At 40.4% G+C, this 121,896-nt stretch overlaps 1 protein-coding gene across 1 annotated transcript; it reads right to left on the bottom strand.

Annotated features, from left to right (window-relative positions):
- Window positions 1–308: 308 nt before the first annotated feature.
- Window positions 309–79,119, bottom strand: PRCC (proline rich mitotic checkpoint control factor). Its single transcript, XM_053705316.1, has 7 exons — window positions 76,845–79,119; window positions 65,514–65,558; window positions 48,580–49,158; window positions 41,094–41,192; window positions 40,534–40,677; window positions 3,754–3,819; window positions 309–2,896 (listed from the first exon to the last, which is right to left on the bottom strand). The coding sequence occupies exons 1-7, from the start codon at window positions 79,002–79,004 to the stop codon at window positions 2,810–2,812; spliced, it is 3,180 nt and encodes a 1,059-aa protein (XP_053561291.1). The 5' UTR covers window positions 79,005–79,119; the 3' UTR covers window positions 309–2,809.
- Between the last annotated feature and the right edge of the window lie 42,777 nt (window positions 79,120–121,896).

Here is a 121,896-nt window from a genome sequence, read left to right as displayed (position 1 = left end):
ACTTTACCACTTCCTTACACCAACGTAGGCAAAGAGAATGACTGGGATTGAAGGTAATTAGATGATCCGTGGACTCACAGTGTCATTAGAAAGAAACATAGTTTTAACCTGGTTTTCCAAACGATTAAATTTGCTCAGTAAAACACCAGTTGTATTCCAAGTCATCAGTAAACAATTTGCAACAGCTTTTTGATTTTTGCATTTATTGAAAACCCATTTTGGACTGTTTTGCACTGCATATCTTGGTTTGTAGCATGCTATTTAGTTTTCAATGTTTAAGTTTTAAATTGGCATATTACAAGTATTAATTACACATTCAATTAGTTGATTTTATTTGTTATGTGAGAAAACCTGCAAACACATTATATGTCACAAATATTGAATCAATTAGACACCATGTTTCATTACAAATGTGCTTCTATGTATGTCTACGAAAACCCAGTGCAAAGCCTGGGCTTTACGGAGTTCAACAAATCTGAATGTAAATAAACCAGATGTTCCGGATTTATCACTGATGTAACTGTGGCAACTTAACTAATTCAAACAAGCAATATCCTAATGGATTAGAATGCCATAGAAAATAAAATAAAACAACTGATTTTGAAGTTTTCACACAGCAAACAAACTAGAATATGGACGACGATGCCAAGGAGTTAAGTACATTAATTAAACTCTATATTATGTATATTATCTTCTAAAGCTACTATTTCTCCAAAGGAATAACAGTACAATTAAATTACGCTGTGGAAGAATCAGAGCCAAACTAGGCATAAAAGTATAAAAATAAAATAGTCCGATATGAATTATGGCCTTGTTCTGTCAAGGGTTGAGTCAAAATGGACATCTGACAGTTAAACTTTGTGCAATAGCCTATCGAAATGTAAGAAAGAGATTTTGATCTCCTATTTTAAGGAGAAACAAACAATAGTTTGGAAACTTATGTACCAGTAAGCAACAAAACAGAACATCTAATTTATCTTTGATGTAACAGAATTAAACAATGAATGAGTAACCAAAAAGAAAGCAAACACAAACAAAAAACATGTAACATAGCCACCAACAATCCAAAGAGCCTGTTTTTAAAACAATACAGCAGTAAAAATTGACATTCAAAACAGTCCGCTTGAGTTGGGTTCTTTCTAAACCAAAGAGTAGCTTATGTTGTTGCAGTTATATAATTTTTGATGAATTAGTTTGTATTTTCAGATTTATATTTAAAGATCATTCATCAACCTTTTCCTGCACATTGCTAGCTGCCCAGAACAACACAATTTGTAGGCAATTTTGCAAAATGTAATACACACAAACTTGTTGGGATTTTAAAATCAGTTCATTTGGATGGTTACAACACCTTGAGATTTTAATACAATGGATCATCCAAATCATGCAAGTGGTAAGTGGAGTTTCATTACTGAAATATAAGATTGCAGTGAGCAAGATGCAGATTTGCTTTAAAATGTTTAGCCTTGGCTGATGAGTTATTCTATATTAAGATAACAAAAATGCCTGGTAATTATAAGATGTTTACTGTGTCTTTAAGGAAGATTCTCAGAATTAAATATGTTACAAACATAGAATAGATTTTATATAAAGAAACTAGAAGTCAAGAAGCTAAAATGTTTTCTTGTATCTACCAATTTATATAAAAAACAGTAATAAAATGATAAAAAAAAATACATTTACTAGTATTCCTGGCTGCAGTGAATGAAAATAATAATGCAATTTGTTATTTCATGGAGATCAATAATTATTTTTGAATGCATTTAATGCTCAAATGTCCTAACAAATCAATGCTTGTATGTAAAAACATATAAAGAAAGACAATGGGTAGGTGTGTGGAAGAAACGAAAATAAGGGAAATGTTACTGAATCAATCACATACGATTATTAGAATTAATAATAAATCTAAATTTCAGAGATTTGAAACGTAGAAACTTACAGGAAGGTAGGAAAAATAGCACTTTTACATGAATAGAATACATTTTGATTTATTTTATTAATGGGAACACAAGTTATCGTTATTAAACAAGGTGTTTATCAATGTTTTAACCCAAAGGAAAATATATTTATATATATATGTACAATTTTGAGTTATTTACAAGAATGTAAAACAGACAAAATATAGGACAGAGTTATTGAAATGTGAAAGATATATATATATATATATATATATATATATATATATAGATATTTGCGCTACGCTAGATGTAGATTTTTTTTTGTCATTCTCTTCAGTCCTTAAATCAATCATGATATCCCCCTATTTACGGTCTAATAAATCTGAACATGGCAATATTAAAGTAAAATCAATGAGAAAATTCTTAAAAGATATGCAGAACTATTGTTGGCATTAAAGTAAAATGCCCGTAACTCTCAAACTACTGAACATTGAAGAAAAAAAAAAAAAAGGAGTTTGCAACAAAATCTAAAGGAGTACTCTGTACAATGAGAATTAGTCCTTCACTTTACAATCCTATGTTGAGGTCCACAAAACCAAATACTTGGCCACTTTACTCATTCACTGCCATCAAAGTATTGCTTTACAATGGATTGTGGAAATGAATTAGAGTTAAAGAATGTCACATTTCTGTAGCTCCGAGCTGGCTCAGCCAATGCAATTCTTAAAATAAGTCCACCTGACATTCATAAACCCAAAATAAGCTGGAGGACATGTCAACAAGGCTCAGCATTGTGGGAAAGTCCATGCATGTCCTTGGCACTAGAGTCCTTTGTTATTGCATGGCCTCTCAAAGGTGTCAGTCTGGCTTGTATTAGCCACAAATACCTATGCAGGCAGGAAGAAGAGGATTTAAAAACCGTATTTTGCTTGGGTTTGGCGTCTGCTCAGCTTATTATCAGACCAGGTGTTCTTCAGTTCCAGTTCCCGCTCTTTGGCCTGAAACACGCAAGAAGATTTAGATAAAGAAATCGGCTATAAAAATACTGATATATTATGTGGTCCTAGTTTACTGGTAACCAAATAACTGCCACAAAACCTCTCTTGCTATTGACAATTCTAAATGTATTTTTTTTTACATTTCCTTTTTACAGTCTGATGGACACAATGTTATATAGTCCAAGAATAAAAAAAATGCCTAAAATGTCACTTAGATCTCATATCTCTGGACGCCCAGCATCCATCTGATTCTCAATTTAGAATGATAAAAAAGATAAAATAGAAAAATCGTTAAGGCGAAACAAAAGTGCAAAAAGAAAAAGCTACAATATGTTAAAACATAGTATAGCACTATTGTTGTATAGAATTATGTATTAAGGAGATATGAAACACATTTTTTTTCTTTCAAGATTCAGGCAGAGCGTGTGATTTACAAAAAAAACTTTTCAATTTACTTCTATTATCTAAATTGTTTCATTCTCTTGGTGTCCTTAGTTGAAAAGCATACTTAGGTGGGCACAGGAGTCGCAATGCACTACTGGGAGCTTGCTGTTGATTGGTGGCTTTACATAAATGCCTCTTTTCATTGGTTCACAGATGTGTTCCGCAAGCTCCTAGTAGCACACAACAGTTCATTCAACAAAGGATACCAAGAGAATAAAGCAAATAATAGAAGTAAATTGGAAAGTTGTTTAAAATCACATGCTCTATCTGAATCATGAAAGATAAAAATTGGGTTTCATTTTTAACAAATGCCTGACTTTATCCATCTGCCTTTGTCAGTTTAAAGATTAGTAAAACCAAACATTAAATGCCCATTTTTAGTGTATATCAATATGTTAAAGATAAACACTTACCTGATGAATTAAATATGTGATCTGGTGCTTTCTCCTTTGTTGCCCCGTTGGCTGTTCTCCTTTTTTCTGAAAAGGAAAAAAAAACACGTTAAACTTTCATTTTTCTATTAGTTGAATTTTTAAAATATAAGTATTGTGGCAAAGAAAAAAAATAATATATATATATATATATATATACACAGTTCCTTGAGGGGAAAGCACAATCTCACCACTTGTTTAAATGCCACGGTGCTCTGCTGTAAATAATCCACAACGTCCACAAAATGCAGGCACTCACTGGTCTTAGTAAAATATAACAATTTATTTAGAAATCATTAAAAAGACATAACGTTTCGGCACCAATATGTGCCTTTGTCAAATGTCAGAATGTAACAAAACAAATATGCAGCACACTTAAAATCAATATGACACACATTTAAAATCATACCCCTTTTAAAGATGTGAGCAAACTAATTACCGCCATGCCTCCACTCGCGTCTTCCCATCCATGGCAATGACGTCACGTACGCACGCTGCGTGCCTATCGTGATGACGCATGGCATGGCGTTGCCATAGCGACGTCGGATAGCCACACGCGTCAGAGTAGGGAGTGACTTAATCACGCATACAGATTACTATCAGGGACGTCTGTGTGTACTTGTTGCTAATAGCAACCAAAACAATCCACAATATGTATAGCGTGTTTAATATTTTGACATAGCGGTTTACAGACATAACATTAATGATGTTAGAAACGTATTATTGAATGGCATATTAGAACATAGTCTGTTAGATGATAGATCCAAATGTGTAATTTCTATATGCGGAAAAACTGTTAAGCTCAGAAAAATAAGGAGGCCAATCTGAGGGCCATCCTTAAAGAATGGGCACGAAATGCCAGACTAGACAGTAAAGGCAAGAGCATAAAAGAAACATAACACCTTGTCAATGCAATACATGATACATATTACAGATGAAGATAAGCGAAAACTGTCACTATTAACTGTATCATTATTACATTTGTAACCCCTGGTGCAGGTCATTAGTAGATGCATTAAGCAACATAATTATCTAAATACATTGTAGCATCATGCCACCCTGGGGTACAGATAGAAACTTTTTAGTGAGTAGTGAGCTATCATTTAGATATGTCCAGGGCAATAACTTTTCAGTGTGGAATTAATAGAATGGACTAAAGTCCAGTGAGGTGTTGAGGCCTTTAGGGACCAATGTGTCCAACCTGTGGATCCATCTGCTTTCAAGTTGGAGCAGTCTATTAGCCCTATCACCCCCTCTTGGCATGGGGGGGACGTGGTCAATTAACATGGACCTAATACTTGACACGGAGTGTTTCAATGCCACACAGTGGCGTGCCACTGGCTGATCTGATTCGCCAGATTTCAATGCAGCACGAATTGCACACCGATGGTTCGCCATCCTATCACGGAAGGGGGTAATCGTCTTACCCACATATACACTGGAACAAGGGCAAATCAGTATGTATATTACATAGTTACTCATGCAACTCAGACGATGGTTTATCTTGTACCTCTTGTTTGAATGTGGGTGCTGGAACGAATTACCCCGAGTCATGCTATTACATGTAGTGCAATTACCACAGGGAAAACACCCCATTTTAGTGGTTTTAAGCCATGATTCCTTATGATAGTGTTTAATAGGATCCGATTTTACTAAATGGCCCCTGAGGTTTTTGGCTCTGCGATAGACCAATCTCGGAGGTGGCATGTTCCGAAAAGGTAGCGTTGGATCAGTCTCCACGACCGGCCAGTGTTTACGCACTGCTCCTGTCAACTTTTCATTACCAGGTGTATAGGTGGTAACCAGGTTGAGCTGTTCGTGTTTAGCTAGTTGACATTCACAGATTTCAGCGCCAACTTAAGCTAAAGGATCATTTCAGAGAACAGACCCCACAGAGTGAAGGCTTTAAGAAAAAATCTACGTTTGAGCCTCCTAACACACACACTTAAATTAGGAGCTATACGAGGGTACTGACCAGTAATTTGACAGAAAACACTCCCACACGCTTATATTCTAATTTAACGCTAGCTGAGCAAAAGGCTCTCACTGAATTAGGTAATGACACCTCAATCATCATCCGCCCTGCGGATAAGGGGGGGGTCTATAGTTATTCTTGATTACACTGATTACCGACAGGAGGCTCTTAGACAACTGGCCGATGTAAATACTTATGTCAAATTAAAAAGTAACCCTACATCTACCTACAAGTCTATCATTGATTCCTTCCTCCAAAATGGCCTTATGGCTGGCCATCTGAGTGAAAAGGAATATGCATTTCTTACCACTGACTATCCGGTTGTGCCTGCATTATACCTTCTTCCAAAGGTCCATAAGACCTTGGTGAACCCACCGGGCAGGCCTATTGTATCTGTCCGGGGGTCTGTACTTACCAATATAGCCATCTACATAGACTCACATCTTCAGAGTGTGGTTAAGAATACAGATGCTTATTTGCAGGACTCACCGAGTCTTCTGAAAATCCTGAAAGATTACTCTGATCTTCAACAAGATGACATCCTGGTCACCATGGATGTCGACAGCCTCTACACGGTGATTCCCCATGCGGATGGGGTGAAGGCTGTCAGGTCCATGGTGACAGGTAATGTTAATTACCTTGGACCATCCATTGAATTCCTTTGCACATTGTTATCATTTTGTCTGGATAAAAATTACTTTAAGTTCGAGGAAAGTTATTATTTACAAATTTCAGGGACTGCCATGGGTTCGAACGTGGCACCCACTTACGCTAATATTTTTATGGCATGGTATGAGCATGAACTCATGAAGCCCTTTGAGAACCCCAAGGTGAAATATTATACACGCTATATTGATGACGTGTTTCTCATCTGGAGGGGTAGTGAAGCATCTTTGCGTGAGTGGGTGACACGTTTGAACCTCATGGAGTCTCCTATACGTTTTAAGCTTGAATATGATTTAAGTTGTGTACATTTTATTGATTTAAATGTGTTCAAGGTGGATGAATCAGGCAAATTGCGGTTTGGTACATCCGTGTACACTAAACCCACGGACCGCAACTCTTTATTAGATGCCAGAAGCTTCCACCCTGCACACCAAAAACAAGGTGTCATCACTTCCCAGCTCACCAGAGTCCTGAGAAACAATAGTGAGCTATCACTACGTACCACTCAGTTGGAGGAGATGGGCAAGAAATTGAGTAACAGAGGGTATGCCAGGGCTGAAATAATTAAAACACAAGAGAGGCCATGTATGGATGGCCCCAAAGAACAGAGCAAAGCTAAACACGAACAGCTCAACCTGGTTACCACCTATACACCTGGTAATGAAAAGTTGACAGGAGCAGTGCGTAAACACTGGCCGGTCGTGGAGCCTGATCCAACGCTACCTTTTCGGAACATGCCACCTCCGAGATTGGTCTATCGCAGAGCCAAAAACCTCAGGGACCATTTAGTAAAATCGGATCCTATTAAACACTATCATAAGGAATTATGGCTTAAAACCTCTAAAATGGGGTGTTTTCCCTGTGGTAATTGCACTACATGTAATAGCATGACTCGGGGTAATTCGTTCCAGCACCCACATTCAAACAAGAGGTACAAGATAAACCATCGTCTGAGTTGCATGAGTAACTATGTAATATACATACTGATTTGCCCTTGTTCCAGTGTATATGTGGGTAAGACGATTACCCCCTTCCGTGATAGGATGGGGAACCATCGGTGTGCAATTCGTCCTGCATTGAAATCTGGCGAATCAGATCAGCCAGTGGCACGCCACTGTGTGGCATTGAAACACTCCGTGTCAAGTATTAGGTCCATGTTAATTGACCACGTCCCCCTCATGCCAAGAGGGGGTGATAGGGCTAATAGACTGCTCCAACTTGAAAGCAGATGGATCCACAGGTTGGACACATTGGTCCCTAAAGGCCTCAACACCTCACTGGACTTTAGTCCATTCTATTAATTCCACACTGAAAAGTTATTGCCCTGGACATATCTAAATGATAGCTCACTACTCACTAAAAAGTTTCTATCTGTACCCCAGGGTGGCATGATGCTACAATGTATTTAGATAATTATGTTGCTTAATGCATCTACTAATGACCTGCACCAGGGGTTACAAATGTAATAATGATACAGTTAATAGTGACAGTTTTCGCTTATCTTCATCTGTAATATGTATCATGTATTGCATTGACAAGGTGTTATGTTTCTTTTATGCTCTTGCCTTTACTGTCTAGTCTGGCATTTCGTGCCCATTCTTTAAGGATGGCCCTCAGATTGGCCTCCTTCTTTTTCTGAGCTTGACAGTTTTTCCGCATATAGAAATTACACATTTGGATCTATCATCTAACAGACTATGTTCTAATATGCCATTCAATAATACGTTTCTAACATCATTAATGTTATGTCTGTAAACCGCTATGTCAAAATATTAAACACGCTATACATATTGTGGATTGTTTTGGTTGCTATTAGCAACAAGTACACACAGACGTCCCTGATAGTAATCTGTATGCGTGATTAAGTCACTCCCTACTCTGACGCGTGTGGCTATCCAACGTCGCTATGGCAACGCCGTGCCATGCGTCATCACGCTAGGCACGCAGCGTGCGTATGTGACGTCATTGCCATGGATGGGAAGACGCGAGTGGAGGCATGGCGGTAATTAGTTTGCTCACATCTTTAAAAGGGGTATGATTTTAAATGTGTGTCATATTGATTTTAAGTGTGCTGCATATTCGTTTGGTTACATGCTGACATTTGACAAAGGCACATATTGGTGCCGAAACGTTATGTCTTTTTAATGATTTCTAAATAAATTGTTATATTTTACTAAGACCAGTGAGTGCCTGCAGGTTTCAATCCCTCTGCCTTGCACCTTTCCTACTTGAGTATGAGCTAGTGACTCAAAAAGTGTAAATATAAAAAGACACACATTTTGTTAATGTGTTAAAAATTGTTGCTCTATCTGAATCATGAAAGTTTAATGTTTACTTGAGTATCCAATTAAGACATTGCAGGCAAAGGGATAATTACCGTCCTGGAGAAAGGTGCAAGGCAGAGGGATTGAAACCTGTCTGGTAGCCCACTGAGACCTGTCCAGGTGGTAAGATATAGTCACTGGTCTCGGCCTACAGTTCAGGTGCTGTCCCGGGCTTTGCAAGGAGAAGGGATGGACCACATAGCATGACAGGACACCAAGACAGGCACAAGCTCCTATCCAGAAAGAAAGTTCCTTCTGCCAGAGACTGCATATTCAAGAGGCAATACCTTTGCACAGCATTTCTGAATCATCCTTACCTCATTTGATTGAGGGTCTTTGAAGTAAGTGCATACCCTTAGGGGGATCTTACCGGATAATAATAAGAAAAACATCTATTTAATTGTGAAAATTATAAGTGACTGTATCTTTATAGACCTTACACAGGTCCCTACACTATGTTACACCTTTTAAATTTATAATTTTATTTGTTTAAAGGTTCCAATTGATATTTATTGCAGCACTTTTCTTTGCTCTAACATTGAAGTGTTTACATCATTAGATTATCTGTTATATACTGAGACTCACTACCTCTCATTTTATCACCTAATTCTAATAGCGCCATCTCTATATTCCTTTTGTAACCCTATTTCTTTGGGAGGTATTGGAAAATCCTCCGACTATTTGGTGATTGGCAGCTTATATGAAACAATAGGTGTTTATTACGTATATAGGGGTATTTATAATTATAATACACGTGTCTTAAACCTATAGGAGCGCTGTTGGGTTAACTAGGAGGTTTACCCCTTTTAGTTTTCTGTCTTCCACTACATATATATATATATATATACATATATATATAAAAATATAAATATACACATACACACACACAAACACATATGTACATACATATACATATATACACACACATACATATATGCATACATCTCCCAAAGATCAATTGCACCTGCTGGAGTGTATTAAATTGTTTACAAATATATAATTTTACCTTTATTTTGTCTTTTGAAACCGCCACCAATATGTAAAAACATAATTTATGCTTACCTGATAAATTTATTTCTCTTGTAGTGTATCCAATCCACGGATCATCCATTACTTGTGGGATATTCTCCTTCCCAACACGATGTTGCAAGAGGATCACCCACAGCAGAGCTGCTATATAGCTCCTCTCCTCACTGCCATATCCAGTCATTCGACCGAAACAAGCCGAGAAAGGAGAAACCATAGGGTGCAGTGGTGACTGTAGTTTAATTAAAATTTAGACCTGCCTTAAAAGGACAGGGCGGGCCGTGGACTGGATACACTACAAGAGAAATAAGTTTATCAGGTAAGCATAAATTATGTTTTCTCTTGTTAAGTGTATCCAGTCCACGGATCATCCATTACTTGTATGATACCAATACCAAAGCTAAAGTACACGGATGATGGGAGGGACAAGGCAGGAACTTAAACGGAAGGAACCACTGCCTGTAGAACCTTTCTCCCAAAAACAGCCTCCGAAGAAGCAAAAGTATAAAATTTGTAAAATTTTGAAAAGGTGTGAAGCGAAGACCAAGTCGCAGTCTTGCAAATCTGTTCAACAGAGGCCTCATTTTTAAAGGCCCAGGTGGAAGCCACAGCTCTAGTAGAATGAGCTGTAATCCTTTCAGGGGGCTGCTGTCCAGCAGTCTCATAGGCTAAGCGTATTATGCTCCGAAGCCAAAAGGAGAGAGAGGTTGCCAAAGCTTTTTGACCTCTCCTCTGTCCAGAGTAAACGACAAACAGGGCAGATGTTTGCCGAAAATCTTTAGTAGCCTGTAAGTAAAACTTCAAGGCACGGACTACGTCCAGATTATGCAAAAGACGTTCCTTCTTTGAAGAAGGATTAGGACACAATGATTGAACAACAATCTCTTGATTGATATTCCTGTTAGAAACCACCTTAGGTAAAAACCCAGGTTTGGTACGCAGAACTACCTTGTCTGAATGAAAAATCAGATTAAGAGAATCACAATGTAAGGCAGATAACTCAGAGACTCTTCGAGCCGAGGAAATAGCCATCAAAAACAGAACTTTCCAAGATAAAAGTTAATATCAATGGAATGAAGGGGTTCAAACGGAACTCCCAGAAGAACTTTAAGAACCAAGTTTAAGCTCCACGGGGGAGCAACAGTTTTAAACACAGGCTTAATCCTAACCAAAGCCTGACAAAATGCCTGGACGTCTGGAACCTCTGCCAGACGCTTGTGCAAAAGAATAGACAGAGCAGAGATCTGTCCCCTTAAAGAACTAGCTGAAAAGCCTTTGTCCAAACCCTCTTGGAGAAAGGACAATATCCTAGGAATCCTAACCTTACTCCATGAGTAACTCTTGGATTCACACCAATAAAGATATTTACGCCATATCTTATGGTAGATTTTCCTGGTGACAGGCTTTCGTGCCTGTATTAAGGTATCAATGACTGATTCGGAGAAGCCACGCCTTGATAGAATCAAGCGTTCAATCTCCATGCAGTCAGTCTCAGAGAAATTAGATTTGGATGATTGAAAGGACCTTGTATTAGAAGGTCCTGCCTCAGAGGCAGAGTCCATGGTGGAAGAGATGACATGTCCACTAGGTCTGCATACCAGGTCCTGCGTGGCCACGCAGGCGCTATCAGAATCACCGATGCTCTCTCCTGTTTGATTTTGGCAATCAGTCGAGGGAGCAGAGGAAACGGTGGAAACACATAAGCCAGGTTTAAGAACCAAGGAGCTGCTAGAGCATCTATCAGCGTCGCTCCCGGGTCCCTGGTCCTGGATCCGTAACAAGGAAGCTTGGCGTTCTGGCGAGACGCCATGAGATCCAGTTCTGGTTTGCCCCAACGATGGATCAGTTGAGCAAACACCTCCGGATGGAGTTCCCACTCCCCCGGATGAAAAGTCTGACGACTTAGAAAATCCGCCTCCCAGTTCTCTACGCCTGGGATGTGGATCGCTGACAGGTGGCAAGAGTGAGACTCTGCCCAGCGAATTATCTTTGAGACTTCTAACATCGCTAGGGAACTCCTGGTTCCCCCTTGATGGTTGATGTAAGCCACAGTCGTGATGTTGTCCGACTGAAATCTGATGAACCTCAGGGTTGCTAACTGAGGCCAAGCTAGAAGAGCATTGAATATTGCTCTTAACTCCAGAATATTTATCGGGAGGAGTTTCTCCTCCTGAGTCCACGATCCCTGAGCCTTCAGGGAGTTCCAGACTGCACCCCAACCTAGAAGGCTGGCATCTGTTGTTACAATCGTCCAATCTGGCCTGCGAAAGGACATACCCTTGGACAGATGGACCCGAGATAGCCACCAGAGAAGAGAATCTCTGGTCTCTTGATCCAGATTTAGTAGAGGGGACAAATCTGAGTAATCCCCATTCCACTGACTTAGCATGCATAATTGCAGCGGTCTGAGATGCAGGCGCGCAAATGGCACTATGTCCATTGCCGTTACCATTAAGCCGATTACTTCCATGCACTGAGCCACTGACGGGCGTGGAATGGAATGAAGGACACGGCAAGCATTTAGAAGTTTTGATAACCTGGACTCCGTCAGGTAAATTTTCATCTCTACAGAATCTATAAGAGATCTCACAAGAGTCTCCCTAGGAAGGAGACTCTTGTGAGTGGGGATAGAGAACTCTTTTCCACGTTCACTTTCCACCCATGCGACCTCAGAAATGCCAGAACTTTCTCTGTATGAGACTTGGCAATTTGAAAGCTTGACGCCTGTATCAGGATGTCGTCTAGATAAGGAGCCACCGCTATGCCTCGAGGTCTTAGAACCGCCAGAAGTGAGCCCAGAATCTTTGTAAAAATTCTCGGGGCTGTGGCCAACCCGAAGGGAAGAGCTACAAATTGGTAATGCCTGTCTAGAAAGGCAAACCTTAGGAACCGATTATGATCTTTGTGAATCGGTATTTGAAGGTAGGCATCCTTTAAGTCCACTGTGGTCATGTACTGACCCTCTTGGATCATGGGTAGGATGGTCCGAATAGTTTCCATTTTGAATGATGGAACTCTGAGGAATTTGTTTAAGATCTTTAGATCCAAGATTGGTCTGAAGGTTCCCTCTTTCTTGGGAACCACAAACAGATTTGAATAAAACCCCTGTCCTTGTTCCGTCCGCGGAACTGGATGGATCACTCCCATTACTAGGAGATCTTGCACACAGCTTAGGAATGCCTCTTTCTTTATCTGGTTTGCTGATAACATTGAAAGATGAAATCTCCCTTGTGGAGGAGAAGCTTTGAAGTCCAGAAGATATCCCTGAGATATGATCTCCAACGCCCAGGGATCCTGAACATCTCTTGCCCACGCCTGGGCGAAGAGAGAAAGTCTGCCCCCCACTAGATCCGTTTCCGGATAGGGGGCCGTTCCTTCATGCTGTCTTGGGGGCAGCAGCAGGCTTTCTGGCCTGCTTGCCCTTGTTCCAGGACTGGTTAGGTTTCCAGGCCTGTCTGGAATGAGCAACAGTTCCCTCTTGTTTTGAAGCGGAGGAAGTTGATGCTGCTCCTGCCTTGAAATTTCGAAAAGCACGAAAATTAGACTGTTTGGCCTTTGATTTGGCCCTGTCCTGAGGAAGGGTATGACCCTTGCCTCCAGTAATGTCAGCAATAATTTCCTTCAAGCCAGGCCCGAATAAGGTCTGCCCCTTGAAAGGAATGTTGAGTAATTTAGACTTTGAAGTCACGTCAGCTGACCAGGATTTAAGCCATAGCGCCCTACGCTCCTGGATGGCGAATCCGGAATTCTTAGCCGTTAGTTTAGTCAAATGAACAATGGCATCAGAAACAAATGAGTTAGCTAGCTTAAGCGTTCTAAGCTTGTCAATAATTTCATTCAATGGAGCTGTATGGATGGCCTCTTCCAGGGCCTCAAACCAGAATGCCGCCGCAGCAGTGACAGGCGCAATGCATGCAAGGGGCTGTAAAATAAAACCTTGTTGAATAAACATTTTCTTAAGGTAACCCTCCAATTTTTTATCCATTGGATCTGAAAAAGCACAACTGTCCTCAACCGGGATAGTGGTACGCTTTGCTAAAGAAGAAACTGCTCCCTCCACCTTAGGGACCGTCTGCCATAAGTCCCGTGTAGTGGCATCTATTGGAAACATTTTTCTAAATATAGGAGGTGGGGAAAAGGGCACACCGGGTCTATCCCACTCCTTGCTAATAATTTCTGTAAGCCTTTTAGGTATAGGAAAAACATCAGTACACACCGGCACCGCATAGTATCTATCCAGCCTACACAATTTCTCTGGAATTGCAACTGTGTTACAGTCATTCAGAGCAGCTAATACCTCCCCAAGCAATACACGGAGGTTCTCAAGCTTAAATTTAAAATTAGAAATCTCTGAATCAGGTTTCCCCGAGTCAGAGATGTCACCCACAGACTGAAGCTCTCCGTCCTCATGTTCTGCATACTGTGACGCAGTATCAGACATGGCTCTTACAGCATTTGCGCGCTCTGTATCTCTCCTAACCCCAGAGCTATCGCGCTTGCCTCTTAATTCAGGCAATCTAGATAATACCTCTGACAGGGTATTATTCATGATTGCAGCCATGTCCTGCAAGGTAATCGCTATGGGCGTCCCTGATGTAATTGGCGCCATACTAGCGTGCGTCCCCTGAGCGGGAGGCGAAGGGTCTGACACGTGGGGAGAGTTAGTCGGCATAACTTTCCCCTCGACAGAACCCTCTGGTGATAATTCTTTTATAAATAAAGACTGATCTTTACTGTTTAAGGTGAAATCAATACATTTAGTACACATTCTCCTATGGGGCTCCACCATGGCTTTCAAACATAATGAACAAGTAGGTTCCTCTGTGTCAGACATGTTTAAACAGACTAGCAATGAGACTAGCAAGCTTGGAAAACACTTTAAAACAAGTTTACAAGCAATATAAAAAACGTTACTGCGCCTTTAAGAAACACAAATTTTGTCCAAATTTGAAATAACAGTGAAAAAAGGCAGTTACACTAACGAAATTTTTACAGTGTATGTAATAAGTTAGCAGAGCGTTGCACCCACTTGCAAATGGATGATTAACCCCTTAATACCTAAAACGGAATAACAAATGACAAAAACGTTTTTCAAACAGTCACAACAACTGCCACAGCTCTACTGTGGCTTTTTACCTCCCTCAATACGACTTTTGAAGCCTTTTGAGCCCTTCAGAGAAGTCCTGGATCATGCAGGAAGAAGCTGGATGTCTGTGTCTGTATTTTTTGCTGCGCAACAAAAAGTGCTAAAATAGGCCCCTCCCACTCATATTACAACAGTGGAAAGCCTCAGGGAACTGTTTCTAGGCAAAATTCAAGCCAGCCATGTGGAAAAAACTAGGCCCCAATAAGTTTTATCACCAAACATATATAAAAAACGATTAAACATGCCAGCAAACGTTTTAAAATACACTTTTATAAGAGTATGTATCTCTATTAATAAGCCTGATACCAGTCGCTATCACTGCATTTAAGGCTTTACTTACATTACTTCGGTATCAGCAGCATTTTCTAGCAAATTCCATCCCTAGAAAAATATTAACTGCACATACCTTATTGCAGGAAAACCTGCACGCCATTCCCCCTCTGAAGTTACCTCACTCCTCAGAATATGTGAGAACAGCAAAGGATCTTAGTTACTTCTGCTAAGATCATAGAAAACGCAGGCAGATTCTTCTTCTAAATACTGCCTGAGATAAACAGTACACTCCGGTACCATTTAAAAATAACAAACTTTTGATTGAAGAAAACATAATTTATGCTTACCTGATAAATTTATTTCTCTTGTAGTGTATCCAGTCCACGGATCATCCATTACTTATGGAATATATTCTCCTTCCCAACAGGAAGTTGCAAGAGTCACCCACAGCAAAGCTGCTATATAGCTCCTCCCCTAACTGCCATATTCAGTCATTCGACCGAAAACATGCAGAGAAAGGAAACCATAGGGTGCAGTGGTGACTGTAGTTCAAGTGAAAAAATTACCTGCCTTAAAGTGACAGGGCGGGCCGTGGACTGGATACACTACAAGAGAAATTAATTTATCAGGTAAGCATAAATTATGTTTTCTCTTGTTAAGTGTATCCAGTCCACGGATCATCCATTACTTATGGAATACCCATACCAAAGCTAAAGTACACGGATGATGGGAGGGACAAGGCAGGTACTTAAACGGAAGTTACCACTGCCTGTAAAAAAAACCTTTCTCCCAAAAATAGCCTCCGAAGAAGCAAAGTATCAAATTTGTTAAATTTGAAAAAGTATGAAGCGCAGACCAAGACTCCGTCTTGTAAATCTGTTCAACAGAAGCCACATTTAAAAAAGGCCCAAGTGAAAACCACAGCTCTAGTAGAATGAGCTGCAATCCCTTCAGGAAGGCTGCTGACCAGCAGTCTCATAAGCTAAATGAATTATGCTTTTTAACCAAAAGGACAGAGAGGCTACTGAAGTCTTTTGACCTCTCCTCTGTCCAGAATAGACAACAAACAAGGTGAACGTTTGATGAAAACTGTATTAGCTTGTAAGTAAGATTTTAAAGCACAAACCACGTCCAATATTGTGTAATAGACGTTCCTTCTTTGAGGAAGGATTAGGATACAAGCATGGAACAAATATCTCTTGAGTGATGTTCTTGTTGGATACCGCCTTAGGAAAAAACCCAGGTTGGTACGCAGGACTACCTTATCCGTACGAAGGACCAGATAAGGAGAATCACATTGTAACACAGATAACTTGGAGACTCTACGAGTCGAGGAAATAGCTACCCAAAAAGAACTTTCCAAGATAAAGATTGATATCTATGGAACAAAAAAAAGGTTCAAACGGAACTTCCTGAAGAACCTTAAGAACCAGGTTTAAGCTCCATGGCAGAGCAAAGCTGACAACCCTTTTCTCAAAAACATCTTGGAGAAAAGATAATATCCTGGGAATCCAGACTTTACTCCATGAGTAACCCTTGGATTCATAAAAATCAGATATTTACACCATATCTATGTTCATTTTCCTAGAGACAGGCTTACATGTCTGTATTAAGGTATCAATGACTGACTCGGAGAAGCCATGCTTTGATACCATCAAGCGTTCAGTCTCCAGACAGTCCATCTCAGATTGATTCTATTTAGATGGTTGAAAGGACCCTGAGGTAGGGGGACCTGTCTCAGAAGCAAAGACCGTGATGGAAAGGATGACATGTCCACCAGATCTGCATACCAGGTCCTGGTTGGCTACGCAGGCACTGTCAAAAACATCAAAGCCTTCTCCTGCTTGGTCTTGACCTCCGGAGGAAATCCCACTCCCCCGGAAGAAAAAGTCTGACGATTTAGAAAATCCACCTCCCAGTTCTCAACACCTGGGATATGGATAGCTGATAGACAAGAGTGAGTCTCTGTCCAGTGAATTATTGTAAGACTTCTAACCTCGCTAGGGAACTTCTGTTCCCCCTTGATGGCTGATGAAAGCCACAGTCGTGTATATTGTCCAACTGAGAATGATGTACCTCAGAGTTGCTAACTGAGGCCAAGTCTGAAGAGCATGGAATATCACTCCCAATTCCAGAATATTTATTAGAAGGAGGGTCTCCTCCTAAGTCCCCTATCCCTGAGCCTTCAGGGAGATCCAGACTGCATCCCAACCTAAAAGGCTGGCATCTATTGTAACAATTGTCCCATCTGACCTGCGGGAGGTCATACCCTTGGACAGATGGACCCGACATAGTCACCAGAGAAGAGAATCTCTGGTCTCTTGGTCCAGGTTTAACAGGGGGACAAATCTGTGGAATCCCCGCTCCTCTGACTGAGCATGCATAGTTGCAGCGGTCTAAAATGTAGACGTGCAAACGGTACTATGTCCCTTGCCGCTACCATTAAGCCGATTTCATTCATGTACTGAGCCACCAAAGGGCGCGGATGGAATGAAAAACACGGCAGAAATTTAGAAACTTTGACAACCTGGACTCCGTCAGGTAAATTTTCATTTCAACAGAATCTATCAGAGTCCCTAGGAGGGAAACCCTTGAGATTGGGAATAGAGAACTCTTTCCTTGTTCACTTTCCACCCATGTAATCTCAGAAATGCCAGTACTATGTCCGTATGAGACTTGGCAATTTGGATGTTTGACGCCTGTATCAGGATGTCGTCTAAATAAAGGGCCACTTCTATGCCCCGCGGCCTAAGGACCGCCAAAGCGACCCTAGAACCTCCATAAAGATTCTTGGGGATGTAGATATCCCAAAGGAAAGATCTACAAACTGGTAATGCCTGTCTAGAAAGGCAAACCTGAAAAACGATGGTGATCTTTATGCATCACAATGTGAGGATAAGCATCCTTCAAATCCATTGTAGTCCTCTATTGACTCTCCTGGATCATAGTTAAGATGGTACGAATAGTTTCCATCTTAAATGACGGAATTCTGAGGAATTTGTTTAAGATCTTTAGATCCAAAATAGGTCTGAAGGTTCCCTCTCCTTGGGAACCACAAACAGATTTGAGTAAAAACTCTGTCCCTGTTCCTCTCTTGGAACTGGATGGATCTCGTACACAATGTAAGAATGCCTCCTTCTTTATCTGGTTTGCAGATAATTGTGAAAGGCGAAAACTCCCTTTTTTATTGGGGGGAAATTTTTGAAATCCAGAAGATATCTCTGGGATATAAATTCCAATGCCTAGGGATCCTGGGCATCTCTTGCCCACATGGGCGAAGAATGAAAGTCTGCCCCCTATAGGATCCGTTACCGGATAGGGGTCCGTTCCTTCATGCTGCCTTAGAGGCAGCAGCAGGCTCCTTGGCCTGCTTATCTTTGTTTCAGGTCCGATTGTCTCCAGACCGCCTTGGACTGAGCAAAAATTCCCTTTTGTTTTGCCTTAGAGGAAGTGGATGCCACCCTCCAGTGATATAAGCAATAATCTCCTTCAAAACAGGCCCGAATAGGGAAGTCACGACAGCTGACCATGATATAAGCCATAGCGCTCTACGCGCCAGTATAGTAAAAAAACAGAATTCTTAGCCGTTAGTCTAGTCAAATGAACAAAGGCATCAGAAAACAAAGGAATTTGGCTAGCATAAGCTTGTCAATATATTCATCCAATGGAGTCGCTAACTATAAAGCCTCATCAAGAAACTCAACCCAGAACGCCGCAGCAGCAGTGACAGAAGCAATGTATGCAAGGGGCTGCAGGATAAAATCCTGTTGAATAAACATTTTTTATTCATTGGATCTAAAAAGCACAACTGTCCTTGCCAGAGGTAGTGGTATGCTTAGCTAGAGTAGAAACTCTTCTCTCCACCTTAGGAACTGTCTGCCAGAAGTCCTGTGTGGTGGTAACTATTAGAAAACATTCTTCTAAAAAAAATTAGGAGGGGAAGAGAACAGCACACCTGGTCTATCCCATTCCTTATTAAAAAAATTTTTAGTAACTTCTTTAGGTATTGGAAAAACATCAGCACACACCGGCACTGCATATTATTTAACCAGTCTACACAATTTCTCTGGCCCTGTGATTGTACACATTCATTCAGAGCAGCCAAAGCCTCCCTGAGCAACAAGTGGAGGTTCTGAAGTATAAATTTTAAATGTAGAAATATCAGAATCAGGTTAAATCATCTACCCCGAGTCATTCACCCACAGACTAAGCATATTGTGAGATAGTATCATTCATGGTTCTTAAAGCGTCTGTATGCTCTGTATCTACCCCCAGAGCTATCTGCTTTCCTTTAATTTTAGGTAGCCTGACTAATACTGCTGCCAGAGTATTATTCACCACCTTTGTCACGTCTTGTAAAATAAACGCTATGGGCGCCCTTGATGTACTTGGCGCCATTTGAGCGTGAGTCCCTGAAGCGGGAGTCGAAGGGTCTGACACGTGGGGAGAGTTAGTCGGCATAACTTTCCCCTCGACAGAATCCCCTGGTAAAATAAACGCTATGGGTGCCCTTGATGCACTTGGCGCCATTTGAGCGTGAGTCCCTAAAGCGGGAGTCAAAAGATCTGACACGTGGGGAGAGTTAGTCGGCATAACTACCCCCACGACAGAATCCTCTGGTGATAATGTTTTTTTTTTTGTTTTTTTTTAAAAAAAACAAAAAATGATCTTTATTGTTTAACATGAAATCAGTACATCTGGTACACATTCTAAGATGGGGTTCCACCATGGCTTTAAAACATAATGAACACAGAGCTTCCTCTATGTCAGACATGTTAGAACAGACTAATAAAGAGACTAGTAAGCTTGGAAAACACTTTAAATCAAGTTAACAAGCAAATATATAAAACGTTACTGTGCCTTTAAGAGAAACAAATTTTGTCAAAATTTGAAAAACAGTGAAAAAAGGCAGTAAAATAAACGAAATTTTTACAGTACATGTAATAAGGTAACAGAGCATTGCACCCACTTGCAAATGGATGATTAACCCCTTAATGCAAAAAACAGATAAAAAAAACGACATAGACGTTTTTAAAAACAGACACAAGAAAACTGCCACAGCAGAGCTGTGGATTACCTTCCCTATAAACGATTTTTGAAGTCTTTTTAGCCCTTTAGAAATGTCCTGTAGTATTCATGGGACTGCTGAGGGAATCTAGATGATTCATTTTGTAATTTTAACTGCGCCTCCCACTCATATTACAACAGTTGGAGGCTTCAGTTAACTGTTTCTATTCAAAATTTAAGCCAGCCATGTGGAAAAAACTTAGGCCCCAATAAGTTTTATCACCAAACATATGTTAAAAAACGATTAAACATGCCAGCAAACGTTTTAAAACACATTTTTACAAGAGTATGTATCTCTATTAATAAGCCTGATACCAGTCGCTTTTACTGCATTTAAGGCTATACCAACATTACAGTGTTATCACCAATGTTCGTTAAAAAACGATTAAACATGCCAGTAAACGTTTTAAAACACATTTTTATAAGAGTATGTATCTCTATTAATAAGCCTGATACCAGTCGCTATCGCTGCATTTAAGGCTTTACTTACATTACTTCGGTATCAGCAGTATTTTATTAGTCAATTCCATTCCTAGAAAAATATTTTACTGCACATACCTTATCTGCAGGAAAACCTGCATGCCATTCCCCCTCTGAAGTACCTTACTCCTCAGAATGTGTGAGAACAGCAAATGGATCTTAGTTACGTCTGCTAAGATCATAGAAAAAACGCAGGCAGATTCTTCTTCTAAATACTGCCTGAGATAAACAGCACACTCCGGTGCCATTTGAAAATAACAAACTTTTGATTGAAGAATAAACTAAGTATAAAGCACCACAGACTCTCACGACCTCCTATCTATGTTGAGGCTTGCAAGAGAATGACTGAATATGGCAGTTAGGGGAGGAGCTATATAGCAGCTTTGCTGTGGGTGACTCTTGCAACTTCCTGTTGGGAAGGAGAATATATTCCATAAGTAATGGATGATCCGTGGACTGGATACACTTAACAAGAGAAATAAACTAAGTATAAAACACCACAGTCCTCTTACGACCTCCATCTTTGTTGAGAGTTGCAAGAGAATGACTGGGTATGGCAGTGAGGGGAGGAGCTATATAGCAGCTCTGCTGTGGGTGATCCTCTTGCAACTTCCAGTTGGGAAGGAGAATGTCCCACAAGTAATGGATGATCCGTGGACTGGATACACTTAACAAGAGAAATGTAAGTACAACAGTATGGACTGTTGAAAAGCTATGCAAGCAAGAAGCAACAGAAATCAACCTCCCAATGGGGGTGTGGGAGAGAGTGCCAAAACCATTTAAAACCGTGTGCCTGCTGCAACTGCTACTGCTCTAAACAAAATTAAATATTCACAGGTAAATTGCCTTAGTGCAGTGCGGGAGCAGGTTGACCGTCATCAGGGAAGCTAAAAATATAGATGTTAACCTATTTATTTTGTCATACAAAAGGGAGAAGCGAGCCTGCATTACTACTATCGATAAGACTATGTATATTCAGAGGACAGCATAAGCGGTAATAAGCTTCACACACACAAATAATAGAAATTCTAAGTATTTGCTCCTCAATAGTCTATGTTTAGTCAACTTAAAATGTTTGGAAAGATAAGCTTTCTAGAGTGTCCTCTCTTACTAAGATATGGTATTGCATCAGTCCCATGGAAGACTTGAAACTCTGGCATTTTTAAAATGTTATTTTCACATCTGATGGACCAACACTGCTACTCAAGTTAAAATGGGTAAAAAGAACAGAGCAAAAGTGGAATCTGACCACACTTGGTATATAAACAAAAAGGAGCCTAATACACATAGTTGAAAATATTTACTACCTGGCTTGTTTTAAAAAGAAATGGTATAATATTACATTTAAGTCCCTCAAAAGAACTGGTTATTGAAAATGCAGTATTGAAAATCTAAACAAATATCTGTGCATCTGCTGAAGGGCAAAGGTTTGTTCTTATGTCTTGTGAGTATTTTTAAAAACGCACTGCAATGAAGCAACAAACTAAGTCTCAGAAGATGTAATATCAATGGATTTGTATTTATTGATATTTTATTTTTTTTCAAAGACCAAGAGGAGAGCAACATCTTGTATAAATATTACCTAGTTACAACTATAATGGCATGAATAACAATCATCTCAAAACTCCCTTTAAACCCTTACATCCCCTCAAACAGAACCACACCAAAGAAAAGCAAGACAGAAGAGGGGACGAGTATAACGTAGACCACTATAAGTAAGATTGCTATTAACGAGAAACACCTAAAGAAACAAACTTGGTTGGGCCCTAATTGTGCTTTCAATCTGAACATGAAGGAACTGATTTACTGGAACAGGGAAACGTGTTTATCACATTCTATTGTAACACCAACTGACAAGAGAATTTATCTGTACTATTAGATTGTTACGAAAGTAGTTCCACAGACAGATGAGAGGAATTGTATACTTAGGTACTGGCATTGCAGTTTCTCCGAACCTAACCCCTTGAGGCCAAGGCACTTCAGACAAAAACTTCCCCAAAAGACCAGAGCATTTTTTGCATTTTTGCCATCAATACATTTAACCAGAAATAAAGCCGTTTTTTTTTTATATATTTACCTATCAAAACTATATATTTTTTTTAGTAGACAACCCAAAGTATTAATCTAGGCCCATTTTGGTATATTTCATTGCCACCATTTCACTGCGAAATGTGATTTAAAAAAAAAAAAAATTGTAAATCATTTCAGTGAGAAACCTAAAATTGTGAAAAAGTTAACGAACAGCTTGTGCATTCATGGCACAAATGGTTGTAAATGCTTCTCTGGGATCCCCTTTGTTAAAAAATAGCAGACATATATGGCTTTGGCATTGCCTTTAGGTAATTAGAAGGCCGCTAAATGCCACTGTGCACCACACTTGTATTATGCCCCGCAGTGAAGGTGTTAATTAGGTAGCTTGTAGGGTTAATTTTAGCTTTAGTGTAAAGATCAGCCTCCCACCTGACACACCCCACCCCCTGATCCTTCCCTGAACCCTCTCAAACCGCTCTCTTCCCTCCCCCACCCCCCAAAGGTCACCCCCATCTTAAGTACTGGCAGAAATTCTGCCAGTAGAAAAATAAAAGTTTTTTTTTTTATATTTTCTGCAGGGTAGTATCCCCCCTTACCTCCCAACCAACCTGATGCCCCCTAAACAGCTCTCTAACCCTCCCCCTCTACCTTTTAGTGGCCATCTTAGGTATTGGCAGTTGTCTGCCAGTACCCAGTTTACAGCAAAATAGGCTTTTTTTTTAATAATACTAGTTTATCTGTAGTGTAGCTGCCCACCCCCCCTCAATACCCAAATCCCCCTCCCAGATCCCTTTTTTTCTAAATTACCCCACATATGATCCCCTCACTGCCCCTCCTCCCCCCTCAATCACGCAGCTGGATTATTATTATTTTTTCCTCAAGTAGCGTGGCCGAGCGGTCCCACCCACTCCCGCCCTCCTCCTCCAGCGATGGGCCGCCCACCCGCCTCCCTTCTTATGCTCCCACCCACCAACGATCGGTCGCACTGATGTCCAATGCAGAGGGCCACTCTGCAACTCACTCGTGGGGCATGCAGAAATAGCACAATCTCGCAATTTTGAGCGAGATCGCGGCAGAGAGAAGCCCAGGACTGCAGCGAAGTACAGGGTGCGTCGCTGGACCTTAAGGGCATAACGACCAGCGTCGTACAGGGTACAACGCTGGTCGTTAAGGGGTTAAAGGGACACTAAACCCAATTTTTTTCTTTAATGATTCAGATAAAACATGCAATTTTAAACAATTTTCTAATTTACTCCTATTATACATTTTTCTTCGTTCTCTTGCTAACTTTATTTCAAAAGTAGGAATGCCCATTTTTGGTTGAGAACCTGACTTATGCTTGCTTATTGGTTTGCTAACTGTATCCACCAATAAGCGCTATCCATGGTGCTAAACCTAAAACGGGCTGGCTCCTAAGCTTTAAATTCTTACTTTTTAAAAAAAGATAGCAAGAGAACAAATAAAAATTGATAGTAGGGGTAAATTAGAAAGTTGCTTAAAATTGCATTCTCTATCTGAATAAAGAAAGAAAAAATTTGGGTTTAGTATCTTTTTTTTTTTTTTTTTTAAAGGCAAAGAGTACATTTTTTAGCTGGTTCTACATATAACAGCAGCAGTGTAAGTGAAATGTTTTAATGTTTCTTAAATTTACAATAGATGCCCATATAAATTAAATTTAAACTACCAGGATGTGACCGTTTGTGTGCAACTGAAAGATAAGGAAATCTGCCTCAGCAATACAGGTGAATTATATGCCCCACAAGCAAACAAACGTTTTGTAAGCACATGAGCATTTTTTTTTAAAAGAAGATTGAATGCATTTTAAAATGATCTCTACTTTTTCTTGTTTCCATTTAAAATCACTTTACTGTCTCATTAATATGGTCAAAAACAATTACTGGAAATGGTAAATAGATTGTGTTCATTAGTGTTTTGTCCATAGTAAGGAAGTCTTTCTGCTGCACGGTAAGAAAAAGCACCTTGTAAAAAATCTTAGCAATAGGTAGGAATAGAAACTCCTTAAAAGTTTTGTTAGAGGTTTCTTGCTTATGGAAGAAATGACATATTAGGTTCAGATATACAAGACATAGTCTGAATACAACTCCATCAAAGCCACAGAGGTTGATAAGTAATATTTTTACTTGACACAATGAGTCCACGGATCATCTAATTACTATTGGTAATAACACTCCTGCCCTGCAGGAGGTGGCAAAGAGCACCACAGCAAATCTGTTAAATATCACCTCCCTTCCCTCTCACCCCAGTCATCCGACCGAAGTAAAGGAGAGAAAGGAAGTAACAAGGTGCAGAGGTGTCTGAAGTTTATAACTATAACCTGTCTAACGAGACCAGGGCGGACCGTGGACTCATCGTGTCAAACAGGAAATAAATCAGGTAAGCATAAATTTTCTTTTCAATGACACAATGAGTCCACGGATCATCTTAATTACTATTGGGAATCAATACCCAAGCAAGAGTACACAGATGATACGGGAGGGACAAGACAGGGAACCTAAACTGAAGGCACCACTGCTTGAAGAACCTTTCTCCCAAAAGCAGCCTCAGCCGAGGCAAAAGTGTCAAACTTGTAGAATCTTGAAAAAGTGTGAAAAGAGTACCAAGTTGCCGCCTTGCAAATCTGTTCCACAGAAGCTTCATTCTTGAATGCCCATGAGGAAGCAACAGCCCTCGTGGAATGAGCCGTAACTCTCTCTGGAGGCTGCTGTCCAGCAGTCTCATATGAAAAACGTATGATACTCTTCAGCCAAAAAGAAAGAGAAGTAGCCGTAGCTTTCTGTCCCTTACGTTTTCCTGAGAAAATCACAAACAAAGCAGAAGACTGATGAAAATCCTTAGTCGCCTGCAGGTAAAACTTTAAAGCATGAACCACGTTCAAATTATGCAGAAGCCGTTCCTTCTGTAGGATTAAGACACAAAGAAGGAACAACAATCTCTTGATTAATGTTCCTATCAGAAACAACTTTAGGAAGAAAACCCAACTTAGTACGTGAAACTACCATATCTGAATGAAATATAAGGTAAGGGGATTCATACTGCAAAGCCGAGAGCTCTGATACTCTGCGAGCAGATGAAATAGCCACCAAAAATAAAACTTTCCAAGATAACAGCTTAATATCTAAGGGATGCATAGGCTCAAACGGAGCCCCTTGAAGAACCTTAAGAACCAAATTAAGACTCCATGGAGGAGTAACTGGTTTGAACACAGGCCTGATTCTGACCAAGGCCTGACAAAAAGATTGCACATCTGGAACATCTGCCAGACGTTTGTGTAACAAAATAGATAAGGCAGAAATTTGACCCTTTAGGGAACTTGTAGATAATCCTTTCTCCAAACCCTCCTGGAGAAAAGACAAAATTATAGGAATCCTAACTCTACTCCATGAGTAACCCTTGGATTTACACTAAAAAATATATTTACGCCATATCTTATGGTACATTCTTCTAGTTACAGGCTTACAAGCCTGAATCATGGTCTCTATGACCGAATCAGAAAAGCCCTGTGTCATGATACAATCATGTGGAGTAGTTGATACCTGGATTGGCTATTGGCTATTGTGTTCTCAGCTTGGAAAAGGTTAATGTGAATTGCTTTTTCCTGTGTGTGTGACAACTGCTTTCAGAAAAGCTGTAAGCTGAAACCCCCCTCCTTAGTAGTGTAACTGTGTGTAGGAATGCAGGCCGCTCCACCCCTTGGAGGTTGATAGTGGGAGCTAAGACTTCCTTTGCATTGGTTGCCCTCGTTGTAAATTATAACCCGGGCGTTGTCTTTGACAAGACAAAGAAAAATTGGTTCAAGTATGCAAGAGAGAGACTTTTTAGGCAGAACTGCCCTTGGGACCAAACCACTAAACATCTGGAATGGCAGCTCTCCACATATCTAAAGGAACTTGGTAAGAGTTAGATATTGTGTGTAATTATTTTCATGTCCCATTTTCTTTTTAAAGAACTGTAGCTTTGCATTTGTATGTTATTTTGAATGTCTTTATAATTTTGCACTGTGTAACCTGTATTGATATTTTTGTTATTAAACGCATAGAAAATCTCATTCTGTCTTTTGGGCTCTAATATCCGAATTCACACTCCTGTTGAGACAAGGTTAAAGGCACGTTATCCAATTGTTAAATAGTGTGAGTGTTTAGGGGTTCCCCAAAACTCCCCTTTAATTTAAAAGTTTTGGTGGTGGCAGCAGGGAAATTGTTAATTAGAGCAGTGTGGGCAAGATTTGGGGGCTAATGTGGTGTCTCTTTTAAGGTCCTTTTGCAGAGTTGCAAGGATAAGGGAACCAGAGCTGTGTGCCATTAACCCCTTCATGCCCACACCCCTCTATTGTGACGCTGAGGTTTGATTCGTCACACCCCGCTTGGATAAAATTAAACGTTCAATCTCCAAGTAGTACGCTTCAGAGAAACTAGATTTGGGTGAAGGAAGGGACCTTGAATTAGAAGGTCCTTCCTCAACGGCAGCCTCCACAGTGGCAGAGACGACATGTCCACCAGATCCGCATACCAAATTGTTACGGTACCAACTGTGTACCAAGGGTAATACCAAATGAACAATGTCCTGCATAGGGAATCAGCAATTCACAACCCAGCCAGTTTCAGGTTTAAAACAGAATGACATTTATTAAAGGCTAGATGCCTAGTATTTATACAGGTTTGACCCCAGATGGGGGGGTTGAAAGACTCTTGTACATTTAGATAAAAAGGGGAAGACGCCCTTTTATGAAACAGTAGAATTACATTACTTAAATACTTTACTTAGGCAGATAACAACTTAAACACATTTGGCTTGTCTTATCACCTAGCGTCTGCTCTATGAGGGTGATTAAACAATGGCCTGTTTATTACTTAAATGTAATTATAGCACACAATAGCTGAGGCCAGAAAACCTGTCTTTAGAAATTAGTTTCTTAGCTAAACACAATTAACTCCTTCAGTCCTGACAGAAGGGTCTGTCACATATCTCCCCCCTTGTGGAACACTCCGGCAGACCCGGCTTGACCCTTTGGCGGGTCAACCTGGGGATGACCGGACTAGGAGGTGGTAGGCATGTCAGTTTGCTGGGACAATCCATTTGTATTCCCGTTATGAGAGAGAATTCCTGTCCATACAAACAAGGGTTCAACTTCCTCAGTGCCCAGACTAGGGCTAAACAGTCCTTCAAAATCTCATCAGCTTCTTTACGAGTTTTCTGTACCTGCTCTTTATAGGTATCCACAATCCCTTCATACTGACATAGGGTGCCCTTGAGTTGCTGCACCTCACTATGAGCCAGCGTCAGCTTCTCCTCAAGTGTCGCTAAGTTTGTCTTTAATGTTTCATGTTCCACTCTCAAGCTGGTGTTTTCTGCAGTCTGTCGGTGCAGCTTGTTTAGCAGAGATTCACGTTCTAAACGTGCTTTTTCCTCTGCACTCCTCTTCTCCTTCATCAGCGCATTGTAACGGGACTTCCACGTATCAATAGCAGATAGAGATTTACTGAGCTCAGCGTCCTGGGGCTTAGCAGCAGGGGGGTCAGTCTCTGCTGCACGGATCTGAGCACGGGTAGTCACAGGGTTAACATCAGCGGGACCCATGGGAGCATAGACAGAAACAAGGGGAGCCAAGTCATTTCCAAGAAGAACATCAGCAGGTAAGTCCTTCTTGACCCCCACATTCACAGGTCTAGCGCCCACTCCCCAATCCAAATGTACCCTGGCAACAGGTAGGCTGAACACATCGCCCCCTGCTACCCTCACAGCCACAGTGTCTCCAGTGTACTGTTTCTCAGACACCAAGTTCTTTTGAAGCAAGGTCATGGTAGCACCAGTATCCCGTAGACCACTGACCTTCTTCCCATTCACTTTAACCAGTTGCCGGTTATTCCGGTGGGCAGCTTGCACAAGGTCTGCCTCATGTAGGATGCTCCAGCATTCTTGCGCCTCTACGTAGCGGGCCGCAGGCTGAGGGTTACGTGTGATTCCGCCGGCAGGTCTTCTCCAGGACTGTGCTTGGTTCGCTGCATTTAGGGGACACTCTGGTCTTTTGTGCCCTAGTTGCTTACATCCAAAGCATCGAATCGGTTGTGAGTAGCCCCGCGAATTGAACCGGGCTCTCTGAGGGTAGTTCGTGGCCAGATGCCGTGTGGTATAGCGGTGCGCCGGGGGTTGGTAACTGGCAGCTGCTGGGGTGACTGGGGGTCTGTACTCCACTCTAGCAGGGGGCTTAGTGGTAGCAGTGTCCAGTTTGCGGGCATCCGTATACTCATCTGCCAAGCGAGCCGCTTCATGCAGGGTGGAGGGTTTACGGTCCCGAACCCACTCTCGAACTCCTGCGGGTAACTTGTCGAAGCAATGTTCCAACAGGAATAGCTGCAGCACCTCTTCCCCAGATACGGCTTGGCACCCCGCTATCCAGTGAGCTGCTGTGCGGTGCACCTTACATGCCCACTCAAGGTAGGAATCTCCAGCTAATTTAACAGTGTCTCTGAACCGCCTCTGGTATGCCTCCGGTGTAACCGCATACCTGGAGAGCAGAGCCTCTTTTACAGTATTATAATCCCCGACTTCCTCATCTGGAATGGCCCGAAAAGCCTCACTGGCCTGGCCGGATAATTTTCCGGATAATATCGTGACCCAGTCCTCTGCGGGTACCTTGTGTAGTGTACATTGCCTCTCAAAATCCGCAAGGTACCCATCAATCTCTCCTTCTGTTTCCAGGAAGTTTTTAAAAGCTGCAAAATTTACTTTTCTCTTTTCCACTGGGTTTGCTGCAGCGCCGTTTTGGCGAAGTAGGTTGGCTTCCACAGCTGCTATGACCCGGTCGATAATTTCCGCAGATGGGTTGGGGCCATAATGTGCCAGTCTTATTTTGACAGCCCGGTCAAAACTTGCTTCTTCGGGGGTTCTGTCTGATATGCTGAGCCCATTGGTTCCTTCTGTCCCTGGTACTCTTTCCATCTTAGTCAGTATTGTAATAATCCCCATCTTCCTGAGGTTACTGGCTTGTGTAGTTGCTCTTCTGGGCGATAAGGTTCATTCCGTCGCTTGCCACCAATGTTACGGTACCAACTGTGTACCAAGGGTAATACCAAATGAACAATGTCCTGCATAGGGAATCAGCAATTCACAACCCAGCCAGTTTCAGGTTTAAAACAGAATGACATTTATTAAAGGCTAGATGCCTAGTATTTATACAGGTTTGACCCCAGATGGGGGGGTTGAAAGACTCTTGTACATTTAGATAAAAAGGGGAAGACGCCCTTTTATGAAACAGTAGAATTACATTACTTAAATACTTTACTTAGGCAGATAACAACTTAAACACATTTGGCTTGTCTTATCACCTAGCGTCTGCTCTATGAGGGTGATTAAACAATGGCCTGTTTATTACTTAAATGTAATTATAGCACACAATAGCTGAGGCCAGAAAACCTGTCTTTAGAAATTAGTTTCTTAGCTAAACACAATTAACTCCTTCAGTCCTGACAGAAGGGTCTGTCACACAAATCTTCTGAGGTCAAGCCGGTGCGATGAGGCTCTCTCCCGTCTGATTCGAGCAATGACCAGAGGAAGAAGAGCAAACTGAGGAAATATGTATGCTAGACTGAAGGTCCAAGGAGCCGCCAAGGCATCAGTTCTGCCTGGGGATCCCTGGACCTCGACCCGTACCTTGGAAGCTTGGCATTCTGCCGAGACGCCATGAGATCCAATTCCGACTGACCCCACTTGAGGATCAAATTGGAGAACACTTCCCGAAGGAGTTCCCACTCCCCTGGATGAAAGGTCTGCCTGCTCTGAAAGTCCGCCTCCCAGTTGTCCACCCCTGGGATGTGGATCGCCGACAGACAGCAAGTATGGGCATCCGCCCACTGAATTATTTTTGTTACCTCTATCATCGCTAAGGAACTTCTCGTTCCTCCCGGATGATTGATGTAAGCCACTGAAGTTATATTGTCCGACTGGAACCTGATAAATTAAACCAAGGCTAACTGAGGCCAGAAGAGCATTGAAGATCGCTCTTAGCTCCAGAATGTTTATGGGAAGAACAGACACTGTCTGAGTCCACACTCCCTGGGCTTTTAGGGAGCCCCAGAATGCACCCCAACCTAGAAGGCTGGTGTCTGTTGTTACAATCACCCAGGATGGCCTGCGAAAGCAAGTCCCCTGAGAGAGATGATCCAGAAACAACCACCATTGAAGAGAATCCCTTGTCTCCTGTTCCAGTAGTATTCGAGGAGACAAGTCAGCATAATCTCTGTTCCACTGCCTCAGCATGCTTAGCTGCAGAGGTCTGAGGTGGAACCGAGCAAACGGGATGATGTCCATTGCTGCCACCATCAGCCCGATGACCTCCATGCACTGAGCCACTGAAGTCCGAGGAGTGGACTGAAGAGCTAGACAAGTATCGAAAATCTTTGATTTCCTGTCTTCTGTCAGAAAAATCTTCATAGATATTGAGTCTATTATTGTTCCTAAGAAAGATACCCTTGTGTTTGGCATTAAGGAGCTTCCAACCGTGAGATCGCAGGAAGGACAACAAAGTTTTCATGTGTAAACTCGCTTGTTGAAGGGATGGCCCCTGGACCAGGATGTCGTCCAGAGAGGGCGCCACTGCAATGCCCCGTAATCGAATCACCACCAATAACGACCCCGAACCTTTGAAAAAATTCTGCGAACTGTGGCAAGACCAAAGGGAAGAGCCACGAATTGGAAGTGCTTGTCTTGAAAAGCAAACCTCAGAAACTTGTGATGATCCTTGTGAATGGGAACATGCAGGTATGCATCCTTTAAATCCACAGTTGTCATGAACTGAACCTCTTGGACCAAGGGGAGAATGGAATGAATAGTTTCCATCTTGAAGGACGGTACTCAGAGAAATTTGTTTAGACTCTTGAGATCTAAAATCGGTCTGAAGGATCCTTCTTTTTGGGAACCCACAAACAGATTGGAATAAAATCCCAGACCCCGTTCCCGATTCAGGACAGGAACTATCACTCCCATGTCGAAGAGGTCTCTTACACAACGTAAGAACGCCTCTCTTTTTGTCTGGTCTACAGATAATCTTGAGAGCAGACACCTGCCTCTGGGAAGAAAACTTTTTAACTCTATTTTGTATCCCTGGGACACTATGTACTGCCCAGGGATCCAAAACATCTCGAGCCCAAGCCTGAGCGAAGAAGGAAAGTCTGCCCCCCACAAGATCCGGTCCCGGATCGGGGGCATACCCTTCATGCTGTCTTAGATTCAATAGCAGGCTTCTTGGATTGTTTTCCCTTATTCCAAGATTGATTGGATCTCCATGCAGGTTAAGATTGTTCCTGCTTGGGAGCAGAGGAGGAAGAATTTCCCTTGAAATTTCGAAAGGAACGAAAATTATTCTGAAGTCCCTTTTGTTTGTTTCTCTTATCCTGCGGGAGAAGATGACCCTTACCTCCCGTAATATCAGAGATTATTCCCGTCAAGCCCGGTCCAAACAAGGTCTTTCCCTTGTAAGGAATTGCTAAAAGTTTAAGCATCCGCAGACCAAGGTTTTAACCATAAGGCTCTGCGAGCTAGAACAGAGAAACCTGAAATCTTTGCTCCCCGCTTAATGACTTGCAGGGAAGCATCCGTAATAAAATAATTAGCTAATTTAAGAGCTTTTATCCTGTCCTGGATCTCCTCCAGGGGAGTTTCAGTCCTAATAGCATCAGATAATGCATCAAACCAATATGCTGCCGCACTGGTGACAGTAGCAATGCACACAGCTGGTTGCCACTGCAAACCCTGGTGTACATACATCTTTTTGAGCAACCCCTCTAGCTTCTTATCCATAGGATCTTTAAACGCACAACTATCCTCTATAGGAATAGTAGTTCTCTTGGCTATAGTGGAAACTGCTCCTTCCACCTTAGGAACTGTCTGCCAAGCCTCCTTGACAGCGTCGGCTATGGGAAACATCTTCTTAAATATAGGAGATCCGATCTCTCCCACTCCTTAATGATAATTTCAGAAGCTCGGTCTGGAACCGGAAAAATATCTATTGATGTAGGAACATCAAAATATTTGTTAAGCTTACTGGATTTTTTAGGATTAATAACGACCGTGTAGTCATTGTCATCAAAAGTAGCTAAAACCTCCTTAAGTAGTAGACTGAGGTGCTCTAGCTTAAACCTGAAAGAAACTACCTCAGTATCAGTAAGAGGAATTACACTGTCCGAATCTGAGATTTCACCCTCACATGCTACCGCGGTATCCTCCTCTTCCGGATTCTGGGAGGAAGCATCCGCAATAGCAAGAACTCTGTCAGAAACCTCTCTGGTTTTCCTCTTACGCTTTCCTTGCAATATTGGAAAAGCAGACAACGCATCTGAAACTGCAGAAGACATAAGGGAAGCGATGTCTTGTAAAGTAACCCCAGCAAGGAGTTATAGAGGAGGAGCAGGGCACTGCTTGTGAGGGCGGTAAACCTTGGGACGCTTGAGGAGAAAGCTGCGGCATAGATTGATTATTGGCATTAGACTCCTGAACAGCATCCTCTTTAGCAAATGATGGTTCAGTAAAAAGTATTTCCCTGTAGCTTAAAGTCCTCTCAATACATGAGGAACAAAAAGGGATTTGCGGTTCCACATTGGCATCCAAGCATTAAGTGACAGCTTGCAAAGACTCTTGGTCCATCTTAACTTTACAATAGGTCACAAAATTTAGCAATATGTAGGTCACAAATTTAATACAGACAAAAAAACTATACTGTCTCTTTAAATAATAAAACGTTCACTTTTTTACTTTTATTAGCGTATGTACTATCGATTAAGAACACCCTGCAGAACACCTCTACACCTCAGCAGTACTTTGCTGAGGTGCCTACCTGTCCTGAGAAGCGACCCTCACTGCATAGACAGGAGCAGTAAAAACTGAACTCTGCAGGCTGATACACGCATCCAAATTCATTGTCAGAGATGCGCAGCAGAATACAAACAAGCGCTGTCTTACTAAGTGCGCAGTTATGACAAACAGGAAGGGAAGCCAAAAAGAATGCGCAATCCTTTTCCCTAGAACCCATCGTGGGCGTGCCAAATTCAGCCATCTCCCGGTCGCATGTATTATTAAAAGCGTCGGGAGATGAAAACCACCAACAGCCAATATGTAATTAAGATGATCCGTGGACTCATTGTGTCATTAAAAAGAAAACAGAATTTATGTTTACCTGATAAATTACTTTCTCCAACGGTGTGTCCGGTCCACGGCGTCATCCTTACTTGTGGGATATTCTCTTCCCCAACAGGAAATGGCAAAGAGCCCAGCAAAGCTGGTCACATGATCCCTCCTAGGCTCCGCCTACCCCAGTCATTCGACCGACGTTAAGGAGGAATATTTGCATAGGAGAAACCATATGATACCGTGGTGACTGTAGTTAAAGAAAATAAATTATCAGACCTGATTAAAAAAACCAGGGCGGGCCGTGGACCGGACACACCGTTGGAGAAAGTAATTTATCAGGTAAACATAAATTCTGTTTTCTCCAACATAGGTGTGTCCGGTCCACGGCGTCATCCTTACTTGTGGGAACCAATACCAAAGCTTTAGGACACGGATGAAGGGAGGGAGCAAATCAGGTCACCTAAATGGAAGGCACCACGGCTTGCAAAACCTTTCTCCCAAAAACAGCCTCAGAAGAAGCAAAAGTATCAAACTTGTAAAATTTGGTAAAAGTGTGCAGTGAAGACCAAGTCGCTGCCCTACATATCTGATCAACAGAAGCCTCGTTCTTGAAGGCCCATGTGGAAGCCACAGCCCTAGTGGAATGAGCTGTGATTCTTTCAGGAGGCTGCCGTCCGGCAGTCTCGTAAGCCAATCTGATGATGCTTTTAATCCAAAAAGAGAGAGAGGTAGAAGTTGCTTTTTGACCTCTCCTTTTACCAGAATAAACAACAAACAAGGAAGATGTTTGTCTAAAATCCTTTGTAGCATCTAAATAGAATTTTAGAGCGCGAACAACATCCAAATTGTGCAACAAACGTTCCTTCTTCGAAACTGGTTTCGGACACAAAGAAGGAACGACTATCTCCTGGTTAATGTTTTTGTTAGAAACAACTTTTGGAAGAAAACCAGGTTTAGTACGTAAAACCACCTTATCTGCATGGAACACCAGATAAGGAGGAGAACACTGCAGAGCAGATAATTCTGAAACTCTTCTGGCAGAAGAAATTGCAACCAAAAACAAAACTTTCCAAGATAATAACTTAATATCCACGGAATGTAAGGGTTCAAACGGAACCCCCTGGAGAACTGAAAGAACTAAGTTGAGACTCCAAGGGGGAGTCAAAGGTTTGTAAACAGGCTTAATTCTAACCAGAGCCTGAACAAAGGCTTGAACATCTGGCACAGCTGCCAGCTTTTTGTGGAGTAACACAGACAAGGCAGAAATCTGTCCCTTCAAGGAACTTGCAGATAATCCTTTCTCCAATCCTTCTTGAAGAAAGGATAGAATCTTAGGAATCTTTACCTTGTCCCAAGGGAATCCTTTAGATTCACACCAACAGATATATTTTTTCCATATTTTGTGGTAAATTTTTCTAGTTACAGGCTTTCTGGCCTGAACAAGAGTATCAATAACAGAATCTGAGAACCCTCGTTTTGATAAGATCAAGCGTTCAATCTCCAAGCAGTCAGCTGGAGTGAGACCAGATTCGGATGTTCGAACGGACCTTGAACAAGAAGGTCTCGTCTCAAAGGTAGCTTCCATGGTGGAGCCGATGACATATTCACCAGATCTGCATACCAAGTCCTGCGTGGCCACGCAGGAGCTATCAAGATCACCGACGCCCTCTCCTGATTGATCCTGGCTACCAGCCTGGGGATGAGAGGAAACGGCGGGAATACATAAGCTAGTTTGAAGGTCCAAGGTGCTACTAGTGCATCTACTAGAGTCGCCTTGGGATCCCTGGATCTGGACCCGTAGCAAGGAACCTTGAAGTTCTGACGAGAGGCCATCAGATCCATGTCTGGAATGCCCCACAGTTGAGTAATTTGGGCAAAGATTTCCGGATGGAGTTCCCACTCCCCCGGATGTAATGTCTGACGACTCAGAAAATCCGCTTCCCAATTTTCCACTCCTGGGATGTGGATTGCAGACAGGTGGCAGGAGTGAGTCTCCGCCCATTGAATGATTTTGGTCACTTCTTCCATCGCCAGGGAACTCCTTGTTCCCCCCTGATGGTTGATGTACGCAACAGTCGTCATGTTGTCTGATTGAAACCGTATGAACTTGGCCTTTGCTAGCTGAGGCCAAGCCTTGAGAGCATTGAATATCGCTCTCAGTTCCAGAATATTTATCGGTAGAAGAGATTCTTCCCGAGACCAAAGACCCTGAGCTTTCAGGGATCCCCAGACCGCGCCCCAGCCCATCAGACTGGCGTCGGTCGTGACAATGACCCACTCTGGTCTGCGGAAGGTCATCCCTTGTGACAGGTTGTCCAGGGACAGCCACCAACGGAGTGAGTCTCTGGTCCTCTGATTTACTTGTATCTTCGGAGACAAGTCTGTATAGTCCCCATTCCACTGACTGAGCATGCACAGTTGTAATGGTCTTAGATGAATGCGCGCAAAAGGAACTATGTCCATTGCCGCTACCATCAAACCTATTACTTCCATGCACTGCGCTATGGAAGGAAGAGGAACGGAATGAAGTGTCCGACAAGAGTTTAGAAGTTATGTTTTTCTGGCCTCTGTCAGAAAAATCCTCATTTCTAAGGAGTCTATTATTGTTCCCAAGAAGGGAACCCTTGTCGACGGAGATAGAGAACTCTTTTCCACGTACACTTTCCATCCGTGAGATCTGAGAAAGGCCAGGACTATGTCCGTGTGAGCCTTTGCTTGAGGAAGGGACGACGCTTGAATCAGAATGTCGTCCAAGTAAGGTACTACTGCAATGCCCCTTGGTCTTAGCACCGCTAGAAGGGACCCTAGTACCTTTGTGAAAATCCTTGGAGCAGTGGCTAATCCGAAAGGAAGCGCCACGAACTGGTAATGCTTGTCCAGGAATGCGAACCTTAGGAACCGATGATGTTCCTTGTGGATAGGAATATGTAGATACGCATCCTTTAAATCCACCGTGGTCATGAATTGACCTTCCTGGATGGAAGGAAGAATTGTTCGAATGGTTTCCATTTTGAACGATGGAACCTTGAGAAACTTGTTTAAGATCTTGAGATCTAAGATTGGTCTGAACGTTCCCTCTTTTTTGGGAACTATGAACAGATTGGAGTAGAACCCCATCCCTTGTTCTCCTAATGGAACAGGATGAATCACTCCCATTTTTAACAGGTCTTCTACACAATGTAAGAATGCCTGTCTTTTTATGTGGTCTGAAGACAATTGAGACCTGTGGAACCTCCCCCTTGGGGGAAGCCCCTTGAATTCCAGAAGATAACCTTGGGAGACTATTTCTAGTGCCCAAGGATCCAGAACATCTCTTGCCCAAGCCTGAGCGAAGAGAGAGAGTCTGCCCCCCACCAGATCCGGTCCCAGATCGGGGGCCAACATTTCATGCTGTCTTGGTAGCAGTGGCAGGTTTCTTGGCCTGCTTTCCCTTGTTCCAGCCTTGCATTGGTCTCCAGGCTGGCTTGGCTTGAGAAGTATTACCCTCTTGCTTAGAGGACGTAGCACTTGGGGCTGGTCCGTTTCTACGAAAGGGACGAAAATTAGGTTTATTTTTGGCCTTGAAAGACCTATCCTGAGGAAGGGCGTGGCCCTTACCCCCAGTGATATCAGAGATAATCTCTTTCAAGTCAGGGCCAAACAGCGTTTTCCCCTTGAAAGGAATGTTAAGGAGTTTGTTCTTGGAAGACGCATCAGCTGACCAAGATTTCAACCAAAGCGCTCTGCGCGCCACAATAGCAAACCCAGAATTCTTTGCCGCTAACCTAGCCAATTGCAAAGTGGCGTCTAGGGTGAAAGAATTAGCCAATTTGAGAGCACGGATTCTGTCCATAATCTCCTCATAAGGAGGAGAATCACTATCGATCGCCTTTACTAGCTCATCGAACCAGAAACACGCGGCTGTAGTGACAGGGACAATGCATGAAATTGGTTGTAGAAGGTAACCCTGCTGAACAAACATCTTTTTAAGCAAACCTTCTAATTTTTTATCCATAGGATCTTTGAAAGCACAACTATCTTCTATGGGTATAGTGGTGCGTTTGTTTAAAGTAGAAACCGCTCCCTCGACCTTGGGGACTGTCTGCCATAAGTCCTTTCTGGGGTCGACCATAGGAAACAATTTTTTAAATATGGGGGGAGGGACGAAAGGTATACCGGGCCTTTCCCATTCTTTATTTACAATGTCCGCCACCCGCTTGGGTATAGGAAAAGCTTCTGGGAGCCCCGGGACCTCTAGGAACTTGTCCATTTTACATAGTTTCTCTGGGATGATCAAATTCTCACAATCATCCAGAGTGGATAATACCTCCTTAAGCAGAGCGCGGAGATGTTCCAACTTAAATTTAAATGTAATCACATCGGGTTCAGCTTGTTGAGAAATTTTCCCTGAATCTGAAATTTCTCCCTCAGACAAAACCTCCCTGGCCCCCTCAGACTGGTGTAGGGGCATTTCAGAACCATTATCATCAGCGTCCTCATGCTCTTCAGTATCTAAAACAGAGCAGTCGCGCTTACGCTGATAAGTGGGCATTTTGGCTAAAATTGGTTTTGATAGAATTATCCATTACAGCCGTTAATTGTTGCATAGTAAGGAGTATTGGCGCGCTAGATGTACTAGGGGCCTCCTGAGTGGGCAAGACTCGTGTAGACGAAGGAGGGAATGATGCAGTACCATGCTTACTCCCCTCACTTGAGGAATCATCTTGGGCATCATTTTCAGTGTCACATAAATCACATTTATTTAATAAAAACTACAGTTAAACACTAAAAAACTCTAAGCCATCTCCGTGGAGATGTTGCCTGTACAACGGCAAAGAGAATGACTGGGGTAGGCGGAGCCTAGGAGGGATCATGTGACCAGCTTTGCTGGGCTCTTTGCCATTTCCTGTTGGGGAAGAGAATATCCCACAAGTAAGGATGACGCCGTGGACCGGACACACCTATGTTGGAGAAATAAAGATATTCCTTATGATATAACCATAATGTCTAAAGATAACATGTGCCTTTATTGTCCTGCCACTGCCAATGAAGGGTTTAATAATCCACAGTTTGCAGTGCAAGTGGGCTGCTAGTGGGACAGAGGGAAGAAGCCTTGGCAACACAGACAAAAGCCAAATGATTATCTCCATATATTTCTGCTTCGTATATGGAGCAATAAAGCAGAACTTGTACAGCCAGAGATTCTACAAAGAGGAGATCAAATAATTAATGCAAGAAGGAACAAATTATAAGTAGAATGCACGTGCAAGTAGCGACATAACAAGCACAGTATCTATGAGAGTACAACTAGACATGATCAGTCATTTTTGGATAGTAAGAAATAACTTATACAGTGAGCAGATTTGGGCGATGACTCTACCTATGCCCAGGTTACAGGTGTGTGCAGCAGAAAGCAATTTCCTATTAGCTACTAATAACTGTAGAGGTCCAATACTCACAGTAGCAAAGTGTTCTATGCCTTCAACTATCATAAGGAAGAACTGTAGTACACAGCATAGGAATTAGTAAAGTCTGTATGCAAGAATGCAGGGGGCTATACAGCCTATTGCTGCTTGTGCATTAACAATGAAAGGGATCAACTCACTGTGGGTAATAGACCCTTAACCTCTGAATAAATAAAGGAAATATAGCAGATATTTGTTTTAGGTTGCTTTCATTTCCCTGGACAGTAGATTTATTTTTAATAAATATATTGATTTTTAATGAAACTCTAAAGAAGAAGAAATGCTACTTGGTAAAAAATGGCCACCAGAAAGTAAAATGCTGCAATGAAAAAAAAAAAAAAAAAAAGAGGGGAGTGGGGACAAACAGCTATTTCAGACAAGATTTTCCAATAACCAGAACCTATAAATAACACATGAAAGAAATGTGTAAATCTCTAAAACACTAGCCCCCTCCAGTGGAGGAAACTAAAACTGGTCTATGAGGAAACCGATAGTGCTCATAAGACCATTAAAAGCTAAAATGGAATAGATCTGATTATAGTGCAGGGGCTCCTGGTGCATACCCTCTCTTCAGTGGGAAGCTGAAATTAGGTATAACAGAAATGGAATGAGGGATGGGCCAAAGGCTTGTTTAAGAAACCCTGAGACCTACAAAATACAAATAAATCTATTTAACTGTAAAAGGCAGAACATGAGAACATAAATGATCTTACATAAAGCAGAAAAGTCCTGAGATGTAATCTGACAGTGTTCTAAATCTTTTTATAATTGCTCTACGGCTTGAACATAACTATGTGTTTTACACACAGTTAAAACCAACCAATGCACTGGTGATCCTGAGCTGAACTCAGATGGAAAATGGCTGATACACGCATACAACCCCTGACTTACCCGCCCTTTTAAGTTCCAGTCCAGTAGTGTATTAATGATCCCCAGCTGACTTTAGTTATACATTTAAACAATACTGCAAAAGAGAATTTTAATATTGCTACTCTGTGTCCCTGGAAGATTAAAATATCTAACATAAAGAATTACGAACATCTATGAAGTAGCTATTCTCAGGGTGTCTTAATTTAGTGTTGCAGTATGAAAAACAAACTCTAATAAAAAAATAAAAAAAGAACAAAGGAAGAGTAATATATATCTAAATATATATCGACAATATATATCTAAATAAGCAAAACAGCATACCTTGCTGAAAGATTTCATATTTTTCTCCTCCGTTAAGGCCTTCGTCAGATACTGCTGATTTCCACTCAGCTGGTCGTCTCCTTTAATTTCCACAAAATTGATTTCTTCTCGCCCACGATTTCTCTTTCCTTGCAGGCGCTTAAACTTCAAACAAATGCAAAGGAAAGAAAATTCAACCCAAACTGGTTTTTAAAATAGTAACCTGTTACACTTCAAAATAAAATGTGGGACCTCTAAAATGGAATATAGATAGATTTGTGAATTCATACATTATTTTATATATATATATATATTTGCTGGTTCATTTGCAGATAAATTACAAAACATGGTTAATTATAATAAGAAAATCACTGCAGCTTAATTAAATCAAACAGCAAAATAATGCAGGTTGGAAGTTATATATAGAGAACATGGTCTCTGTGGTAGGAGGCAGGTTCTGCAACATTAATTACTAATAAAGTCTAGCTGCCAAAATAAAAATTTATATATATATATATGTAAAAAAATAAATCATGCTACATTGTTCCCCCTGAAGGTTAAATATATATTTTTGTTCTTACAGCTTCATCTTCCATAAACGAGGAGTCATTTGATGCAGTTTCTCTCTGAGATGAGGAATTACCTTCAGAGTTCTGGAAGTACTCACTATTGTAGTAATCCTGTAAAAAACAAATCAGAGGTTGTTATAAAATGGTTAATTTATGCTTGAAGGAAGGTATTAATGTGATGCAAATAATGCCACCATTTAAAGAAGAAAAAATTGAAATCAAAGGTCTAGGCTTAATTTCTTTTATTAAGTTTAGCAATTCTCCCAATGTAATACTTAGTATAATAGAAATTATAACAATATGTATTTATAATTTTAAAATTATTTTACCCTTATATTCATTTTTTAACTTAATTTGTGCAAGGTCTAACACTCAATGTCATAGCCCCACAAAGGGACTGGGATCTCTACAGGAAGGCATACATAGCTTGAGGTCATAAATTCTCGAGAGCAACTTGAGCTGGCTTACTGTTAAATGAATGCTAGAGAAAAAGGAAGTCAGTTTGTTGCCCATGCAGAATGCAACTTAAGTTCTCAGTATGTCAGCTTATGTTACTTTAGGCAAGTGGTTACACAGAATTTGAGAGCTCATTTTTCAATAAATTAAGTAAATAGTTTTTTTTAACACAATACGTTTCTTGTTATGTTTATGTTGATTTAACATTTTTTTACTAACGGAGCTCTGTTTTATATCCCTTTAACTGGGTGTTAACCAGGGACATATTTTGCATGACACCCTAAACCATTGGTTTTCAAACCTCTCCTCAGGCCTCCCTAAAGGCCACACTCTGAGGATGTCTGAACTGGAGCACAGGTAATCCTTAAAACCTGGCCTCTTGGGGAGGCCTGTGGACAACCAGTGCCCTGAGCTGAATCTGCGCATCACCTAGTCATGTGATATTATAGCAAAGAGTGTTTGGTTTTATTTTGACAATACACCCTTACCTCATAGTTTACTGGTTTGAAAGTTTTATTTAGTTTATTCTGTATTTAGTTAATTTCTAAAATGTTATCACTGGGTCTGCATCTGGGATAAAATAACTGTGGCCCCAACCACACCATCCTCTTAGGCGACAGCCCTATCATTACCCAACCATAAAGCACCACATCTTAGAAAACAATTATTTTTAAACCCAATGAACCAGAAATTTAAAAGGAAATATTCTTTATTTATTTAATGTTATTTTTATGTTTGGGAGCCTCAACACATTCCAGCTAATGCGAAGGTAATGGCCGGTGACTGGTCTTGCTGAGGAGCTGCATTGTGTTGTGGCTCTCAAAAAAGCATTAACTGAACTATGTGTTTAACCCTGCAGGTTAGCAAGGGACACATGCCCCTCAGTGGCCAACAAATCTGTTTAAAATGTAGAAACAATACAGTGGCATTTGTATATAGATCTATATATATAACAACTCAAAAGGTTAGGAGCCAGGGGTAAAATTCTAGGAGCCAGTGGCTCCATGGCTCCTAGGTTTGTGGAGCCCTACTCTAATGAATGACATAATTTAATATTTGATTTTGTCCCTTTTAAATAAAAAAACAAAATTTATGCTTACCTGATAAATTTCTTTCTTTTGCGATGTACCGAGTCCACGGATTCATCCTAACTTGTGGGATATTGTCCTTCCTGACAGGAAGTATAAAAGAGAGCACCACAGCAGACCTGTCTATATAGCTCCCCCCTTAACTCCACCCCCCAGTCATTCGACCAAAGGCCAAGGAAGAAAAGGAGAAACTATAAGGTGCAGAGGTGACTGAAGTTTACATAAAAAATACTATCTCTCTTGAATAGACAGGGCGGGCCGTGGATTCGGTACATCGCAAAAGAAAGAAATTTATCAGGTAAGCATAAATTTTGTTTTCTTTTGCATGATGTACCGAGTCCACGGATTCATCCTAACTTGTGGGATACCGATACCAAAGCTTTAGGACACGGATGAAGGGAGGGACAAGACAGGAACCTAAACGGAATGCACCACTGCTTGCAAAACCTTTCTCCCAAAAATAGCCTCAGAAGAAGCAAAAGTATCAAATTTATAAAATTTTGAAAAGGCATGAAGCCTTATAAATCTGTTCAAAGGAAGCATCATTTTTAAAAGCCCATGTGGAAGCTACCACTCTAGTAGAATGAGCTGTAATCCTTTCAGGAGGCTGCTGTCCAGCAGTCTCATAAACCAAACGGATGATGCTTTTCAGCCAAAAGGAAAGAGAAGTCGCCGTAGCCTTTTGACCCCTACGCTTTCCAGAATAGACAACAAACGAAGAAGATGTTTGACGAAAATCTTTGGTTGCCTGCAAATAAAATTTCAAAGCACGAACCACGTCCAAGTTGTGCAACAGACGTTTCGTCTTACAAGAAGGATTAGGACACAGAGAAGGAACAACGATTTCTTGATTCATATTCCTGTTAGTAACAACCTTAGGTAGGAACGCAGGCTTGGTACGCAAGACCACCTTATCAGCATGGAACACAAGATAAGGAGAGTCACATTGTAATGCAGATAGTTCAGAAACTCTTCGAGCTGAAGAGATAGCAACTAGGAACAAAACTTTCCAAGATAAAAGCTTAATATCTATGGAATGCATGGGTTCAAACGGAAACCCCTGAAGAACTCTAAGAACTAAATTTAGACTCCATGGCGGAGCAATAGGTTTAAACACAGGCTTAATTCTAACTAAAGCCTGAACGTCTGGAATATCTGCCAGATGCTTGTGCAACAAAATAGACAGAGCAGATATCTGTCCCTTTAGGGAACTAGCTGATAATCCTTTCTCCAATCCCTCTTGGAGAAAAGACAAAATCCTAGGAATCCTGATTTTACTCCAGGAAAAGCCTACGGATTCGCACCAAAAAAGATATTTACGCCATATCTTATGATAAATTTTCCTGGTAACAGGCTTTCGAGCCTGAATCAAGGTATTTATGACTAACTCAGAGAAACCCCGCTTTGATAGAATCAAGCGTTCAATCTCCAAGCAGTCAGTTGCAGAGAAATTAGATTTGGATGCTTGAATGGACCTTGAATCAGAAGGTCCTGTCTCAATGGCAGGGACCATGGTGGAAGGGATGACATGTCCACCAGGTCTGCATACCAAGTCCTGCGTGGCCACGCAGGCGCTATCAAAATCACTGATGCTCTCTCCTGTTTGATTCTGGCAATCAGACGTGGAAGGAGAGGGAAAGGTGGAAACACATAAGCCAGGTTGAACGACCAGGGTACTGCTAGAGCATCTATCAGTACAGCCTGAGGATCCCTTGACCTGGAGCCGTAACGAGGAAGTTTGGCGTTCTGACGAGACGCCATCAGATCCAACTCTGGTGTGCCCCATAGCCGAACCAGCTGAGCAAACACCTCCGGATGGAGTTCCCACTCCCCCGGATGAAAAGTCTGACGACTTAGAAAATCTGCCTCCCAGTTCTCTACACCTGGGATATAGATCTCTGACAGATGGCAAGAGTGAGCCTCTGCCCATTGGATTATCCTTGAGACTTCTATCATCGCTAAGGAACTCTTTGTTCCGCCCTGATGATTGATATAAGCCACAGTCATGATGTTGTCCGACTGAAACCTGATGAATCTGGCCGAAGCCAGCTGAGGCCATGCCTGGAGAGCACTGAATATCGCTCTTAATTCCAGAATATTTATCGGTAGGAGAGCCTCTTCCCGAGTCCACAAACCCTGAGCATTCAGGGAATTCCAGACTGCACCCCAGCCCAGAAGACTGGCGTCTGTTGTCACTATAACCCATTCTAGCCTGCGGAAACACATTCCCTGGGACAGATGATCCTGTGACAACCACCAAAGAAGAGAGTCTCTGGTCTCTTGATCCAGATTTATCGGAGGAAATAAATCCACATAATCCCCATTCCACTGATTGAGCATGGATAGTTGCAGTGGTCTGAGATGCAAGCGAGCAAACGGAACTATGTCCATTGCCGCTACCATTAGTCCGATTACCTCCATACACTGAGCCACTGACGGCCGAGGAATAGAATGAAGAGCTCGGCAGGTGGACAAAATCTTTGATTTCCTGACCTCCGTCAGAAATATTTTCATGTCCACCGAGTCTATCAGAGTCCCTAGAAATGAAACTCTTGTGAGGGGGAAAGAGAACTCTTTTTTACGTTCACTTTCCACCCGTGAGACCTTAGAAAGGCCAACACTAAGTCCGTGTGAGGAAGGACGACGCTTGAATTAGAATGTCGTCTAGATAAGGCACCACTGCTATGCCCCGTGGCCTTAGAACCGCCAGAAGGGACCCTAGCACCTTCGTGAAGATTTGCGGCGCCGTGGCCAACCCAAAAGGAAGAGACACAAACTGATAATGCTTGTCCAGAAAGGCGAACCTGAGGAACTGGTGATGATCTTTGTGGATAGGAATGTGCAGATACGCATCCTTTAAGTCCACGGTGGTCATATATTGACCCTCCTGGATCAATGGTAAGATAGTCCGAATGGTCTCCATCTTGTAAAGATGGAACTCTTAGGAATTGGTTTAGGATCTTGAGATCCAGAATTGGTCTGAAGGTTCCCTCCTTTTTTGGTAACTATAAACAGATTGGAGTAGAACCCCTGCCCCTGTTCTGCTTTTGGAACTGGGCAGATCACTCCCATGGTAAAAAGGTCTTCTACACAGCGTAAGAACGCCTCTCTTTTTGTCGGGTTTACAAATAATTGAGAAAGATGGAACCTCCCCCTTGGAGGGGAATCCTTGAAATCTAGAAAGTATCCCTGGGTTACAATTTCTACTGCCCAGGAATCCTGAGCGTCTCTTGCCCAGGCCTGAGCAAAGAGAGAGAGTTTGCCCCTACTAGATCCGGTCCCGGATCTGGGGCTACCCCTTCATGCTGACTTAGTGGCAGCAGCAGGCTTTTTGGCCTGTTTACCCTTGTTCCAAGCCTGATTAGGTCTCCAGGATGGCTTGGATTGAGCAAAGTTCCCCTCTTGCTTTGCAGCAGGGGAAGAGGTAGAGGGACCACTCTTGTCTGAAATGATCTCTTTCAATGCAGGCCCGAATAGGGTCTTACCTTTGAAAGGGATGGACAAAAGCTTAGATTTAGATAACACATCAGCTGACCAGGACTTAAGCCATAACGCTCTACGCGCTAAAATGGCAAAACCTGAATTCTTAGCCGCTAATTTAGCAAGATGAAAAGCGGCATCTGTAATAAAAGAATTAGCCAACTAACAGCCTTAATTCTGTCCAAAATATCATCTAGTGGGGTCTCCATCTGAAGAGCCTCTTCTAGAGCCTCAAACCAAAAGGCAGCTGCAGTGGTTACAGGAACAATCCATGCTTTAGGTTGAAGAAGAAAACCTTGATGAACAAAAATTTTCTTTAGGAGACCCTCTAATTTTTTATCCATAGGATCAATGAAAGCACAACTGTCTTCAATAGGTATAGTTGTACGCTTAGCCAGGGTAGAAATTGCTCCCTTCAACTTAGGGACCGTCTGCCATGAGTCCTTTATGGTGTCAGAAATGGGAGACATTTTCTTAAAAACAGGAGGGGGAGAGAACAGAATACCTGGTTAATCCCACTCCTTAGTAACAATATCCGAAATCCTTTTAGGGACCGGAAACACATCAGTGTAAACAGGAACCTCTAAATATTTGTCCATTTTACACAATTTCTCTGGAACTACAATAGGGTCACAATCATCCAGAGTAGCTAAAACCTCCCTGAGCAATAAGCGGAGGTGCTCTAGCTTAAATTTAAATGCCGTCATATCTGAATCTGTCTGAGAGAACATCTTTCCTGAATCAGAAATCTCTCCCTCGGACAGCAAATCCCTCATCCCTACCTCAGAACATTGTGAGGGAATATCGGATACGGCAACTAAAGCGTCAGAAGGCTCAGCATTTGTTCTTAACCCAGAGCTACTGCGCTTCCCTTGCAACCCAGGCAGCTTAGATAAAACCTCTGTGAGGGTAGTATTCCTAACTGAAGCCATATCTTGCAAGGTGAAAGAATTAGACGCACTAGAAGTACTCGGCGTCGCTTGTGCGGGCGTTACTGGTTGTGACACTTGGGGAGAACTAGATGGCAAAACCTGATTTGCTTCTGTCTGAGAATCATCTAATGCCAAACTTTTATAAGTCAAAATATGCTGTTTGCAATTTATAGACATATCAGTACAAGTGGGACACATTCTAAGAGGGGGTTCCACAATGGCTTCTAAACAAATTGAACATTGAGTTTCCTCAGTGTCAGACATGTTTAACAGACTAGTAATAAAGCAAGCAAGCTTGGAAAACACTTTATTTAATGAAAAAAACACAATTTGCAAAAACGGTACTGTGCCTTTAAGAGAAAAAAAAGGCATACACAAACTGCAAAACAGGTTAAAATTGCTTCAATTTTTCTGAAATTTTAACAGTGTACCCACTAAGCTTTAGAAGGATTGCACCACAAGTTAATAAGCAATAAACCCCCAAATGAAAAAAACGGATTGAAATATGTCTAAAACCGGTTAAAACTCCTGTTAGCACCCCTACCTGCCCCTAGGAAGTGATAATATGGGTTTTAAAGCTTCAATTAGTCTCTCAGAAGACTCTCAGGACCTCAGGAGAAGTTGCTTGCTGCTTGTAAATGTAGGCCCTGCCTGCTGGGGCCTACACAAAACTAACAAACCCTGCCTGAAAGCCATGTGGGTTATAAACAACCCCAAAGAACCCTCAAGCAAATGTCCTATAAAACAGAAAACGTTACTCCCAGACTGAGTGCCCACAAAAAATTAACCCTTTATGCAAGCTAGTAAAAACCTCTGATAACACTAGGATTACTGCTTCCCCTTCCCCTAATGGGGACACTGTCAGCCTTTCTAAGTTAACACAGTCTCTGCAGAAAACATGACTGAACATACCTCATTGCTGTATAGCAAGAAACAGTTTCTCACACTGAAGTTTTCCTGTACTCCTCAGCTTCTGTGGGAACAGCAGTGGACCTTAGTTACAAATGCTAAGATCATCATCCTCCAGGCAGAAATCTTCATCTATGTCCTGCATGAGAGTAAATAGTACAACACTGGTACCATTTAAAAATAACAAACACTTGATTGAAGATAAAATAAAACTAACAGTTTAACACCTCTTCTCTTTACTCTTCCTGCTTAGAGCCAGCAAAGGAGAATGACTGGGGGGTGGAGTTAAGGGGGGAGCTATATAGACAGCTCTGCTGTGGTGCTCTCTTTGCTACTTCCTGTCAGGAAGGACAATATCCCACAAGTTAGGATGAATCTGTGGACTTGGTACATCATGCAAAAGAAAAAATTACTTCTGGGTTCTGATTTTTTCTTTATTTGCATGACTTCCTGCATACATCATCTCAAATACATTTGTCTACACATGCATATGTTAGCCAATTCCACTGTTATTTGACACATTAGTATGTTATGACACAATGGTTCAGCCTACTAGGTCTATAAAAATATACTTTCTCCCGAGTTAAAAAAAGATAGCTTACTACTTGGTTGTGCTTAGATGTGCTGACGTACCTGATAGTAGCTAGAGCCAGATGAATTGCCATACTCAGGGTAATGACTATATGGGTGAACACTGTACTCTTCTCCAGTTGTGGATCCCCATTGAGTATTAGAGTTTGAAACTGTCTGGGTTTTAAATTCTAAAGGTGCATTAGCTGCATCATTTGGAAGTTCTACTGGTTCTGTACCAGGAGGAGGGTCTTCTTTAACTGTTGGCACAGAGTACGTGTAGCTTTCAATGTTCACAGCAGGAATCTCATTTGGGGTCTCCGATAGTGAAAAGAAGTTGCCTTGCTGGAATTCCTCATCACTCTCCTCCTCCTCCTCCTGTGTTATCTGCTTAGTTACTTGCAGGGCAGCATTCTTAGCTGCAGCCTTAATAGCAGATGGGGATGGCGTGTGGGAAACCTCTGATTTGGAAACAGTTCTAGGCTTTGTGTGCGGAGCGTTTTTATGTATTTTTGTTTCACTGGGAGTGTCGGATGCTTTCTTAGTGAAGTTGTATGGTAGAGTCTGGCGTTTGGAGTCTGCCATATTTGCATTTTTAGGTTGAGGAAGCAAAGCTGATAAACCAAAACCTTCTTTAGATACCTGAAAAGTAAAGGACATGAAACAAAAAAAATAAAAAAAATATAAATACATATTTTATGCTTGTGTAAGTACATCCATGTCTACCAATTGAGCTGTGACGTTACCTTCACGAAACAGTGAGCAACTAATACTTGGTTAAAGAAACATGAAACGCTGCAGAATCTGTTGGCGCTCTACAAATAACCGATAATAATAATAATGAAACCCAAACACTTTCTTTCATGGTTCAGATAAATCATACAATTTAAAAATAAACTTTCCAAATGGCTTCTATTATCTAATATGCTATATTCTCCCAGTAGGTAGGCCGAGGAGCTGGAAGCTTGGAGCCAACTGGTGGCACATATATGCCTCATCACTGGTTTACCAATGTGTTCAGCTAGTTCCCAAGTAGTCCATTGCTGCTCATTTAATAAAGGATACCAAGAGAATGAAGGGAAATCGATAATAGTAAATTGGAAAGCTGATTAAAATGACATGTTCTATCTGAATCAGGAAAGCATTTTTGGGGGTTTCATGTCCCTTTAAATTGCAAACAAACACGCACTTCCTGTAAGTTTCAATGTCAGTGTAAGCAGATTTAACTTAGAACATGCTTTTTTCATATAAAATTCACGCTAAACATAGTTTACTACTAAGAACACTTGGAAGTGATTAAAGATGATCATCTTACACAGTTGCTTCTCTTGTAACTACCAAGCGTGTACCATTATATTACCATTTGAATACTAGTTTAGAATTTTGGTGAATTTGAAAATTTAAGATCTCACAAACATAGGGGAAAATATAAATAATAAAAAAAGAAGTAGATACAAGGAAAAGCATGGTGAAAGGTAATGAGGGATTACTGGGAGATAAAAAAATGAAGTAGTGGGAAGGAGAGATGAGTGAAAAAAAAGTGAACAAAGGAATGAAGGTGGCGGAAGCGGAATTTTAAGACTATAAAATGTGTAGGACCGGTAGTATTGAAAGTATAGAAATAAGCAGACACCACTGATTGCTGCAGGTTTCTTAGCTAAAATTGGCTAGTAGTGAATAATATCTTATTTTGCAATGTAAAAGTGACATGAGACACAGATACAAAGAAACCCTTTGCAATATGCTTTTATTATTTGTCCCTATTTTCCTGTAATTTAATGTACTAGTAAATGTTACCATTTGTAAAAAGCTAGTAATGCAATAAATTAAATGTACCTTAGTTCATCAATAAGAAGTGAAGATGCGCAATAACAATTTAGTTGATCACTCTATTATAATAGCCCCCTGCAGCCACCCAACACAAAAATATTGTTTTTCATGAGGTGCCGTTTCCAACTCTTATCTAATAGCTTTGCTAGCCAGCCGGCACTAAAAAAAAAAATGCTTCAGAGCTGTGCATTCATCGATCCTCCAAGCTGGACGTTCCCCCGCTCATTACAGAACAGGAAGAGGAACAGGGCAGAGGATTCCAGCACAGACAGAATAAATAAAAGATAAGATTTTGGAGTATTCATTAGAAAAAATTAAAATACCTTAGAGGTTTTAAATTTAGACGCTACATATTTATAAATGATGTATTAGGAATCAGCATAACTTACCATCACTTTAAAGTTAAATGTAAAAAATAATGTTATATAAGTCTGCACTTAGAACAGCTTTAGAAATCAAAAGATTTGATAGATTTTAGCCTAAAAGTTGCGCTTACCTAGTCTCCTCTCCAGACTCTTCTGATGTCAGACCAGAGTGGGAGCGTGCTACATTCAGTTCATTAGCGCAAACGGGCACGATGTGATTAGACAACGCACCCGCAAACAGCTTTTGAAAAAGAAGACATGATCAGAAGAACCTGGAGAGGAGATCAGGTAAGTGCAGATAATGTTACATAATTCTGCACTATGTCTGTCCCTTTAACTTTGAGAACTGTGGGTTTTCCATTTCCAAGAATGGGAAGCACACACTGCAGACTTCATAAGCCTAACTGCTATATATCTGGCAAGACATAGCAAATCAATGCAAGTTTTGCTAACAAAATGACAGTAGCAAGCCTTGTCTATTTCAATAACAAGTCTGGATTGGCTCCTCTAGGTAGGTGTCTAGAGAACTACATGGCAGGAAATAGTGCTGCCATTTATTGCTAAGCATAATATTAAAGCAAAACTACTGCTATATAATGCTCAAAACACGTGCATGCTCCTGAGCTTTATTTCCCAACAAAATTTAAGCTTAATTGGTAAATTTCTTTCTTTCCGAATATGGAGAGTCCACAACGTCATTCAATTACTAGTGGGAATATCACTATCAATATCAAGAGGAGGCAAAGAGCACCACAGCAAAGCTGTTAAGTGTCACTCCCCTACCCATACTCCCCAGTCATTCGAGCAAAGGGAAATGGAAAAAGAATAAACACAAATGTGTAGAGGTGCCTGAGGTTTAGTCAAAAATAACTGTCTTAATAAAGGGTGTGGTCGTGGACTCTCCATATCCAGAAAGAAAGAAATGTATCATCAGGTAAGCATAAATTTTGTTTTGTTTTCTTTCCTAAGATATGGAGAGTCCACAACGTCATTCAATTACTAGTGGGAACCAATACCCAAGCTAGAGGACACAGAAAGAACAGGGAGGGTGAATAAGACAGGCAGACCTAAACAGAAGGCACCACTGTTTGAAGAACCTTTCTCCGAAAAGAGGCCTCAGCCAAAGCAAAAGTATAAAATTTGGAAAATTTGGAAAAAGTATGCAGAGAGGACCAAGTTGCAGCCTTGCAAAGCTGTTCTCCAGAAGCTTCATCTTTGAAAGCCCAAGAAGAGGAGACAGCCCTAGTGCAATGAGCTGCAATTCTCTCAGGAGGCTGCTGTCCTGAAGAACAGCCTTATCCGCATGAAATATAAGGTAAGGCGAATCACACTGCAAAGCCGAGCAGAAGAGATAGCAATAAGAAACAAAACCTTCCAAGATAGTAACTTAATATCTATGGAATGCATTGGCTCAAACGGAGCCTGCTGCAAAACTAAGAACAAGATTAAGGCTCCAAGGAGGAGCAACAAGTTTAAACACAGGCCTGATTCTGACCAGGCCCTGACAAAAAGATTGAACATCTGGCACATCCACCAGACGCTTGTGTAACAAAATAGATAATGCAGAAATATGACCTTTCAGAGAACTGATTGATAACCCTTTCTCCAGACCTTCCTGTCTGAAGAACAGACAAAAAAATCTAGGAATCCTGACCCTACTCCAAGAGTAGCCCTTAGATTCACACCAATAAAGGTATTTATGCCATATCTTATGGTACATTTTTCGAGTAACAGGCTTGTGAGCCTGTAGCATGGTCTCAATGACCGACTCAGAAATTCCACGCTTAGACAGAACTAAGTGTTCAATCTCCAAGCAGTAAGCTTCAGAGAAACGAGAATTGGATGGAGGAATGGACCCTGAGTTAGAAGGTCCTTCCTCAGAGACAACCTCCAAGGCGGTCGAGAAGACATCTTAACTAGGTCTGCAAACCAGATCCTGCGAGACCATGCAGGAGCTATTAGAATTACAGATGCTCTCTCTTGTTTGATATAAGCAATAACTCGCAGAAAGAGCGCAAATGGAGGAAACAGGTATGCTAGACCGAAATCCCAAGGAACCGCCAGAGCATCTAGCAGAGTGGCCTGAGGATCTCTTGACCTTGAACCGTACCTTGGAAGCTTGGCGTTCTGCCGAGACGCCATCAGATCCAACTCCGGCACCCCCCATTTGATATTAACCTGGAGAACACCTCCTTCATGGCTAAGGAACTCTGAGTTCCTCCCTGGTGGTTGATGTAAGCCACTGAGGTGATGTCCGACTGAAACCTGATAAACTGGGCTAAGGACAATTTAGGCCAAGCCATCAGAGCATTGTAAATCGTTCTCAACTCCAAGATGTTTATGGGGAGAGCAGACTCCTCCCGAGTCCATAGTCCCTGCGCCTTTAATGAGTCCCAGACTGCTCCCCAGCCTAGCAGGCTGACGTCCGTGGTCACAATCACCCAGGAAGGTCTCCGGAAGCATGTGCCATGAGACAGAAGGTCCTGAGAAAGCCACCACGGGAGAGAGTCTCTTGTCGACTGGTCTAGATATATCCTCTGAGACAGATCCAAATGGTCTCCATTGCATTGTCTGAGCATGCATAATTGCAGAGCTCTCAAATGGAATCGAGCAAAGGGAATGATATCCATGGAAGTGACCATCAGACCAATTACCTCCATACATTGAGCCACTGAAGAGAGAGGCAAGAGGAGAGAATTTTGGATTTTCTGACCTCCGGCAGAAAAATTATCATAGATAGGGAACCTATTATGGTCCCTAAGAAAACCAACCTTGTAGCTGGAACAAGGGAACTCTTTTGCAGATTCCCTTTCCAACTGTGGGAACGTAGAAAAGACAACAAGATCTCTGTATAAGAGTTTGCTTGTTGAAAAGATGGCGCCTGAACCAATATATCGTCCAGGTATGGCACCACTGCAATTCCCCAAGACCTGATCACTGCCAAGAGAGCCCCCAGAACCTTTGAGAAAATTCTGGGAGCTGTGGCAAGGCCAAACGGAAGAGCCACAAACTGAAAGTGTTTGTCTACAAAGGCGAATCTCTGGAATTTGTGATGATTCTTGTGGATGGGAACATGAAGATACATGTCCTTCAGGTCTATGATCGTCATGAACTGACCATCTTGGACCAAAGGAAGAATGGAACGAATGGTTTCCATTTTGAAGGACAGTACCCTGAGAAACTTGTAGAGGCACTTTAGGTCTAAAATGGGTTGAAAAGTTCCCTCTTTTTTTGGGAACCACAAACAGATTTGAATAGAATCCTAGACCTTGTTCCCTTACTGGAACTGAAACAATCACTCCCAGGGAGAAAAGGTCCTGAACGCAGTTCAAGAATGCCTCTCTTTTTACCTAGTCTGCAGATAGTCTTGAGGTGTTGAATCTGCCCCTGGGAGGGAAAGTTTTAAATTCTATTTTGTAACCCTGAGATACTATGTCCACAGCCCAAGGATCTGGGACATCTCGTCTCCACGCTTGACAAACAGGGAAAGTCAGAACCCGGACCGGGGGCCGACCCTTCATGCTGACTTAGACTCAGCTGAGCGTTTATTTGATTGCTTCCCCTTATTCCAAGACTGATTGGGCTTCCAAGAAGACTTGGACTGCTCCTGCTTGGAAGAGGGAGACAAAGACTTTTGACCTTTGAAGGAACAAAAATTACTTTGACGTCCTTTGAGTCTGTTCTTCTTGTCTTGCGGTAGAAAAGACCCTTTTCCACCCGTAATATCAGAAATTATTTCTGCCAGACCAGGTTCTGAAAAAGGTCTTCCCCTTGTAAGGAAGCGCCAGAAGCCAGAGTCTCTACTAAAATTGATTCAGACAAGGCGTTGCACCAATAAGATGCCACACTTGCTACTGTGGCAATACAAACTACATGTTGCCATTGAAGACCTTGATGAACATACATCTTCTTCAAATAAGCTTCCAGTTTTTGTCCATGGGATCCTTAAAAGGAGCAGCTATCCTCTATAGGGATGGTAGTTCTCTTAGCCAGAGTAGAAATAGACCCTTCTACTTTAGGCACCGTGCACCAAGAATCTTTAATGGAGTCAGCAACAGGAAACATCTTTTTAAATACGGGAGACGGGGAGAAAGGAATCCCTGGCTTCTCCCATTCCTGAGAAATAATCTCTGTCACACGATCTGGAACAGGAAAAACTTCCAGAGAGGAAGGAACATCATAGTATTTAATAAGTTTACTAGACTTCTTAGGGTTGACAACGACAGAAGTATCGGAGTCGTCCAAAGTAGCCAATACCTCCTTTAACAGTACATGAAGTTGTTCAATCTTAAATCTAAAGTTTACTTCTTCAGTATCAGATGAAGGAATAATACTGTCCGAATCTGAGATTTCACCCTCAGAGGCTACCGGCATATCCTCCTCATCAGACTTATAAGGGAGAGCAACCTGCGTAGCAGTAGGTGGAACAGAAACCTTACTATCTAAATGTCTAATTTTCCACTTGCGTTTTCCCAGCATAAGAAAAGCAGATAATGCCGCAGATAACGCAGAAGATACCTGTGCAGCAAAATCTGCAGGCAAATAAACTCCCCCAGGAGGCTGAGAGGAACTGCATGGCACTGTATGTGACGCCATAGAGGCTTGGGATGTTTGAGGAGAAAGCTGTGGCATTGCCTGAACAGCATCATCCTGAGAGACATCGGGCTCAGAGGGCAACAATTTATCTTTAAATTGAAGTGTTGTAGCTAAGCATGCAGCACAGAATTGCATAGGCAAAACTATTTGTGCCTCTATAACAAGCATTTGTCAAAAATCAGTCTTGGTTCATGTCCATAATACTAAATAAAAAATGCTGCAAATTGTAGAAATTGTTTAAATACACTGTCACTTTAAGAATTTTTAATACACAAATTTGGCTGCCAGAAGTCTCAAAAACGATCGTATAGTAGATCGACACTGAAGAGACTGAAATTCAATGATGCTGCGCCGCTCCGGGAATATCTGACAGCAGAGAGAAGTCACATGACCGGCAGAGAGAGGAAACTATGCAGCAAGTAAAAGGCACGCGTTTCCCTCTGCCTACAACATAAAATGCAAGTAGCTGCAGCTGGTTTCAAACTCAAGCAGTTTGTCAGTTAGCCTGTTCTAGCTAAGCAAGCAAAGAAAACAAACTGCCAAATTTTAAGTTTATACATAAATCCCTGTATAAACATAAGCCCCACACATACTAAAAATATTTCAACAAAATTAGCCCAAAGAGGAAAAACGTCCCAATAAAGGGAAGATTAACCCCTAGTCTCAACATACATAATGTGCCTGCTCACTGCCAAAGAAAATCCTGTATAAAGGATTTTAAAAATGTCCCCATCTACTGCATATGACATATTCTTCTGAAGTGCAAGTCTCCAAGACCTAGATGACAAAAGCACTTACCTGCAGTCTAGCTGTCCGTCAGGAAGACAGCTCACAAGGCGTGAAAGGACACATACTCCTTAGAGACATGTAGAAAAAGAAAGAACAGAGTAACCAACTTTGGCTTTCTGTACCATGGGCAGCAATGTGTAAGGAAACAAAGCAAGGACTATCTCACAACTTCCTAACTGCTTAAAGGCCACCACTACTCTACTGAAGAGATTGACGTGGACTCAGCTAAACCCAAATCCTTGCTTGCAGGGAAAAGTACCCAAAAAAGAAATTCATTTCTTCAGACACCAAACTTCACCTCCTCCATTGACAGAGGCAAATAGAATGACTATGGATTATGGGTAGGGGAGTGACACTTAACAGCTTTGCTGTGGTGCTCTTTGCCTCCTCCTGCTGGCCAAGAGTGATATTCCCACTAGTAATTGAATGAGGTTGTGGACTCTCCATATCTTAGGAAAGAAAGATAGCAAGAAGAAAATTCAATAGAAATGATTTAGAAAGGTTTAAAATTGTGTGCTCTATCTGAATCATGAAATAAAAATTTTGGGTTTCATGTTCCTTTAAAAGGACATAATACTCAAATGCTAAATCACTTGAAACTAATGCAGTATAACTGTAAAAAGCTGAAAGGAAAATATCACCAGAGCATCTCTATGTAAAAAAGGAAGATATTTTACCTCACAATCTCCTCAGCTCAGCAAAGTTCTGTGTAAAAAGTTATACTTCAGCTGCTGCCCAGCTGTAGGTAAAAAAAAAAAAAAGAAAAGAAGAAATGAACAGCAGCTAATCAGCCTCAACAGTACTGAGGTCATGAACTCTTTTACTGTGATCTCATAAAATTTGACTTAACTCTCATGAGATTTCATAGTAAACGTCCTTAAACTGCATAGGGAAATAAGATGAGTGTGCTAGAAAGCTCACTCCCTTAGCTGTCCCGGGACAGACATACTGATTTGCTGCTTAGAAGTCCTTGGGATGTGGCTACTGAGGAACTTTTGAGGTAAAATAACTTTCTTTTCTCTTGTTAAGTGTAGTCAGTCCACGGGTCATCCATTACTTATGGGATTATATCTCTTCCCCAACAGGAAGTTGCAAGAGGATCACCCAAGCAGAGCTGCTATATAGCTCCTCCCCTCACATGTCATACCCAGTCATTCTCTATCAACCAAACTAAAGATAGGTCGTTGTGAGAGGTCTGTGGTGTTTTTAAACTTAGTTTATTTCTTCAATCAAAAGTTTGTTATTTTAAATGGCACCGGAGTGTGCTGTTTGTTCTCAGGCAGCATTAGAAGAAGAATCTGCCTGCGTTTTCTATGATCTTAGCAGACGTAACTAAGATCCACTGGCTGTTCTCATACATTCTGAGGAGTGAGGTAACTTCAGAAAAGGGGAATAGCATGCAGGGCCCCCCTGCAAACGAGGTATGTGCAGTAAATTATTTTTCTAAGGAATGGAATTGACTGAGAAAATACTGCTAATACCAATGTAACGTAAGTTCAGCCTTAAATGCAGTGATAGCGACTGGTATTAGGCTGATGAGTGTGTGTACACTGAAGTATTTTTCTAGGGAATGGAATTTGACTCAGAAAATACTGTTAATACTGAAGTAATGTATGAGCCTTAACTGCAGTAAAAGCGACTGGTAGCAGGCTTATTAATAACACTTCATAGTTTTTAAAATGTATGTTCAAAACGTTTACTAGCATGTTAATCGTTTTTTTGAGGTACTTGGTGATAAAACTTACTGGGGCATGATTTTTACCACATGGCTATCTTTGTTTTCTGCATAGAAACAGTTAACTGAGCTTCCCCACTGTTGTAATATGAGTGGGAGGGGCCTATTTTAGCGCTTTTTTGCGCAGTAAAAATTCAGTCACAATCTTCCTACTTCATCCTCCATGATCCAGGACGTCTCTAGAGAGCTCAGGGGTCTTCAAAATTCATTTTGAGGGAGGTAATCAGTCACAGCAGACCTGTGACAGTGTGTTTGACTGTGATAAAAACGTTAATTATTAGATTGTTATCCGTTTTTTGGGTATTAAGGGGTTAATCATCCTTTTGCTGGTGGGTGCAATCCTTTGCTAACTTAATACATTTACTGTGAAAATTTGGTTGCTATAACTAATTTGGTTCATTGTTATTTCAACTGTGACAGCTTTTTGTGCTTCTTAAAGGCGCAGTAGCGTTTTTTATATTGCTTGTAAATTTATTTGAAAGTATTTCCCAAGCTTGCTAGTCTCATTGCTAGTCTGTTTAAACATGTCTGACACAGATGAATCTCTTTGTTCACTATGTTTGAAGACCAATGTGGAGCCCCATAGAAATTTGTGTACTAAATGCATTGATGTCACTTTAAATAAAAGTCAATCTTTTCATGTAAAGAAATTATCACCAGACAACGAGGGGGAAGTTATGCCGACTAACTCTCCTCACGTGTCAGTACCTTCGCCTCCCGCTCAGGAGGTGCGTGATATTGTGGCGCCAAGTACATCAGAGAGGCCCATACAAATCACTTTGCAAGACATGGCTACTGTTATGACAGAAGTATTATCTAACTTGCCAGAATTAAGAGGCAAGCGCGATTGCTCTGGGTTAAGGACAGAGCGCGCTGATGATGGGAGAGCCATGTCCGATACTGCGTCACAATTTGCAGAACATGAGGACGGAGAGCTTCATTCTGTGGGTGACGGATCTGATCCAGGGAGACTGGATTCAGAGATTTCTAATTTAAAATTTAAGCTTGAGAACCTCCGCGTATTGCTAGGGGAGGTATTAGCGACTCTGAATGATTGTAACACGGTTGCAATTCCAGAGAAATTATGTAGGCTGGATAGATACTATGCGGTACCGGTGTGTACTGACGTTTTTCCTATACCTAAGAGGCTTACAGAAATTATTAGCAAGGAGTGGGATAGACCCGGTGTGCCTTTCCCCCCCCCTCCTATATTCAGGAAAATGTTTCCAATAGACGCCACCACACGGGACTTATGGCAGACGGTCCCTAAGGTGGAGGGAGCAGTTTCTACTTTAGCTAAGCGTACCACTATCCCGGTGGAGGATAGTTGTGCCTTTTCAGATCCAATGGATAAAAAATTAGAAGGTTACCTTAAGAAAATGTTTGTTCAACAAGGTTTTATCTTACAGCCCCTTGCATGCATTGCGCCTGTCACTGCTGCAGCGGCATTCTGGTTTGAGTCTCTGGAAGAGGCCATTCGCACAGCTCCATTGGATGAAATTATGAACAAGCTTAAAGCACTTAAGCTAGCTAACGCATTTGTTTCTGATGCTGTCGTACATTTAACCAAACTTACGGCTAAGAACTCCGGATTCGCCATCCAAGCGCGCAGAGCGCTATGGCTTAAATCCTGGTCAGCTGACGTGACTTCTAAATCTAAATTGCTTAATATTCCTTTCAAAGGGCAGACCTTATTCGGGCCCGGCTTGAAAGAAATTATCGCTGACATTACGGGAGGTAAGGGCCATGCTCTGCCTCAGGACAGGGCCAAATCAAAGGCCAAACAGTCTAATTTTCGTGCCTTTCGTAACCTCAAGGCAGGAGCAGCATCAACTTCCTCCGCTCCAAAACAGGAAGGAGCTGTTGCTCGTTACAGACAGGGCTGGAAAACTAACCAGTCCTGGAACACGGGCAAGCAGGCCAGAAAACCTGCTGCTGCCCCTAAGACAGCATGAAGAGAGGGCCCCCTCTCCAGAAACGGATCTAGTGGGGGGCAGACTTTCTCTCTTCGCCCAGGCTTGGGCAAGAGATGTCCAGGATCCCTGGGCGTTGGAGATCATATCTCAGGGATACCTTCTGGACTTCAAAGCTTCTCCTCCACAAGGGAGATTTCATCTTTCAAGGTTATCAGCAAACCAAATAAAGAAAGAGGCGTTTCTACGCTGTGTACAAGACCTCTTACTAATGGGGGTGATCCACCCAGTTCCGCGGACGGAACACGGGCAAGCATTCTATTCAAATCTATTTGTGGTTCCCAAGAAAGAGGGAACCTTCAGACCAATCTTGGACTTAAAAATCCTAAACAAATTCCTAAGAGTTCCATCATTCAAAATGGAAACTATTCGAACCATCCTACCCATGATCCAAGAGGGTCAGTACATGACCACAGTGGACTTAAAGGATGCCTACCTTCACATACCGATTCACAAGGATCATTATCGGTACCTAAGATTTGCCTTTCTAGACAGGCATTACCAGTTTGTAGCTCTTCCCTTAGGGTTAGCTACGGCTCCAAGAATCTTTACAAAGGTTCTGGGCTCACTTCTGGCGGTACTAAGACCGCAAGGCATAGCGGTGGCTCCGTACCTAGACGACATTCTGATACAAGCGTCAAGTTTCCAAACTGCCAAGTCTCATACAGAGAAAGTTCTGGCATTTCTGAGGTCGCATGGGTGGAAGGTGAACGTGGAAAAGAGTTCTCTATTACCACTTACAAGGGTTCCCTTCCTAGGGACTCTTATAGATTCTGTAGAGATGAGAATTTACCTGACGGAGGCCAGGTTATCAAAACTTCTAAATGCTTGCCGTGCCCTTCATTCCATTCCACACCCGTCAGTAGCTCAGTGCATGGAAGTAATCGGCTTAATGGTAGCGGCAATGGACATTGTACCATTTGCGCGCCTGCATCTCAGACCGCTGCAATTGTGCATGCTAAGTCAGTGGAATGGGGATTACTCAGATTTGTCCCCTCGGCTAAATCTGGATCAAGAGACCAGAGAATCTCTTATATGGTGTCTTTCTCGGCCCCATCTGTCCAAGGGGATGACCTTTCGCAGGCCAGATTGGACGATTGTAACAACAGACGCCAGCCTTCTAGGTTGGGGCGCAGTCTGGAATTCCCTGAAGGCTCAGGGATCATGGACTCAGGAGGAGAAACTCCTCCCAATAAATATTCTGGAGTTAAGAGCAATATTCAATGCTCTTCTAGCTTGGCCTCAGTTAGCAACACTGAGGTTGATCAGATTTCAGTCGGACAACATCACGACTGTGGCTTATATCAACCATCAAGGGAGAACCAGAAGTTCCCTAGCGATGTTGGAAGTCTCAAAGATAATTCGCTGGGCAGAGTCTCACTCTTGCCACCTGTCAGCGATCCACATCCCAGGCGTGGAGAACTGGGAGGCGGATTTTCTAAGTCGCCAGACTTTTCATCCGGGGGAGTGGGAACTTCATCCGGAGGTCTTCGCTCAACTGATTCATCGTTGGGGCAAACCAGATCTGGATCTCATGGCGTCTCGCCAGAACACCAAGCTTCCTTGTTACGGATCCAGGTCCAGGGACCCGGGAGCGGTGCTGATAGATGCTCTGACAGCACCTTGGGTCTTCAACATGGCTTATGTGTTTCCACCATTTCCGATGCTTCCTCGACTGATTGCCAAGATCAAACAGGAGAGAGCATCGGTGATTCTGATAGCGCCTGCGTGGCCGCGCAGGACCTGGTATGCAGACCTAGTGGACATGTCGTCTTGTCCACCATGGTCTCTGCCTCTGAGGCAGGACCTTCTAATTCAGGGTCCTTTCAACCATCCAAATCTAATTTCTCTGAGGCTGACTGCATGGAGATTGAACGCTTGATTCTATCAAAGCGTGGCTTCTCGGAGTCGGTTATTGATACCTTAATACAGGCTAGGAAACCTGTTACCAGAAGAATTTATCATAAGATATGGCGTAAATATTTATATTGGTGCGAATCCAAGAGTTACTCATGGAGAAAGGTTAGGATTCCTAGGATATTGTCTTTTCTACAAGAGGGTTTAGAAAAGGGCTTATCTGCTAGTTCGTTAAAGGGACAGATTTCTGCTCTGTCTATTCTTCTACACAAACGTCTGGCAGAAGTTCCAGACGTTCAGGCTTTTTGTCAGGCTTTGACTAGGATTAAGCCTGTGTTTAAGACTGTTGCTCCGCCGTGGAGCTTAAACTTAGTTCTTAACGTTCTGCAAGGCGTTCCATTTGAACCCCTTCATTCCATTGATATCAAGCTGTTATCTTGGAAAGTTCTGTTTTTGATGGCTATTTCCTCGGCTCGAAGAGTCTCTGAGTTATCTGCCTTACATTGTGATTCTCCTTATCTGATTTTTCATTCAGACAAGGTAGTTCTGCGTACTAAACCTGGGTTCTTACCTAAGGTAGTTTCTAACAGGAATATCAATCAAGAGATTGTTGTTCCATCATTGTGTCCTAACCCTTCTTCAAAGAAGGAACGACTTTTGCATAATCTGGACGTAGTCCGTGCCCTGAAGTTCTATTTGCAGGCAACTAAAGATTTTTGTCAAACTTCTTCCCTGTTTGTCGTTTACTCTGGACAGAGGAGAGGTCAAAAGGCTTCGGCTACCTCTCTCTCTTTTTGGCTTCGTAGCATAATACGTTTAGCTTATGAGACTGCTGGACAGCAGCCTCCTGAAAGAATTACAGCTCATTCTACTAGAGCTGTGGCTTCCACCTGGGCCTTTAAAAATGAGGCCTCTGTTGAACAGATTTGCAAGGCTGCAACTTGGTCTTCACTTCACACTTTTTCAAAATGTTACAAATTTGACACTTTTGCTTCTTCGGAGGCTATTTTTGAGAGAAAGGTGCTTCAGGCAGTGGTTCCTTCCGTTTAAAGTTCCTGCCTTGTCCCTCCCTTCATCCGTGTACTTTAGCTTTGGTATTGGTATCCCATAAGTAATGGATGACCCGTGGACTGACTACACTTAACAAGAGAAAACATAATTTATGCTTACCTGATAAATTTATTTCTCTTGTAGTGTAGTCAGTCCACGGCCCGCCCTGTCTTTTAAGGCAGATCTAAATTTTAATTAAACTCCAGTCACCACTGCACCCTATGGTTTCTCCTTTCTCGTCTTGTTTCGGTCGAATGACTGGATATGACATGTGAGGGGAGGAGCTATATAGCAGCTCTGCTTGGGTGATCCTCTTGCAACTTCCTGTTGGGGAAGAGATATAATCCCATAAGTAATGGATGACCCGTGGACTGACTACACTACAAGAGAAATAAATTTATCAGGTAAGCATAAATTATGTTTTTTACATAGAGATGTTCAGGTGATATTTTCTAGTCAGCTTTTTACAGCTATGCTGCATCACTTTTTAGTGTTTCAACATTTGGGTATCATGGCACTTTAAGTCACACTATAATTCTGCTTTTACACAATCATGATACAATTATGGCATGCCGATTGAACATACTTCCTTCAATAATGCTCTACTACTTATGAAGTACATTAAATGCTCGTACACTTCTAGCCTACATCTCTCAATCCAGTCTATGCTACAACCTCAAACCCACATTATGGACAAAATTCATCATGACTGCAGGTGGACAGGGTCGCAAGTAGTGAAACTGTCCACCTGCAATTGACACTTTTGCATGGCGAAATTTAACATTACACAAGTACTCTCTCGTGCAACGGCTCCCCCTGATCCAGCGCAGTTTATGCTTCTTAGATTTGTAGCTACAGTATCACTCATCCATGCACCGCATAGCCTCAAAAGCTACAGATGCAGCTTAATAAATTTCCCTTTATGTATATTTAACTTTCTTTATCCATTATCATCCCCTACCACAACCTGCTTCTCTGCCCAAGAGCTTAAGGAACCTTTGAAAAATGTCTTCCATTGATATCAATTAGCTCATCAATTTTGTGAGACTTCATACAGCTCTAAGCTCATTTAGAGGAACCAGGTACGCCCACTTAAGATGTTTTAAAGCACCACACTGGTACTCCTGCAGCATTTTATTCCTGCCTTTAGAACAGTCTGCTGTATAAATGCAGTTCTAGAGCTTATCTGAGATGCTTACAAAGGTGGGTTAAAAATTTAATATGAAATGTCATGGATAATGGATGTTACTGCCAAATATTCTTCTCTAACTTAGCATCATCTGTTATTTTTACCTACCCAATATCACTCCCATTTTCCTCTACATTTATCACCTGTCTTACATGTCATTGTTTCTATGAGGCTCCATGAGTAATGTAAGGTTTTGCGAATATAACATAGTGGGAGATTTAAGTGGTACTGAAAAGCAAAAGTCATTCAAGGATCTCTGAATGTCAAATTAGGGAGGTTGTCAGAATGTTGGGCATGCCATAATAATTGCTGGTTTTAGGAGAAAACACCAATGTGGTTGACAGAAGGATCTCGTGCCTTGAAAGATGCATGCTCCTTAGGATGATGCTATAAGCATTATTCCATCTCCTTTGTTTTTCAATCCGGGGAAAAGAATGATCACCTCTTTTCAGCAAGCCTTTGTTTTCAGTGTCAAAAATGGTACCAAAATATAGCCCCATTGATAGCTTGTGTAGCACATTTGAAGAATGTATACATACAGCTATATTTTTAACTAACAAAAAAATGTATCTAAAAGCAGGAAAACTCTCAATCAAACCCATGTAAACTATAGGACCACTTTCCTTTACATGAACTAAAACAAGGCGTCAGTATCTGAGGTTTTAGATGCTATACTAAAACAGGGTTGGGAAAATGTATAAACACATAAGCCATGGGATGCCTTTATCTTTGTCCTTCCATGCCATCAGCCACAAGTTGCTTTTTGTCTCACTTTAAGAGAAGTACCATTAAATTAACAAATAATAAAATAAAAAAAACAAAAAAACAATACATTTGCAAAGTTACAACAATCCACTGAACCACAACCTGCACACAGCTTCTTAGTTCTATGTAGCTCTGCAAAACAAGAAGATTCTGTATATTTCCAATCCACCTACCAAGGAGCTGGACTATAATGGGGAGATTTATAAAAATACAAATAGGTCATGCGAGTCAGCAACCAGTATAAGAAGCAGCAGTCTAGCCCTCATGGGGACTGATTAAAATAACATTGGACCGACCAAACTGGGGTGACTGCTCAGCTCTGCTCTCAAGCAAGAACAGGGGGTGGCATTGCACAAGCATTTAACCCAAGCACTGGTAAATATGGGTGGACAGGTTGCCTATCTGCCAAACTTGTTTATACAGAGAATGATAAATCTGGCCAATATTCTGCTCCACAGACAACAAAACCAACCTATCTAGGAAAGTCTAGAGTTGTAGCTTCTTGCTCGCTGGCCTGCATGTGGTTTAAAAAAAGCTACAAATGCAAGGTACCTGGTCTAATTTCATATGAGTTTCAACATATATGTTAAGGTATGTATAAAGGAAAGGGTAAAAAGGTTTTTAGTGTTACCAAAACAATTAGCCTTATGGCTGAACTAACAGTAGCTATTTTGATCCTATAGCTTTTTACATTCACTCCTATTACAGTAGCACAAGGAAAACCAAATTACTGTCACTATCTTATGTAAAGCGCAGAGAAGGTTTGCTGCTTTATAAAAAAAAAAAATAGTAGAAAAATTGTATTAGTGGTGTTCCTAAATATCTAAAAACTGACATTTTCTACTTACATGAACAGGTCTTTTCTTTGTTGGCTCATCCTCCTCTGAATCGGACTGCAAAATATAAAATGTTGAAAAAGAAGATTAAATAATAATTTACAAAATGTTAGCAAACCTTGCAGCAATGCACTATTTCTTGTAATCTTGTCATCGAACAAAAAAAAAAGAGAGTTTAAACTGATAACAGATTGAGGCTATTGCATAAAATATCTTCTTTTAATTTTAATTTGCAAAAATGATTCTATTACCGTTTTTTAAATAATTTGTAACATGCTCCAAGGGCCCTGAGATGATGTCACTGCTACAACTAATCTACTCAGTTCACTACATTTCATACTGTGTACCATCATCTTTAATAACTACTTTGTTTGTACGGTCTTTAAATGAATTGCATTTATGACTTTTCAATTTAATTTCACTATGGATAAGTCCAACCAGCTGTTAGTACCCACTAAACAAACACAGATCACTTTAATACAAAGCAAATTAACCGTTGTGGCCACTGAGGGTGCCAGAGAATACACAAACCAATTCCACAAGTGTTCAACAATACATTTTACCTATTAGGAACCTAAGGAGCCAGGCAGCCACAGCTTCTGACCATTTGTATTAAACTAGATATTTATCCGCAGACACACTTGTCTGCCTTCTCAATATTATTCCTAAGTATGGTCTCAATTTGCCAACCCAGATATACAAGTTTAAAGGGACAGCAAAAACTTTGTTAAAAAGATAGATAATCCCTTTATTTACCATTCCCCAGTTTTGCATAACCAACACTGTTATAGAAATATACTTTTTACCTCTGTGATTACCTTGTATCTAAGCCTCTGCAGACTGCCTCTTTATCTAAGATCTTTTAACCGACTTGCATTTCAGACAATTAGTGCCGACTCTTAAATAACTCCACAGACGTGAGCATAATGTTATCTATAAGGCACTCATGAACTTACCACCTCTAGCTTTGAAAAACTTTTAAATGCATTCAGATAAGAGGCAGCCTTCAAGAGCTTAGAAATTAGCATGAGTCTACCTAGGTTTAGCTTTCAACTAAGAATATCAAAACAACAAAGCAAATTTGAAGATAAAAGTAAATTGGAAAGTTGTTTAAAATTACATGCCCTATATGAATTATGAAAGTTTAATTAGGACTTTACTGTCCCATTAAGTGCAAAATTGACACGCACTATTTTGTTAGAAAATGCATTTGTAGCACAACCAACCCTGTAAGTATGTGTGTTTAATCTCCACAAAGGGGTTGAACAACTAGTTAAAATACTGCTCGGGAGCTGCAGAGACCTGCTAGTCCTCAACACACATGGTCATTGAGCCAATCAGCTGCAGCAGGCTTGCAGCCGTTTCAAAATATAATATCAAGCTTTTCACATTCTAACGTCAATCCTGCGAAGGATACAGCAATGCATTGTGGTTCCCAATCAGGACTTTAGCTATGCGTTTAACCATTTTACAGGGGTCAAACACATAGGAAAGGGGAGCATTGAATCAGTGCAAAAAGAAAATATTTTTTGCATGTCCTTATAAGTCAGCAAAAATACAATTTGTTATTTGTTAACTTTCATCGAAGACATGAGAAAATGACAAGACATGGCTTATTTATCAATCAATAGGCGATTTGTATGCAAAACATACTGTCATGACAAAATCCTGAGGTAAATAGTATCTGGTATGGAGCGGTTTAAGATATTTTCCTGGCTGAAAGTGAATTCCTTAAAGGGACAGTAAAGTCAAAATTAAACCTGGATAGAGAATAACATTTTATACAACTTTCCATTTTACTTTAGTTATCACTTTTGCTTAGTTCTTTTGGCATCCTTTGTTAAAAAGCAATCCTAGGTGAGCCCAGGAGCGCACATGTATTTAGCTAAACACATATACACACTCCTAATCTCCTATTGGTCCAAGTTAACTCTTCAAAAAAAATAGAAAGAGAACAAAGCAAATCTGATAATAGAAGTAAACTGAAAGTTGTTTAAAGGGAGATGAACCCCAACATTTTTATTTCATGATACAGACAGAGCATGCAATTTTAAACAACTTTCAAGTTTACTTTTATCAAAAAAAAAAAAATTTCTCTTGGTATATTTTACTGAAAAAAGCTCATATCCCTTTTAAAAAACGGCATGCTTTATGTCCTCGTCCTCGCTTGGGGTACCTGGAGCACTTGGTCATTCATTATTTTTTGCTGATGCATCTGAGGTAAATATTCAATGTATCCCAGAAATCTGTGTTTCTCAGTTCAGTCTTCAATCACCCCTAAGGGAACAGATTCTAATCCCTGCTCACTCACGGCGACCGATTCACCGGTAAGGAAATCCTTAGAATCTGGAGGGCTAGTGACATTTGAGGAATACAACTGAGAAAAGCTGATAAAGTCTCTCACAGGAAAAGCGCCAAGTAAAATGTATAGCACCGAAAAAAGAAAAAAACTTGTCACCGAAACATGTGACAGATATAGGGCCAAAGTGAAATATCACAATGAAAATAAGCCATTATGAAATGTACCAGGTAATGTATGAAATAAGCCTGATAAGCTGTGTATGTGAAGTTTCAACATGAATATTACTTCCCTCATCATTTGTCTTTCTCATGCAACATAATTATGTGTTTTTGTCTCTATAAATTGGTTTTCTTTGTTATTTGTTGCACTAATGGTTCCAATGTTTTGCTGCATTTACATTCAGTAAAATTGGATTTTAATGCATTTTTGGAAAGAGAGAACTATATGATACCAATTTTTCACATTCTGGGATATGCACAGATATTTTTTTTAACCAATATTTACGGGCTGCAGTAAGGGGGTACATTAGACAAGAATGTATGCACTAGGGGTACTTGCTACAAAAAAAGTTATATCTGAATCATAAACATTTCACTTTACTGTTCATTTATGTGTAAAACTGGGGCTTGAGTAGCTTTAATTCATGGGGAATTTATTTTAATCTTAAAAAGGTATATTCCAGTCAAAATTTAAATGCACATAGATGAATTACATCTTTGACTAGAAACATATTTGCAATATACATGCATTGGCAAAAATGCTTCTATTGAAATGTTATCACTGTTATAGTGTTAACATTTATCTCTGCACATGTGAAGCATAACTAGATACTCTCAGTGCACCCACATTTTCAATAATGCAGCTGCACAGATCACCAGTGGGATTTATATCATGTCAGCAATTAACACAATGCGTCATTACCAGATGGTACAAGCACCTTAGGCTCTCCGAGCAAGTGCTGTGTTTAAAATGCTGGTGCACGGTGCTTACTTAAATAAATTTTTTGAAACAGCAATAGCTTTTATGCTATCACAACTTGCAATAACCTAAGATCTCACAACTCTTGAGAGGGACAGTCCCGGGTTTCCGGGGGAGGAGCTAAGGGTTGCACGAGGAGTTCAGCCTCACAGAGCTCGATACAAGCTATCCCAAGTCGTCTGTCCGCTGCTGGAGGAGGTACCCTTCCTAGGACAACTGCACTAGGTGCAAGGTGTACGACTGGAAACCTGCAAGAAGCCGCTGTCGGCTTGGTCGCTTGAGCCAGACTCATATTGACTGAGAGGGTTCAAGACAGCGGACTCAGTAAATTGCTAGCAGCTTAAGGGGAGCCGGAATCTCAAGGGCAAGTGTTGTTTCCGGAGCCGGGCTAGGTAGCCCTACGTCACACCCCATTACAGAGATATCCCCCGCGGTCAAGAGTGGTAATATGACAGCCTGACCTAGGCCGCAAAGGTTGGGTTATTAATGAGTGAGGAGCGTCTCGCCTACACACCTGTGGTGGACGTGCAGCTGGAGAGGAATCTTCTGTAACTCGTCAATGACCGTGGCTAAGCGCAAACTTCGAAAATTGATACTCTCATACAGAGCGGAGGCGCAGTGAGGGAAACCATCTAAACAGCGCAAGTACTGTTCTTGATTATGGCAACTCCTTTTTTTTTCTTCTTCACACAATTCTATTATTATTAGTGCCTATTATTATTAGTGTTTCTCTACATAATTTCTTTGGAAAGGGCCAGCACCTGGATTAATGCCTGGTTGAATTTAATCTAAATCAAATATCTGCATAAAGTCTTGGCATGTATCTTACAATAAATCTCTTTTTTAGGGAGCTTTGATTGCAGAACTTTACATACAGTTGGATACAGGAGAAGAACTTCTATAGCATAACCGTTACATATACAACAGAAACAAAGACATATCTTTTTTGGGATTCTTTTCCTGAAACCCGTTTACAAGATTGGCAGATTTAAAGTACCTCTATCATCCACAGGAAGATATAATAAATACAGCTGCCTGAAAGATCAATAAAGCAGCCTCAACGGGCAAAATTTAGCTGTATTTAGTGCTAACAGCGCATAGCTATGACATAATTTCAGTGGTTGCTTGTATTAATTATTAATTTATCTCAGTAATAATCTCATTCTAGAAGATATATATATATCTATATATAGTTAGACTTGCCTGGTTTACATATGTTTTCTACAATTTTCATCTAGAAGTATAAAATGTATGAATTAAGATTGAATGGGGAAAATGTTTTCACAATTTATATATTTGTACATGTATATATTGATAACCTTGTATGTCATGTAATTGTACTTTAAAATCTGATATAGGATTACAGAATCCTCGAATATTGAAAATATGGTGAAGTCTATATTATAAGCGTTTAAACTGCTGTTTACTAGTTCAGTGTGCCAGCCAAACAAACTGGTTTTATTGTTTATTGCATCTGTAAAAGATCTTAGCTGATTTGGTAGAGATAACTATTTATTTTCTCCAACTTCGACCAAGTTGTAATTAACTAGACACGGGCAGTATGACCATTAGAATGTATTCACCTTTATAATTATAGGGACCACTCTTGGTTTTTTTTTTCCACGCACTACAATTCAGAGTAATATTTATATTTTTTCAGTTCACTGACACTAACCTGCATTTACATTAATATTCGGTATCCTTACCCTCATAGTATTGACTTGATTTTTTTTTTTTTTGCACATGGACAAATATAGCACTCATTTCAAACACAACTCACCGGTCATGCCTGTCAAACAGAAAGACAAAAAGTCTTGTTCCTATCATATTCATCTAGATAATCAGAATGAGGCGCTGATGAACAAAATTGATATTCAACCAATAGTTACTCAGATGTCAGATATCTTCTAGCCACAATTTGAACTAATAAAATCCCAAATGACCAATATAACCATAGAAGTTAGGCAATTCTCTAATCGTCTCACTGAGGTTGAAAATAGGGTATCAGAAGTTGAAGACACACTCCTAAAGCAGGATGAAACTTTAAATAAGCAAAATAAACTAATAAAAATGCTGCAAAATAAAGTTTATGAACTAGAAGACCTTCCAGAAAGCAGAGAATACTCTGATCTATTTCTTCTGGTAAACACAACACTTCCTTTGGCCGCTGGCTTGATACAAAAAGATTTGCCTTTATCAATAGAAAGGGCGCATAGAGTAGGACCTGTCAGGACCAACCCCAACGGTCTGAATCATAAGAGACCTATCATGGTCAAATTCTTGAAATATCAAGATAAAATAAATATCCTTAGGCTCTAAAGAAAGATGGGTAACCTCTATATAGGTCAGTCTAAAGTACTAATATTCCAGGATTATTCCAGCGAAACATCCGCTAAAAGGAAAGAACTATCTTAAACTGCATTATATATAGCGCATTCAGCATCCAGACATTAAATGATATACGTGTGAGTCTAGATCGCATAAGTCTTTCACGGATTTCTAGTAGCTAATTCTATACTTAAATTAGAAAGCAGGACACAGATATATGATATGGTCATCTCTGATCATGCTATACTTTTCTTAGAGTTTTTATAGCGACCTTCACCAACGGATGCCACAGCTAATTTTTATTTTCCTAAACATTTAATTAACAACGTTCAATTTCAAAGTCTGGTTACGACATAAGTGAAGGAAGTACAGAGATGATAATTATCTGTATCTTAACAAACCAGAAACCTTTTGGGAGGCAGGGAAGGACTTTTTTAGAGGTGAGATTAAAGCCTATATGATAAAAGCCCCCACAAAAATTTAGAGCACGTGAATTACAACTCGCAAATGAGGTGAAAAATGCTTATAGGAGATATATTGACTCACCAATTAGAAAATATAGGGACAAATATAAGACGGCCCGGCAGAACAGGGACCTTTTCTTGAAACAAAAAATAAAGAATGATTAGAATTAATGCTATATACAAGGGATACTTTGGCAAATCTACTAAATATCTATCCAGACTGGATAAGGCTAGGAAAAAAAATAATACTATTGAAAATATTATAGATGGGAATAACAATTACACATTACTTACTGATATTAAGCAGACTTTTTTTTAGGTATTACCAGAATATATATGCGGCAAGAGAAATTGATGAAGATAATAAAAAGATTTTCTGGAGCAAGGTTAATATTCCTAAAGTGTCTATATCTCAATTAGATGCAATAAATACCCCAATTACGTTAGATGACGTTTTAGAAGTGATAGACGCCGCTAAACTTGGCAAAGCTCCCGGGCCTGACCAACTTCCTGCCGAGTTTTACAAGATACTTAAAGGGACAGTCTACACCAGAATTGTTATTGTTTTAAAAGATAGATAATCCCTTGTTTACCCATTCCCTAGTTTTGCATAACCAACACAGTTATATTTATATATTTTTTACCTCTGTGATTATCTTGTATCTAAGGCTCTGCAGACTGCCCCTTTATTTGTTCTTTTGACAGACTTGCAGTTTAGCCAATCAGTGATGGCTCCCAGGTAACTTCACGTGCACGAGCACAGTGTTATCTATATGAAAAACATGAACTAACACCCTCTAGTGGTGAAAAACCTGTTAAAAAGCATTCTTAAGAGGCGGCCTTCAAGGTCTAAGAAATTAGCATATGAACCTCCTAAGTTAAGCTTTCAACTAAGAATACCAAGAGAACAAAGAAAACTTGGTAATAAAAGTAGATTGGAAAATTGTTTAAAATTACATGCCCTATCTGAATCATGAAAGTTTTTTTTGGATTAGACTGTCCCTTTAAATAGAAATAGCTAGTGTACTGAAAAGTCTATTTAATGATTACTATGTTAAGAAATAGGCAATGTCTATGTATTTATCAGCATCAAATATGACATTAATTTTAAAGAAAAGAACCACTCAGATCCGGGGTCATATAGACCTATTTCTTTATTAAATACCAACTATAAAATTACTTACATCAATTCTAGCTAATAGACTCAGAACTTTGTTACCCGAAGTTATGCATGAAGATCAAGCTGGTTTCATGTCCGGAAGATCTTCAATAAAAAAATATTTGCAGGACATACTTGATATTAGAATATTTCTGGATTAAATTACATCAGAATAAAATAACATCAAAGCAAGACTTCGCTATGGTTCTAACTGACGCTGAGAAAGCATTTGATTCAATAATCTGGGATCATCTATACTTTTCTTTATCTAAATTCGTTTTTTCAGGAAACATATTAGCTTTAATTAAAACTATTTACAATTACCCTATATCCTCTATTCTAGATAATGGCAGTTGTACACCTTTTTTTAAATTAAGCAAAAGGAACAAGACAGGGTTGTCCGCTTTCCCCTCTTCTCTTCAACATTGACATAGAACCTTTAGCAGTCCTACTTAGACAAGAATTACAGGGATATATTATGGGCCGTCAGACATTTGTACTATCATTGTACGCGGACGATTATTATATTTCTAAAAATACAAAAAAAAATATGCCAGCAGCTCTTAAGATTAGTAAACTTTTCAGTTAATTTTCTATATATAAGGTAAATGCAGAAAAAACTGAAATGTTATGGATCCGCAAAATCAAAAGACAGCTACACACAACATGACTTTAAAGAAGTAGAAAACTTTAGATATCTGGGAATTAATCTACATAAAGACCCGAACATGTGGTATAAACTCAACTATACACCTTTCTTCTCCAAGATAATCTCTAAATTGCAAAGATGGAGCTCTTTTCCCATCTCATTATCGGCCAAAGTAACGATCATTAAAACTATTCTCTTCCCTCAATTATATCTGATGAACAACCTACCTCTGTTTATATTAGATCGGGATATTAAAAGCTTTAATAGAGAATGTGCCAACATTTTTTGGAAAGAGAAAAGGCATGTTTTATCCTTAGCTAGACTCTCTCAGCTGACAGATATGGGAGGTCTGGCATTCCCGGATATTAGATCCTATAATACATCAATACTTGCAAGATATGCAGTGGACTGGCCTTTGTCACATGATCACTTGAAAAGCTAATTTCTCCTTTTTCTCTTAAAGCTATTTTACACTGTCCGCATATACAACTTCCAATTTTAACGATTATACGTATATACTGTATTGCAGGGCTCAACAAACCCAGGAGCCTAGGAGCCACTGGCTCCTAGAATTTTTGCCCTGGCTGCTAAATTTTTGGGTTATTCTTCATAGATCTATATACAGATACCACCGTCTGGCTCCTAAAAGTATGTCTGGCTACCAAATATTCTTACTGGCTCCAAAATATTAAACATATTTGTCAACCCCTACTGTATTGTTAGAGGCATTAAAAAGGTAGAAGCTCTGTTTGTGCACCTGCATAAAAACTCTCTGGTGCATAGTATTCATTCTGCACTTTATGCTGTGAGGGCAGTGGCAAGTGGCGGTGGGCAGGGGTAATTTAGGGGATCCATGGGCAGATTGTGGACTCCAAACAAGGATGTAGTTCACATGCTGACTGACTTCTATGCCGCCAGCTGGGGAACTGACAAATGTATGCGCAATGATACCTCGATAGATGCAGCTCAGTGGTGATAAATTAATCATAGAACATACTGTCTGTGCAATACGGCGCATACACAAACTGCCACATATGTTGCACACACTCGATCATTGCTAAAAATACACTCTAATTTGCTGGACCATTAATGGCTGTTTGCTGTTAATCCATTGTTTGTTTGTTTTTAGTTAATTAGCGTTGTTTGTGCAATTATCATCCATAATATCAATGCTGAAAATGTTTAGACAGTGTTGCCAAGGCAACTATACCGCTGTAATCATAACTTTGCCAGTATTGTTTACTCTTTTTTTTTATTATTATTATTTTTTTATAAAGGCAGCAATATTGTCACATGCATAATGTCATATAAATAATATCCTTTAGGGTTAAAATAAATCACACTTGACAGAGATGGCTGAGATCCCTCTCTGGTATCCAATGAGTTTGTGGGGTTTTTGGTTTGGTTTTTAAAGTGCCATTTAATATTTAGTAGCTAGTGTTACTTCTGCTGTCAGAGTGTTGCACACATCATGTCTGTAAAACTCAGTTAGGGTTATATTTTTACAGCCACAAGAAATATATGCAAGGGTTAAACTGCGGAGACAAAAACCACCAGAGAGGGTTGTTTCAGCCATCTCTGGCAAGTGAGAGATTTATTTTAACCCTAAAGGATATCATTTATATGACATGCATGTGACAATATTTCTGCCTTTACAAAATAAATAAAAAAATAAAAAAAGAGTAAACAATACTGGCAAAATTATGATTACAGCGGTATAGTTGCCTTGGCAACACTGTCTAAACATTTTCAGCATTGATATTATGGATAGTGGATATTTGCACAAACAAACAAAAAACAATGAATTAACAGCAAACAGCCATTAACAGTCCAGCAAAGATCAAGTGCGTGTAACATATTTGGCAGTTTGTGCAATACAGCGCGTACGCAGACAGTGTTTGTTATATGATGAATTTATCATCACTGAGCTGCAACTATTAAGGCAACATTGCACATAAATGTGTCAGTTCCCCAGCGGGCGGCATAGAAGTCAGTCAGCATGTAGGACACTACAGTTCCTGAAATTCACATTACTGTGCCTTGTACTCCATGCATGTGTGACAAGCAGTTGCATGCGGCACGAACTTCTTGGAAAAGGAAACTCCGCTATTGGGCCATGAGACAATGTTACGTTACATTTTAAAAGGTAATCACTGCATTACACATGTAACTTCGCTGTACCTACCCTAGTAATGACTGCAGTGTAGCATTATTATTTACCATTATCCTGCCGGTGATTTAGCTTTGGCATTCAGGAATATCCCACGGTTATTCATTTCTCGCCTACTAGCTCCCAGCCAATCAGTGGCGTTGCTTTTCAAGATATCCCGGCCCGCCCAGTGCCCGCCTGATTTAGTGGAGTGCAGTTACTATCGGATTACGTTGTCTGCAGAGTTAACAAGGTGTTGAAACGTATATGTCTTTGGGCTGCAGTCTCATTTTATTATTACAGTAATAATAAAATGAGACTGCAGCCCAAGACATATACGTCTCAATACCTTGTTAACTCTCTCGGTATGTGACTCGCTGAACGAGTCCTGTGCACTGCTAGCCCACAGCAGGGCTAAAAGTTGGGAAAATCCATCTGCCCGGTGCCCGGAACTGCATGTCCTGGGCGCCGGGCAATATAAATTGCGCATCCCTGGTAGTGAAGGGTCACTAGTTTTAAAACTTTGGGGTTGTCTATTATCTGAACTATGTTACTGAAGAGGAAGAAAACTATTGTGTTTTAGACTGAATACAGCCAATTGTGTTTTAAATTTATTAGTCTAGGTTTTTTCCATTTTATAGTCCTGGTGGTGGCAGCGGAGATACATTTGTGAGGGTGGCAATAAAAAGAGAATTTTTGGTAATTTCTGTGGATTCAGTACAGACTAAAGAGATTTCTTTTTAAACCTTGCAACTACTGAACTAAAATCACAAGCTCACCTGTGAGAGACTAGGCTGTGACAAACTAGTTGAGGGACTAATTACCCCTGGCTGGCCTGTGACAAATAGCAGCTAGGAGTTGCTTGTATTAACATAAGTGTGTTTTCAACTTCCATGGTTTTAAAGGACCACTTAACACAGTAGAATACCATAATCAATAAATGCATAATAAAAAGACAACGCAAAAGTATTTTTTTCTGACAAATGTTAAAGTTAGTTATATTTTCTCTTCCTAATGCACCATGTCACAGCTATCAGCCAATACCAAAATGCATATATACGTATAGCATGTAAATACTGCACGTGCCTCAGAAAGTGTGTATATAAAAAGACTGTGCACATTTAGATAATGGAAGAGAATCGGAAAGTTGTATGTTCTAAATCATGAAAGTTTAATTTTGACTTGACTATCCCATTAAGTAAAAATCAATATACATTTTTACTTTTATAATTATCTGTTTGTATGTTTACATCTGATTTTAAACCCACTTTTTTAGAGAAATTTTTTAAATATCCTGCAATACTAGATACTCACGCCAGCTGAACGTAGCTCAGGGACACTAATCTTCACAGGTTCTGATCGTTTCTTTGGTTTTGGAAGGCCAACAGTTTCTCCAGCTGGCAGTGGGAAGTTATGCCCATAACCAGTCATTTTACTTGAATGAGGGGATAGCTGGTCCTCCCCTCCAACATTAGCACTGGGGCTCAACTGTGAGGGATGATTTAGTCCTTGGCTACCCTGGGGTATTGATAGACTTAGCCCAGGACTGTCACGTGGAGGTGGCTGGCTCATACCATGGCCGCCCATGGACGATGGAGACAACTGGTTCATTCCCTGACCCCCCTGTGGGGGAGGTAAGTTAATTCCAAGACTTCCTTGTGGTGGTGGCAAATTCATCCCAAGAGCAACTTGTGGGGGAGGCAGATTCATCCCATGAACTCCTTGTGGTGGCGTTGGCATATTCATTGTGTGAGCTCCCTGTGGGGGTGGCATATTCATTGCATGAGCTCCATGAGGGGGTGGTAAATTTATGCCATGAGCTCCTTGTGGAGGAAGCAGATTCATCCCGTGGGACCCTTGCAGAGGAGGCAGACTCATCCCATGATGTCCATGTGGGGGAGGCAAATTCATTCCGTGAGCTCCCTGGGGGGGAGGCAGATTCATCCCGTGAGCTCCCTGGGGGGGAAGCAGATTCATGCCCTGACCGGCCTGGGGAGGAGGCAGATTCATGCCTTGACCGCCCTGCGGGGGAGGCAGGTGCATGCCTTGACCGCCCTGCGGGGGAGGCAGGTGCATGCCCTGACCACCCTGCGGGGGAGGCAGGTGCATGCCCTGACCGCCCTGCGGGGGAGGCAGGTGCATGCCCTGCATAGCCTGGGGGGGTGGCAGATTCATGCCCTGACCGCCCTGCGGGGGTGGCAGGTTCATGCCCTGACCGCCCTGAGGGGGTGGAAGGTTCATTCCCTGACCGCCCTGCGGGGGTGGAAGGTTCATGCCCTGACCGCCCTGCGGGGGTGGCAGGTTCATGCCCTGACCGCCCTGCGGGGGTGGCAGGTTCATGCCCTGACCGCCCTGCGGCGGTGGCAGGTTCATGCCCTGACCGCCCTGAGGGGGTGGCAGGTTCATGCCCTGACCGCCCTGCGGCGGTGGCAGGTTCATGCCCTGACCGCCCTGCGGCGGTGGCAGGTTCATGCCCTGACCGCCCTGCGGCGGTGGCAGGTTCATGCCCTGACCGCCCTGCGGCGGTGGCAGGTTCATGCCCTGACCGCCCTGCGGCGGTGGCAGGTTCATGCCCTGACCGCCCTGCGGCGGTGGCAGGTTCATGCCCTGACCGCCCTGCGGCGGTGGCAGGTTCATGCTCTGACCGCCCTGCGGCGGTGGCAGGTTCATGCTCTGACCGCCCTGCGGCGGTGGCAGGTTCATGCCCTGACCGCCCTGAGGGGGTGGCAGGTTCATGCCCTGACTGCCCTGAGGGGGTGGCAGGTTCATACTCTGACCGCCCTGCGGGGGTGGCACGTTCATGCCCTGACCGCCCTGTGGGGGTGGCACGTTCATGCCCTGACCGCCCTGTGGGGCCAAATTGGGACCTTGCCCACCTTGATGGGGAGAGTCATTCAGTCCTTTGTTACACTGATGGGTAGGCATATTATTAGACCCATTACTCCCTTGTGGGGGAGGCAAATTAAGTCCTTGGTTTCCTTGAGGTGGTGGTATAATAAGTCCATGGCCTCCTTGTGGGGGAGGCAGGTTAAGGCCTGGAGTGGCATAGTTTGCAGGGCCACTTCCATGGGCACTGTATCCTGGGTAACTTAAACAAGGGGATCCCGATCCTTGACTGTTGACGTAGCTGCCGTATCCTGTTGGGCCTTGGCTAGCCGGATAGTTAGGGGGTCCGGTGCCATAACTAGGTGGCCCATAGTTGGGTGGAGGCCCGTATCCAGGAGGGTGAAAGCCGAGCGGACCATAAATGCCAGGAGGCCCGTAGAAGCCCGTGCTGCCCTGATCACCCCCAGCTGCCTGTATTTGAAAAGGCCCGGTATAGGCCTCGGTCTGCGCTTGGGGCGGCGACTGAAAGTCTTGCTTTGGAGGTGGCAGTTTTGAAAACAAACCATCCCCTGCTTTCGCTTCAGATTCTGGGGCCGACTCTGAGTCTGACTCGCTCTCGTCGCTACTAGCGTAGGCTACAAGGGACATGGCTGGGATAATGCTTGGGCCCAGAAGCCTCGGTCTCTCTTCTCAAATTACTGCTGTTCAACACTACCACTTTACCCGCCACTTGGTTTTCTCTAGCCTCTCATACACAACAAACGTGATGGCTTCAGCTGAAACTACAATACCCATAATCCATGATTAGGCGATAGTAACTAGGCGTTAAGCCTCCAACTTTCGCAGGGCTTTGTGGGACATGTAGTGCATGGGAATTTTACCTGTCGTCTCGTCTGGTTTACCTTGAGAAATGTGAGCTAACGAAATATAACTACTAATTGTTCTGCAGCGTTTCTACAAATGGGAATAGAAACCTATATATTAAGGCATTTATATATCCATAAAGCTATGTTTAAAACAACCTAAAATCGCTCTAGTAAATATTATAGATTAAATGATTTTAATGTAATTGTGTGAACAAAGCACACGCACAAAAAAATAAAAATAAAGAAAAACTGAATAGAAGTGGGATATGTATCCTGATATTCAGGAATTACAGTTTCTTCAGAACATTAATACTTAAAAGGACAATAAACCCCTTGTTAAAGGGATATGAAACCCAATACATTTTTATGATTCAGACTTACAATTTTTGTAAAGTTTCTAATTTACTATTTTCAAATTTGCTTCATTCCCATGATATTCTGTGTTGAAAAGATACCTAGGTAGGCATCTGGAGCACAACATGGCAGGAATTTCCGAAATAGTGCTGCCAACTATTGCTCTACTGCTCTTGCAAATGGATAACATTCTTGCAAAACTGCTGCCATATAGGGCTCCAGAAATGGGCCGCCTACTAAGCTTATGTCTCTGCTTTTCAACTAAAGATACAAAGAGAACTAAGAAAACTTGATAATAGAATTAAATTAGAAAGTTGTTTAAAATCGCATGCTCTATCGGAATAATGAAATAAAAAATGTGGATTTCATATCCCTTTAAGTAAGATATTTAATTATGTTGTGTTGCTATAGAATAACACAACAGCAAAGTCTATTGCTGCAGTTGTTTTTTATAGGTATGTTATTTTTGCACTAGTGCCCCTGGCTAACTAAGTTTACTAAGTTTACATTGTTGGTTTTCTTTATTTTTGGGCCGGCTGATAGCTGTTAAAATAGCTGATGAAAAAATCACTATCCAGCAGTTTACAAAACTGTAAGATTTTTTTTTGTTTTAAACTCCCCAAAGAAAAGAAGTAGAATATATTTTCTAGCTCTGATTTTCGTCAATGGCAGCCGAAAAGTTATTATATGCACGTAGTATACATTGATCGTGTTAACGCCTTTTTAGCTTGTTATATAAAGCTGCAAATGGACTTAAAGAGCCATCAAAGAAAAAAAAGAACTAAGAATATGTGCCATAGTTTTTGTGGTCCCATTAAAAAGCAGAGCTAAAAATATGTATTTTGAGGACTTCTGCTGGTTGTGCAAACAAGGTGTCCACAACTCAAAAGAGCCATCGACAACAGGGTTGTACTGTAACTGCATCTCACTGGGGCCCTTTTTGGCTTTTTGCAATCAGCAGAAGTTGAGACGGGAGCCACATAGGAGCAAGAGGATCTGCTTCTCTGCAACTGTGAATTATCCTTCCCCATTGGTTAGTCCACACCAGAGGATTCCTGTACAAATATGGTGGCTTTCCTCTCTAAATATGGTAATAGAATAGGGGTGCAGACCCATTCTTAACTGAGACCCATGAAGTTCCACTCCTGCTCTGGAGTTTAGAACAGCAGATAGAGGGTACCTTGCAACCTTATTTAAATCTGGCCCTGTGCCTCTGGGCATGTTAAGGAAATATCTTCTTTTCGTGTATTTGACAGCTATTAATTTATATCAGCCCTGTTTTTTCTGGTCTAACAGCTTAACAAAATAGGATAAGGGAGCTGGACAGGTACTTATAAAACCCCTTTGATTTCAGCTACCTTAACTCCTACAAACCCCCAAGACACACCGTTGGAAAGGCAATTAGCTGGTATTTGTCTTTGGGGCATATGATGTATAACATTTAAAAAAAAATTAGGAAGGGGGTCTCTGTGTGCCTGTAACATGTAATCAAAAAGGCCTAGAGACCCCATTCCCCCTTATTTTAATGCCCATAAAACCCTCTTTAAAATTAAGCCCCTATACAAGTTTTAATAGCCAGGTGATCAATGTAGTAATAGTGCTCACATGGTATGAATAAATGTTCATTTATTTGATCAGAAACTCATGGGAGCCCCTATGTGCAAATCAAAGTTATATAAATATACCAAAATGACCTACTTTATATGAGCATAACCCCTTATTCTTTTCCATATATTTTAACCCCTTAAGGACCAAGGACGTACACCACACGTCCTCAAAAAAAATACAGTTAATGACCGAGGACGTGTGGCGTACGTCCTTGGTCTGGAAAGCAGCTGGAAGCGATCCTGCTCGCTTCCAGTTGCTTTCCGGTTATTGCAGTGATGCCTCGATATCGGGGCATCCTGCAATAACATTTTTTAGCAATCCGGTGCAGAGAGAGCCACTCTGTGGCCCTCTCTGCACCGGACATCACCGGCTAAATCCGTTGGTGGGTGGGAGCCGGTTCGGGAGGCGGGTGGCGGCCATCGATGGCCCTGATGATGTGGAGGGGGGCAGGATTGGGGGCGCGCACGGACGCGCGCGTGCACGGGAGGGCGGGGGCGGGCCGCTACACTACAGAAAAATTATGTACTCAAAGTTTTAAAAGTACTAACTATTGACATTAAAATACATTAGTTAGGGGGTGGGGGATTGGTTTGTGGGGGGGGGAAGCTACACTACAGAAAAACAACATAAAAATAAAAAAAAACTATTTTTCTTGCAAACTGGGTACTGGCAGACAGCTGCCAGTACCCAAGATGGCCCCCAATAAGTCAGAGGGGGGGTTAGAGAGCTGTTTTGGGGGGGATCAGGGAGGTTGGGGGCTAAGGGGGATCTTACAAAGTAGCATATGTAAATATGCTAAAAAAATTTTTTTTTTTTTTAAAAAAAAAACTTTTATTTTAGTACTGGCAGACTTTCTGCCAGTACTTAAAGGGACAGTATACACTCATTTTCATATAACTGCATGTAATAGACACTACTATAAAGAATAATATGCACAGATACTGATATAAAAATCCAGTATAAAACTGTTTAAAAACTTACTTAGAAGCTGTCAGTTTGGCTCTGTTGAAAAGGTAGCTGGAAAGCCCACTGCAAGTGGCAAATAAGACACTCCCCCCCCTCCCCCTTCTTTTGCATATGAAAAGACCCTTTACACAAACAGGAGCAAGCTGGAGTAGGTAGTCGAGCGTATTCACATAAAACTTTGGGGCTTGGTTAGGAGTCTGAAAATCAGAGCAATGTTATTTAAAAATAAGCAAAACTATACATTAATTTAAAAAAAAAACTTTATGGGCTATATAAATAGATCATCTACAAAACATTTATGCAAAGAAAAAATGAGTGTATAATGTCCCTTTAAGATGGCGGGGACAATTGTGGTGTGGGGGAGGGAAGGGAGCTGTTTGGGAGGGATCAGGGGGTCTGATGTGTCAGGTGGGAGGCTGATCTCTACACTAAAGCTAAAATTAACCCTGCAAGCTCCCTACAAACTACCTAATTAACCCCTTCACTGCTAGCCATAATACACGTGTGATGCGCAGCAGCACTTAGCGGCCTTCTAATTACCAAAAAGCAGCGCCAAAGTCATATATGTCTGCTATTTCTGAACAAAGGGGATCCCAGAGAAGCATTTACAACCATTTGTGCCATAATTGCACAAGCTGTTTGTAAATAATTTCAGTGAGAAACCTAAAATTGTGAAAAATTTAGCGTTTTTTTTAATTTGATTGCATTTGGCGGTGAAATGGTGGCATGAAATATACCAAAATGGGCCTAGATCAATACTTGGGGTTGTCTACTACACTACACTGAAGCTAAAATTAACCCTAGAAGCTCCCTACATGCTCCCTTATTAATCCCTTCACTGCTGGGCATAATACACGTGTGGTGCGCAGTCGCATTTAGCAGCCTTCTAATTGGTAAAAAGCAAAACCAAAGCCATATATGTCTGCTATTTATGAACAAAGGGGATCCCAGAGAAGCATTTACAACCATTTATGCTATAATTGCATAATTTGTTTGTAAATAATTTCAGTGAGCAACCTAAAGTTTGTGAAAAAAATTGTGAAAAAGGGAACAATTTTTTTTATTTGATCGCATTTGGCGGTGAAATGGTGGCATGAAATATACCAAAATGGGCCTAGATCAATACTTTGGGATGTCTTCTAAAAAAAAATATATACATGTCAATGGATATTTAGGGATTCCTGAAAGATATCAGTGTCCCAATGTAACTATCCCTAATTTTGAAAAAAAGTGGTTTGGAAATAGCAAAGTGCTACTTGTATTTATGGCCCTATAACTTGCAAAAAAAGCAAAGAACATGTAAACATTGAGTATTTCTAAACTCACGACAAAATTTAGAAACTATTTAGCATATTTTTTTTGGGTGGTTGTAGATGTGTAACAGATTTTGGGGGTCAAAGTTAGAAAAAGTGTGTTTTTTTCCATTTTTTCCTCATATTTTATAATTTTTTTTATAGTAAATTATAAGATATGATGAAAATAATGGTATATTTTGAAAGTCCATTTAATGGCGAGAAAAACGGTATATAATATGTGTGGGTACAGTAAATGAGTAAGGGGAAAATTACAGCTAAACACAAACACCACAGAAATGTAAAAATAGCCTTGGTCCCAAACGGACAGAAAATGGAAAAGTGCTGTGGTCATTAAGGGGTTAAAATTAAACCCATATATAAGTTTTTTGTTTTGTTTTGTTTTTTTAATTTAGGTTAGAAAAATACAAAAAAAATAGGCATAATTTGCTTCCATAAGTCACAGAATGCACAAATATAACACCGGTAAATGACAATACCACCTTTCATACATATATACAGGCATACTTTGGAGATATTGTGGGTTCGGTACCAGACAACCACAATAAAGTGAATATAGCAATAAAGTGAGTGACACTCATTTCTTGGTTTCCCAGTGCATATAAAACTTATATTTACACTTCTATTAAGTGTGCAATAGCATTATGTCTAAAAATAACAATGTACATACCTTTTAATTAAAAAATACTTTATTGCTAAAAAATGCAAACTTTCATCTGAGCCTTCGGTAAGTCATAATCTTTTTGCTGATGGTGTGTACATATAGGTGTCTATATATGTTGGAAAAATGGCACAGATAGACTTACTTAACACAGGATTGCCACAAACCTTTAATTTGTAAAAAGAGCAATATCTGCGAAGCGCAATAAAACAAGGTATGCCTGTATATAATTCACAGATATAGCAATATCATATAACAAGACCTCACTACATAAATCTAGAACAGATAGCAAATCTTACAAGACAGGAGCCTCATTTTTAATATAGATTAAAGTAAAGGTCTATTTTGATGAATTAGTGCCTGGTTTTTAATAAACCTACTTTAATTCATCAAAATTGACATTTCACTGTTTCCTTCAAAAACTTACCTTTTAATCCTGGCAACCACTCCATCACTTCCTCCGCCCGTCGCAAGCCGTCTTTGCGTGTCCAAAATGACGAATCCGGCTTCCTCCAATCACAGCGTTGCATCAGGCCAAGATTCCCCCCGGGGGGAAGCTGTGCTTGGTGGAAGCCTGATTCGTCATTTCTGACGTCTGCAGAGGCTTCCGACGGCCGGGGAATCGCTAGAGCAGCATTCAGGATTAAAAGGTACATTTTTGAAGAAAACAGTGAAATGTCAATTTTGATTAATTAAAGTGCCCTTGTTTTTAATAGGTTTATTAAAAATCAGGCACTAATTCATCAAAATGGACCTTCACTTTAAGTCCCCTTATATATTCAAAAGCTATAACAAATAGTTAACCCCTACTAGTATTTATCGACCACTCTTGGACCACTGAAAACATGATAGGAAAAATGTATATGGGGAGAGGAATATAAGGGCCTCTTATGACCTTGTGCAGAAAATACTACTTAACAAATATTAAGTAATATGAGTAATAACTATGTGTATACCATTGTATTATAAGCTATATTTAGGGGATATTTTGACCTTAATATGCAATTTGTTAGGGATGAATATGTTGCGTAATACTAGTATACAAATTTAGTACGTGGTCAAACAAATAAAATTAACTTAAAGGATAAAAGCTCTCTAGATGTAACTGTAGGAACATTAGACTATACATGAAATTACATAGGGGGTCAAAATAAGCATAATAACCTATGGGCACTACCGGCCGATAATTACGTTTTAACATGCTATTGTTCTTAAGATGCCTATGTTCTATCTGTGCTTACCCTATTAATCTTCTTAGGGGCACGTCTTAATTAGGGACTAGAAAAAATCATGGTAATATATATATATATATATATATCTATATATATATAACTTAAGGGGTCAAGTAAATAATATAGGGAAATCATAGCTGGGCAAAATAGGACGCAAGCTGAACTCCCAAATTTTGACAGTGATAAAACATAAAGGTTAATAATATAAAATGTAAGTCAGGGACAAAATGCCCTGTCACCTCAGCCGCTGATGACATGACAAGTTAAGCATATACCCATGCAATCCATCTATTGGAGCACAGAAGGGAAATTAGGCAATATCTATAAAGGAGTAAATTTATGTCACTATTATCTTGCTATATACTAACACATAAATCATGAGATCTTGCACTTTTCTCTTAGGAGTAAACCTTAAATGTGAGTGATCCATTCTGCTACAGTGTAAATATATGCAACTTTTACAAGATATAGTGTAAGTATATGTTATACAACTCTGCATAACAATTTTGCCCTAGGAATTACAAACAACAAGTAAAAAGACAACAGAGGTATTCCTAACCAGAGCACAGGGGCGAAACTACAGGGGGTGCAGAGGACGCAATTGCACCCCCTGTAAAAAAACGTTGACCTGCCACTGTCTGCACTGATATCATGTGAGTGTGACATGATGCTTCATTACTCACTATATACAGTACTGGTGGGTTAAACAGTGTCACTATATACAGTAATAGGGGGTCAGACCATCTCACAGACTGTGGGTACAAGGTACCTCCTTTTGCAGACATGTAATCTGATTCACATTTTTTAAATGAAACAAACAAAAAAAAAAGATATGTATCAAATCCACTTTTTTTGGGGGGGGTGGAAGGGGCCCTTTTTAGATTATTTTTTTCTGCTGGTACGCAACGGTACACCGTACTGGCATCTCTGCATGCCGTACCGGCACTTCTTCAAAGCACAGCAAGAGCTACTGCACATGATGGCGTTAAAAAGGCACGGATATTCTTTCATTACCCATCATTCTCAGGCAAGCAGCTGCCCCTTGAGCCCGCAAATAGTTTTCCAGGTGTTATGCTGAAAATGGTTCCCCCATTGACAGTAATTTCCCCTGTCGTTCAGCAATCTCCCGCGCTTCCCCCCTTCCCCCATTGTAGCTACTCCCACTATCCGCTGTGTGAGAAGCATTGCTATCTCTTGTCTGCCACTGGACTCAGGTACTACTCCCTCAGACTATCAACGCTGCAAGGGATCTGCAAGGTGTCAGTGACTGGCCCTTGCAGTGTCCGCCGCCCGTTTTGAGGGGTTGATGGTCTGAGGGAGGAGTACCTGACTCCAGTGGCAGACAAGAGATAGCAATGCTCCTCACACAGCCATTTTGTGCCGTTGATGGTCTGAGGGAGGAGTACCTGACTCCAGTGGTCTCCCCCTTAACCCACGCATTGCCACTTTTGTTTCTCGGGGGGTGGGCTGTGCCCACGTCACATGACGCTGTGCTCAGACTAAAGTAGTCAGAACTCAGTAGCGGCGGGAAAGTGACTGACAATTCAAGAGAGGGAAGTTTAGAACTTGAAGAAGTCAAAGTAGGAAGAATTGTTTGTGAGCAGAGGGCAGACTGTTCTCTGCCTCCCATTCCATTATTTAAAACCTTTATGCACGGTACGACTGAATGTGAAAAAAAATATTTATGAAGCAAAGAACTGGCCATAGACACATTTGGATAAATTGCGTTATAATAGAGCATATTAAATTGTTTAGGATTTTTACCTGCCCTCATTTTCCACAGATGGACCTGTGCTTGTCAGCCTTGAGGTATATAAATTGTTCTTTCTCCCAGTCAGATGGCATTTTATTTCCATCATGTATCTGAGATGTGAAGAGTTTAATGTGGCAAGGATTTCATTGTAAGAGATATGCAACAGTGGTAATTTGAAAGGCAAACATATATTTGCACACAGTAAGAGGCAGTGAATTGTGAAGTTAGAATTTTAACATTAAATACTGAATACAGATTCTACAGAAATTACATATTAACAACGAGTTAGTTCTGTTTTGTTACTTTATAAACCTGATAATATATAAATAAATCAATGTATATATTTATGTCTACATCTATACTATACTAGTATGTATGTGTGTGTGTGTTTTGACAATAAGTCTGCCTGCCTACCACACTCCTGTCCTGATTGATTAATCTCTAGTCTAAACCAATCATGATTGGTAAAAATAAATAAATACATAGCAGTGAAAACTGACATAGCACATTATCCAAAGGAAGGAAGAGTGATGGTGTTTGTGAAAGGCTCAGGAGCTGCTGATTGGTGGCTGCACATATATGCCTCATGCTATTGGGGTAGAGAGCGAAATTGCATGGGGGGGGCAAGAAAATGTTTGCCCAGGGTCCAATCAATATGAAAGACGGCCTTGATCACTCTAGGTTTACTGCGGGGCATTACACTACTCGCCCTTTAGGTTAGCAGCTCTCATGGTCACCAATAATTTCTATACATTTCCCCTCCCAGGCTGTTGTCTCTTTGCCTACAAGGAGGCGGGCAAACTACAACTCCCTGTATGCTTTGCGCTTCTAAATATAATTTTTTTTTTCGTTCTCTTGCTATCTTTATTTGAAAAAAACAGTAATGTATGCTTAGGAGTCGGCCCATTTTTGGTTCAGCACCTGGATAGCAAGAGAATGAAGAAAGATTTGGTTGCTAACGAAACGTCCGAATGGCCATGCCTATCAGAGAGTACTGGCACCTTTCCTTCCCCCCAAAAAGCCCTGTGTATATATATATATATATATATATATATATATATACAGATGTATTTTTGTATTTATATGTGTATACACATAAATGAATATGTACACATATAGAGACATACACAGTATAGAAGTTCACTGGAGCCCTTTGCAATTAAGTAGATTAAAACATGTAAAAGCATATTTATGCAATATTCCTATTTAATAAAGTGTTATACTGTGTATTTACTGTAAATGTTGTATTCTATTGCATTCTAATGTTCTGCACATATGTTCTAAGTATTTTTAAAGAGATATTCCTATATACAGGGAGTGCAGAATTATTAGGCAAATGAGTATTTTGACCACATCATCCTCTTTATGCATGTTGTCTTACTCCAAGCTGTATAGGCTCGAAAGCCTATTACCAATTAAGCATATTAGGGGATGTGCATCTCTGTAATGAGAAGGGGTGTGGTCTAAAGACATCAACACCCTATATCAGGTGTGCATAATTATTAGGCAACTTCCTTTCCTTTGGCAAAATGGGTCAAAAGAAGGACTTGACAGGCTCAGAAAAGTCAAAAATAGTGAGATATCTTGCAGAGGGATGCAGCACTCTTAAAATTGCAAAGCTTCTGAAGCATGATCATCGAACAATCAAGCGTTTCATTCAAAATAGTCAACAGGGTCGCAAGAAGCGTGTGGAAAAACCAAGGCGCAAAATAACTGCCCATGAACTGAGAAAAGTCAAGCGTGCAGCTGCCAAGATGCCACTTGCCACCAGTTTGGCCATATTTCAGAGCTGCAACATCACTGGAGTGCCCAAAAGCACAAGGTGTGCAATACTCAGAGACATGGCCAAGGTAAGAAAGGCTGAAAGACGACCACCACTGAACAAGACACACAAGCTGAAACGTCAAGACTGGGCCAAGAAATATCTCAAGACTGATTTTTCTAAGGTTTTATGGACTGATGAAATGAGAGTGAGTCTTGATGGGCCAGATGGATGGGCCAGTGGCTGGATTGGTAAAGGGCAGAGAGCTCCAGTCCGACTCAGATGCCAGCAAGTTGGAGGTGGAGTACTGGTTTGGGCTGGTATCATCAAAGATGGGCTTGTGGGGCCTTTTCGGGTTGAGGATGGAGTCAAGCTCAACTCCCAGTCCTACTGCCAGTTTCTGGAAGACACCTTCTTCAAGCAGTGGTACAGGAAGAAGTCTGCATCCTTCAAGAAAAACATGATTTTCATGCAGGACAATACTCCACAGCGTGGCTAGCAAGAAAGGGTATAAAAGAAGAAAATCTAATGACATGGCCTCCTTGTTCACCTGATCTGAACCCCATTGAGAACCTGTGGTCCATCATCAAATGTGAGATTTACAAGGAGGGAAAACAGTACACCTCTCTGAACAGTGTCTGGGAGGCTGTGGTTGCTGCTGCACGCAATGTTGATGGTGAACAGATCAAAACACTGACAGAATCCATGGATGGCAGGCTTTTGAGTGTCCTTGCAAAGAAAGGTGGCTATATTGGTCACTGATTTGTTTTTGTTTTGTTTTTGAATGTCAGAAATTTATATTTGTGAATGTTGAGATGTTATATTGGTTTCACTGGTAAAAATAAATAATTGAAATGGGTATATATTTGTTTTTTGTTAAGTTGCCTAATAATTATGCACAGTAATAGTCACCTGCACACACAGATATCCCCCTAAAATAGCTATAACTAAAAACAAACTAAAAACTACTTCCAAAACTATTCAGCTTTGATATTAATGAGTTTTTTGGGTTCATTGAGAACATGGTTGTTGTTCAATAATAAAATTAATCCTCAAAAATACAACTTGCCTAATAATTCTGCACTCCCTGTACATTATATATGTATATAGCTATACCTACTGTATATATAATTTTATATATATATATATATATATATATATATATATATATATATATAGATCCTCTGAGGAAGAAGGCTGTAAAGAGATAACGCCTTTGAAACGCGTCAGGATAACCAGTTTGCTTTATTTGTAGTTGCAAACCTTTACCAAGGAGCTGTGGACTATTGGTCACAGAGTGACGTTCCTATTTGTTGTTTTCTTATTGTTGGTCTGTGGACCATATGTTATGCTTTTAATTACCTCATATACTATTGAGGTTTTTTATTGTGAGTGTTTTACTTGAAATAAATAGAACCTTGAGCTAATTTGCATACAGGGTTGCACTATTATTATTTGTATTTATTTTTCATGCACATGGCCACATGAGACAAAGACATCGGCAAAGTCCTATCAGCTGTTACACATATCCCTAGAAGACAGAGAAAGTTTCTACCAGCACTACGCGACACTTACCTCATAATGATTGAGGTCAAGGAGTGTAAGTAGATACCCTAAGGGGAACTTATACTCCGGGCACTGGGGACTTCTGTTTCAATCTATCTACTCTATATGGGGCATCGTTTTGGTGTTTACATCACCCTGCTAATCTTGAACTGTTAATATCTGCTCACATTTAACTATCATTGAAGCTTATGACATCTTAAGAGACTTTTTCTTTCATTTATATTTTTGTTGTTGTTTTTTATGTGGATTATTTTTGTTATCTATGTATTTTGTATATCATTGATATTATTTGGTTTATTATAATTTGTATTTTTTTCCTTAATTAGGTTGATTTAGAATTGCATAGCAATTATATTTTTATGTGTAGTTTATTCTGTATCAGCATATTTATCTTTTTTTATTGCTAAAACTACACACACACATTTGGGTCCATATTTTTAAATTGGTCTGATCAATTTTTATCTAAGCAATCTATTGTATACTGTAGTGTACAGACAGGGAACCCTTTCTATTAATGAGGGATATAGATAGGTTACCATAAGACCTTCTATAATTTAAGTCAGAACTCTCCATCAGGAGGAATTCTTTCAGACATACTATTTATTTATTATTTATTATTTATAATTTATATTACACAAACCTTCACTAGCTGCGCCCTTTTTCATCTATCTTTCCTCTTTCCTGTATATATATATATATATATATATATATATATATATATATATATATATATATATATATAAATACCAAACAGGATCCCACACTCACTGCTCCTTATTCAGCCTCCGGGGTGCTCTTTAAACAATTGTTATACACAGTAGAAATAAGAAAGGCACTCTCCGTGTTTTATAGTGAGATAACTTTACTCAGGTGAACGTTTTCGGAGTCACCCCCTTCCTCAGACCACGGAGAGTGCCTTTCTCATTTCTACTGTGTATATATATACAGGGAGTGCAGAATTATTAGGCAAATGAGTATTTTGACCACATCATCCTCTTTATGCATGTTGTCTTACTCCAAGCTGTATAGGCTCGAAAGCCTACTACCAATTAAGCATATTAGGTGATGTGCATCTCTGTAATGAGAAGGGGTGTGGTCTAATGACATCAACACCCTATATCAGGTGTGCATAATTATTAGGCAACTTCCTTTCCTTTGGCAAAATGGGTCAAAAGAAGGACTTGACAGGCTCAGAAAAGTCAAAAATAGTGAGATATCTTGCAGAGGGATGCAGCACTCTTAAAATTGCAAAGCTTCTGAAGCGTGATCATCGAACAATTAAGCGTTTCATTCAAAATAGTCAACAGGGTCGCAAAAAGCGTGTGGAAAAACCAAGGCGCAAAATAACTGCCCATGAACTGAGAAAAGTCAAGCGTGCAGCTGCCAAGATGCCACTTGCCACCAGTTTGGCCATATTTCAGAGCTGCAACATCACTGGACTGCCCAAAAGCACAAGGTGTGCAATACTCAGAGACATGGCCAAGGTAAGAAAGGCTGAAAGACGACCACCACTGAACAAGACACACAAGCTGAAACGTCAAGACTGGGCCAAGAAATATCTCAAGACTGATTTTTCTAAGGTTTTATGGACTGATGAAATGAGAGTGAGTCTTGATGGGCCAGATGGATGGGCCCGTGGCTGGATTGGTAAAGGGCAGAGAGCTCCAGTCCGACTCAGACGCCAGCAAGGTGGAGGTGGAGTACTGGTTTGGGCTGGTATCATCAAAGATGAGCTTGTGGGGCCTTTTCGGGTTGAGGATGGAGTCAAGCTCAACTCCCAGTCCTACTGCCAGTTTCTGGAAGACACCTTCTTCAAGCAGTGGTACAGGAAGAATTCTGCATCCTTCAAGAAAAACATGATTTTCATGCAGGACAATGCTCCATCACACGCGTCCCAAGTACTCCACAGCGTGGCTGGCAAGAAAGGGTATAAAAGAAGAAAATCTAATGACATGGCCTCCTTGTTCACCTGATCTGAACCCCATTGAGAACCTGTGGTCCATCATCAAATGTGAGATTTACAAGGAGGGAAAACAGTACACCTCTCTGAACAGTGTCTGGGAGGCTGTGGTTGCTGCTGCACGCAATGTTGATGGTGAACAGATCAAAACACTGACAGAATCCATGGATGGCAGGCTTTTGAGTGTCCTTGCAAAGAAAGGTGGCTATATTGGTCACTGATTTGTTTTTGTTTTGTTTTTGAATGTCAGAAATGTATATTTGTGAATGTTGAGATGTTATATTGGTTTCACTGGTAAAAATAAATAATTGAAATGGGTATATATTTGTTTTTTGTTAAGTTGCCTAATAATTATGCACAGTAATAGTCACCTGCACACACAGATATCCCCCTAAAATAGCTATAACTAAAAACAAACTAAAAACTACTTCCAAATCTATTCAGCTTTGATATTAATGAGTTTTTTGGGTTCATAGAGAACATGGTTGTTGTTCAATAATAAAATTAATCCTCAAAAATACAACTTGCCTAATAATTCTGCACTCCCTGTATATATATATATATATAGTTATATATTGTATAAAAACAGATATATGTAGAAATATGTATTTATTAATAAATAGAACATATTCTTCTATGTGAAGAACAATGGAATGTGAAATATTCATATTTTCATGTCGGGTTAGTGCATATTAGAATACGCGGTCAGGTTAGAGCACATTAGAATATGCGGTCGGGCAAGCCCATATGAGAATATGAGTTTGGCTTATCACATATGTAAATATGCGATCGGGTTAGCGCATATGAGAACATGAGTTTGAGTTAGCGCGCAAGTAGGGTGTTTTTCCACATTTTTTTCTCCATTGACTTCTATGGGGGAATAGGTTATTTTACTTTCAACTCATAATACGAGTGAAACCCGACGCACGCAAAAATTTTTACTTTTAGCGCTCTAGTGTAAGCGCTAAATAGCTCTCCACTTGTAATCTGGCCCATAGTATGAAATAAGATTAATGCTTGTTCTAACAGAGAACAGTAAAAACAAAGGCCATAGTCCACAGTACTGGGCTTCAGGTTAATAAGACTAAGGTACTAAGGAACACCAATTTAAAGTCACAAATATGATGTCCAACATAATTATGTGTGTACAGGCAAAGCAGATAGTAACAGATATTGTCATTAAAATCATTCACATTCTTTCTAACAGACCCCTTGCCTCAGTGTCTCCTGTTGGTTCAATACAAGTTTGTTCTGGTTAAATGCGCACCGACCTCATAAGAGCACTACAGCTTCGGCTTTAGACGCTGTTCCATAATCAGCAGTCCAATACGATGCAGGATTACATCGCTCCTCTCTGTAGTACTGTGGATCCACAAATGACTATACCACTACCGGCCAAGGGAGTTCGGGAGCAGCCTTTATCATCATCATCATTTAATTTCTAAAAGTATCACCCCTCTCAAGTGTCCCGGTCCATTCCCAAGCATACTCCGTTGAGGCTCCCTGTCTGAGATGAAATCACGTGTCCAGAATATATTTTCTCTTTTTGCTGTAGCTCAATGTAGGGTGATTCTAGTACAGCTGATAAACTTCTCCACTCTGTTTCCAGATGCATGCAGAACTGTGCGAAGTTATTTTGCATCAAGTAATGTAGGAACAGTGGTACCCATCTTTAAATCAAACCTCAATCTGACAATGCACTTCTTTATAGAGCGAATCTTATATATATATATATATATATATACACATATATACACTTACATCTATTTAGTAGTTACTAATGCACAACAAAACCTCTCATCAAGTGGGGGGGTTAGGAACGGAGGTTTACTGCTCACACTCTGCCGAAAACAGGGCCACGCCTTTGACTATACCCGATTGGAACCAGCGCTATAGCCTTTCAAAATTAATATAACTTATTGGCTGCTAAAGGTTATTAGCTGAGCTAAAATAACACCAGGTAGTAACACTACAAGGAAAGAGGTGCCCTCAGTGTATACAAAAATAATAATAACACACAGAAATAAAAAGAAAACAAAAAAGTCCCAAACAATTCCAAAAGTGTCGCAGCTCTCCAATAGATTGGTACAATCCTATTAAAATAGTCATAAAAGATAAAAAAAGAGGCGCCTCATAGTGCAGCACAACAGGTAACCAAAGCAGGATACAGAGAGATGACAAGTTTGCGAAGGCACATATAATGCAAACAGGGGAACCGAGACTTCAGAGCTACTCCGCAGACTCGCTCTCATGTCTGGAGTTCTAGAGATCCCGACGAGACAATGTCAGTCGCTACGTCACTCGCCACACACAGGATACCGGACCCGGCTGCGTCTCGAAGGCAGATAGGGAGAGATCACTCCACCAGCATCAGACAATATAGGGAGATATCTGTAACAAAGTGCGGATGCTCCAAACAAAGAGGCTCATACAGAGCGAGGATATATTAAAAGATTTTAATAAAAATATTCAGTAAAACACAGCAACGCGTTTCTCTGCACAAACCGCTGTTTCATCAGGCTGTAACAATATAAAACTACTCGCTCTATTTAAAAATTTTAACGCCCAATCACAAAACTACATGATAAAATGCCCCTTAAGGGGAACCCATCAATAGTAAAGGTATACTGGTAATAAGATAGCAAATTAAATGATACAAAATAAATCAACATTTTGTAAAGCAAAAAACCCTACAATATCAGAAATTAAAAAATGACACTGGTAACAATATACAATAAGACAAATATATTGAATATTAGTGCATAGATCTATTATAAACCATATACATCACATTGTGCCCCATATAGTAAATAGAAATGATAACAATAATTGTATATACAACTACGTATATATACACCATAAATGAAGTGTCAAAGTGAGTGATTATATATGATTATAGTTACAGTGGGTGAATTACTAGTATGTACTAAAAGGTGTATATAAAGTGCTATCTAAAAATAGCTGTAGCAGTGAAACGAGTATAATCTTCGTCTAATGTTGATATCACTAGTGTGTACTAGTATGTGTAGCTAGTGAGCCATCTAAACTTTAGAAGTGTGTTGTTAAAAATAGTAGTTGCCAACAAAATGCTATTGTATAGTAGTGTGCAATGTAATGTATATGTGCCTTATATAGTGACTGTGAAAGTGTGAAGAACATAATACTATAATATGCTAGCATGTTAAAGTGTCAGTAAACCTTCAAAATAATGTTATATAATTCTGCACATAGTGCAGAATTATATAACATTATATTAGCGCAAACATTGTAAAACCTAATATTCCCTTATAATTTTTAAAAGAAACAGCTGTTATACAGACCCGCTCTCTGTGATCTTCTGAGCGGGTCTGTTTGTTTTACACAGCGCATCGGGCCAGCTGTATAGTCACAGCCCGGCCCGACCGCGCCATTATACTCAATGCAGCTCGCTCCCGCTGTCAGACAGAGCAGGAGCGAGCTGCACTGTGTATAATGGCGCAGTCGGGCCGGGCTGTGACTATACAGCTGGCCCGATGCGCTGTGTAAAACAAACAGACCCGCTCAGAAGATCACAGAGAGCAGGTCTGTATAACAGCCGTTTCTTTTAAAAATTATAAGGGAATATTAGGTTTTACAATGTTTGCGCTAATATAATGTTATATAATTGTGCACTATGTGCAGAATTATATAACATTATTTTTGAGGTTTACTGTCTGTGGACTCTCATCTACTACAACTTAACCAACTTCTAAAATCTCTTCCAGATGCATTGAAGTCACTTATCCAAGATTTCACTGCGGGATTCCAGACTTTACAGGATAGCCTGAAAGACTTTTTCAATAAAAAATTTTTTGGCTTTGGCACTCCTACTCCTGTGCCCACTACCTCAAAGGCTGTATCCTTATCAATCAAAAGGAGGATTTCAACCCCTCTTACCACTGATGAAATGGCCAGAAGGAGAAATAATGGCTTATGTTTCTTTTGTGGAGCTACTGGGCATGTAATATCCTATTGTCCAGTGAGACCCCCTAAGAAGTCTGTTCCGCGGTCTCCACCTCTAAATCCTGAGTCATCAAATGGATAGGCTTCAGAGAGGAAGTCAAACTGTTATCCTACGGGCGGGGAGGAGCCAACTACCGAGGGAGACAGACGCTCTTGAGTGCAGCTCCTGGCTTTAACTAACTTTAAACTATCTATTTGCCTTTAAAATAATAATTTCTTATCCCACAAAGGGTTTCTCTGCTCCCTCTGTCACCGCAGACCCAAGTGGTGTGTCAATGGATGCCTCTGACTACGAGCACCTCTTTAAAGATTTGAGCAAGATGAAGGCCCTCAAAGCTTGGGAACTAGCCGTGACGCATCTCCTGCATGAACATTTTGCGAAGATGGAAGCGACTCTAGTGGAGTGCTATTCTGGGACAGGCTCGTTTGCACATATCACCCCTAACTTGGTGGCCGATCATAATACCCTGGACCAAGATGACCATGCAGAGTCGCCTACCCCTAGGCCCCTGTGTTCCCCGCCTGCACTTCCCCAATATGGCGACCTTACTACTGGTTGCTGCAGTGATCGAGCTGACTATGAGGCGGGCACAATTATGGAGATTGAGTCGGTAGATTGCCCTGATCTGCCTGCAAAGCTACACATCGACACAGATCGCACCTCAATCCCGAACTCACTCACAGTTGCGGGACACACAGTGATTGCAACCGGCGGCCATGTGGAGAGAATACCCCTTGCGCTTAACACTGCAGGTGAGGAACTTAGCATGACTGTACTCACCAAGTTAACTGCAGGCCATTCTTGGCGCTCAAACGGCAAGCGGCTGCCGCCAGCAAGCTATACATGGGGGTCTCTCTCTGACAGTACTGAGGCCATGCACATGAGAGTACTGAGCCCCGTGCATACTGGGAAGCTACCCCTTCACAGGTGGGGTTCGATTGATCAGACAGGCATTGGTTAGCTTGATCATTGCTTCAGAATCCACACCAGGCATTTTTGGGGCTCCAGAAACAATTAGAAGACCCGCACTGCACGGGAACCCAGCCCTAGCTCTATGACAGATCACCTTATACCTACGTGGACTTAATGCATTATGAAGATACTGACTATCTTGTTTTTCACCAGTTTGTTTTCTGGTTAAGTTTGACACAGTCTGCAGAACTTTTCTGTAAATCTAGTCTCTTCACTTAAATAAGTTCTAAGTGGACCTCACTTTTGATATCTATTAAATTTAGAGCTATTTCATCTTTGATATTTACGCTGTAGAGAAGAATATTATACCGGTGTTGGTTAGAGCATGCTCTTCTAACTAAGCTCCTGCAGAGAGACATTTTTACACCTTGCCAGTTTCTTGTTTAGTTATGCTTGTTTGCCAATACCCATATATCTGTAGTTCATTTGCAGCTTGGTTGCCTTAAACCAGGAAGCACGGTGGTTTATTTTATATTTTTTAGAAATGTACAATCCTTTGATAATTATACACCCATATATATAATTGTTTTGCCTGCTGTTTAGACATAGGGCCCATGTTTGGACGGCAGGGTATAACACTTCAAAGTTTGTGAATAATTCATACTCCCTACTTTCACTGTAATGTCTAACTAATAGCTACACTTCTCATAGTGGAGTTGTTTTTATTTCTCTCTTACCAGGAAGGCATTTTAGCCTGATAGTAAAGGATTTAGTTGCTATTGACATATACATATAGCTTTGTCAAATCAGGGATTTCTTATTCACTGAGTTGATCACCTTTACATATTAACATTGGCTTATCTTAGGCTGTAGCTTGTAACTGTATGATGCAGAATTATTATTTGGAGATCTATTCTTTATAAAGCTTTCACTCAGCATATATTGTAGGCCTGGCAACATAGTATTAAATGATAGATATATTTCCATAGATCCAATACCTGTTTAGTAGTGTTGACTTCCGGAAAACATTTGATGTGAGTTGTAATTTTGATATACATCCAGTAGTCTATATGTTTCTATGAATGTATACATGTCTATGCTGCCCTGCAATACTGAAGCCAGTCTACTCAGTATACTAAGCACCTGTTATCTATTATATATACTCGCCTACCCTCCTTTTTATTCGCAACAAATCTCTAAGCCCTTAAGTCACTTATTTCATTTAGCTTACTATCATTATCACCTCCTCCCCCCCCTCCTTCCCCCCCACCACCATAAAGAACCTCCTTTTACAGGAGAACTAACTACGCGGCTTCTCTTTTCTATGCCGCATCTTTATCATAGTTCTTTCCCAATAGCACCATATGTCTTTACTTCACAACAACCCTATTGTTCCGCGCCCTAAATATCTTCTTTAAATCAGTTGACAATGTTATTCTGATTAGACATATATCCAAGAGAGACTATTCTTATCACCCCACTCCCTCTAGACATCATTATAGGCGACAAGAGCCCAAAAGTGGCTCCTTATATTAAGAGAGGGAAATACTAAAAAGTAGAAAATGAGGTTTCAGTTTTGCCAGTTGCATAGGAATATAGCGATATCATGTTGGGTTCTCTCATGAATATTCTTTACCTATATGTGCTTATTGTACAGTCTTGAACTCCTAAATATTGTCATGGTTTAAAAGAATGTTTCTGAATGCTTATGTAACATGTTTACTTGATGTTGTTTTGTCAATAATCTCAATAAAAAACCTATTTAAAAAAAAAAAAAAAAAAAACTGTTATCCTACTTCGGATTCCTCTGGAGATGAGCTCTGCATGGGTTCTATTTTACATCCCCAATTTGATCAGCCTAGGACTGCACCTTTCAAAGACTCTGTTTTCAGTTTATGCAAGTTTATGCAAGTTTTCAGTTTGTTACAACTGTGTCCAGTCTACAGCATATGCAAGTTTCCTACTTGTTATTACAAAGCCCTGCATTCCTGCCTGTTATTACACAGTTCCAGTCTTCAGCATATGCAAGTATCCTGTTTGTTATTACAAAGCCCTGCATTCCTGCCTGTTATTACAAAGAACTGTATTCCTGCCTTATACTACAACCTATAGACTCTGTTATACAAGCTCTGCTTTCCTGCCTGATACTACACAGTTCCAGTTCTACAGCATATGCAAGTATCCTGCTTGTTATTACAAAGCACTGCTTTCCTGAGTGTTATTACACAGTTCCAGTCTACAGCATATGCAAATATCCTGTTTGTTATTACAAAGCCCTGCATTCCTGCCTGTTATTACAAAGAACTGTATTCCTGCCTTATACTACAACCTATAGACTTTGTCTTATCTAATTGCATATCTCTACATTTCTTTATCCTATAAATAAAACCATCTCCTTTATTTCCTAAAACGTTGTACCTGTTTAATTATGCCTAAAGGAAAAGACTCACGCAGACAAAACACAACATTAACCCCAAAACCTGACACCTCTGCACAACAGCTCCTTACTCCTGAACCTGCTCCCTTGCAGAGTATGACACGCGCATATTACAAGTTGAAAGTGCAAACAAATGTATTTTTCGCAACTAAAGACCTAGCGTAAAGAGTAAGGACTCCATTTATTAATGGATGCTGCTTCGGAGCCCCATCATTTCAGGTCCACCTGAAACGGAAGTTAAGAAGCAGCGGTCGTAAGACCGCTGCTCCTTTACTTATTCGCCAAACTGAAGTCATCCTGATCAAATACAATCAGGATGATTGACAGGTCCCTGCTAGCGGCCGCCAGTGAGCAAGGGGCGGCATTGCACAAGCATTTCACCAGAAACACTTGTGCAATGTTAAATGCCAACAGCGTATGCTGTTGGCATTTAGCGAGGTTGAGCAGACATGTTTCGCTACAGCGAATAATATCCGCTCGACTGTTGTTTAATCTACCCCTATGATTAAAAATAAAATGAACACCACACCCCACATAAATACATTAAAATAAAGTGCTACACTCATATACTGTACATATATATATATATATATATATATATATATATATATATATATATACCGTCTGATAAAAATGATTAATATAAATATTAATAAAAAATTTATATATAAGGCAGGTGTTTGAATGGAAATGGCTATATTGCATACATAAAATAAATAGTAAATATTAAACCGCCAATGTAGGGCTAGATTACAAGTGGAGCGCTTAATTATTGCGCTCCTGCAAACAGCAAATTTGCCCGTTTGCAGGAGCGCAATTATTAACCAGCCATTACAAGTTACAAGCTTGCGGTAGCAAATTGCTTTCTGGTAAATTTTTGAAAAGTGCCCCAAATGCCCTGAAAATAGAGGGCATTGTAGTTTTTAACTACCAAAAATTTAGATTTCTTTTAAATTAAAAACAACTGCACTAGGCAGTTTTTGTGGTCTAAAGTTAGTGGGAGTGGGGGGGGTTTAGAAAAAAATAGGCAAAGTGCCTTTACATTGTGGTCTACAAGATAGCGTTGTTTGCGGACAACATAACATTATTACTTATCTCTTCTAAGACTACTCTCCCGGAGGTATTCAGTCTGCTGTCTTTGGAACTCTCAGCTTTTACAAACTCAATATAGCAAAGACAGAAGCACTAACGGTTAATATATCTAACAATGAATTGCAGTCTCTACAGAAAACTTATAAGTTAAATTGTTCCCAGGTGGGTCTGAAACATCTGGGAGTTTTTCTTAGTCCTGATATAGCTACGGTTATATCTAAGAATTTTTCAGATAAAATAAAAGAACTCAATAAGTTATTGGAGTCCTGGGAGTTTTCAGAGATCTCCTGGACGGGGAGAATAGCGGCAAATAAAATGTCCTAAGATCTTTACTTAACAGAATACAGAGCATGATATCCTCTTATGTGTGGAGGGGGCAAAGACCCCGTATTTCTAAACAAACATTACAAAGACCAATCAGACGAGGGGGCCTAGCTCTTCCTAACATCATAAACTATCATGATGCTTCCCGACTTTGTCATTTGACTAGTTGGAGAGTCTTTGCAGAGATGGCAAGAAGTAGAGAAAGCTCTTATCCAGAACACATCAGTCTAATAGATTTACCATGGATACCTGCCTATTCTAGAGGAGACCTTCATATAGATTATCCAATTATGGTGGAAAATTTTGGGATAATATTAGACATACGAATAACATAGCACCACACCCCTCTCCGGTGCACTCTATGACGAGTATAATTCACTGTCTACCAGATACACATAGATTGTTTCGGTCAAAGTCCTTAGTATCTTATATTGGTGACATATATGAGAACAATACACTCATGAAGGCAGGAACTTTCATGAGTAGATTTGAGATTCCAGAGGGGCTTAGGTTTGAAGTGCACAGACTATATAGTATGATACATGCATGGAATTTTCAAAGGAAAAATTGAGGGATCGAAAGTTGTGGGAACAAAATTGGACCAAGAAACAAAAGAACAAGGGTTTACTCTCATTCATGTATTTACTTTTAACCAGTACTCCATCACAGAAGAAATCCAGTCAACAGCTAGCTTGGGAGAAAGATATCAATCTAATAGTAGACAGTGTAGTCTAGTTTAGGGAGCTAACTTTCACTCGTAAAATATTAAATTTTACCACAATGTGGGAATTGCATTACAATCATAGTGCGATGGCATTTAGTTCCATCTCATCCTCACAAGATTTTTAAGTCTGCCTCTCCCTTGTGCTGGAGAAATTGTGGTCAATTGGGTACTGTGGTTCACATTTGGTGGGAGTGCCCCAATATTAGGCCTTTTGTGGAGAAAGGTGTTTGGAATATTAAGGGATATGCGCTATAATATCATGTTTACCAGCAGTGGGTCGCCTGTATCAGATATTTCCGAGAATGGTAAATGCGAGGAAGATACTGCTTATATATCTATTGACAGCAACTAAATAAACTATAGCTAGAGAATGGAAAAAAAATTACGCACTATGAATACAGAATGTTGTTTTACTGATGAGCTACATCAGACGGATGGAACAATACGCTTTTAATTCATTGGGCAAGGGAGATTTATACTGTGAAGTATGGTCCACATGGTCTAAAAGATATCTTGAATAGTCTTTAAATAATGGACACCCCTGCCTCTCTCTTCCACCTCTTCTTCCTTTTTTATTTTTAATATATATTACTTTCTTCTTTTACATATTCTCAGGGTTGAGATGGGTCTCTGAAAAGTATGCAGACATTCTAGAATGTTAGCTCTATTCATAGTAAGCAGGTTATATAACTCGTTTTTAGGAGTGTTGAAATTTCACGGGAAAGGGACACTGTTTCATATCAGAAATATATAGCATTTCTAGTTATGAATCGCACAGTTATACCAACTAAATTTAGTGTTTTACACTAAAGATGTGTTAAAGTTATTGTTTTTTTTCTATAAGTATATAGAGATATAACTCACATACGATTAAAAGGATGAGGTTCTGATATAATAGACTTCTCATATGCTCATATGATACAATTCTTCATCATAATATGTGCAGTCTGTTAAGGTATATCTGTACTTGAGGTACACTAGAAGAAGTCAATATAGTTTTTGTATTAAAGTTAAACAATGCCTTTGGTTATAGATGTTATTGACTTTGTAACCTAGATTCACTTGATTATGTTGGTATGCTTATCCTATACCTTTGATGATATAAACGTTATAATTCTGTATTGTTATTGTTTTGTTTTGTTTTTCTCATAATTCCTCAATAAAAAAAAAATATGATTTAAAAAACTAAAAATAAAAAAAAGCCCTAATCTAAAAAAAAAAAAAAAAAAACTAACACTAACCCCAGGAAATCAGGAACTGTGATTGCATCAGCCAATATGATTTTTTCTACCTTAATTCCGATTAGCTGATAGAATTCTATCAGCCAATCGGAATCTAAGGGACGCCATCTTGGATGACGTCACTTAAAGGTACCTTCATTCAGTAAGAAGACTCCGGATGAAGACGATGCTCCGCGTCGGATGTCTTGAAGATGGACCCGCTCCGCGCTGGATGGATGAAGATAGAAGATGCCTTCTGGATGAAGACTTCTGCCCGTCTTGAGAACCACTTCGCCCGGCTTGGATGAAGACTTCTCCCGGCTTCGTTGAGGACTTTCGGCCCGGCTTGGATGAAGACGTCTCCCGGTAAGTTGATCTTCAGGGGTTAGTGTTAGTTTTTTTTAATGTGTATTGGGTGGGTTTTATTTTTAGCTTAGGGTTTGGGCGGCAAAAGAGCTAACTGCCCTTTTAAGGGCAATGCCCATCCAAATGGGGAGCTTAGGTTTTTTTAGATAGTATTTTATTTGGGGGGTTGGTTGTGTGGGTGGTGGGTTTTACTGTTGGGGGGGTTGTTTGTATTTATTTTTTTCAGGTAAAAGAGCTGATTACTTTGGGGCAATGCCCCGCAAAAGGCCCTTTTAAGGGCTATTGGTAGTTTAGTTTAGGCTAAGTTTTTTTTTTATTTGGGGGGGGTTATTTTAATAGGGCTATTAGATTAGGTGTAATTAGTTTAAATATCTGTAATTTGTTTATTATTTTCTGTAATTTAGTGGGAGGGGGTTTGTACTTTAGCTAATTTAATTTACTTTAGGTAATTGTATTTAATTTAGTTAATTTATTTAATTATAATGTAGTGTTAGGTGTTAGTGTAACTTAGGTTAGGTTTTATTTTACAGGTCAATTTGTATTTATTTTAGCTAGGTAGTTATTAAATAGTTAATAACTATTTAATAACTATTCTACCTAGTTAGAATAAATACAAACTTGCCTGTAAAATAAAAAGAAACCCTAAGATAGCTACAATGTAACTATTAGTTATATTGTAGCTAGTTTAGGGTTTATTTTACAGGTAAGTATTTAGTTTTAAATAGGAATAATTTAGTTAATGATAGGAATATTTATTTAGATTTATTTAAATTATATTTAAGTTAGTGGGTGTTAGGTTTAGGGTTAGACTTAGGTTTAGGGGTTAATAACTTTAATATAGTGGCGGCAACGTTGGGGGCGGCAGATTAGGGGTTAAAAAGTGTAGGTAGGTTGCTGCGACATTGGGGACGGCAGATTAGGGGTTAATAAATATTATGTAGGTGTCTGCGATGTTGGGGGCAGCAGATTAGGGGTTCATAAATATAATGTAGGTAGCGGCGGTGTCTGGAGCGGCAGATTAGGGGTTAAAAATTTTATTATAGTGTTTGCGATGTGGGAGGGCCTCGGTTTAGGGGCTAATAGGTAGTTTATGGGTGTTAGTGTGCTTTTTAGCACTTTAGTTATGAGTTTTATGTTACGGCGTTATACCATAAAACTTTTAACTACTGACTTTTAAATGCGTTAGGACTCTTGGAGGTAGAGGGTGTAGCGCTCACTTTTTGGTCTCCCAGGACAGACTCGTAATACCGGCGCTATGGAAGTCCCATAGAAAAAAGACTTTCTGAAGTTTACGTAAGTCGTTTTGCGGTAAGGCCAAAGAAGTGTGCGGTCACCCTAAACCTGCAAGACTCGTAATACCAGCGGGCGTAAAAAAGCAGCGTTAGGACCTCTTAACGCTGCTTTTTTACCCTAACGCACAACTTGTAATCTAGCCGCAAGGTTCTTATTTGGACTAATGTACTTTCCATTTGGGATGTTAAAGAAGCAGAATAATGTATGTTTGACTGTTGTTTAATTTTCCGCAACTTGCAATTAAGTTCTGCTAATGAGCCACCTTGGTGTTTTTATGCTATTGAAGCACTTTTGATAAATATACCTCTCAGATATGCCTTTAGAGACGCCCATAGTGTTTGTATTAAAGTCTGATAATTATCGTTAATCTCTAAGAATTCTGAATTTGTTTTTTTAAGATTCTGGATCTCGTGTGGTGCCCCAATTAACCAATCTGCTAACCTCCACTAGAACTCAGTGTGCTGTGTGGTGTTGGGACCTAAAGTTATGTGAACTGCATTATGATCGGACCAAGAAAATGGGTCTATTTTAGAATTGGTTATACAATCTAACATTCTAGAATGTATTAAAAAATCATTAATCCTGGAGAATGTTTTGTGAGGATTTGAGTAAAACGTTAAATCACGCTCTGTGGAATTTAAAGATCTCCAAACATCATAAAGTTCGTATTGAAACATGAGATTTTGAAAAGCCTGGGAGAGAGAGCCAGCCGATATATCTGGTCTATTATTCGGGGAGATAAGTTTGTCCCATGTTGGGTCCCAGATCAAATTAAAGTCACCACCTATAACTAGGTCTCCTTGTTTTATAGTGGATACTAGTTTAAACAATTTTTTAAGGAAACGAACCTGACCTGAGTTGGGAGCATATAAGTTCACAAGAGTAAACAAAGTATTATTGAGTCTGCATATCAAAATTACATATCGGGCCTGTGGGTCACATTCGATCGGGATAGGTTCAAAAGCCACCCTACTATGGATAAGACCTCTAGACTTTTTGTGGTAAGAGGCCTCCAGTTCTTTGGAATAATGTTGAAAGGTTCGGGACTTACCCTGATTGGATATCCAGTGGGTCTCCTGCACGAAGGCCACATCTATATGTTGTCTCATCAGATGATTCATAAACAGACTACACTTGGTCGGTGAATTGAAACCCTGGACATTGTGAGTTTGAAATTTGAGGCCTGCCATGTTAAGGGAAGAAGAGAGGGGGGAAAAAAAAGGAAATGTAGGTTAGATGGTCCTGTAGAGCCGTACCCAGGTTATTACCTGTTGAAGATAAAATATTCAATTAAGATATATTTAATGATCAGCAGGTTATTTATATGAAAAAGACAGACACTGTAACGGTCAATTAATAAATGTTAATAAGTCAACAGCGGGCCAAAGCCATTCAAAAATTAGCCCAGTTACCCTGGGATAATAGGAGATATCAATGTATAATGAGTATTTAAGTAATGAATTCTGTGACAGGGGGGAATAATATCATAGAGTATGAATTATTATATCATCAGACCTGAGCTATCGAGCAGATTTCAAAGGAACAAAATCTTCCTGTCTGTAAATCAGTCCAGATTGGAATGCATAGAAAGAAATGTTTGCAGAAAAATGCAAAGTGAAGTCTGTGTTGTGTGATTATTTTATTAGTTTTATAATGCTATTTAGCAAATGTTTTTGTTCATTTAACTTAGTTTAATTATATATTCTGTGTTGTGTGATTATTTTATTAGGTTTATAATGCTGTTTAACATTTAACGTCTTCATTTCAAAGCTTTAAAAATAATGTATTAGGTATTACTTATGACAATTTTGAGAGGGGCCTGGAACCTATCTCCCTCACTTCCCATTGACTTACATTATAAACTGGGTTTCAATTTACAACGGTTTCGATTTACAACCATTCCTTCTGGAACCTAAGCCCGGCGTAAACTGAGGGCCACCTGTATATATATATATATATATATATATATATATATATATATATATATATAAGTATTCGTACTATCTTTTGAGGGTTTTTTTATACTCCTAATATTTATATTAAATACTTACTTGTCTTTGGAACTTTAAGCCATAACTTTGGGTCTAACCTATGTTCCTTTTATTGTAATGTTAAAGAACCTGGTCCGGTTTAGTGGTTACCAACTAATCATTGGTAAATAAAGTTTAGATATATTATTCTTTGGATAATAGTCATAACGGTTTAGGGAAGTATAACTGGGCCTTCCTTAGTGCTTTATATTATATAATATCTACTTAACTTTTCAGATTCAATGAATATTTGACCACCCTGAACCCAATATATTACAGACAGGCTCCTATAGGTAATTTTCTGAATAACCTAAGAAAATGTAATTGAACTTCCTTAATGTTGTACATACTAAAAACCCCTATAACATTACCCTAGAAGGACGACAAATTAACAGTAGTACAATTAACAAAAAACATTCTGAGGTTGCTGTTGATGAATTCTAGTACTTGTTACAGAAGCAACTAATATATCTTACTTGATATCAAAAACCTTAATATTAGTGAAGACACTAATCTAAACTGAACCTTTATAGGGTCAGGAACTTAAAGAAGCATGTCCCATGTCCCAAGTGACTTTTTCTCTTGGATGGATTGCTGGGTCTTTTAGGTAGAGGGTTCCATTCCGGTGCTTGGACTCTGAGGTTCCTCTTGTCCATTGTAGAGAGAACTTGAGAGTTAGTTGTATTCTGGAGATTTAGAGTGTCCAACAATGTGGTCCCTTGTTCTAAGGATGTGATAGTATACAATTTCCCCTCGTGCTGAAAGAAGAGTTTCACCGGAAATCCCCATCTATATTTGATTCCATTCCTTTTGAGCGATTGTGTTATCGGCATGAAGGATCTCCTTTTAATTAGTGTAAAGGAAGAGAGGTCTGGAAACAGTTGAATTTTTTGTATTTATCTGGAAGAGACTTGTTTAGAAATGCTGCCCTGAGCATACGTTCTTTGTATAATTATGTAATCTAATTATTATGTCCCTCTGCGCCTCTGCAGGGGCTGTTCTCAGTCGAAGTGCTCTATGAGCAAGATCTCTTGTCTAAGAGAGGAATAATGAGAATCCATCTTTGACGATAATGCATTAAAAGAATCTAGGTCAGTCAGAGGCGTAACTAGAAACCACAGGGCCCATGTGCAAGAATCTAAGAAGGCCCCCCCCCCCACCCAAAAAAAAGTGAATTTGATATATATCTTTTTTTTATATATATAATTAAAACACAGAACAAAAATGTGATTACATGTATGCAAAAGGAGATACCCTGTGCCCACAGTCTGTGAGATGGTCTGACCCCCTATTACTGTATATAGTGACACTGTTTAACCCACCAGTACTGTATATAGTGAGTCAGTGACACAGTCTGTAATCTGCCGGTGAGATGGCTGGCCTGACCCTACCCGGCCCAGTACTTTATAAAGTGACCACAGTAGTCTGTGACATGGTCCAGCCCACCCATACTGTATATAGTGGTACTGTATAGACTGACACTGTTTACCCCCCTGCCCCCCATGCTGTAGTAACAAGGTCTGTAATTTGCTGGTTCCACAAACATACACACATACATGCATAAATACACACACAGACACATACATACATACACATATACACATACATAAACACCAATGGGTAAAACAGAAACACTAACCCCTGTAGTCAGAGACACTAGTGAAGCATCATGTCACACTCACATGATATCAGTGCAGGCAGTGGCAGGTCAATCTTTTTTATTGTTAAAAAAAAGCAGGGCCCCCACTCTTGGGGGCCCAGTCGCAATTGCGACCTCTGCTCCCACTGTAGTTTCGCCCCTAAGGTCAGTGGAGTCTGATTGTGGTCCCTTTGCATTAATGTGTAGTTCAGTGTTAGCTATGTCTTTTAATGCTGAATGGGAGTCTCTGGAGTCATCATCCGAATATTCTTTATCGTCCTGGATCTTACTATTAAAATGGTCTGTCACTGTACGTTTAGGGCCCTCCAAGTGTTTTTGCTTCCTCTTGCTTGAGTGCGCCATATTATTTATTTAGAAGATGTGTAGTTATAGCCAGAACAGATTATATTATTTCTTCTAAGTATTTTCCCTGAAACAAGCCTCTATTAAGTTGAGTAGTCAAAGTTCCATTAGATTTATGTATCCAGAAGGAACCCTTCTCACCCCCTCATCTAAAGGGTTTCAGTACATTATATTTTGTTAACCAGTTTATTCAACTAGAAATGTGTACTTCTATAAGAGTGATTTATTGTCAGGATTCCATTCCAGCTTTTCTTTTTCACCTAAGCTTACCTGCCTTGCTTTTACCACTCCCCTATTTAAGGCATCACAGCACCTTGCACAGGTGCTTAGTTATTGTTGATTTGCAGCTAGAAGCTATGCCAAAATTCTACCTGACTCCTTACTGAAGATTAAGAAAGGATTACAATTTTATACCAAAGAACTAAAGACTTATTTGAAGCCTCTCTTTATTCACTGCAGCTTGCCTGAAGTGCTGCAGCGCTTGTTTGAATTTCCTTATTTATTTACCTGAATGTGATTACCAGCGTCATCGCAATCTCTCAACTGAAATTCAAAAGCTACAAACTGGGACATTACACTGTTTCATTCTGTTAATTTTAAGACCTATAAATAAACTACTGAGTAAGATCAGCTCAGTTTAAACTCAATAACTTTTTGAATTTAAATTTGATCTCTATATCATAGTTTAATAAAATAGTTTATTTTGCCCCTTTTTCACATACTGAAAAAATCTCTATTTTCTCCTGTTAAGTGTAGTCAGTCCACGGGTCATCCATTACTTATGGAATATTTCTCTTCCTAACAGGAAACTGCAAGAGAATTACCCAGCAGAGCTTGCTTTATAGCTCCTCCCCTCACCTGTCATACTCAGTCATTCTCTTGCAGCCTAACAGATAGGAAGCTGTGAGAGATCTGTGGTGTTTTTTAACTTAGTTTTATTTCTACAATCAAAAGTTTGTTATTTTTAAATGGCACCGGAGTGTGCTGTTTATTCTCAGGCAGCTTTAGAAGAAGAATCTGCCTGGGTTTTTTTCTATGGCCTTAGCAGACGTAACTAAGACCCACTGGCTGTTCTCATCTGAGGAAAAAGTGAGGTAACTTCAGAGAAGGGGAATAGCATGCAGGGCCCCCCTGCAACAAATAGGTATGTGCAGTAAATTATTTTCTGAGGAATGGAATTGACTGAGAAAATACTGCTGATGCCATTGTAAAGTAAGTTCAGCCTTAAATGCAGCGATAGCGACTGGTATCAGGCTGATGTGTGTGTGTGTGTGCACTGAATGTATTTTCTAAGGAATGGAATTGACTCTGAAAATACTGTAAATACTGAAATAATGTATGAGCCTTAACTGCAGTAAATGCGACTGGTAGCAGGCTTATTAATAATAATACATAACTTTCAAATGTATGTTTAAAACGTTTACTGGCATGTTAATCGTTTTTTGTGAGGTACTTGGTGATAAAACTTATTGGGGCTTGATTTTTACCACATGGCCATTTTTGTTTTCTGCATAGAAACAGTTTCTGAGCTTCCCCACTGTTGTAATATGAGTGGGAGGGGTCTATTTTAGCGCTTTTTTGCGCAGTAAAAATTCAGTCACAATCTGTCTACTTCATCCTCCATGATCCAGATCGTCTCTAGAGAGCTCAGGGGTCTTCAAAATCCATTTTGAGGGAGGTAATCAGTCATAGTAGTCCTGTGACAGTGTATTTGACTGTGAGAAAAACGTTAATTATATAATTGTTATCCGTTTTTGGGTACTAAGGGGTTAATCATCCATTTGCTGGTGGGTGCAATCCTTTGCTAACTTAATACATTTACTGTGAAAATTTGGTTGCTATAACTATTTTTGTTCATTGTTATTTCAACTGTGTCAGTTTTTCTGTGCTTCTTAAAGGCACAGTAACGTTTTTTATATTGCTTGTAAATTAATTTTGAAAAGTATTTCCAAGCTTGCTAGTCTCATTGCTAGTTTGTTTAAACATGTCTGACTTAGATGAATCTCTTTGTTCACTATGTTTAAAGGCCAATGTGGAGCCCAATAGAAATTTGTGTACCAATTGCATTGATGCTACTTTGAATAAAAGTCAATCTTTACATGTAAAGAAATTATCACCAGACGACGAGGGGGAAGTTATGCCGACTAACTCTCCTCACGTGTCAGTACCTGCGCCTCCCGCTCAGGAGGTGCGTGATTTTGTGGCGCCAAGTACATCAGGGAGGCCCTTACAAATCACTTTGCAAGACATGGCTACTGTTATGACAGAAGTATTATCTAAGTTGCCAGATTTAAGAGGCAAGCGCGATAGCTCTGGGTTAAGGATAGAGTGCGCGGATGAGATGAGAGCCATGTCAGATACTGCGTCACAGTTTGCAGAACGTGAGGACGGAGAGCTTCATTCTGTGGGTGACGGATCTGATCCAGGGAGACTGGATTCAGAGATTTCCAATTTTAAATTTAAGCTAGAGAACCTCCGCACATTGCTAGGGGAGGTATTAGCGGCTCTGAATGATTGTAACACGGTTGCAATTCCAGAGAAATTATGTAGGTTGGATAAATACTATGCGGTGCCGGTGTGTACTGACGTATTTCCAATACCAAAAAGGCTTACAGAGATTATTAGCAAGGAGTGGGATAGACCTGGTGTGCCTTTTACCCCTCCTCCCATATTTAGGAAAATGTTTCCTATTGACGCCACCACACGAGACTTATGGCAGACGGTCCCTAAGGTGGAGGGAGCAGTTTCTACTTTAGCTAAGCGTACCACTATCCCGGTGGAGGATAGTTGTGCCTTTTCAGATCCAATGGATAAGAAATTAGAGGGTTACCTTAAGAAAATGTTTGTTCAACAAGGTTTTATTTTACAGCCCTTTGCATGCATTGCGCCTGTCACTGCTGCGGCAGCATTCTGGTTTGAGTCTCTGAAAGAGGCCATTCGCTCAGCTCCATTGGATGAAATAATGAACAAGCTTAAAACACTTAAGCTAGCTAACGCATTTGTTTCTGATGCCGTTGTGCATTTAACCAAACTTACGGCTAAGAACTCCGGATTCGCCATCCAAGCGCGCAGAGCGCTATGGCTTAAATCCTGGTCAGCTGACGTGACTTCTAAATCTAAATTGCTTAATATTCCTTTCAAAGGGCAGACCTTATTCGGGCCCGGCTTGAAAGAAATTATTGCTGACATTACGGGAGGTAAGGGCCATGCTCTACCTCAGGACAGGGCCAAATCAAAGGCCAAACAGTCTAATTTTCGTGCCTTTCGTAACTTCAAGGCAGGAGCAGCATCAACTTCCTCCGCTCCAAAACAGGAAGGAGCTGTTGCTCGTTACAGGCAGGGCTGGAAAGTTAACCAGTCCTGGAACAGGGGCAAGCAGGCCAAGAAACCTGCTGCTGCCCCCAAGACAGCATGAAGAGAGGGCCCCCTATCCGGAAACGGATCTAGTGGGGGGCAGACTTTCTCTCTTCGCCCAGGCTTGGGCAAGAGATGTCCAGGATCCCTGGGCGTTGGAGATCATATCCCAGGGATATCTCCTGGACTTCAAGACTTCTCCTCCACGGGGGAGATTTCATCTTTCAAGGTTATCAGCAAACCAAACAAAGAAAGAGGCGTTTCTACGCTGTGTACAAGACCTCTTACTAATGGGGGTAGTCCACCCAGTTCCGCGGACGGAACACGGGCAGGGATTCTATTCAAATCTATTTGTGGTTCCCAAAAAAGAGGGAACCTTCAGACCAATCTTGGACTTAAAAATCCTAAACAAATTTCTAAGAGTTCCATCATTCAAAATGGAGACTATTCGAACCATCCTTCCCATGATCCAAGAGGGTCAGTACATGACCACGGTGGACCTAAAGGATGCCTACCTTCACATACCGATTCACAAGGACCATTACCGGTATTTGAGATTTGCCTTCCTAGACAGGCATTACCAGTTTGTAGCTCTTCGGATTAGCTACGGCTCCAAGAATCTTTACAAAAATTCTAGGATCACTTCTGGCGATACTAAGACCGCGAGGCATAGCGGTGACTCCGTACCTAGACGACATTCTGATACAAGCGTCAAGTTTTCAAACTGCCAAGTCTCATACAGAGATAGTTCTGGCATTTCTGAGGTCGCATGGGTGGAAGGTGAACGTGGAAAAGAGTTCTCTATTACCACTTACAAGAGTTCCCTTTCTAGGGACTCTTATAGATTCTGTAGAGATGAAAATTTACCTGACAGAGGCCAGGTTATTAAAACTTCTAAATGCTTGCCGTGTCCTTCACTCCATTCCACACCCGTCAGTAGCTCAGTGCATGGAAGTAATCGGCTTAATGGTAGCGGCAATGGACATAGTACCATTTGCGCGCCTGCATCTCAGACCGCTGCAATTGTGCATGCTAAGTCAGTGGAACGGGGATTACTCAGATTTGTCCCCCCTACTAAATCTGGATCAAGAGACCAGAGATTCTCTTCTATGGTGGCTCTTTCGGCCACATCTGTCCAAGGGGATGACCTTTCGCAGGCCAGATTGGACGATTGTAACAACAGACGCCAGCCTTCTAGGCTGGGGAGCAGTCTGGAATTCCCTGAAAGCTCAGGGATTATGGACTCAGGAGGAGAAACTCCTCCCAATAAATATTCTGGAGTTAAGAGCAATCTTCAATGCTCTCCTAGCTTGGCCTCAGTTAGCAACTCTGAGGTTCATCAGATTTCAGTCGGACAACATCACGACTGTGGCTTACATCAACCATCAAGGGGGAACCAGAAGTTCCCTAGCGATGTTGGAAGTCTCAAAGATAATTCGCTGGGCAGAGTCTCACTCTTGCCACCTGTCAGCGATCTACATCCCAGGCGTGGAGAACTGGGAGGCGGATTTTTTAAGTCGCCAGACTTTTCATCCGGGAGAGTGGGAACTTCATCCGGAGGTCTTTGCTCAACTGGTTCGTCGTTGGGGCAAACCAGATCTGGATCTCATGGCGTCTCGTCAGAACGCCAAGCTTCCTTGTTACGGATCCAGGTCCAGGGACCCGGGAGCGGTGCTGATAGATGCTCTGACAGCCCCTTGGGTCTTCAACATGGCTTATGTGTTTCCACCATTCCCAATGCTTCCTCGTTTGATTGCCAAGATCAAACAGGAGAGAGCTTCGGTGATTCTGATAGCGCCTGCGTGGCCACGCAGGACCTGGTATGCAGACCTAGTGGACATGTCGCCCTGTCCACCGTGGTCTCTGCCTCTGAGACAGGACCTTCTAATTCAGGGTCCTTTCAAACATCCAAATCTAATATCTCTGAGGCTGACTGCATGGAGATTGAACGCTTGATTCTATCAAAGCGTGGTTTCTCGGAGTCGGTTATTGATACCTTAATACAGGCTAGGCAGCCTGTTACCAGACAAATTTACCATAAAATATGGCGTAAATATTTACATTGGTGCGAATCCAAGAGTTACTCATGGAGTAAGGTTAGGATTCCTAGAATATTGTCCTTTCTACAAGAGGGTTTAGAAAAGGGCTTATCTACTAGTTCGTTAAAGGGACAGATTTCTGCTCTGTCTATTCTTCTACACAAACGTCTGGCTGAAGTTCCAGACGTTCAGGCTTTAACTAGGATTAAGCCTGTGTTTAAGTCTGTTGCTCCGCCGTGGAGCTTAAACTTAGTTCTTAATGTTCTTCATGGCGTTCCATTTGAACCCCTTCATTCCATTGATATCAAGTTGTTATCTTGGAAAGTTCTGTTTTTGATGGCTATTTCCTCGGCTCGGAGAGTCTCTGAGTTATCTGCCCTACATTGTGATTCTCCTTATCTGATTTTCATTCAGACAAGGTAGTTCTGCGTACTAAACCTGGGTTCTTACCTAAGGTAGTTACTAACAAGAATATCAATCAAGAGATTGTTGTTCCATCTCTGTGTCCTAACCCTTCTTCAAAGAAGGAACGACTTTTGCATAATCTGGACGTAGTCCGTGCCCTGAAATTCTATTTGCAGGCAACTAAGGATTTTCGTCAAACTTCTTCCCTGTTTGTCGTTTATTCTGGACAGAGGAGAGGTCAAAAGGCTCCGACTACCTCTCTCTCTTTTTGGCTTCGTAGCATAATACGATTAGCCTATGAGACTGCTGGACAGCAGCCTGCTGAAAGGATTACAGCTCATTCTACTAGAGCTGTGGCTTCCACTTGGGCCTTTAAAAATGAGGCCTCTGTTGAACAGATTTGCAAGGCTGCGACTTGGTCTTCGCTTCACACTTTTTCAAAATTTTACAAATTTGACACTTTTGCTTCCTCGGAGGCTGTGTTTGGGAGAAAGGTACTTCAGGCAGTGGTTCCTTCTGTTTAATGTTCCTGCCTTGTCCCTCCCTTCATCCGTGTACTTTAGCTTTGGTATTGGTATTCCATAAGTAATGGATGACCCGTGGACTGACTACACTTAACAGGAGAAAACATAATTTATGCTTACCTGATAAATTCCTTTCTCCTGTAGTGTAGTCAGTCCACGGCCCGCCCTGTTTTTACGGCAGGTCTAAATTTTAATTAAACTCCAGTCACCACTGTACCCTATGGTTCCTCCTTTCTCGTATGCTTGGTCGAATGACTGAGTATGACAGGTGAGGGGAGGAGCTATATAGCAAGCTCTGCTGGGTAATTCTCTTGCAGTTTCCTGTTAGGAAGAGAAATATTCCATAAGTAATGGATGACCCGTGGACTGACTACACTACAGGAGAAAGGAATTTATCAGGTAAGCATAAATTATGTTTTTTAAAAAAAATCAACATTATGAATACTGATCATAACACAAAGAATAACTATTCCTAAATAAAGATTAATATAAGATAACGAATAATAATCTAGTACCTTATCTTTTAAGATTAAAATATTTTCCATAATATTGCCTTTTATCTTAAGCAATATCTCCTTAATAAACGAGCATCTAGATCCATATTAGCAGATCCTTTATTTAATCCCAAAAGATATATTTTATTTTATCAGCTATTTAGTCACATAGAAATTAATTGTTCCTCCTATACCCATTTTTTCAATTGACACTATACTTTTATATTATATTTAAAAACACAATTCTAACACAATAGTTATAAAAATCCTTTTCTCACACAAGCTTCATACCAATTTTGTTTACACAAACTGTAAATTTAATAACGGATGTTCCTCTTTACTTTTTTGTGTTTTTTTCTATGAACTTTTCTATTGGTTAAAAGCAATTACAAACACCCAATAGTAACATAGATTGCCCACCAATGTTATCCAATAGCAATCTATCCTGCCCTTTATAAATGTCATACAGAGTGTTCATATGCATCTTGATAAAGGCTACGGCCGAAACGCGTAGAGCTGCCTACACTCTGAACACTGCATTATAGTACACAAGGACCGACTAATACCTAACCTCAACTCAGTTGGTATCTAAAGATAGATAGCCAGGCATTCTGAAAAAGCCGGTTATTTTGAAAAAGCCGGTTCTTTTGAAAAAGCCGGTCAGTTTGAAATAAAGCCGGTCCTCTAAACTTTGAACTCTTTTTTGCCGCCAAACGGATCCAAAAAATCCAACTGCTGCTACACACTTGTTCAGCTAAGGATCCAAAAAGAATTCTGAGATTACACATTGCACAAACTGAAATTGCCCATTGTAGAAAATTTCATCTCTGCATCTCATCACAAAGTCCATTGGACACCACAACATAAGGAGATCTGTACCTTGCAATAGAGAAACATTTGCAACTGGGACACAAAGAATTTCTCCTTCACTTGCGAACACAAGTCCATACTGACAGAGAGTATTGGGACACCGCAATTTCCAAGAAATTTCTCCTTCACTTGCGTACATAAGTCCATACTGACAGAGAGTATTGGGACACCGCAATTTCCAGGAAATTCTACAAGACCCTCAACAAAGAAAACGTTTTCTCCATTTGGAACCAGATACCTGCTATCAGACCGGAGTCCATACTGATAAATAGTATTGAGACAACCGCCATCCACAAAAAAACTTCTAAGTTCTTTATTAGCTATTACTAATAGCATATCCATACGATTGTCTTCCAACGGATCCCACCAAACAACTAAGTAGTTTTAAGAACCACTACTTTCTAAGGTACTTTTAAAAGGTGTTACAAGGCACTTTTTTGACAATCAATCGCTTTTATCAAAAATTACCCTATCTTAGGTTGTTTTATACAATTTTACTAGATCTTTATTTTTATCCACTGCAGTGCGATACACATATAACATATATATTGTGCAAATATGTATTTAATGTCTTTTTAATCTGCCTATTTTAAATATAAACCATATTGTATTTAAATTTAAATATAAACCATATTGTATTTGATCCTATCCTACTTGTATTTGTTACAACTTGTATTCGCTACATTTTTACAATATAAATTGTCACATTTTGTACAATACCTCAGTTTTCTTTTTATTATTTACATTGATTCTCACAATCTTATCATCTTATCATCACACAAACTAGTTATCACATATAAATTTTATGTTTTTGATATTTGTTCACAAATCACGCTGCAACACTATTAAAAGCACTTTGCTATTATTTTTCAATTAATTGAAACCTAGCTCCCCTTCACTTGTCCGTTCTAACTTTTATATCGATAACTATTTGGAGGAATTGTTATCGTTTAGAAGGGTTGTAGAGCATAATTTTTAACCACTCAAAAATTATTTTGTTCACTAATATCTAACTAGTTTCAAGGTGCACTCGCTCCATCCTGCTTTTAAATACTGTTTCATTCTGTATTAGGCATTGAGGTTAACTCGGGACATACTAAACATCTACTTGTTACCTTATATAACGGATAACCCACTGTTGATTAACGGAACTTAGCCACACCCACCAACTATCAGCGTGACACTTCCAGAGCTTCTACCGGAGCCAGAAGCCGACTCTGATTTAACAACTCACTTGCTCATCACACTGTAGCAAGATATCTCTTGATACACAGACCGCATAGCTCCGGTAACTACTCCAGCAGCGTCTCTGACGTCACTCCTCAGTAGATGAAAACTGACACTCGGAATTCATTTCGCTGCAACGCTTAAGCTATAACAAACCTCCTTACTTGTACGTGCTCTGACTCAAGTAATATTTATGTTTAAATCTTTTTTATTATCACAGGATTTCACAGATCATATACAGGTCATTACTTATTATGAAACATTCATTCTATAACTAACTGATCATATACAAGAGATGAGGTAAACCTGTGATATTACAGTACATAGATTAGAAATTAGGTTCTCCTCATAAAAGTGTCCAATGTCTTGTCTTATTTTCACTCAAGAATTCTTTGTTTATTGCTTCTTAGAGGTTCTTTAGGTGTAATATTATCTATATCCTCTTTTCTAATAAAAATGTTCCGGGATATATTAACCTGTGAGTAGTCCCATTCTTATATCTCAGGTAAAGATTAACAGTATAATTTTTCAACAATTAAATTCAACTATTAACTGAACTTAAGCTGTATCCTTTGAGGGTTCTATAGTTTTCTTAATAACAGCTTAGAGAAAAAAACAGTAACACAATTAAACATTAAATTAAAAATAGAAATGAAAAATAATAATAACTAAAAATAAATAGAAATAAAATTAAGTTAAGTTACCGAGTGACTCCTTATTGACTCTCTCTCTCCCAGGTCTTGTTGTTTGTTCCTCCGTCCTCTGTGTGGGAGAAGTCTGTCTTGTTCTATCTTATTTTATGTCTGTTCAGTGTCCAGTAAAACCAGGTCTTTTCGTATTGTGTTTGTGTATCTAATATATGTGAGGCGGATTCATACATTCGATGTGTTAAAGAGATCTTATTGAGAATCTCATCCCAAGGGGGTGCTGAGGTCTTCCAGTGTTTTGCTATACAAGATCTTGTTACCGTACAAATGATTCTAATAAATGTGTTTATCTGTTTATTAAACTGGGGGAGAGGAATGTGTAGGAGTGCTTGTGATGAAGTTAACTGAATATCCTCCTCTAAAATTGAGCTTAGTAGATTGGATGTTTTAGTCCAAATGTCTCTCACCCCCCCACATTCCCACCACATGTGGTAGTATGAGCCTACCTCCCCGCATCCTCTATAACAGGACCTATTATGATTGGGTGTCATATGAGCTGTTTTTACTGGGGTGAGGTACCACCTGAACATTGTCTTGATAGTGTTTTCTCTCAGGTCAGCACTTAGAAGTCCTTTACAAGCTGAGTTAAACGTATCGTCCCACCATTGTTTATCTTCATTGATATCTAAATCTCTTTCCCAGTTGAGAATCAAGTTAGATTTTGATAAGTTGTGAGATGCTTGTATCTGTAGATAGAGCTTAGAGATGGCTCATTTCTGTCTATGTGTAGATTGAAGTAGGTTTTCTAGGGGTGTGGTTATTTTAGCTTGTCTATCTTTAATATAATTGTGGATTGCGGAGTTTACTTGAAGATATTGGAACCAATGTAGTTTTATTGGATCTAGTTGGGTTTGGATCTGGATAAAGGTCTTAGGTTTACCTCCACTTAGCCAATCCGCCACTCTATAGAGACCTTTATTGGCCCATTTGTCTACTATATGTTGTGTCTCTTTGGTAAGTAAATATCTAATTGGGTGTGCTAATGTTTGTTTAGGTAATAGATTCTGTCTATTGGTTAAAAAGGTCCATGTTTCCATAGTGTGTTGTGTGATTCTCAATCCTGGTTTGTCTATGAGACTTCTCCTAGTTTGTTTTTGCCAGAGTAAGTCGTCCGAATGAGGGGTGTCTCTGATCTCTGCCTCTAGGTTGGTCCAAATGACCCCTTCAACATTACTTCCCAATAGTGTGGCTTGTGCTAATCTCGCTGCTCTGTAGTATTCTACTATGTTAGGTGCTCCGATTCCACCTAGGCTTCTATGTTTAGTTATCAGAGCAGTTGCTATACGGGCTCCTTTATTACCTCTAATGAAGATTACTAAGTCTCTTTGCAATTTCTCTAAATCCTGTATTGGGACTTTCAAGGGTAGAGTTCTAAATAAGTATAGTATCTGGGGAAGAATTGACATTTTAACTGTAGCTAGTCTGCCTAGTCATGATAAGGTGTGTGATTTCCATTTGTTCAAGTTTTTCTTTATCTCCTTAAATAGAGTCTCATAATTGCATTTATATAATTGGTGAATTTGAGGTGTGAGGTGTACTCCTAAATATTTGAGCGAGTGGGTGGCCCATCTTATCTCAAAGTTAATATCTATGATTTTTTTAGTTTGATGTGGGAGTCCTAGGGGTAGTGCTTCACATTTATCTAGATTGATTTTATACCCTGATATTTGGGAAAAATGGTCCAATAATTTGTATAAATTGGGTAAGGATGTGAGGGGTTTTGTTAGTGTCAAGAGGATATCATCCGCGAAAAGTGTCAGTTTATATTCCCGGTCTTTGATCTTTATCCCTTTGATATCTGGGTCCAGTCTAATTTTAGCCGCTAGGGGTTCTATGCAAATCGCGAAGAGCAGGGGTGACAATGGGCATCCCTGCCTTGTACCATTTAGTATGGGAATGCTCTTAGATTTATATCCTGAAATAGATACCTGGGCTGAGGGGTTAGAATAGATTGCATGTAAGGTTTTAATGAAGGTCCCTTCAAATCCCATTTGTTGTAGCACTGCAAACATGTATCCCCAGTCTATTCTGTCGAATGCCTTCTCCGCATCCAGCGAGAGGAGCAGAGAAGGCACCCGACCGTCACCTACGTAGTCTATAATGTTCAGCAATCGTCGTACATTGTCTGGCGCTTCCCTGTCTTTTACAAAACCCACTTGGTCTGGATGTATCAGTTTTGGAAGAATGTGTTTTAATCTATTGGCCAGAATCTTTGTCAGTATTTTTAGGTCCTGATTAATAAGCGATATTGGTCTAAAGTTTGCACAAAATTTATGGTTTTTACCGGGTTTAGGAATCACTACTATTTTAGCTTGTAACATGTCAGTTGGGATGGTGTGCCCCTCCATGATAAAATTACAAAGGTCTGTAATGTGGGGGATAAGAGTTTCTTTGAAAGCTTTATAGTATTCCCCTGCAAACCCATCAGGTCCCGCTGCCTTCCCTGTTTTGAGTTCCTTTATGACTTTTCCGACTTCTTCCCTCGTGATTGGGGCATTTAATGTATTGTTGTCGTCTTTAGTGAGTAGGTATAAGTCTGCTTCTTTCAGAAACTTCTCTGTTTGGCTTTTTAAGGAGTCTGAGTGTGATACTTTTTTACCGTCATATAGATTTCCGTAGAAATCTGCAAATGTGTCCGCTATATGCTGTGGCTGGGATACTGAGGTGCCGTTTGTTAGTGTAATGGAGGGAATGATAGATGCTTTACATCTCTCTTTAAGTTTGTTTGCTAAGTATCTGTCGGGTTTATTTGCATGGATATAATAGTGTGTGTTTAGTCTCTGAATTGCTCTGATTGATTGGTTATTCAGCATACCAGCCACATTTTCCCTTTTGGTTGTGATAGTAGAGAGGATTGCCTTGTTTTGTGTTCTTTTGTGTTGTGTTTCTAAATCTGCAATTTCTTTATGTAGTTGTTCAAGCTTAGCTTTGTGTTGTTTGTTGCTTTTGGATTTATCCTGGATAAGTAAACCTCTCATGTACATTTTGTGTGCTGCCCAGGGGGATATAGGGTTAGTCTTAGATTTTTTGTTTAAATCCCAGTATTCGGATAATAATTTGACATATTTGTCTTTGTGTTTAGGGTTTTTTAAGAATGATGGGTCATATGTCCATGTCCTGTGTCTATGTGTATCTACAAATCCCTCCATGTGTAAGGAGAGTATTGAGTGGTCTGACCACACACAAATCTGAATCGACGATGACTGTAAAAGTGGTTGTAAGATTTGACTAGTATAGATATAATCTATTCTCGTGTATTGTTTGTGGGCTGCTGAATAGAAAGTGGTGTCTTGGGTCTTGCCGTATAGTGTGTACCACGAGTCATATAACGCATGTGGGGCTAGATTCTCTAGAATAGTGTTCACTAATCTATTGTGTCTAGATTGTTTAGCAGTGAGTTTAGTTTTATTTCCTATAAATTTGGTCATGGTTATGTTGAAGTCCCCTGCTAGAATGATTTTGTGTTGGGACCACCCAGTAAGTAGGTGAGATATATG

The sequence above is a fragment of the Bombina bombina genome, chromosome 1 (genome assembly GCF_027579735.1).
Source record: "Bombina bombina isolate aBomBom1 chromosome 1, aBomBom1.pri, whole genome shotgun sequence".
Lineage (NCBI taxonomy): Eukaryota > Metazoa > Chordata > Amphibia > Anura > Bombinatoridae > Bombina > Bombina bombina.
This window is presented reverse-complemented; position numbering and strand designations above follow the sequence as displayed.

Coding starts and splice junctions, on each gene's coding strand:
- PRCC (XM_053705316.1), bottom strand. CDS start 79,004: ATGTCCCTTGTAGCCTACGCTAGTAGCGACGAGAGCGAGTCAGACTCA. Junction 41,193..48,579: donor CTGGCTCTAGCTACTATCAG/GTACGTCAGCAC, acceptor TGTTTTTTACAG/GATTACTACAATAGTGAGTA. Junction 40,678..41,093: donor CGTTTATGGAAGATGAAGCT/GTAAGAACAAAA, acceptor ATTTGTTTGAAG/TTTAAGCGCCTGCAAGGAAA.